The sequence below is a fragment of the Panthera pardus genome, unplaced genomic scaffold (assembly GCF_024362965.1).
Source record: "Panthera pardus isolate Hobbes unplaced genomic scaffold, ASM2436296v1 HiC_scaffold_12, whole genome shotgun sequence".
Lineage (NCBI taxonomy): Eukaryota > Metazoa > Chordata > Mammalia > Carnivora > Felidae > Panthera > Panthera pardus.
In genome coordinates, this window is record NW_026526677.1 from 11,551,354 (window position 1) to 11,693,468 (window position 142,115).

The window sequence follows — 142,115 nt, forward strand, 5'->3', positions numbered from 1 at the left end:
ACCTCCATTCTTTCCTCCTCTAACTCCTCCTCAGCCCCCAGATCTCTTTAGAATTCATCCGTGTTTGAAATGGGTTACACCTGCTACTCTCTTTCATAGCACCTGGGTTGTCTTCCACATTACTGTATGTATGTACATAATTACATATTTTCTCTATGCGAATACGATATATATTCATTTATGTGTTTCTTGTTTAATACTCATCCCAAGATCCTCTGTGTTCCATGAGGAACTAGAACCTATCTGTACAGTCACTGCTCTGTCCCCAGCACTTGGCTCAAGCCTGGAGATGCTGCTCCCGTAAATGCTCTATAAATATTTGTTACATGGGTGAATAGGCTAGGCTGTGTGAGGGAACCGAAGCTGAACCAGATACAGAGCTACAGATCACACGTTGGGGGAACGCACCCCTTGGTAGCTGTGATATGTCAGGAACATAAATGACTTAAGGAGAGACAACTAATGTCACAGGAAATTCTACGTCCTGAGGAAGGAGCATTCCGTCTAGACAGGGAAATCAGGAGACCCTGTAGGGGGAGAATATTGTGCTGGGCAATGAAAGAAGGAAAAGCATATACGAAGCCACTAGTGTGGGAAAGTGCAGGGCAAATGTGGACGAAGACGTGTGGGCCAATTTAATTGGAGCATGGACTACATCAAGACAAAAGAGTAAGAGACTGGCTGGAAAAGAAAAGTGACACCAGATTGTCAAGGACCTGATTTGTGAGGCTAAGAAATCTGGGCTGTAGGGGCGCGTGGCTGGCTCAGTCGATAGAGCATCTGACTCTTTTTTTTTTAATTTTTTTTATGTTTATTTCTGAGAGAGAGAGAGAGAGACAGAGACAGAGTGTGAGCCAGGGAGGGGCGAGAGAGACAGACACACAGAATCCAAAGCAGGCTCCAGGCTCCGAGCTGTCAGCACAGAGCCCGACGCAGAGCTCAAGCCCACGAACCGTGAGATCATAACCTGAGCTGAAGTTGGACACTTAACCGACTCAGCCACCCAGGCACCCCAGAGCATCTGACTTTTAATCTGAGGTTCTTGAGTTCAAGCCCCACGTTGGGCGTGGAGCCTAGTTAAAAAAAGACAAAAAAATCTGGGCTGTATTCTGGAAGCAGTGGTGGGAAACAACAATGACTCCTTTGAAAACGTTAAAAAAAAAATTTCTTGGGGCGCCTGGGTGGCTCAGTCGGTTGAGCCTCCGACTTCGACTCAGGTCATGATCTCACAGTTTGTGAGTTTGAGCTCGGCATCAGGTTCTGTGCTGACAGCTCAGAACCTGGAGCCTGTTTTGAATTTTTTTTTTTTTTTAACGTTTGCTTATTTTTGAGACAGAGAGAGACAGAGCATGAACGGGGGAGGGTCAGAGAGAGAGGGAGACACAGAATCTGAAACAGGCTCCAGGCTCTGAGCTGTCAGCACAGAGCCCGACGTGGGGCTCGAACTCACGGAGTGCAAGATCATGACCTGAGCAGAAGTCGGCTGCTCAACCAACTGAGCCACCCAGGCGCCCCCTGAAGCCTGCTTTGAATTCTGTCTTCCTCTCTCTCTGCCTCTTCCCCACTCACACTCTGTCTCTCTCTGTCTGAAAAATAAACGTTAAAAAAAATTTCTTGGGGTGCCCAGGGTGGCTCAGTCAGTTCAGTGTCCAACTTCAGCTCATGTCATGATCTCTGGGTTTGTGAGTTCGAGCCCTGCATCTGAGCTGTGCTAACAGCTCAGAGCCTGGAGCCTGCTTCGGATTCTGTGTCTCCCTCTCTCTCTGCCCCTCTCCTGCTCATGCTCTGTCTCTCTCTCTCAAAAATAAACATTAAAAAAATTTTTTTTAAACTAAAAAAATTCTTTTCAGATATACAATAAAAGTAGAAGTAATAGTATAAAAAGCACCCATATACTTCTCACCAACATTCAACAATTAACATTTTGCCATATTGCTTTTATATATATACAGACACATAAATATATTTCAAAGTATGTATTACTTTTTCTTGGCTTGCTTACTTTCTTTCCTTTTCTGGATCATTTCAAAGGAAATTATAGACATTAGAACTCTTCCTCCTAATCATTTCTCCAAATATTAAGTGTTTTCCTTCATAGCCATCATACCAGCATCACATTGAATAAATATAACTGCCTGACATCATCTAATACCAGCCATTTTCTAATTTCCCCAGTTACCCCAAAATGTCTAAAAAGCTGGGGTATTTTTTTTTTCAGAACCAGAATCTGATCAAGCATGTGGTTGTGTCTTCTAAGTTTTTAAAAATTTAAAACAATTACCCTGGACCCTTTTTATTGACATCCATTTCCTTAATCTTTATGTCTTCTATAAAACCTGTTGTGTTGCAGAATGCCTCACATTCCTGATTGATCTGATGGTCTCCTTGGGGGTGTTGTTGAACTTGCTCCCTCAGCCTCTATAAATTGAAGGTTAGACATAAGGGCTCGATTGCATTCAGGAGTTTTCAACATGTATGGCAAGAAAACTTCATTAAGGGATGCTGGTCTGCTTCATGCCTCAGCACACCAGGAACCTCATAAAAACACATTTTGTCCCAGGATGAATGATGCTAAGTCAGAGAACTGGGTGAAGGTGGGAACAGCCAGATTTACAGAATGTAATTCTCCTTTGTGATTGGCAAGTAATTTGAGGGCCGTGCCTGGCCACCCAGCTCACATTTTCGTAGCTGTTTAATTTAGCAAACATGTTCAAGTGCATTTCATCACCACAGCATCCCGGTAAGGTTTTATCCCTGTTTAACAGAGGTAAAAACGGAGGCTGGGAGTGCTTACCGGACTTTTCCAAAGTCACAGAGCCAATAAGTAGCAGAGGCAGGACTCAGCATAAAGGAGTTCACTTTAATTCAGTTTTTAAAAAACCACAGCCTACATCTAATTGCAGATTGTTTCAAAGTGTATCCTTTCTCCAGAATTCAATAAATATTTCTCTCCTTTATGTATCACATTTTCTTCTTATTTTTTAATATTTAGTCTTGGGGAGAGCACAAGTGGGAGAGGGGCAAGAGAGGGAGACACAGAGGGTTTGAAGTGGGCTGTGTGCTGACAGGCTGACAGCAGTGAGCCCGATGTGGGTCTCGAAGTCACAAACCACGAGATCAAGACCTGAGCCAAAGCACGCTCAGTCAACCGATTGAGCTACCCAGGTGCCCCTATATCAACATTTTCTTTAAAAAAAAAAAAAAGAAAAAGTGTTTCTCTTTACTTACTTGATACCAGAGAGGCTGTGCCAAGCAAAAGCAATTTGTTTTACACTGTCCTAACAGCTGTTTCTATTGTGGGTTTAAAATTAGCAAAATGCGGGGTGCCTGGGTGGCTCAGTCGGTTGAGTGGCCTACTTCAGCTGGGGTCACGATCTCACAGTCCGTGAGTTCGAGCCCCACATCGGGCTCTGTGCTGACCGCTCAGAGCCTGGAGCCTGTTTCAGATTCTGTGTCTCCCTCTCTCTCTGACCCTCCCCTGTTCATGCTCTCTCTCTGTCTCAAAAATAAATAAACGTTAAAAAAAAAATTAGCAAAATGTGGGGCACCTGGGTGGCTCAGTCCGTTGAGCGGCCAACATTGGCTCAGGTCATGATCTCGCGATCCCTGAGTTCGAGCCCCACGTAGGGCTCTATGCTGACAGCTCAGAGCCTGGAGCCTGTTTCGGATTCTGTGTCTCCCTCTCTCTGCCCCTCCCCTGTTCATGCTCTGTCTCTCTCTGTCTCAAAAATAAATAAACGTTAAAAAAAATTTTTTAAATAAAAATAAAATTAGCAAAATGTAACAGGTGCGGGATTCCCCAAAGCTCCCTTTGTAACAACAGTTCACAACATCCAATTTTTACATTTTTAAAAAATGTTTGTTATTTACTTTTGAGAGAGAGAGTGTGTGGGAGGTGCAGGGAAAGAGGGAGACACAGAATCCGAAGCAGGCTCCAGGCTGAGCTGTCAATACAGACCCCCAACCCGGGGCTCAAACTTGTGAACTGTGAGATCATGACTTGAGCTGAAGTCAGATGCTTCACTGACTGAGCCACGCAGGCGCCCCTAATTTTTTTTTTTAAGTAGGCTCCACCTCCAACATGGGGCTTGAACGCATGACCCTGAGATCAAGTAAATCTGAGCTGAGATCAAGAGTCGGACGCTCAATTGACTGAGCCATCCAGGCAACCCCGAGACATCTAAATGTTACATGAGTTACTCAATCTGTGACTTTCAGAAATAGGGACACCCACCGGTAGGAGGAACACACACAGTCAGGTCCTCTCAAGTCTATTTGTCTCCCCACAACGTCAGCAACTCGTGGGATGGAAGTAGGAGTGTTGCCGGGTGAACTAGGGAGACCCTGGGCCCTGAGGCCTCTGCCCAGCCCATCCCAAGGATGTTCCTGGAGGCTCTTGGTCCCGTTATAAGAAAGAATACAAGGACGGACCAGACACAGTGGATAAGAGCACAAGCAGGAAAGTGTATCACAATGACACTGTGCTCTGGGCTCCAGGGAGAGCTGCACACTGTGGGGTTTGGGTGTCTACCTTTTATTGACAGCTGTTAACTTAGGGGTGGAATATTACTTGAGGTGGGGATTTCTTGGAAGCAGGATTTCGTACCTTTTCTTCCTTATTTGGTGAGGGCTTTCCAGCCTTCTTTGTCAGCCGGCTTGGTTTGATCTGGTTTCTTGTGGCTTTGTTTTGGGCCAGGACCCACCTCTGACCTTCTTATAACGGCGCTGGCCACAACTTCCCCTTTTTTGGTCTCCAGGTATCCTGTTAGAAACTAACTAGCTGCCTACTCTAACATTCCCCTCCCCCACCATGGACTCTGGGCCCTTAAAATCTTTTCAGGGAAAATGGGCGATGGTACATCTTCTGTAAATACTTTATTTTGGTGTGGGATGTTGACTCTGCCTGAGGGCTCCAGAAGTCCTTGCTATCTGAATTTTAGGAAACCTGATGGGCAGTGGGGAGTAAAAGGAAGTCGCAGGCTTGGTCCAGAGGGTGTTGGTAGGTTTCATCTTCAAGGCAGATAGATTGGAATCCCTGGTGCAACCATCACTTATAAATGAAGCTGTTGGGAGTCTGGAAAAGACAAATTAAAAAAAAATTTTTTTTAAGTTTATTTCTTTTGAGAGAGAGAGAGAGAGCAAGCAGGTGAAGGGCGGAGGGAGAGTGAGAGAGAATCCCAAGCAGGCTCCTCAGTGTTCAGCGCAGGGCCTGACATGGGGCTCAGACTCACGATGTGAGATCATGACCTGAGCCGAAATCAAGAGTCAGACGCTCAACAACTGAGCCATCCAGGCACCCCTGGGAGATAAATATTTGACAAGAAAATTAAACAAACAAGGTCCAAAAAAGCAAAAGTAACAATATAGCCACTAGTGACCCTAACAAGGGCAAGAACCAGGTTACGGATGGAAGGGTCTCGTGTACAGCATCCCAAATATTATTAGCTATCAGCCCTTTTGCCCATTTGGCGTAGCCGTGTGGCTGGATCATAGAATTTTGGGATGTTTTCCTCCACCGGTCCAGTGGTGTTGATGTAGGTACAACATGCTCTGTTAATGACAGCACACACCCCACCTTAAAGCCAGCCATAACCACATTGGCCAAAGATGGAAAGGACTTTGGAGAGATTGGAGAAATACAATGAGGTGGGAAAGCTAGTTTATCCGATGCTCCCATCAGATTTCTCCAACATGCAAATTTGATATGCAAATCCCCCCCACCCCCACCCTTACCCCCACCCCCCCAAAGAGCTAATGCACCAATGGTATCTACTCTTCCAGCCAGTATAAAGCCTATTGTCCTTCCAGTTCTGGTTGTGGGAGTGGGCAGAATTATATACATGGACTCCTGGGGGAGCCACATATCCTGGGGTACAACTGCCTGATGTTTGAGGTTATCAATGCATTGAAATCCTTGGGCCAATACAAGCTGGGTAAAGACTGGTCCCTGTAGGTTGGGAGAAGGACATACACAGATAAGGAGACAGTTGGGAGGAGCACAAAATTTTGTGGGGTAATTTACTATTCCTATCTCCTGGAGCTGTTGGGCCCACCTGCAAGAGTTACTGTGTGTGCAGCTGGGGAATAGAGATTTCCCCATGGCTCCGTATCCTAGGTAACTGGAAAGTAATGGCTGTGAAGGGAAAAATTAAACAGTAATGCTGAGTGGTGTCCAGCTAGGCCATGATCCAAAACATGGGTTTATTGGGTTTTTACTTGAAAGGGTGAGATTAGCACACCAACCCAGTGGGTGGCATTATAATCTGTGTCATTTAGATTTCCTAAGCAGGCATGCCTCATTCCATGCTTGGAGCCTTGAACTGAGACACTGGAAAACTGTCTGCTGGTCCAAGGGTCGTTGGCAAAGTTGTACAGACTGCCCCCAGAGGTGATGCTATTTGGCAGCTGACCCATCTTCTGGATCTGTTTTTATGGGTTGAATTATTGGGAGTTATCTGGAAGCATGGACTTGGAGCTTAGGAATAATTGGGGTCCAAATCCCTGAGATGGGTGGTGGGAGTGGATAGGTCAACACAGGTCCCATTAGGGCAGATGAAAATCCCTTCTTGGGAAGGGGAACGTGGTCCAGTGTAGTTTTTCTGATGGAGAATTGTATTAGGAGAATGAGTGGGATAAAATAGGGAGTAAGAAAGGTCCTTCTGAGAACATAAATGACAAATCTAGCAATTGGAAAAGTTATTTCCCTGGGAGGTTATGTTGGAACCATTCTGTGGACCTGAGTGGGTTAGAACAGTAATGAGAATGAGGAAAAAAAAAAAAACAAAACCAAAAACAAGACTTTTGGGGCCATATCGGAGGGTCAGACCCAACAGAAAGATGTCATTGTTTTGTTTACTTTTGCTTTGTTTGAAGGGAGGTGGTTTAAAGGTAGCAAGAAAAGCAACTCAGAGGTCCAAGTAGACAAAGGTTTGCAAAGAGGAGAAGCAGTATAAGGAAAATCCAGTCAATAGCTAACATTATAAAGCAGATATTCATAGTAAGATGTCAATCACTTATCTTCTTGGAGATGTAGCGTAGATCTTCCACTGGCTCACAGGAATAGGATGGAATGTCTTCAGTCTTTGTGGGTAGTCTAGAGCCACTAATTTTATTCTCGACGAATGAATCCACCTAGCTATACCTTAGAGCTTAGCTGCTGTTGGGGTGCTGAGAAGAACCTGGAAGGGTCACTACCATTCAGGGTCTAATTGAGCTGAACGTAAATCCTCCTTCCAGGTCTTTAATAAAACCATGTCCCCTGGCTTGATCTGGGTAGGGACAGGTTCTTTCTTGGGTTGGGCACAGGTAAAGATGATCTACTGGACCGGTCCTAACTGATTAAATGTCTTATAAATTCGCGGGTTTCTGAATCAAGTAGCAGATCTGCTGTTAAGAAAGGAATTTCAAAGGGGCTGAGTTGGAGGTTCCTTTTTGGGGCCATTCTCAATCTCAAGAGGGCTACGGGCAGGAGTTTTGTCCAGGATTCTAAGGTTTCCTGGAAAGATTTTTGGCCAAGATTTTTTAAAGGGTTTGATTAGCCAAGGATTGGGGTCTCCAGGCAGCATGGAGGTGGTCATGAACTCCCAAGGCAGAAGATACTTGTTGAGTCACTCTTGCAGTAAAGAATGGGCTGTTATCACTCCACAGAGACTTTGGGAGCCCAAAGTGTGGGATGATTTCCTTTGGTAGAGCTTTCATTACCTCTTGAGCTTTTTCTGTTCTACCAGGATGAACGTCTACCCAACCGGTGAAGGTGTTCACAAAGACCAAGAGGTATTTATATCCCTGATGGGGGCATCTGAGTGTGGTCTATCTGCTAATCTTCTCCAGGGTATGTGCCTTGTCTTTGGATGGTCTGGAGGAGTGGAGGTGGTCTAAGCCCTCCCCCAGAGGTGTTCTTGTGACCTAGGTTACAGGTCCTGGTAACTTCCTTGATCACCCATGACAGGCTAATTCCTGAAAAGACTCGATTAACTAAGGAGGTTAATGTGTCTCTTCCCACATGAGAGGAGTCACGTAGTCCCTTGATGATTTTCCATTGGAATGCCTGGGGAAGCATCACCTTTTTGTCTTGTGTCCGCCATCCCTCCAGATGTAGTTGGTGGTCTTTCTGCTGAGCCCAGTTTATTTCCCTCTTTGTATATTGGGGCCTTTGTGGGAGGATTGGCCCATGAAGGAGTAAAGCTACCTCTACTGGGAGTTTGGGGCCCTAAAACCATCTTTTGGAGCTTGTTACACGTATTTGGGGCTGCCTGGCTTATAAAATGAATTCCCAGCACCAACTGTCCCTCTAGGGTATCCAGATCTACATGGGTGCTTCTGTGGCCCTTCTACCAGATGGGACTGAAAAAGAGCAGGATTTTCATCTGGTCCTTGGGTGGTCTCCCTCACCTTATCATGGTTTACTAGCTTGATGATACATCTCTTCATGCCTTCCAGGAGGCACAGTACCATGTGGTCTCTGAAGGCTAGTCCCTGCTACCTGGGCTGATAATTCTGATAAGGGTCTATCTGAGGGACAGCTGTCATTCTAATGGGACATCTGTTAGGCTAGGTAGCATGAAGGACATCTGCCCAGATGTAGAATCGCTCCTCTGTACTGCAGCAATGAGAGAGAATGACCAGAAGGTCCTTCCAGGTTAGATCAAAAGACTAGAGTCAGGCTCCAGAATTCCTCAGTAAATTTGCTAGGAACCTCAGAAAACTGGCCTAAGCACTCATGGCACTGCCTGAGATCGGACATCAAAAAGGGAACATAGAAGGGCACCAGGGTGGCTCGGTCGGTTAAGCATCTGACTCTTGATACTGGCTCAGGTTGTGATCTCCTGGTCATGAGATCAAGCCCACATCAGGCTTCATGCTCAGTGGAGCCTGCTTGGGATTCTCTGTCTGCCCCTTCCTGGCTTGCTCGCATGCATGCACCCTCTCTCTCTCTCTCTCTCTCTCTGTCTCAAAATAAATAAACTTTAACAAAATAAAGGGGGTGGGGAGCACCTGGTGGCTCAGTTGGTTAAGCGTCGGACTTCTGCTCAGGCCATGATCTCAGGGTTTGTGAGTTCTAGCCCCACATTGGGCTCTCTGCTGTCAACACAGAGCCTGCCTTGGATCCTGTCTCCCTCTCTCTCTGCCCCTCTCCCACTCAAGCATGCACTCTCCCTCTCAAAAATAAACATTAAAACCAAACAAAAAGAGGAACATACACTCTTGTGGTCCCCTAAGGTCCACCTGCCATCTCCTGGAGCGGGCAAAGAAGCTCTTTCTTTTGGCCTGAGTCTGGTAATGGAGGGTAGATGGATTGATAGGGTGGGAGATTAGTTGCTTAGGCTGAGGAGCCAATGGCTGTTGGGGTGTTAATCTGGTCTTGGGTTGTTTTGAGGGGGAGTTACTGAGGGGAGCTACTGCAGGGAGAATTTCTTTCTTGGGGCCAAACATGTAAATGACCCCTTCCCACTGTGCATGTTTTACATTTCTCAGGGTCATCCCTGAGGGCCGTAAAGGCCTGGATGTAAGGGATCCCTACCCACTTTTCTTGTCTCTTACTGGAGAGATCAAGTTGCAATATAGTTTTATAGTTAGGACTATCGTTTTCTGACTAGATCTCTAGCTTATATGGAGGCCAAGGAATGTTACAAAAGAAAACGAGCATTTTCCTACTTAGGCTGGCTTTCTTTCTTTCTTTCTTTCTTTCTTTCTTTCTTTCTAATGTTTATTTTTGAGAAAGAAGAGAGACAAGAGTATGAGTTGGGGAGGGGCAGAGAGAGAGGAAGACACAGAATCCCAAGCAGGCTCCACACTGTGGCACAGAGCCCCATGCAGGGCTCAATCCAAGAATCTCAGCTGAAATTCAGAGCAGGATGCTGGACACTTAACTGCTGAGCCACCCAGGTGCCCCTATTTAGGCTTTCTAATGGGAACTGATCCCAGTGTCTCAAAATATGTCCCAGAAGAAAGTCTTTGGGTATGGAAGTGGAATCTCCCATTGTCTTCAGGGAGAGAATTGACTTCTGTTAACTAGAAAAGGAACAACTAAACCAGGCCTCCCACTACTAGAAGCCTGGAGTACTATTTCCCTGAGGAAAGTTAGCTCTCTCTCTCTGGAACCTAATAGGATCTCAATTGGGAACTCTTCTGGAGAGTTCCAAAGGCGAGTGGACTGTGGGCATCCCCAGCCTGCTGTCCATTCACCCGGTCATCATGGCTGTGGCCAGCATGCCATGTGATGACCCAACAACAGCCCTGGTGTCCCAGGGCGCACGTCTCTTCCTGGCATCTGCCATCCGGAGAGTGACAGCCTTCCGGACGACCCTAAATGAAATGATGCCTGATAATTAACCCTGATGTCCCAGGATGGATCCCTTGGAGCCGAGATCATCATGATTTCAAGATCACTGAATATCCCACTCTCCTTCTGTTGATAGGCCTCTTAACAGTTGGTGGCAAACAACAGCCACCAGAGACAGGGGTCCCTTTGAGTGTCTAAATATTTCTTGCCTGACCTGTTGAAGTCTCCTACTTGGTGGTTAGCTCTGGGGAAACTAACCTCTATTTTCCAGTTCTCTTTGCATCCCTGAATTATTTGGGTGGAGCCACATTTAATTAAGTGGTGGATAAGGCCTACCCACAGATCCACAGGGAGAGCTCTCTATAAGTGGGGTCCCTTGCCAGGGAGCAAAAGGGTTTATAGCTTATTTTACAGTGATCTTTGCAGTCGGAGTTGGCAATCACGCAGCACCTGTGCAACGGGTGACAGAATATCTCCCAGGTCCCTGTGCCCCGCCACCAAAAGAGAGTGCCTATGTAGGTATAAGAGGAAGCGGCTGAAGCCACACAAGGAGGGGTCAGAGTGTCCCTGACCAAGAAGCAGATTCCCGCAGAGACAGCCTGGGAATATCAGTCACCTAGGGACCAGTGCAGAGCATCACTGGTGTCGCTTCCACGAGGGGCCATGAAGCACTCTCTTACATGTCTGGGAGCACTAAGGAACAGTCCTATGTGTGCATACCCAGAGGAGCCAAAGTTTTAATTACCAGTGAGATGGAAAGCCCTATGGGATTGCTGCGCGTCCTGAGAAATAATCTCGGACACTTCCATACAACTTTTAGTCACTCAAGAGTGCCTTTCGGCTGGAAGGAGCAAGTGTCCCTTTATTCTTCGGAGCTGAACATTAGTTTCTCATAAATGCTACCAGACCATCCGGTTCCCAGGTAGATCAGAAAGAGAGAGAGAGAACAAAGGAATGGTGACTTGACTAAGCAACACTCCAGCCCAAGTGGCGAAAGTTGAGACTCACTGATGAAGAGGGTCCCTCAACACGCAGGTTACCTCCTTCTGACTGGTTCCCCAAAAAGATGTTGCCAGGTGGACTGGCGAGACCCGTTCGTCCCCTGAGGCCTCCACCCAGTGCATTCCAAGGATGTCCCTGGAGGCTCTGGGTCTCATCGCAAGAAAGAATTCAAGGACAGACCAGACATAGTGGAGGAGCAGTTGCAAGCAGGAAAGTTTATTAAAGTGAAAGTATGCTCTGGAGAGGTGAGAGCGGGCCGGCTCCAGGGAGAACTGCACACTGGGGGTTTGGATGTCTACTTTCTATCGACAGCTGTTAACTAGGGGGTGGGATATTTATTACCCGAGGCGGGGATGTGTTGAAAGCAGCGTTTCGCGCCTTTCCTTCCTTATTTGGTCAGGGGTTTCCAGCCTTCTTTGTCAGACACTTTGGGCCAGTCCAGTTTGATCCGGCTTCCTGTGGCTTTGCTGCCAGGACGGGCCTCTGACTTTCTTGTAGCTGCGCTGTCCACGACTTCCCCTTTCCTGGCCTCCAGGTATCCTGTTAAAAGCTAACTAGCTTCCTACTCTAACCAGAGCACAGGACAATCTAGAATCACGAGATAAGGGGTGTGGTGCGATGATGAACAAACCAGGGAAGGGACTTAGGAGGATCTTGGATCCAGGAAGGAACTGGGGAAGCTATTACTGGACTCCCCAGGAATCCCGGTCTCCAGCTCAGATCCAGCTGCTAGCAGGAGGCCCTCCAAGGTAGCTTCTCGGGCAGTGGCTAACTGCTGAGAGTCACTCTTCCCAGCGGGAAACTACGATGGTCTTAACTCTGGAAGAGGGAATGCAACACTGCACCTAAGTGGAAAAAAAACAACAACAACAACAAAAAAACGCGTTTGGGGAACAGAACTCGCTCTTCGCCCACTCCGAAAAGCTAGAAGCAGACGAACACGCCTCCAAGCTCTTTCCCGGATTTTAGTGGTTGCCTCCAGCCAGCCCCTCTCTCAGAACGTCTCTGTTATTGGTCAGCATTGCCAAGCATCAGCAGTCACAGACAATATCCGGAACCAATCGTCTCCAATCCCCACCCCGTCTCTCCGCCAACCTGTGAGTGACATACATGCGAACCAATGAGAAATGAAAGTGGGGATGAGAAACCGAGACTCCTTCCCCTTTTCCTCAGCTTGTTCAGCAAATGGTAGAAAAGGCTGAGCAGCTGATACCAACCACCAATCCGTAAGGATGGAACGGGGACGAAGAGAAGAGTGATGGGAGGGGGTGACGTGGCAGTGACGGGGACATATACTGAAATGAGTGGCGGAAACCCCGGCCAATCGGTGGTCGAATTGGCCGGGCACTCTGCATTCTCGGGTCCTCCCCGAGCGCCGGAGACTTCGGGAAAGCACCAATGAGCTTGAACATGAGTCTGATTGGCCTTCATTCGAGCCAATCATCGGCGTGCCTGGAGGACGCGTCCCACCCCGGGCTCTCACTGGGCGGTGTGGGATGACAGGCCCGAGAGAAATGCCAATGTCCTAGGGGTCCTCCGCAAGTGACGCTCGGCGGCACCAATCGACTGCCTCCTTCCCGGCGGCCGAGCCCTCCTCCCGCGGCGGGCCTGGCGGGGCGGGGACGCTGCGCGGCCGCGGCTGATGCGCTAGCCGTGTGGGGCGCTCCGGGCGGCGACGGCGGCTCTCGTAGGCGGTTCCGGTCCTGTATCTCGGGGCGGCGGCGGCTCATGGCGGCGACGGAGCTGAGAGGGGTGGTGGGGCCGGGCCCGGCGGCCATTGCAGCTCCGGGCGGCGGCGGCACCGGTCCCCCCGTGGTGGGAGGCGGCGGCGGCGGCCGCGGAGACTCGGGGCCGGGCTCCGGGGCCGCGCTGGGCACGGTGGCCGCGGCGGCGGCGGGCGGCCCGGGCTCCGGCGCCGGGGGAGTGGCGGCTGCGGGCCCGGCCCCTGCGCCGCCGGCGGGGGGCTCCGGCGGCTCGGGCGCCGGGGGTTCGGGCTCGGCTCGAGAGGGCTGGCTCTTCAAATGGACCAATTATATCAAAGGCTACCAGCGGCGGTGGTTCGTGCTGAGCAACGGGCTCCTGAGCTACTACAGGTAACTGCTTCCGGGGCGCCGTCCCCCACCGCAGCCCACAGTCCCCGCGCCGTCACCCTCTGGAGCCGGCCCCGCAGCCAAGGTCGCCCCAGGCCCCTTTTCGTCACCTGCGCGCACTGACAGCCCGCGACGCGAGCCCACCTGCACGAAAGTGAACGCCCCGGGGCTTCCCTCTCCACCTGGGTTACCCGCTCTTGGTGCACTACCTTCCCCTCCGTCCCTGGCCTTTCCAGTTGTTCGGAGAGCATCTACTCTTCCATTGTGTTTGCACCAGCACGGCGGTGCAATGATGAATTCTGCGAGGAAGGCGCTGTCGTAGGTGCTAAGGGGCACATGTAGGAGAGCAAAGCCCCGGCATGGTTCGCAAGGAACTTGCTGTGAAAGTCCCAAATCTTAGCTGTCTGTGCTGTCTTAGCTGTCTCCAGAATTCAAGGTTATTAGCAGCCTTTGATGTATCTGCCGTTGCTCTCTCCACGTTCAGGCACAAGGACACCAGGCACAGGGTGGCCTCCGTATCTCTCCCCTGTCTTTATGTCTCCCAGACTTGGCATATGCTTTCGCCTTCTGAACAGCCCATAACGGAGATGTGCATGCACTCCAGTGCTGCTTTTATTTACGCTGACCCCACCTCCCACCATGGGAATGATTTCAGTGGTCTCTCCCGTATTTCCGGGGTCTCTTTGGTTGGTTCGCTTTAAGTTTTATTAAAAGAAGAATCCATGTCTTTGGTGCGATTACTTCTGTTCAACAGTGTTTGTTTTGGAATGTTTAATATATATTCGTGGCAGCTCACAAGCTTGCCATAACTGTAGCATGCTTTTGGCTCCTCCGGTTACGCCAGATACAGGGGTTAAGATGCTGGATGTGGAGACAGGACATAAACATTTCCTGAGTACTGGACAGTTTGGATAGTTTCACTGACTCCCAACAATAACCCTGGGGATCAGGAGATATTCCCATCTTACTGATGAGGAAACTGAGACTTAGTCTGGGCAACTATTCCAAAGTCTTGAGGAGTCAGGATTTGAAACCGGTTGTCTTCACACCATCATAACCTAAAACCCAAGTTAGTGTTACTTGAATCAATCAAATAACAGATAATTGCTTGCCTATAGCAAGTAAGTTTCTAGATTTCTGTTGTTATATACAAAATGTGTATAGTTTCTAGATCACAGTACTTTATACAAAATGTACAAAAGTTTCCACTGTTACTATATACGAAATGTATATAGTTTCTAGATCACAGTACTTTATACAAAATGTATAAAAGTTTCCTTTAAGGGAGGGGCGCCTGGGTGGTTCAGTTGGTTGGGCGTCTGACCTGACTTTGGCTCATGATCAGGTCATGATCTCGCAGTTTGTGAGTTCGAGCCCCGCGTCGGGCTCCGTGCTGACAGCTCGGGGTCTGGAGCCAGCTTCGGATTCTGTGTCTCCTTCTCTCTCTGCCCCTCCCCTGTTCATGCTCTGTCTCTTTCTCTCAAAAATAAACATTAAAAAAAAAATTTTTTTTTTTAAAGTTTCCTTTAAGAGAGACTTTGCTTAATATAATGGCACTTCTAGTTGAAATCTTTTTTGTAAAAAAGTCCTATTTGAGACCCAAAATGCTGTTAAGAGCAGCTCACTGTATTTCTTTTCCTCTGCACGTAGTCACTCTGCTACCAGGAGAGGTAGGGTGAATGAATCTCTTCCTCAACCCCACCGTATCAGCACTTAGAGGATTTTGAGGGGAAATTGAAGGTGGGAGTTGGAGGTTGTTGAGGGTGAAAAATGCCTTAGCACATCCTCACTGTTCCTGCCACATTGTGAACAGTTGTGTGGGTCATTTGCATTATTATATTCAGAATTGATTTTAATTTTAACCCTCTCTCAGTTCTCATCCAGGATGATCAGTTTAAGGTTTGATCACACATCTAAAGTTTTAATGTGTGTTCCAAAGTTTTTCTCCTATTCAAGTTCCTGTTTTCCTGTTATACTGACCATCATCTTAAAGTTCGGTTGATTTGTATCCTAACTTGGCTTGTAAGTCACTATTAACACTGCTCATTTTCGTAAGTTGTGTATCAGCTGAGGACTTTACTGTGTGGTCTTTTTTTCTCCAAATTCTTATCAGATCATCTTTCCAGGCCATTTGAATCTTTGATCAGTACCAGTCTTAATACTGATCTTGGCTGGACATTAATAACTTCTCTGTTGCTGTCTCTTCAAGTACTTGTAACCACCTTTAATTTCTGTCTTACAAGAGTTAGGGGCACCTGTCTGACTACAGATCAAACTGCTTCCAAAGCATACTGAACCACATATTGGGAAATATGCCATAGGCCTGTCTTTGCCAACTAAGATGGTTCCACCCACAAACCAACCAAGCAACAGGAACCAGGGTTATCAAATCTATGCACTACCTTCAAAATCACAGTGAAGTTCTTCCTCCCAACTATACTGGTAGTTTATTCTTCTTGACAGGGTTCTCTGTGTCCCCGTCTCCCTACAGTTATTTCACTAAATTGTCATTTCTCCTGCTTTTCATGCCTCCAAAACCAGTCGTCTCCTCTATATGCCTTTTTCAAAATACTGCTTTCTTTTTAACTGAGACCATATACTTCCTAGACCCATCCTGTGATGAACTGTCCTCATAGGCTTTGACGGGCCACTTCCCTCTTTTTACCCATCCTTACATACACAGATACATGGATGTCCCATTACTTAAAGCCGTATGTAGAATCCCGGCTTTCCCAGACACATGGTGACAGGGCCATAGCATTAGTCTTCCTGACTAGCTTCCAGAGATTGAGTTACTATTTCTGCTGGCCTTAAAGGGAACTTTCTGGTCAGAAGGCACCACCTAATTAATACTGTGGCGCCTGAAGAACTTATCTTGCACTCTCAAAACTATGTCTTTCCAGCCTCTGCACTAATCATTTATAAACAGAGGTGTATCGGCCTGAACCCAAAAGCTCCTGAGTCAAGCCTGCCTTACTCCTAGGGTTCCTTGGTATTTCTGCAACTGCTACAGACTTTAGGTGATTTGAGAAACTTCTTTAGTTTATGAAGATGACCCAGGCAGAAGAGATTCCTAGGAAGTGGCTTGTGAAAAGTACCAGCACGTTGTGAGGAACGCAGTACAGGGTCCGAGCAGCACCTTTGGAGTAGAAAGCCAGGGTGAGCTGGCCTGTCAGCTGCGGGTCTGAAATTCAGCCTGCATTATTCATAATGTAACTGAAGCCTGGGGGCGGGGGAGGGGAGGGGAGGTAAGGATAGAAAAAACAGGGATTCACATTACATTGTGGCAGGTGCAGGGGGTGAAAAATGGCCCAGTCCAGTGAGACCCCCCTGGCCATCCCCTACTGCTCATTTGTGCCTTTGAGGAAGAAAAACCAGTTTCATGTGACACACTGAACAATAGCAAATCTGTCTTCCTAAGCACAGTAAGCAGACTTTCTCAAACATACCAAGTCTTCGTTTCTGGAGATGGGGTGTGTGTCATTTCTGGCACGCAGGAGCTCTGGACGTGCCAGGTGTGTTGGGCCGCTTGGCTCCAGTGCAAAGGAAATGGCTCCGCTCTGCCCTGTGGCAGTTGGCCAAGGACTTTGACCTCTTTATGTTCCAAGTTGGTCAGGGAAAACTGTGGTCTCACCATGCAGGTCTCTGGGCAGAAGCAGCCGGGTGGGTGGAGGGGAAATTCACTCAGTTTGCAAGGTATACTGAGTCGTGCTAGTAGCTTGGTATTTTACATGAAGTAGCTCGTAGCCTGTTGTCACCAAGCAGTGATGTAAAGTTCAAAAGTTAGTCTATTAATAGAGCCGTCAGTCAGAGATGGGGAAAATTTTTACACCCAGTCCTCCGAGAACAGATTTGCTGAATCTTTCTTAGCTATTAATAGGATGGCTTAGGAGTTCCCGCCAAGCGAGGCCAGCGGACCTTTGGCGAGAATATATTCCGGAGAGAGTATACTACCTGGTGATTCTTTTAGGATTATTCTTTACCCCCACAGAAAGCTAGTCATTTCTCTTTCCTGTCATTTGAGCTGTGGTCAATATTTAATACCCTAAGCATCTCAGCATTCCTTACACTTACGCAATATAATTCTAAGCGTAGTGTGACAGTTCTCATTAGGGCTGAGTTACAGTTGGGGGGGGGGGTGCAGTATATGTAAAATGGAGCTATTCTTTAAGGCGATGAGATTGTTACAAGAAATTTTGTTGCATGAGTTTATAAACCACTATTTTATAACTATACCCCGCTAAATAAAAAGGAATTCCTGCCTACAGAAGGGCACAAGGGAACTTGTCGGGGTGATGGACATGTTCTACAGTTTGTGGAGGCGGCTACACAATTGTATACATTTGTCAAAACTCACTGCCTTACACACTTAGCATTGCCGGATTACCGTTGTATGTCGTGAATGCTCCCGCGAAGGCTATTTCCAAAAGGCTAAGGGAGAGAGCTCAGAACTCCGAAACAACACTTACTGGCCGTGAAAGGAGAGCCCTACTGACGGTTTCTGGAATTTGAGGGAGCCATCTGAGGGAAAGAGTAGAACTTGCTGTTGCCTAGGACTACCGTATTTTTGAAAAGGGTTATGAGAAGACAAGGAACGTGGTGAAGGATACTCCATCCGTCAGCTTTCTCCTTAGCTTGTCTTCATCTCATTATTGTAGGTCAAAGGCCGAAATGAGACACACCTGCCGTGGTACCATCAACCTCGCCACGGCCAACATCACCGTGGAGGACTCCTGTAACTTCATCATTTCCAACGGGGGTGCTCAGACCTACCACCTGAAGGCGAGCTCAGAAGTGGAGCGACAGCGCTGGGTGACAGCCCTGGAGCTGGCCAAGGCGAAGGCCGTGAAGATGCTGGCGGAATCGGGTAGGGAGCGAGGCACGCCGCGTCGGGGACGCGTCCTGTTTGCCCCTGCTAGGCACGAATCTTACCTTCTCCCTCGCTGTCGTTCAGTTATCAACCGTCCCCTAGTGTGTCCGGCTTCTCCTCGTCACGCGGTGTCTCTCCCTGCAGCGGTGGCTTGCAACGGGGGGGCAGTGCTGCCCTGCAGGGGACACTAGGCAGTGTCTGGAGACATTTTTGTTGTCACAGCTGAGGCCTGGTGGTACTGCAGGCATCCAGTGAGTAGAGGCCAGGGATGCCGCTAAGCCTCCTGCAGTGCACAGGACAGCGCTCACAACAGAGATGGATCGGGGCCCGGATGCCAGTAGTGCCGAGGTTGAGAAACTAGCCTGGAGGCGTGACAGGTGTCTTTTGGCTTTTAATGCCATTTGACCACCTTAACATTTTGAGAAATAATTATTTTATGGCTAGGGCAGTGTGAAGATGATTACAACTCACAATTTGGTTCTATCATTACTTTTTTCTTTCTCCCCTGACAGTTTCTTACTTATTTTTTACAATTTTTTTTTTTTTTTTTTTTTTTTTTTTTTTTTTAAGTAGGCTCCATGCCCAGTGTGGGGCTTGAACTCACAACCCTGAGATCAAGAGTCACATGCTCTACCGACTAAGCCAGCCAGGGGCCCCTTTCTTATTTTTTGTTTAAAAAAAATTTTTTTTAATGTTTCTTCCTTTTTTGAGAGAGAGACACACACATAGATCATGAGTGAGGAAGGGGCAGAGAGAGAGGGAGACACAAAATCTGAAGCAGGCTCCAAGCTCTGAGCTGTCAGCACACAGCCTGATGTGGGTTTGAAACTTACAAACTGTGAGATCATGACCCGAGCCAAAGTTGGATGCCCAACCGACTGAGCCACCCAGGCACCTCTCTCATTTATTTCTTAATTGAGTTGAAACAAACCATCTTTATAGATTACCAAAATCATTACATGTGATACTTTTTTTTTTTAATGTTTATTTACTTTGAGAGAGGGAGAGATCTCTGTGCAAATGGCAGAGAGAGAAAGGGATTGAGAGAAAGAATCCCCAGCAGGCTCTGCACTGCCAGGACGTGGGGCTCGATCTCACGAACTGTGAGATCATGACCTGAGCCGAAATCAAGAGTTGGACGCTCCACCGACTGAGCCAGCCAGGTGCCCCTACATGGGATACTTTCTGTGAAAAATCTTCATTTTGCTACCTTAGTTTCACTAAAAAGAGCAGTCTCGACATGTTTTTTCTTCAAGGAAAATGCTAGGATTTCCCCTGTCCCAGCTGTTGATAGTTTAATCACACTGAGCTTCTTCACTCAGACCTTGACCAAGATGGTCACCTGCTGGCTGTTGTTCATCTCCTGTTTTTCTTATCCCCTGTCACCTCCCACACTGGATTTTATATCTGTTGGCCAGTGAAAGGAAAATTCTCTGCTTGTGAGTTTTCTTGTAACGGGTTATGTTTTGACTTTGGTCCTGCCTCTCGGTCTAGCAGACAGGGCAGGCTTTCCTTATTTCTTTTGTTTTGATGTTAGTGCTGATGTTAGCTCCCCCAAAGAAAGTGACACTGCTGGAAAAGCATTTTGCTGTTGCAGAGTGTTAGCTATAAAACTGCCAGCGAAGGGTACGACATAGCTCTCTGTTTGATGTTTTGTTGGAGGGTCATTTAACACAAGACCTTGCGTCGCTTTCAGTGCTATGATGGCTTTCGTGTCACATGAGTTCATCACAAAGTTCCCGAGCTCTCCTTTGGAGAAGATAAATCAATGGGTCTTTTGGTGATGTGGACATTGTTTACCAAGAGCCAGACTGCAACTCTCAACCCATTTCATACAGGGTTCTCCCATCACCCAACAGATGGTCGCTTAGACTGGGTTGGAACCCTCAAGCTTGAGTTCAAAGCTCAACAATTCATTCCCAAGGCCAGGGGCCATTTAATTTCTCCCTCCTGTCCTCCGGGTCATTGGTTCTCAAAGTTCGGCGTGCATTGGAATGGCCTGGGCAACTTACTCAAAATGCAGGTCCTGGGCCTTGCCTCAGACCAGTCTAATCAATTTCTGGGGGTGAGGCCAGAGCTTCCTTGGCACCTTTTAGAAGAATCCCAGGGGTGGAGGGATTGAATGTAGGGGTCAGAAGGTATAGACTTTAAGTTATAAAATAATTAAATACTGAGGAAGTAACATACTGCATGATGACTATAATTAACACTGTATAGTATATTTGATAATTGCTAAGAGAGTAGATCCTAAAAGTTCTCATCACAAGGCAAATAAACATTTTTTCCTTTTTTTTTTTTTTTTTTTGTGTCTATATGAGATGATGGATACTAACTAAATTTATTGTGGTAATCATTTGGAAATATATGTAAGTTGCATCAGTATGCCTACATAGTGCCATGTCAATTATAACTCAATAAAACTGGAAGAAAAAAGAAAAGCAAAATAAATGCTTGTTGTGTGGCCCAGGGCAGGGGGGTGAAAGGAAGAACCACCCCAGGTGTCCGTGGCACCACACCGCAGTCAGATCGGTGGGGGGCTGTGAACCGCACTATAGTCGAATCATCTGGTAAGGGCGAACACCTGGTGGGTCAGATCGCCCGGCGTGAGAGCCGGTTTAGCTGTAGACAGTTGGTAGGGTTCCGACCCTCAGCCCTAGCGTCCTGTAACTGGAGTCCTCTAACTTGCCCTCGGGCCCCCCTGCAGATGAGTCGGGAGATGAAGAGTCTGTGTCACAAACCGACAAGACCGAGCTGCAGAACACCCTCCGGACGCTGTCCAGCAAGGTGGAGGACCTGAGCACGTGCAACGACCTGATCGCCAAGCACGGCACTGCGCTGCAGCGCTCCCTCAGCGAGCTGGAGTCCCTGCGGCTCCCCGCCGAGAGCAACGAGAAGATCAAGCAGGTCAATGAACGGGCCACACTCTTCAGGATAACGTCCAACGCCATGATCAACGTAAGTGCAGCTGGCACCTGTGTAGCTTTTTTTTTTTTAATGTTTTTAAATCATTTTTTTAAGGTTATTTATTTATTTTGAGAAGGAGAGAGAGAGAGCGAGTGAGTGCGCGTTAGCGGGGGTGGGGAAAGGAGAAGTGGGGAGAGGGAGAGAGAATTTCTGTCTCAAGCAGGCTCCGCACTGCCAGCGTCGAGCCGGGTGTGGGGCTCGAACTCCTGAACCGTGAGATCATGACCTGACCCGAGAGACCAAGAGTGGGGCACACAACTAACCAAGCCACCCAGGCGCCCCCTGTGTTGCTTTTTGATTCTTCCGCTCTGGAAAAGTCATTCTCTCCAAGTGCCGGAAAATTGTAATTGATAAAGCACAGAACATTAGGTCCTGCTTCACTGCTCAGGGGACTTAAGTTACATTGTTTGTTGCATGAAATAGAACAGGCCGCACAGATGGAATGACTTTCATGCTCTGCTCCAGCCATGGGTCAGCCCACCGTCCCAGCGTGGGAATTAACTAGGAGTCCAGAGGTCCAGCCTTGCTTCTGCAGCTGGCAGGATATCTGCCGGTGATGTTAGTTGAGTCCCTTAACCTCTCCGGTTGTGGTTTTGTCTATTTTTTTTTAATCTAGCTTTATCTGTTGGATCTGAGAGGTCTCCGTGGGTCCTTTTTACAGTTGTGTTTGAGTTTCAGGTCTTACCGTACTTTGCTAGTGCATTCTGGCCTACAGTGTGGTAAGTGGGGGCTGGCTATGTGCTAGGGAGAGAGAGCTTTATAATACGAGTTAGTCCCATCTTTAGTCCTTGATTTCAGGGGTAACTCCAGGTGATAGAACAAAATACTCCAGTTTGGGTACTTTGCTTTCAAAAAGAAGGGACCAATCCTTCTGCCTCCTTACGACTCCAGCCTCGGGTGGCTGTTGGTTTGTGGGCATTAGTGATGTATTTCAGATAGGAGGTGATAGTTCTGAAGTGAATACACGGTTTGAACAGTGCTGTTTCTCTGCTGGTGACCGATTCTCACCTGGCTGGTTGTTTCAGTTAGCTTGCACATGAGAACACCAGAGTATGTGTCCTAAGGCAAGTGAAAAGAGTATTCTGAGAAAGGGCTTATGCTGGCTTTTCCTCTAATTAAATGGGATGAAATTACTTCACTAGGGCCAGGTTTTCGCTTGTTCAGAGAGTGATACTAAGACGTCTGCTTAGAACTAGTTTAGTTCACATGGCTTCTAGAGATCAAAGGTCTTCTCCTGTGACCAAGGGAAAATTTAGTTTTTCTCACTTAAAACCCCTTTGTTACTTAATAGAAAGTTGTTCTAATCTATCATTTTCTGAAGTGTTGAGCATTTTCTTCAGTGCTCTGATTCACACCGGGTAGAAGAGACTAATTATTTTTGTCCACTTAAGGACTTCAGGAAGATCACCTGTCTCCCAGGACCATTCTACCAATCAGCATGGATGCTTGTGTTTCTAATGTCTAGTCGTGTGCTCTTTTCCAAACTGTCCCACTTCTTAGTGACTGTATGCCTGTTTTTCAGGTCCTTTTATGATCAGGAAAATCTCAAATCATTCAGGTCAATTAACTTTTGTTTGTTTATTTATTTGTTTATTTTGAGAGAGAGAGCAAAGAGAGAATCCCAAGCAGGCTCTGAGCTGACAGTCTGGGGCTTGAACTCATGAACTGTGAAATCATGACCTGAAGCTATAGTCAAGAGTCGGACATTCAACTGACTGAGCTCCCCAATAAATACACTTTTAATTAATTTATTTAAGTGTTTATTTTTGAGAGAAAGAGAGTACAAGCGGGGGAGGGGAAGGGAGAGAGAGAGGGAGACGCAGAATCTGAAGCAGGCTGCAGGCTCCAAGCTATCATCGCAAAGCCCCATTCAGGGCTCTGTCCCACGAATCGTGAGATCATGACCTGAGCCCAAGTCGGACACTTAACTGACTGAGCCACCCAGATGCCCCTAGATATATTTTTTAAATAGAATAGCTCAGGACACAACAGTCTCCTGACAGTGAGTGTTGCCTTTTATGCATGTCATGTGAACACCCTGCTCCAAGTTTTCTTCTTCTCTGATGTGAAAATTTTGCTAAATCAAACACCTCTTGATTAAAAGATTTCCCATAAAACTGAAACTTAGTTTGGATTTTTTTTTTTTTTTTTTTTTTTTTTTTTTTTCAGAAATGCTTATCTTTGTTCCTTGGGGCAATTCTTCTTCCCAGGTTGTAAATGTTCAGAGTTTGTGTTGAAGGGAATGATCCCTTGAAAGCGAGAGGGAGGTTTTGTTTTGTCATTCTGTTCTCCCCAGTACCTCCTGTGCCCCCTTCACAGCTGGTTGTTGCTTGCAGTGCATTTTTTTTTTTTTTTATCATTGTGTTGCTTCCTTTGTATTTTTTAGGTGATGATGGCAAGGCCTTAAAATTAACATGCTAACTTCACATCTGAAAATAGGCCAAGTTTTATCAAAGGAAAAGTACATTGCACTCAATTTCTTGTTTGCTTAGGACATAGCTTTTCTTATTACCAAAGTGAATCTGACCAAGGAAGTAAGTTTGACACTGTTAGCGTATCCATTTGTTTATTCGGCAAGCATCTACTGAGCACCCTCTGTGCTCTAGGCCCTGTGCTAGGGAATATAAAACAGTTGTGGATGTGGTGCCCGCTCTCCGGGAGATTATTCTCTAGTGAGGGGACAGAGAAGTAACCAGATCTTCATAGAGTGGTGCTAAGTGCCGTGATGGAAAGGAACACAGGCTGCTATGGTGTAGTACATTCAAGGTGTTTAGCTTAGAGTGGGAAGATTAGAGAAGGTAACTCAACTAAATTCTCAAAGACCACAGAGAATCTTCCTGTGAAAAAAGACAATTAAGAGCTTGGGGCCCTGAAGTCCCAACTGCCATGGTTAACCACCTCCATAACCTGCTTCCTCTGTGAACTCCTGTCCTGTTCTATAAAACGGTGACGATGCGAGTAGCCACTCAGAGGGTTGTTGAAAGGCGTTTAGTAGCTAATTGACAGAAAACGTTCAGCAAAGTGCCTGATGTATAATTGTCTCACTAAATTTTAGTTATGATCAGTATGAAGGGAAGTGAGGAAGAAGAATAGATCTAGGCACAGCTCTGGCTGTGTGGATCCCTCCCTCTCTCCCAAAGTCTGGGAACTACTAATTGACTATTAGAACAAGGAAGTAGCTAGAGATAAGGCTGGCCAGGGATTAAGTGTGGGGGAGGGGAGGGGTGCAGATCCTACTCAATGGGCTTGGTAGAGTGGATTAGAAGCGGATAAGACCGATTTTGATGGAGGCTTAACTATGATAGCTAACACCTTATTGAATGCTTACTGTGATCCCAAGATTTCTGAGTGCTTTACACGTCAGACAACCACTCTTTGAGACAGTTGCTGTGGTTATCCTCTGTTTACAGATGAGGCACAAAAAGGTTAAATAACTTGCCCCAAATTCCATAGCTAGTTAGTAGGATGGAGCTGTGATTTGAACCCCGACGGTGGACCTCTACAGTAGGTACTCTGTCCTGCCTCTGAGGGTGGAGGATGGAAAGAAATGTCCACAGCTCCCAGAAATAGTAAAGAAGAATCAATAGCACTTGATAATTGGAAATGGGAAGGGAAGAAAAATTAAGGATCAAGGATGCCTCCTGGTTTCCTGGTTTGGGCAGGGAGTACTGTTCTTGGCACGGAGAACAAACACCAACGGGAGAGGCAAAGTCAGAGAGGGAATGTGGTGAGTTCACGCTGGGCCCCAGTGATTTTGAGATTACTTTGAGCCGTTGGATGGGCAATTGGATATTCTGTCTCCATGAACACAGAGCTGGAATAGTCATTAGCCTATAAGCAGAGGTTGAAACCATGAAAGTAGATATTCTGTTTACCTTTTAGTTTCTCCATAACAGGGCATAGACTTTTAAGCTTACGTTGCTTCCTTCCTTCATTATTCATGAAGCAAACTTTATCAGGCTCCTACTGTATGCAAAGCCAACTAAGTTAGGAGCTGGAGATCTATATATAATTAAGGTATAAACGGTGTCTTCAAGTTGCTCATAATCCATCTGGAGGACAGAACATCAGTCACGATACCGCTGTGGATGGCATAAAACAGATGTGCAAAGTGCTATGAAACGCAGAGGAGAGATTGGCCGCTTAGGAGATCGTCCCAGAAGAAGTAACATTTGCCATAGACCTCAGAGAATGAACAAACCTTGGCCAAACAGAGGGAGCGGGCAGGAAAGGGCATTCCTGGCAAAGCAAACAGCATGTGCGTGTGGTGGGCAGGCCTGAAAGAAACAAGTGTCCAAGAAATGGTGAGCAGTTCAGTGTGGCTCCACCCTTGGGAGCTGCCTGGGGAAGAGGATACAGGGCAGGTGGTGGCCACACCTGAAGGGTCATTTGCTTTCAAGCCAATAGTTAGGTTCCCAGTGGGGAGCCCATGAAGGGCCTAATATGATCAGATCTGTGTTTTGTCTCTAGATCCCTTCTTGGATGCCTCAGGTAGCTTCTAGTTGTTAAGGTTAGTTGTTTCTCTTAGCGACCAAAATAAAAATCAGTCACATTGCCCCATATTTGATCTAATTCAGGGCAGATTCCCTATTCTCAGCATCCGAATTCCTCAGCTTGAGGTGACCTGAGCTTGGTCCCGAATGTATTGAAAGCAGTTTTCCTCTGCTTGTCCTCATTTTTCTTTTAGTCAATAGATTTCTTCTTTTGGTTCAGTTCACGTAGCTGCCCTTTGTGATGTTGCCACAAATACTTCGTCTAGGTTTACTGCTCACTTGGCATTTGTGTAGGCCTCATGACCAGGAATATATAAAAGAACCGTGACGACCATGTTGAGATTTTCTCCTGGGGCTGACCTTGTTTGCTTCACGGCCCTGGCCGTGGAATAACAGGGATTCTTTGCCCGTAATATGGTAAAGTTCCTAGGATAAAGTGACTTAATGGGCTTGCAGAGGCCTGCGGGGGGAATCTCTGACTGGCTGAGTTGAGCTGACCCCTCTCCACTCTTTCCCCATACAGGCCTGCAGAGACTTCCTCATGTTAGCCCAGACCCACAGTAAAAAATGGCAGAAGTCCCTCCAGTATGAAAGAGACCAGCGTATCCGCCTGGAAGAGACCCTGGAGCAGCTGGCGAAGCAACATAATCACCTGGAGAGGGCCTTCCGGGGCGCCACTGTGCTGCCTGCCAACACTCCCGGCAGCACTGGTTCCGGAAAAGGTAAGACGCTTGGTCCTCGGGGTTGCCTGTTCACACGTGAGCCACGGCCGTCTTCTGCCCTTGATAGAACAGCTGCAGACTCTCCAGAACCAGTGACTCCTGTGACAGGGAACTGGAGCCGTTTACTTCTCCTGGCTTTTCCACTGCTTTCTATCATGCGTGGCCATGTTTGTGGTTCGCGCAGTAAAGATCCTGCCATGCCTGGTTTGGGTAAAGCCGAGCCACGGTGAGCGACAGGGCTGCTTCTCCCTGCAGATCAGTGCTGCTCTGGCAAAGGAGACATGAGCGATGAGGATGATGAGAATGAGTTTTTTGATGCTCCTGAGATCATCACCATGCCTGAAAATTTGGGCCACAAGTAAGTTGTCCTTGCCTCCCCCGAAAAATGAGCACATCTGACCTTCGATGTTGAGAGATATTTAGGTGGGAGTATCGTAGTTGTCAGGGTTAACTAAGATCCGGACTCTTTTCCTTAAGCGAGTGGAACACCGTCAACTTTTTTACATGAGCAAGTTCTCCAGAGATGTTTAAATTCACGCACTTTGAATGTGAGTGCTGTCGCTCGGTCACCCGTTACGTTACCGAGTTGGCGCAGTGTGCTTAACATTCCGCTCTGTAAAGACGTGGCGAGGAGCAGAGTCTAGTTGTGATCTGTGTTCTGACTCTCATGTGTCTCCCGCCTGTGTAGACGTACTGGCAGCAACATCAGTGGAGCCAGCAGTGACATCAGCCTGGATGAGCAGGTAACTCTCACCTGGGAGCCATCGGGTGAGGGACTTGGGTGTGATTCCCAAGGATTGGCGTGTAAAGGGCTAAGAAAAACAGAAAATGCTGATTCTTTAGTATGGGGGAAGGGGAGCTTATAAATATCGGGTTTTCTGTTCTTTGCGGGTAATTGAATGGCTTTGTTTTTGCCCTCAGTACAAGCATCAGCTGGAAGAGACCAAGAAGGAAAAGAGAACTAGGATACCATACAAGCCAAACTATAGCCTCAATTTATGGAGCATCATGAAGAACTGCATTGGGAAAGAACTCTCAAAGATCCCCATGCCGGTGAGGTTCTTACACACCCGGGCTCTGCCCCGTGACTGCCCCACCCACTTGAGAGGCAGCTTGTGACATGGTCTTTGTTACCCTTATAGTCATAAACTGCCCCTTCAAATTAGCTGCCTTAGTGTAGTCTATGGATCTGGTGTGTTTCCAGAGCATTTAGAATCAGATGCATTGGTTTATAACGTTTACGAGCAGATTCCTAAGCTAGATGTGCCTGGGGGCATGCACAGATAAATACGGCATAGTTTCTGTTTTTCAAAAAGCACATAGTTTAAAAGAGATGGACGTGAAAACAGGTAGACAGTTTTACTCTCCGTGGTAGTGTTACGGGAAGCACTGTCCATACATAGGCTTGGGGAGCACAGAAGCATCGTTCCATCTGGGAAGATGAGGACCATCTCCGTGGTGAAGTCAGTGTTTGGGCTAACCTCCCTGCCTCCTGTCCTGCCCTCCCCCAGTCTGTCCATACCGTTATGAAAATGGCTTTTCTTTAAAAAAATTTTTGTTTAATGTTTATTTAGTTTTGAGAGACAGAGCATGAGTAAGGAAGGGGCGGAGAGAGAGGGAGACACAGAATCCAAAGCCGACTCCAGGCTCCAAGCTGTCAGCACAGAGCCCGACACGGGGCTCAAACCCACAAACCGTGAGATCATGATCTGGGCCCAAGTCGGACGCCCAACCAACTAAGCCACCCAGGCACCCCTGAAAATGGCTTTTCTAAAATTACAAAAGTAGTCATGTCACTCCTTAGCCTAAAATCCTTAGCTGGATCCTTTTTGCTTTGAGCATAGTCCAGATTCCTCAGTGGGCTTGATACTTCCTCTCTTGGACCAGTTTCCACCCACACTGGCCGTCTAGTCACTCAGTTACCTTCAGACATGCAGAGGCATCTTGGTTTTTTCCCCCGCAGGGCATTTGCACAGACTGCTCTTTCTGCCGGGACTTACATCTGCTCTCCACCCACCCGTGCCGCTTTTCTTTTCCCAGGGCTAATACTCTTTTCTTCAGGATTCAGCTATGGCATCATCTTTTTTAGCAAGCTTTCACCGTGTGTCCGGTCAGGGTGGGAGGGCTGTCCCTTGTGTTCCAACAGGTTCCGTTGCTTGTAGATTACATAAGCATTTACTGAGTGCCTACGATCTGCCTGGTGTTGGGCCGGTGTGTCAGTTAGGTATAGGGTCAGTGTAAAGAAACATCTCAAATCTGTTTGCGTAAACCCCGGGGTCAGCCAGCGGTGGGCCTCAAGGGCGAATCTGTCTGCCACCTGTGCAGCCTGCAAGCTAAGAGTAGTTTTTATATTTTTAAATATTTCCAAAGAATCAAAGGGAGGATAATATTTCATGATGTGAAAATTGTGTAAAATTTTGATGTTCATGACCCTCCAGCTTTATTGGAGCACGGTGATGCTCATTCATGCATCATGTGTTGTCTGTGTCTGCTTCCATCCTGCACCAGCCGTGTTGGGTCAGTGTAACAGGCCACATGGCAGTGTCATATGGGATAGTAAATATTTAGGCTTTGAGGGCCATGTAAATATTTACTATCCAGCCTTTAACAGAAAAAGCTGGCCAACCCCTGCCTTAAACAAATATTAGCTTAACTCATTCTCATGTTAAAGTCCAGAAGTAGGTGATCCAGGGCCCGTGCCATACTCCACACTCTCAGGACCAGGCTTCTTTCTGTCCTGTTGCCCTGCTAGGACCTCAGTTCCTAGGTCTGAAGTGGCCGCTCCTCCTGGGACCCTCAGTGTCTCTCATTCCAGCCAGAAGGAAGAAGGAAAGAGAAGAGCATGTCCTACCTTTTCAGGGTGCTTCCTGGAAATTACATAAACTATCTTCACTTTAGTTTCTTTGGCCAGAATTTAGTTCTATGGCCACAGCTAGCTGGAAAAGAGGCCGAAAGTGAAAACTCCTACCTTCAGTGGCAGGACCTCGTTAACAATTGGGGGGTTCTATTTCTTGCAGAAGAAGGGCAGAATGGAGAGCGGGGAAAATGCAGAAAGTATTCCCTCCCCTCTTGGGTCTTATGGACCAGAGCGTGGTTTCTGCCTCTCCACAGACAGTGTTCCTCATGGTCTATAGAGACTGTGTCTTGTTGGTTTTCGTATCTTTGATGCTTAGCCGGTGCCTGGCACATACATACATACCATTCAGTAGATGTTGAAGTGATTCATTAACTGGTCTTAGAAGACAGAGATTTAGGGGCACCTCGGTGGCTCTGTCAGTTGAGTGTCCGACTCTTGATTTCAGCTGAGGTCATGATCCCAGGGTCGTGGGATCGAGCCCCACATCAGGCTCAGCACAGAGCATGGAGCCTGCTTGGGATTCTCTCTCTCTCTGCCCCTCTGCCCAGCTCATGCACTTTCTCTCTCTCTCTCTCTCTCTCTCTCTCAAAAGAAAAAGAAAACAAATAGATTTATAGGTAGGTGTGTAAGAAAATGTCAATCTCCAGACAAGAAAAGGCCATGAGTTAGCATGTTAGAGACACATAAAACAATTGGTTCACTAGGGGCCTAAAAAGAACCCCACCTGCCCTGGAGCCTTGCAGAAAGTAGTGGGAAGGTGGGCTGGAAAGGCAGGCCATTGCAGCCTTAGAAATAAGGTTCCTGGGGTGCCTGGGTGGCTCAGTCAGTTGAGTGTCTGACTTCGACCCAAGTCGTGATCTCACGGCTCATGAGTTCGAGCCTTCGGATTCTGTGTCTCCCTCTCTCTCTCTGCCCCTCCCCTCTCGCTCTCTCTTTCTTTCTCTCAAAATAAATAAACATTGGAAAAAAAACCTTTTTTTAAAAGAAAGAAAAGTGCAGTTTCTGCTTAGAAATAACTTCTGAGTCTCGGTGACCTCTCTCTCCTTTACCAGTAGTTCCTTGTTGACTTTGCCACTAGGGCTGTGCAGTCCTGGACCTGTTTGCCTGAAACTCTAGTCCTCACCCTTCCCTGCTTTATGCTGTGTCACAGGAGAGTCGATTCCTCCAGGCGGTTTCTCAGGCTTCTGTGCCTTGGCGTCCAGTTGGGCTCCACCAGTGCAAGGCACGAGCGCGAGTTTGGAGCGAGAGAGGCGGAGGGACCCCAGGGTACTGCCCCATCCCCCCCACCCAGGTTCAGCTTCTGCGGGTACCCCTGGCCTCTGAGCCCTGGTCCTCCCACCGCTTCCCTTTGTTCCTCCAGCCCAGAGCCCGTGGCTTCCTGCTGTTGGAATCTCTAGGGTTGTCTTTGTTGGCTGCCTGAGCCTCCATCAGCCTAGTACCAAATTCCCTCCTTCCTTCTGCTTTAAATCCGCAGGTTCGTTTGTTTCCCTGTTGGGCTTCTGGGTGATAAAGTGACCAATATGGAAAGTTTGGCGCTTTTAGAGAAACTCTGGTTCCTGGAACAGTTGCTGGGGGCCAGGGCTGTGCGAGTGAGAACGGCGAGGGCTTAAGGCTGCACCGATTCCAGCCCCAGGCTGTGTGCCATGTGTCTCGTAGCCATCGGTGGAACACATTGCCCGTCTCGTTTTCCTCAACACGCACGGAAGTGTTACTTCGTGTGGCCTGTAATTCTGCTGATGAGAGATTTTGTTGGCCTAGTTTCTAAGGACCTTCTGTAAAAAAGGCTCTTGAGGATTTGAGCTGTGTTAGTCCATTACCCCCTCAGTGTCCGTTTTTCTTCCACTGGTTTTCTCTAAGTGTCTCTCAGTGTTGAGAAGATGGTTTTGGAGTGTGGCGCCCTTTTTAGTTGAGGCAGGGGTAGATCCTACTTCCCAAAAGAGGAGCGTTGTTTTTTTTAACTTTTTTTTTTTTTTTTTTGAGAGAGAGAGAGAGAGAGGCAACATGAGTGGGGGCGTGGGGGAGGGGCAGAGAGAGAAGGAGACAGAATCTGAAGCAGGTTACAGGCTCTGAGCTGTCAGCACAGAGCCCAATGCGGGGCTGAACCCATGAACGATGAGATCGTGACCTGAGCCGAAGTTGGACGCTTAACTGACTGAGCCACCCAAGTGCCCCAAGAGGAGTGTTCTAATGTTAGATGGCTCTGCATTCGCTGAGGAATTTTCCCAGATAAATGCTGGGTATATTTCTCAGAGAAAAAGTAAGCTCGAGCTTATTTATTTATTTATTTATTTATTTTTAAATGTATAGATGCATAGAAACAAACAATATTAATACTGGTTCTCTTTGAGTGACGATATCTCAGGTAGATGTTTTCCTTTATACTTTGTTTTTAAAGTTGGTTATAGTAAAAATTATAAGACCCTTCACAATTGAGAGGACAGTCAAATATTATAGTAGTATGTGGCTCAGGGGTTGGTGGGTAGAAGGTTGTCCAAAAATACAGAATACAAAAATAGAGAAAAAGAGCATAGGAAAGAGAAGTGTTTTTGTCTTAACTGAAATATTTCTCTAGGCCGGCTCCCAGTGAAAAGGGAGTTGCTTTCTTCCTTCCTGTCTTCTCTGGATTCAGAACTCAGGCTAATGTCACTTGTTCAGTGATATTGCTGTATTGTAAAGCTAAATAAATTGTAAAGCTTTATGGGGTAGCCTGGGAACCTAACCTGTTTTTACAGTAATTTTTTAAGTAGTAAAGTCATCTTAAACTCCAAACGGTTAGTTTAGAAGTTAACTCCTGCGGGGATGGAGAGACAGTGTCTCTTTTGTTCACTTCTCTCCGTACCTAGTGGGTAGTACAGGGTCTGGAACACATGAGGGCTCAGTAAATATTTGTGGAATGCATAAGTGAATGAATGAATATCTTCCTCCTGACAGAAACGCGCGCGCGCGCACACACACACACACACACACACACACACACACAGACACTTGATCCTGTGGTTGAAAGCCCTAAGTTGGCTCTAAAACTTGAAAGGCAGAAACACTCAGTCCCCTGTCAGCCTCCATCATGAGCACTCCGGTCCACAACACGACTGTCCAGCCTCAGGGAAGAAATCAGAATCCTGGCCTGATGTAGAACTCAATCAATAATTCACAATCATCTCCTCTGGGGTGTAGAAGCTAACTTTTGTAATGTTTTCTTTTCACCAGTCAGGACGTGCCTGTACTTATAATTTATCAGCCTCTCTTTTCACCCTCAAGAATTTTATTTTTTTTTTAAATTTTTTTTTAACATTTATTTTTGAGACAGAGAGAGAGAGAGCATGAACAGGGGAGGGTCAGAGAAAGAGGGAGACACAGAATCTGAAACAGGCTCCAGGCTCTGAGCTGTCAGCACAGAGCCCGACGTGGGGCTTGAACCCACGGACCGTGAGATCATGACCTGAGCTGAAGTCGGCCGCTTAACCAACTGAGCCACCCAGGCGCCCCAACCCTCAAGAATTTTAAATACCTCACTTCCTCTCTGGGTATACTTGTGCTAAAATACATTTCCTCTTTGGTTCATTCCTTCTGTACCTATTTGATGACCGTTTCCCGTGGGTGAGGCATCGATAGCTCATGGCTATGCAGTGATGAACAGAGAGGCACGGTTCCCATCTCAAAGAGCATACAGTTAGTGAAATAAATGAAAACAGTAATGTATCTTGCTCAATGACAGGGTCAGTTGACCAGGGAGAGAGGGTTGTTTGTAGGTTAGATCTCAGAGCTGGTCTCCTGAGCAAAGGCCTCTTCTCTTCCCAGTGATTTGCTTTATCATCTTGACATCTTGATATGTCTCTCCACCTGCAAAACAATTAAACGGTCTCTTATGGATGTGTGGGCAAAGTTTTTATATCTGTTCTTTTCCTGACAGGTGAACTTTAACGAGCCCTTATCCATGCTTCAGCGCCTTACTGAAGATCTGGAATACCACGAGCTGTTAGACCGAGCTGCAAAATGTGAGAACTCTCTAGAACAGCTCTGTTATGTTGCAGCTTTCACCGTGTCCTCCTACTCCACTACTGTCTTCCGTACCAGCAAGCCATTCAACCCACTCCTTGGGGAAACCTTCGAGCTGGACAGATTAGAGGAGAACGGGTACCGATCCCTCTGTGAGCAGGTAAAGGAGCCTCAGGACTGTGATGCGTTTACTTTTTGAAGAAAGGGGTGACTTTTCAGTTGATCCCCCTGGGTGTCCTCTTTGCAGAAATAGGTCCCTGTCATCCCAGACTGCCGTCTCTTTTCCTTCAGGGCTTCAACACTGGAGGCCCTGGTATTCACCTACTGTTGTGGGGATAAAAGTGTCAAGTGTGAATTCGGGGTGTTTATCACCAGTTCGTAGGCAGCATCTTTTCCTTCTCCTTTCTTCTTTAATTTGAACCACTGATTTCTTCAAGGTGAGTCATCATCCCCCTGCTGCTGCACACCATGCCGAGTCCAAAAATGGCTGGACATTGCGTCAGGAAATCAAAATCACCAGCAAGTTCCGAGGCAAATACCTCTCCATTATGCCCCTCGGTAAGGCCGCCATCCTTGTAAGAATTAGTCCTCCAGGAGTGAAAGATTTTCTGGCATGATGGAAGTGGTCCCTGGCTTAGGAGTCAGGAGACTGAAAGTCTGATTTGGGCACTGAACCATCCTCTCTAGCTCTGGACAGCTCGTTTGACTTCTCAGCTATCAAATGAGTGAGGAGCCAGGAGGCTCTTTAAGGATCCATCCAGGCATGAATTCTTTATCTTCTTAGCTATATTTAGTAAATCTTTAAGCACTGTTTTAGAATACATATTCTAGCATGCTTAACGCCTTTTCTATCAGCCAGTGTTGTTTCCTGTGTTACACTGGCAATGTACTTCATACCAGTCCATTTACTCAGTAAATCAGAAGTCTTGTGACTGCAAGGTTAGGTCTCTCAGACGGTCCCTCCCCTTTTCCTCTCCTTTCTCCCCTCTCTCTTCACCACCGGAAGGGTTAGGTATCATTGATGTATTGGCCGAACTCCAGGTAGGATGAAACTTTGTTTTAAAAGATCTTACTGGATTATAAGTTAATTTTGCACCGAGATCAGAAAGATCAGGCCTGGGAATAGGCATCCTGATTTGCAGTGTTGGAGAGTCTCTACACTTTAGGGGAAATGAGATTGTTCACAAAGCGTTCTAGAGATTCTCCGACGCTCACTTGAACCAGAGTAGTCACATTTGGCCGTGTGTGTCCAGAAGAGTGAGTGCCGAAAAAGAAACACGAGCGGAAAGAGAGAAACCAAGTAGAACCTCCCTAGAAACAGAGCTGCCAGGAACTGCCTGAGCTCCTGGTGGCCTTCCATTTCCTGGTTCTAGTCTTCCATGAGGCCTAGCCGTAGCACGTGGCTAGAGTTGTCTTCTTTAGTAAATTCCCCTTTCTCTCAGAAATACAAAATATAGCAGGTATAGAAATTTCCTAGAAACTAGAAAGTAGCCAGAGACCAGACCCAGAAACGTTGGGAATATATTAAAAGGAGAAAAGAAAATGGAATGTTAGCTTTACCGCTTCATGGTTAATATGCAAAAAGATCTCAGATGAAAAGGTGACGATGATTTTGTTCTTAATGTTTATTTACCAAGGCCCTGAAAACGGTTCCAATTGCTTAATTGTCTTTGATGCTAATAATTTCACAAGTATTAGGTTGAGGGTAGTAAATGCTTGGGATGTTCTTACCTAATTTGCACAACTAGGATATTAGTGGTCCTGTTGCAATATGACTTTTCCCCCATGGAGAAGAGTTTCAGAGGCCTGGTGAGGATCTCCAAAGGGACAGGTTATATTTAATTCTAAGGAGGGTTGTATTCATTTTTTAAAGTAGCAATAAATCTAATAAATAGCAGTAAAATAGCAGTAAATCTACCAGTGATCTGCTATACATTTGTCTATGAGTGGTCTAATCTGGAGTCCTTTGAGGGGTAAATATTTGAATATGATATATGTGGTGGATCTAATTTTTTAGAGTTAAAAATTACCTTTGAAAGGATTCCATTCCTATGGCTATTTAAGGATTCAGGTCACCAGGATGTGCTGTTGCCTTAAGTTCCTTCATCCATTAGATACTGAGTACCCACCGTGGACCAGGCGGGAAGTATAAGTGAGCAAAACAAAGATCCCAGCCTTCATGGGGAGACTGAACAAAGAATTGACATAGTGACCAGAAACTGAAGTACAGAGAGTGGGATTTCCAGACATTGGCCTTGGGGATGGCTGTATTTAACATTTTTGGATCGGTGAATTGGAAGGAGAATCCTGCAGTGAAATTTTCGCATTTGCAGTGGCACTCGACTCCCCTAGGGTAAATTTTTAAGCCAGTAGCTGTCACTGAAGAACGATTTATGGACAGAGTTGTGAGAGAGTAAGCAGACAGATGGTTTTTGAGGTGGTGGCAGAAAGTCTGAGTCTCCTTGTAAAGTAGGGTGGAAAAGTTAGAACTCCTGCAGTCTGGAAAGAAGAACGCTTCTGGAAAACATATCGGAAGTGTACAAAATGATGAAGATAGTGGCAGAGGATACATGTGAATCTGCTCATCAAGTGCCAGGGCACTGGAACCAGGTGGTAGCATTAATGTTGAGACACATTTATTTTAAGATTTTTATTTTTAAGTAATCTCTATACCCATCGTGAGGCTCGAACTCATGACCCCGAGATCATGACCACCGACTGAGCCAGGCAGGTGCCCCTAAAGAGAGACATTTAAGTGGGTTTTATTTTGTAGTTTTGGAGCTCTCTAACCCAAGAAGAACCACAATTTGGGAATATGAATGAAACAACTCAACTCAGTCTGTTGATCTCTGCATCAGTGACACACTACTGGGCTCCATGGACCCTGAATTTGCTCCTGAATGACACATTAGTAAAAAAAAAAAATTCCCCTGATATATTTTATCCATTCTTCCAATTTCTACTCTTTGATTAGAGTGATTACTTATAATTAATATAATTATTGATTAGGTAGGATTTACATCTGCTATTTTGGCTTTTTTTTTTTTTTTTCTATATATCCTCTGTCTTTTTTGTTCCTCTCTTCCTTTTTAATTCCTTATTTTGTGTTAAATAGATATTTTTCAATTTACCATGTTAATTCTCGTGTTGTTTCTTTTACTATATTTTTAAAGGTATTTTTCTAGTGGTTATCCTGGGTAGTACAGTTAACATCTAAGCATCTCGTTGAGATTGATACCAATTTAATTTCAATAGTGTACAAAAACTTTGCAGCTATATGGATCCATTATGTCTTTCCTCCTTTGTGCTTTTATTTTCATGTAAATTATGACTTTTATACATTATAATCCCATCATTATAGGTTTTTTGGTTTGTTTTTAGCAGCAGGCAAAAGTTTATTAGAGTATAAGATTAGAAAAGAAGAACAGTAGGAAAGCTCTCTTTACAGAGAAGGGACACTCGAAAGTGAATGCCCCCAGTGTAGTTTTATAACTGTTGCTTTATGCAGGTGTCTTTTAAATCATGCATTGGAAAAAAGAGTTGCCAGCAAAAAATACAGTCATACTCTTTTTTTCGTTAATAGTTTAATTATAGTTAACCTTTACCAGTCTCTTCATAAAGTAGATTTAAGTTGCTGTCCAGTGCCCTTTCATCTCAGCCCGGAGGACTTCCTTTGGTGTATTTCTTTCATTCTTCTTCCTCTTTTTTTAAATGTTTATTTATTTTTATTATTATTGTTTTAATTTTTCAATGTTTATTTTTGAGAGAGAGACAGAGAGAGAGAGATGGGAAAGGGGCAGAGAGAGAGAGGGAGACACAGAATCACAGAATCTGAAACAGGCTCCAGGCTCTTAGCCATCAGCACAGAGCCCAATGTGGGGCTTGAACCCACGATCCACGGATCATGACCCGAGCTGATGTTGGACGCCCAACTGACTGAGCCACCCAGGTGCCCGATGTTTATTTATTTTTGAGAAAGAAAGCGGGGGAGGGGCAGAGAGATTGGGAGACAGAGGATCCAAAGTGGGCTCTGTTCTGACAGCAGACAGGCTGACACAGGGCCCAAACTCAAGAACCGTGAGATCATCACCTGAGCCGAAGTTGGATGCCCAACCAACTGAACCATCTGGGGGGGGGGGGCCCTCCTTTGGTATATTTCTTGAAGGGAAGGTATGCCAGCTATGAATTTTTTCAGTTTTTGTTTGTCTGGAAATGTCTGAAGTTTTTCTTTGTTTATGAAGGATAGTTTTGCTGGATACAGAATTCTTGGTTTGATAATTTTTTCTCCTTCAGCATTATTGGATATGTCATCCCACTGCCTTTGGCCTTTGAGGTTTCTGATAATCTTATTGAGGGTCATTTATATGTGATGTGTCACTTCTCTCTTACCACTTTGAAGATTTTCTCTTTGTCTTTCAGTAGTTTGATTGTGATGGGTTTCGGTGTGGTGCTCTTCGAGTTTATCCTGTTGGAGTTTGTTGTACCTCTTGGATATGTAGATTAATGTTTTTCATCAGATTTGGGATTTGGGTCCACTATTTATTAACTGCCCCAATTGTGAACACTGCCTCAGGCAGCCACTGTGTTAAACAATTGCCATTCGTTATTTTGATCATCGCCCCTAGGAAAAGGCTGTTTGAGGGGAGCAGGGGCTGAGTCAGGTCAGAGTCCTAGGAGTGGGAACTTAAGAGGAACCACCAGACAGATCAGATAGTGACAGTTTCTTGGAGATCAGGCTTTTGGGGAGCTTCATACCATCTGCTCCCTCCAGTGTTTGCTAGGCTGCTTCCTGGTTTTCACTTCTGCCGTGATTGTAAGGCTACTGGTTTTTAAGGCTACTGCCGAGCTGGGGAGAGGAGGATGGGAGTAGGGCAAGTTAAAATGCCACAAAGCTCATTTTTTTTTTCACCAGAGTTCTGAAGAAGTTGATTCTGATAATTTTTTGCTAGTGTTCTTAAATCGATCTTACTGGAAAAAAATTGATTTTCCTGAGGCACAGGAAATATGGAAGTCCTTTACTTGACCATTCTGAAGTGGCGATATCTTCCTTTCCAAATATTTTAAGAACCTCCACTTTTAGATCTTTAATTTATTGCCAAGTCTCCAAGACACAAATATTATATAAAGGAAGGCACCCGTGGGGCTTTCTTTGTTTTCCCACTATCCCTGGGAGCTGAAAGGGACACTGCAGAACAACAGGGTGGGGCACAAGGATATGGTACTAGGCAGTACAGATACTCTGATCTTATTTTGATCCACAGCTCTGGCGTTCACTAGCTGTGTGACCTTGGAAAAACTACTTTCTCTCTGGGCTCAGAGTCTTCATTGGTAAAATGGGGGTATGATAGGCTGAATAAGGCTCCCTCCTCCCAGAATAATGTCCACATCCTAATCCCTGGAACCTGACTATACGACTGCTCATAGTGAAAGGAACGCTGCAGTGTGGTTAAATTAAAGATTTTGAGATGGGTAGATAATTCTGGAGTATTCCTATAGGCCCAGTACAATCCCAAAGGTTTCTATGAGAGGGGGGCTAGAGAATCAGAGGCGGTGGCAACAGGTGTGAGTGGTACTAGAGAGATGCCACAGCCTGGAGGATGCGGGTGGCCTCAGGTAGCTGGAAAAGGCAAGAAAACGGATCTCTAATAGAGTCTTCAGAGGGAACACAGCCCTTCCGACACCTTGATTTTAGACTTCTGACTTTCAGAACTGTAACAGTTTAACAACCGCGTGGTCTTAAGCCATAAAGTTTGTGGCATCCATTCCAGCAGCAGTAGAAACAAAGGCAGGGGAGAACAGTGCCTGCAGCCGAAGCGTCCACAGGTATCTGAATGCCCACGGTATGCCGGAAACGGTTCTAGGTGCTGTGGGCGTGTTGTGGTGAGCAGAGCCACTCTGCCCTCGCTTAGCTGGCATCCATTTCTTGAGCAGACAAAAAAAGTAACCAAAAACACCTCCGTAATAATTATTGTCCGTGAATATTTAATTTTTATCTAGTGGTAATTCCATGAAGGAATAGAGCAAGTGGAGACAGGGGTTAACGGTGGAGAAACAAGTGTGTTTGTGCTTTCTTGGACAAGGTCGTCAAGGAAATGGTCTCTGAAGAGACAACTGGAGCAGAGACCTAACTAATAAAAAGAAAGCAACCAGAAGAAGATCTGCAGACAAGTGTCCCAGCAAGGGAACCCCTTAAAAAGAAAGGCCCTGAGAGGGGAGCAGACACAGCATGCTCGAGAAGCACCAAGGCCGCCAGCAGCTTCAGAGTGCGATCTGAGGGACCGGCAGGGGCCGGCTCTTGTAGGGTTTTGTACACCAGGGGAAGGGGGTGAGTCCTGTTTTAATTGCAGAGGGCAGAAATGGAGAGATTTGACACAGTGTTGATGGGACATGTTTGACACGGATCATTTTGACCAGAGACTCTCAGGTGACCGACGAAGCTGGGACCAAAACAAAGTTGTTGGCTTCAGGCAAGAGATGACAGTGGCTTTAGACGGCAGGGGTGGCGGAAGAGGTATTGAGTGAGGGATTGAGGAGATGTGTGGGCAGCACAGGTACTTGAAAGGTGGCTGTTGAGATCAAATGAGATCATGTGTGAAGAGACCGGTAGCTCAGCCTACTGCCTGGGACACAGCAGGTGCTCTCAGCAGGGCTGCTACTGTTCTCGTTAGCGTCATTGTCATCATGGCTGCTGCAGCCAGCAGGGCTATTTTAGTCTCTTGTACGAGAAAGACACATAATTAGTCTTCTGTTCGTTAGTGGCTGCAGAGGGAGCTTAGAGTTCTCCGCTCCCATAAGTGACCGTATTCGCAGCACATATGTGAAGATCTACGTATCTGTTGCGTATCTTTCCATTTTTTTTTTTTTTTTTTTATTGTTTTGAATCTGTAGTCACCTCTGTTCACCTCACTTTTGGGTTTGGTGTCTGAGATGAACTCATAAGAACAGGAGAAGACTGTATCTGCTGAGTGCCCATGATGTTTCAGGCATTTTACTGGACAAATAAACAGACATTTGCTGCACAACAAGGTCTGTTTATCCCGTCTACAGATTATAAAGCAGAGGCCTGGGGAAATTACACAACCTATCCAGGATACAATACTCTCATGCAGTTCTGTTGCTAACCACCCAGATTCATGCAGACCCCATAAGTTAAGGGCACAGTCTCCACCAAGACTGCCCTCACATCAGATGCCAGCCACGAAATTGGGGGTCCCCAGGCCATCTGTACTTCTGACCAACTGGCTTCAGTTTCGATAATTTGCCAAGATGACTCAGAACCCAGGGGAATGCTGTTCTTACCATTACAGTTTTATTATAAAGGGTACAAATCAGGACCAGCCAAATGAAGAGACATATAAGGCAAGGTCTGCAAGGGTCGTGAACATAAACTTCCATGCCTTCTCCTGTGGAATCAGGGCACGTAGCCCTCCTGGCACATTGATATGTTCACCAACGAGGAAGCTGCACCAAGCTTCGTTGTCCAGAGATTTTATTAGGGTTTCATTAGGTAGGCATGACTGAATCATCAGCCACATGACTGAACTCAATATCTAGGCCTCCTTCCCTCCCTACAGAGAAGGGAATACCATTCCCAGGAGGTTGGGGGGGTCTGGCTGATTTCAAGTGATTCAAAGCCCCAAGTCTCTTAATTACACGGTTGGCCTTTCTGGCCTGGCCTCATCTTGAGCATAAGCTATCTAGGGGTCCACCACGTCGGCTCTTTGGCATAAACTATCAGGGCCCCCATGAATAACACAGACGTTACTATTACTGAGGAAATTCCAAAGGTTTAGAGGTTCCCTCCCAGGAACCATGGATGAAGACCAGACCAATTCTTTGTTACACAAGCCAGGATCACACATCCAATGAGTGGTGGAGCCAGGATTGAATCCAGTTCTTCCTGGCTCCAGAGCCCTTCTCTATCCACTACACCTTCTTTACTGCTAAGGCCTTTAGAAGAGTGGTTTGCTTATGGTCACACAGCTGGTGACTAGCAAGAGGGCCTGGCCCCCAGTCCTGACGACCAGTGTGTGCTCCTTTCCACAATTCTATTTCATTTTTCATATTGGGGCAGATTGGACCTGTTCCTGTCAATTTTGCAGATGGTCTGGGCAGGCAGAGTTGGTGAAAAGAATTGGAGCTTTTGCTTTCATTTTTATTTCTACAATTGCAGAATGTTGCTTCCTAGCTAAGCCCTATCAGTTATCAGCGTTTGTCATCATTTAGGTGTATTTTATTCATACATTTAAAAATCAGGTGAAAAAAATCAATCAGTGCTTACAATATTTAAGACAATTATAAATCCTAGGGCTCCCGGGTGGCTCAGTCAGTTAAGCATCCAACTCTTGATTTTGGCTCAGATCATGATCTCAGGGTCGTGAGATTGACCCCTGTGTCGGGCTTTGCACCGAGTGTGGAGCCTGCTTGGGATTCTCTCTCTCCCTCTCTCTCTCTGCCCCTCCCCTGCTTGTGCTCTCTCTTTCTCAAAATAAATAAATAAACTTAAAAAAAAGATTATAGCGGCACCTGGGTGGCTCAGTCAGTTAAGCATCTGACTTCAGCTCTGGTCATGATCTTGCGGTTTGTGAGTTCGAGCCCCACTTTGGGCTGACAGCTTAGAGCCTGGAGCCTGCTTCAGATTCTGTGTCTCCCTCTCTCTCTGCCCCCCCCCCCCCACCTCCACTCACGCTCTGTCTCTCAATAATAAATAAACATTAAAAAAAATTATAAATCCTTTTTGGTTTATTGTTTTCAAAGTGAGAAATATTAATAGAAGAAAGTTAATCCATTATTATTTGTACCTAAAGTGATGCTATTATCCTAACATTTGGCTTAATTTGTGTACCTCTTTCTGTTTCCAGGTAGCATCCACTGTATTTTCCATGCAACTGGGCACCACTACACTTGGAAAAAAGTTACCACAACGGTGCACAACATTATCGTGGGCAAGTTGTGGATAGATCAGGTAAGCAGAGGTGCCCAAAGTGTACTGAAGTTCAGAAGAATACCTTCTTAGGTACGTCTTTGCAGTGTCCAGGGCATGTGAACTTGCCCCAGATTGAACTTGCCCCTGATTTACCCACCTCTCCCAACGAATTGCTCTCAGCCAGTAGCCCTACCCCAACCTTCCCGAGTTTCTATACCACAAATTCTTACTTGTAAATGACCAATTTATAATATTCATTCAATGACCGCTCTATCAGGACTGTGTCGGCTACTATGAAAGTACAGGAAAATAATAAACACTGCTCCTACTCTTCATCCTTTCGTTATTCATCAGACATTTACTGCCAGGCAGAGTCTAGTCTTGGGGATACAAAATCAGATAAGACATTGTCCTCAAAGAGTTACTGTATCACTGGAGACCCATGACAAATATGTAGAGATTGAAAAGTAACAAAATACACAAGTGTAAGAACTGTACTAAAATAACATCTAATTACTTGTCAGTTTGTTGACAAGGGCCTGGTTTGGAAAAGGCAAACCGTTATGTGAATATCAGCATATGTGCTGAGGGGCATATCATAGGCCACCTAACGTGACACACAATTGAAAGAAAACCAGAAGGCATTTGGTCCTGATCCCAACCTGGAATACCAAGGTTCTGAATACCAAGGTTCCATGGCTTCTCGGGTCAGCTGAGACCGGAAGCCGTAAGCAAGGGAGTCCGAGAGTGTAAGATGGAAAAGTGAGGAATTATGAGGCATGGGGTCTAGCAGACATTCAGATCCCCTGGGACTGATAAAATCAAGCCATGGGCACCTGGGTAGCTCAGTCGGTTAAGTGCCTGACTCTTGATTTCGGCTCAGGTCATGATCTTACGGCTTGTGAGATCAAGTCCTGTGTCAGGCTCTGTGCTGACTGCACGGAGCATGCTTGGGATCCCCTCTCGCTGCCCTTCCCCCTGCTTGCACACTCTCTTTCCCTCAAAATAAATAAATAAACATTAAAAATAAATAAGGGGCATCTGGGTGGCTCAGTCAGTTAAGTGACCTACTTTGGCTCAGGTCATGATCTCACGGTTCATGAGTTCAAGCCCTGCATCGGGCTGTCTGCTATCAGCACGCACAGAGCCCGCTTTGGATCATGTCTGCCTCTCACTCTGCCTCTCCTCCGCTCACCCCCTCTCTCTGTCTCTCAAAAATAAATAAACATTAAATAAACAAATAAATAAATGAAATCAATCCATGATGCCTTTTGTTTTCTAGTCGGGTGAAATTGATATTGTGAATCACAAGACGGGCGACAAGTGCAATCTTAAATTTGTTCCTTATAGCTACTTCTCTCGTGATGTAGCAAGAAAGGTAAGAAAAGTTGAGTTTAAGTGTTTTTCCTTAGCGTGTATCTCTTAGAAAGCCTGCTCCTTTGGGGTTGGTGTAGATAATGGATGGATAGACAGTCTAACATACATATATCTACATCTCCTAAATATGTATGTGGTGATTTGGCAGGGGTGGGGGGAGGGGGAGGGCGGCAGGGAAGGAGAGGTAAAGGAGAAAGTCAGCAAGAAGGGAGACTAGATTGCATTACCAAACCAAATCCTTTCTTTTCTGGGAAAGACATTGAGTAAGAAAGGAAAAGTCAAGAGCAATGAGAGATTGGAAATGGGAAGCACAGAGGAAGGGCCAGTAAAAGGATTTCAGGAAGAAGGATGGGCAGTTTGACCTCTGTGAGGTCTGAGTGCGAGTCTTCCGTCACCACCACAGTGGAATTGTGCCATGAGTTTTGATGGACAGTGAAGAAGAGTCGGGGATTAAATCTGCTTGTGGCTGTCTGACTTCCAGGGAGGAGAAAATACCATAATTCCAAGTACCAGTCAGATCCTTTCCCTGCATATATCATTGCAACAAAAATCCCTGTACCACAAAATGATGAAACCCGGCTCATGGCCATTTATTTTACACAGCTCAAAAAAGTATACCAAAATAATCTGGGTGGCTCCACGGTGTTTGCCATAGCAGGATTTAACCAATATTTACCCTAGGACTTTGGTTGCCAGAATAGTCAGGGAGGCTACATCACGCCGACTGCCGTACTCCAAAGCCCTGCTCCCCACCCTTGCAGGTGACCGGGGAAGTGACCGATCCATCAGGAAAAGTTCACTTTGCCCTTCTGGGGACATGGGATGAAAAAATGGATTGTTTCAAAGTACAACCAGTCATTGGGGAAAATGGGGGTGATGCTCGACAGAGAGGCCATGAGGCAGAGGAAAGCAGGGTCATGCTATGGAAAAGGAACCCTTTACCGTGAGTATCCATATCCCGGCTCTCCAGGTAACACTTTGACCTCAACCTTGGAGCAGTGTTGATGGCATTTCTGCCTTCCTTCCCACTGAATTATGTGAGGGATCAGCCAGGGAAATCAGAACTTTTGGAGAGATAACCAGAAGGTGGTCATTGTATGATTTGAGTTGTAGTGTGCCTTGTCAGGAAAGCTGAAACAAAGCAAGTCACATCTGCCAAGAAATATTTATAATTTAGAGCAAAACTATTCAAAAGCAGGTGGCTCGGTCGGTTGAATGTCTGACTTGAGCTCGGATCATGATCTCACCATTCATGAGTTTGAGCCTCACGTCAGGCTCTGTGCTGACAGTGCAGAGCCTGCTTGGGATTCTCTGTCCCCTTCTCTCTCTGCCCCTCCCACACTCACACTCTCTCTCTCAAAAATAGAACAAACAAACAAACCTCTTCAGAAGTGGCTGGAGGAGAAAGATGCCTACCACCTGTTAACAGTTTAGCCTGAGGGGCGCTTGGGTGGCTCATTCCGTTGAGTGTCCAGCTTCCTCTTGGGTCATGATCTCACAGTTCGTGAGTTTAAGCCCCGCATCCGGCTCTGTGCTGATGTCTTGGAGCCTGGAGCCTGCTTCAGATTCTGTGTCTCCCTCTCTCTCTGCCCCTCCCCCGCTTGTGCTCTGACTCTCTCAAAAATAAAATGTTAAAAAAAAACATTAAAAGAAAAAACAATTTAGCCTGAAACCCAGTGGCCATCTAAAGGTCTCTGAGATGATATATGGGAATTAGGAATGAAGACGGAGGCCATTTGTCTCCTGTCATGCTCCTGTCAGTGTATAATAACAGCAAGATTATCCCAGAACAGGTTAAAAAGAAAGCAAAGTAAATAGGAATAAGAAAGTTCATTTAGCAGAATGTTCCCTTCCATTCTTCTTAATCTCCGCTGAGCACAGCACAAGCCCAGCAGACTGCTAGCACAAGTGATGCTAGGGGAGGGGATGGGGGATGGTCCAGTCTGGGTCTCTTAACTAGGGGAGCCTGACCTGGTCCTAGAGTCTGTCCATCTGTAGAACAGCTTCGGGGAGGTCGTCTTTGGGTTGTTGCTCCTTAACGAGGCCCTGGGCTCTGGCATCACCGTTTCTCTTCCCCATCCTTTACTTGCAGGAAGAACGCAGAAAACATGTACTACTTCTCAGAGCTCGCTCTCACGCTCAATGCCTGGGAAAGTGGCACTGCCCCCACAGACAGCCGATTGCGGCCCGACCAGAGACTGATGGAAAACGGGCGCTGGGATGAAGCCAATGCTGAGAAGCAGCGCCTGGAGGAAAAACAAAGACTTTCCAGGAAGAAGAGAGAAGCAGAAGCTATGAAAGCCACAGAGGATGGTAACGAACCTGCCTTCTACTCTCTTTCTTGATGCGAGGAGAATCACTTCGTGTGTTTCTGGCTCTCATTCCGCTTTCTCCCCCCGCTTTCCCTTTAGGCACACCGTACGATCCCTATAAAGCACTGTGGTTTGAGCGGAAGAAGGACCCTGTTACCAAGGAGTTAACCCATATTTATAGGGGAGGATACTGGGAATGTAAAGAAAAACAGGACTGGACCTCATGCCCGGACATTTTCTGAAATGGCAGCAACAAAAAGGAGGAGGATCCAAAGGAGAAAATGACAGAGGATGTGCGGGAAAGCTGGCATTTGTGACTCTTACCAAGCGCTTTCCTCCAGTTTGTCTGTCTTAACCAATCATTTTTTCCAAATCAATCACCAGAAGCAGACACCAGTGGTGGTGATTGGCTGGTTGCCTTAGCTGATTGAAACTGAAATCGACATACTAGATACCTATGTTTGTAAGGGGGAGGGTGAGTGGCTGAAAGTTAGCGTTACAGCCCTTCTGCAAAGTCAAGTACTCTCGACTCTTCCTTCTCCCTCTGCCCCCATTTTAAGATGACGTCATTCACCCTCCCCTGTAGTATTCTGCTCAGCCAAGGTCCGCATGAGATTATGATTCAGGGGCATTTTTGGTGCTGTTCAGAGCAAGAGCTGAATTTAGAAGTTCCTTCAGAGAGGAAGCACATAAGACTTACCAACGGAGGCATCGTGAATGACTGCAGTGGAGCTTAGGCGTGGCGTTACGAGGCGGGGTCACAGACGGGGTCAGTTTAATGGCGTGTCCACCCAGAGGTAACTGCGGTATCGGAACGCTGGCGAGGGGGCTTGTTCTGTAAGGTTGGAATATTCAGAGTGACATTCTTAGAAGTTTCTATCTTACGTAAAATACCCTTCTGCGGTCCTCCCTCTTTGACAGCGACCGGAGGCCGCTTTGGTGGCTGGTAGGAGGGTCACGTTATCCTCACAAGGGAGTTTTCTGGACTTCATCAGGCCGAGAACTTCTGAGAACACAAAGCAGGATGGAAGAGACCGCTAGTCACTTTGCCGTCCCCGTTCCTCCTCACCCCCATCCTTCATCGCCTTTCTTGCCCCCACCCCCATCTCCCTCTCTCTCAGCACGATACCAGTTTGGGTCTGGGCCCCCGTGCAGAGCAAAGCACTACCTGCCCTATTCTGACATCCTTCAGAATTTGAGAGAAGGACTTAATTTGGAACAAAAGTTTTCACCATCTCTCAAGCCCTACGGACTGGAGCCACCTCTCGAATAATGTGTTAAATACCTGTATATTATATATATGTAGAGAAAAATCTAATTTTTTTGTTTGATCTTCCTCCTTCCCATTAAGAATCTTGTTTTTTGGTATCATTTGTCTCCCTGGGACTCTCTCTTGGACACACTGATGTGGGCTGGGGCCTCCCCTGTCTTCCGTCTTTTAGGGGCAGGCAGATCCAGAACGTGCGTAGGGTCACATCTGGCAGTTACTGAGCAGGGACTCGATCCCTGGTCTGTGTCATGGAGTGCCTGCCCACTGCTGTCTAGATTCTGCTCTCCTGATTGCCTGACTCGAAAATGAAATCCTAACTCTTCCCGCCTTTTTTCCTTCTTCTGTTAGGAAGAGCGTGGGTAGAGAGGACGGTGATTTCCAGTTTAATTCTGCCTCTGTCCAAATCGCAGCACACACAGCTGATTCCCAAAAGAAACTTCTTCCCAGGACGTGGGGCCGAAAGTGCCGTCATGTTGGGGTGGGTGAGAGAACCACGCCTGTCGGGCCTTGGCTTCCTTCATTTTGTATTCTGTATTTGTTTTAGCTGTCCTGTTCAGAGATCTACCCCTGTGCAGCCCACCCTTGGTTGAGGATCACAAATTGAGGTGCCTTCCTTGTATGCTTTTTGTTAGTGTTTTTTGTTTCTGTTCCTTAACTGCTGAGCCTCAGCCAGTGTGGGTCCTGGGGGAAATATCATTCCAGAGGAAGCCATCCCTGCACGGAAATGGGATTTACACTAGACAAATTAGTACTCCCGTTCCTTCCTCGCCATCCCTCCCTTCCTATCTGTGATGCACTTGAGAAAGGGGCAGCCGCCGGGGAGTTTCCTCTAAGACCCCAATTCCCACTGTAAGCGCGGGGTTGCGCTGGGCCTTCTTGCAAGGAGGCCTGTAAAGGCTGTGACCTAATCAGGGGACTTCAGCCAGAGCGGGGATTCCTCAACCAAACTGAACAGCTCTGCTTTATCCCCCCCGCCCCTCCCCTTCTTCCTTCACCATCTGCACTACATTTCCAGCCTGATCCCCAGTCAGATTCCTGCTAATGGAGAAGCTTTGAGTCCTTCAGGTGAAATGAAGTCGCATTGAAACAAAACTATATATATTTTCGTTTTTTTTTTTTTTGCCTTATTTTTTTTTTTCCAAGAAAACTACTAAATTAAATAATTTTTAAAAAGTCATATCGTTTGTCTGATTCACTTGTACTCCCACCAGGGAAGCAGTGGTGGAGGAGGGCCTGGAGGACTGGCCCAGTGCTGGTTCATTCTTGGGAAGCGGGCAGCTGATCTTTGCGAGAAATTGAAAGAAGAATGGGGCACGGGTTTCTAGGCGTTCCAACCATTTGGCAACATTCTCAAGGGCCCGTGGACAGCAGAGTAGTTTCAACAGGCCCTTCTGCTTCGATGGCATGTAACCGTCAGTGTCCCACCTTGGTTATAGGGGAATCGTGTCTAGTGCTTTTGATGTTGAGCCTGTTTCACCTCCGAAAAATAAAAGTTTTCTTGAATGTAATTTCTCTTGCCCATTTAGATTCTCAGATTCTTAGCTGTTTCATGTAGGGATTCAATTCTGTACTTTGAAACGTAAGCAATGGAGGATTGATTTAAAGGCCTTGGAGAGCATTAGGACTGTGAAAAGGCTTGGTTAGGTTTTCACTGTAAAGTTCAGGGCAGGGAGGAGGTGGGCAAAGGAATCAAAGGACCCAGATAGGCTGCACATCAGGGCAGGCTTGGGCCCTGTCCTGTGACTGGGCATCTGCTCCTGGGCCCAGCAGGCTAACTTAGAGATTCTGAACATTGTCTGGCTCACACACAATTTTAAGAGGTAAATGTTAGAATCGTCGTGTTGAATATGAAGAAAGGCACTAGGGGAAAAAAAAAAAAAAAAAAAAAAAAAAAACCTAAATTCACCCAAGGTCACACAGTGCATGGTTGGTCACAGTCATTCGAATCCAAAGCTGGGTTGTCTGACCACCGAGTCTGTGACCCCCTACAACCTTGTGTCCTAAGAGAAAGTGGGTTGGAAGGCAGCTGGCAGTTAAGTCATTTCCTCCTGGATTAGGTCATATTATGCAGAGGCTTAGTGATGTGGAGAGTGCCACCTTGGAGGTCCATCTGCAGGAAAGAGCAACCTTGAAGTTCAGCCTCCAGGCTCCTTGATTTCCCAAGGCTCTCAAGTCCACAAAAATGAGCTGTGTCTCCAGGGATTGTTCTAGCCTGGTTCTTGGGAAGGCCACTCATCTGTTCAAGTCATTTGCCTGATTCACACTTCCGGGCTTGACGGTAATTCAGCAACTTACCAGGTTTTTTTCTGGCAAGCTAAAAACATTGCAGTAGACCCTTGCACTTGTGAGACCTACATCCGGCAATCTTGAATAGCACTGTGCTCCACAATTTCATCCAAAAGGGGCAGATGTAGCTGGAACATAGTAACGATCCTTTCTTTAGTCTTTTCATGGGCTACTGTGACCTGATTGGCTGGGATGTGGATCCCGAAGGGTCTACCATACTCACTCATGCTTCAAAATGATGACCCAGCAAAAGTACAAATGAGTACACTTGTCAGGGACCTCTGAGGTCCCACACATTGCAAGGGCCTACTCTACTTTCAGCAAGATAAATGAAAACCAACCCTAAAAAGAGGTGTAGAAAAATCTTCTTTGGAATTTTTTCACTGTAAGGTGTATACCCTGTGAAACTCTAAGATTGCTGTCAAAATTTAGAGCTTGCTTCTAAAAGTTGATAAAGCTTTTGCCCGGTGATCTGCCCTGCCCTGTGGGAAGCATTCCAAGCCGCTCATGGTTTTCCCTTCCAAGCTCATAAAGTAATGGGTAGTTCTATTCTCCTCAGGCCTTCCTCCCTACTACCTTTTCAGTTCACACTGATCCCTCAGGGGAAGGAGGCAGGGTGGCCAGATGAGGTCTCTTTCAAGGCAAGAACTAAAGAGCTCAGAATCTCCTATAAACAACCTTGCAGAGATCACATCTGAGTTTAACCAGGTGATTTTAAAAGTTAATGAAGAACCTGGGGGGGGGGGGGGGGAGGCGGGGGGGGACCTGGGTGGCTCAGCCGGTTGAGCATCTGACTTCAGCTCAGGTCATGATCTAGTGGCTCAGGGTTCATGAACTCAAGCCCTGCCTTGGGCTCTCTGATGTCAGCACAGAGCCTGCTTTGGAAGCTTTGTTCCCATCTCTCTGCCCCTCCCCGTCATGCGCGCGCGCTCTCTCTCTCTCTCTCTCTCTCAAAAATAATAAATAAAAACATTAAAAAAAAAAAAAAAAAACAACGGGGCGCCTGGGTGGCGCAGTCGGTTAAGCGTCCGACTTCAGCCAGGTCACGATCTCGCGGTCCGTGAGTTCGAGCCCCGCGTCAGGCTCTGGGCTGATGGCTCGGAGCCTGGAGCCTGTTTCCGATTCTGTGTCTCCCTCTCTCTCTGCCCCTCCCCCGTTCATGCTCTGTCTCTCTCTGTCCCAAAAATAAATAAAAAACGTTGAAAAAAAAAATGTAAAAAAAAAATAAAAATAAAAAATAAAAAATAAAAAAACAATTGGCCCTGAGATATGGCTTGCTTTCTCTCTCTCTTTCTTCTCTTCCCTATCTCTCTCTCCTCTCTCTCTTCCTTCTCTTTCAGCATCGACTCCAGTCTGCTATGTAACATACATTAAGGATACACGTGGAGAGAAAGAGCTCTGACAAACAGGCAATAAGAGCTGGTGAAAGCACTGGAGAAGGGCCACCAGCCTGCAGGGGCGGGGGGACGACAGAGACATGTCGGAGAGAAATTCTAGAAGGAGGAGAATGTATCTGAGATGAGAGGTTTAATAGGGAAGGGCAATGTATAGAACACTGCGTGGACAAAGATGAAGAGCGGTGTAGGAAAGCATCCTGAGCTTGGGTGGCTGCGTGAGTCGCTGGATTTCAGAGTCAAGGAGAAAGCACTGATCTGGCACTGGAGAGAGCAAGGGGCTTCTGGAAGGCTATATCCTATCTGAAGAAAGAAGTCTTCATTTTTGCTCTCAAGTAGGGAGCCTGTGCAGGATTTTTAAGCAGGGTGATGGGTTCCAGTGTGGAAAGTGAATTACAGGTGGGAAGATCAATGAAGAGGTTGGGGAAGGTGTGAGGATGAAGAGAAGTGGAGGGAGCCCAGAAATACTGAACTTGAATGAACAGCACCTGGGTCTGATTATGGGTGGCGAGCAGAGAGGGAGGAAATTGTGTTTTTCTGCCTCGGGAAATGCAGACAGAAGGTGATAGGTAAGTTTAGAGGGAAAGACGGTTCATTTTTGGACATTCTGAGCTGGATGTCCCCATGAAGAGGTTGGGTAAGCGTTTGAAAGTGTAGATCTCTTGGTAATAGTTTTTGTGAGACTGAGGGAGGCTGCACATTAAATTTCACCTGGTCAATTTACAAAGTACACAGTCCTGAGCCCCCTCTGCAGAGAGCCTGATTCAGTTAGCGTTAGGGCTACCTCAATTTTATATATGTGAATGTTAGGGATGCAAAGTTATGAAATAGGTGGAATAAAATTAACCTATTAGGAGATATTATTAAACCACAGCTTGCTTCTTAGAGTTTGAGAGAGTCTCAGCCAATCCCATGTTTTGACAGTGTCTGTATATTTGAGAGTTTAAAGATGTCCAGGTGGGGTTACAAAAACGGAGGCATATTTTCACGACTTAGGTTTGGCAAATCAATGCTTTTAACATACAGATGCCGCGACTCTACGCATACCTCCTCTGGAGGTGACACTGAAGAGTCACATTTTACACATGGCCGTCCTGTTCAGTTCCATAACGTTTCTTGAGTCCAAACAACTGAGAAATGTAAAATTATTTGTCATTTCTAGCTCATACACGGGGAGGCTTTGCTTTATCACCTCTATAATATTTGCTAGATGCTTACCTCCCGCTGAATCTATTCTGACCTCTTCTGTGACAACAGAACAAATACTATTTTATTATGGAAATACGGAAAGCAGCTTTTATAAGCTGCCGAAATAGCTCAGCTGGGAGAGCGTTAGACTGAAGATCTAAAGGTCCCTGGTTCAATCCCGGGTTTCGGCAGTGGTTTTAGAGGTCACTGCCAGTGGCAGCTCCTTTCCAGGGAGCAGAACACGTCTTCTAATGAAGGAATCCCAGGCTGCCACCCTGGGGGGCATCTTCCACGCACACGAGCTTGGGGTGTAGGCACGGAGGGACTGGCTTTTTTTTCCCCTCTGGGAGGGAGGGGAGGAAAGGAGGGAGGGGAGGAAATGGGAAACCGAAAAGGAGTATATGTCGTTGCTTTTAAACTGCTCAGTTTAAAGTCAGGGTCCCTTCCCTAACCTTGGATCTGGCTGAGACCACGCTCTCCGCACGTACTACACAACTCTCGCTTGCTTGATCAGTCTAGCCCTCTCTCTTCTTTCCTGTTTCCAGCGACGTTCCGGGAGCTGCTGGAGGTAGAACCTTTCCCCGCGGGTCGGAGCCCCTGGCGCGCCCGGGCTCCGCAGGGGGCTTGACGGCCACGCAGCTGCCACGCGCGGGGGCGCAGAGCGCGGGGCGCGCGGGGCTCGATGGGGATGCCGACATCCCGGGCTCTCTCTCCGCCAAGGAAACCTTCGATTTCGGTTTGGCCCACCTGGTTTAACAAAAACAAGCACCTAGGTCAGCTTTGGGTGCTGGTGGTGGTGGTGGTGATGGTGCGGTGGTATGGGCAGCCCTCTCTGGTTCACGTCTACAGCAGGGTTACCAAATCAAATTCCAGGACACGCAATTGAATTTGAAATTCAAAGAAAGGACAGATGTTTTTTTAGTATAAGCATGTTCCAAATACTGCGTGGATCATACGAAGTACACACTCGTTTCCCAGAAGCTTAAATGTAACTAAATTTTTATTTGGTAAATCACAAACTGCTTTTGGACATCACATGCACATACATACGCTCTGAACTCGATGCGCCCCCTGCCCCCCCCCCCCCCCCCCCGCGCCCCCGCAATTATACTGAGAAACTACTCAGGATGATCCGGATTTGCACAACAGACTGGCACAAAATGGGTTTGCGACCATCACCATCAGAGGAGGCCATAGCAGGGATTCCCAGGAAACACAGGGAATCAAACCGTCCAACCTGACCCAGGCTTCCAGAGTTGTTTACACTAGCCTGGGATGGGGGTGGAGGAGAGGGGGAATTTGGAGGCTCTGGGCTGGATGATGATGATGACGATGATGATAGTCATTATTATTATTACTATAACTTGTTAAGATGATGAGTCACTCAACTCAAGGTAGTGCAATGGAACAAAATACACTTAGGCATGCCTTCTTTTGGGCTGGGTGCCAGGCTGGGACATGGGGAGAGAGAATGGTGATTCAGTTCTCATATTCTAAAAACCCTAGATGTGATGAAAGGCAACATGGAGAAATACTGCTTTGGAACCTATTTATATGCCCTCCCCTTTCTGTTCATCTGTGTCAATATGCTAGCTGATGAGGGGCTTTGTCCCCCACATCTTTGGGTTCTTGGGTGGAAGGATGCATTTTGATGAGGGACTCTTGAAATCTAATGATGGTCAAAAAGAAGGAAAAGAAAATGATGTATTAATAAACTGGGTAGTTCCGAGTTTGCATGATGTACGTTGGCATGTGTGACAGGGAATTTTATAGGTCACCTTGGCTAGGCTGCGGTTGTTTAGCCAAACACCAGTCCTGATGTTGCTTGCTGTGAAGGTGTTTAGGTGTGATTAACATGTAAATCAGTAGACTTTGAGTAAAGCAGATGATGCTCTGGAATGTGGCTGGGCCTCGGTTCGGTCATCTGAAGGTTTTAAGAACCAAGACTGGGGTCGTCTGATGAAGAAGGCACTGTCTGCAAGCTGGTAAATAGAAAACCTGCGTGGGCTTCCAGCTTGCTGCCTTCCTGAAGTTAAACTCAAGACTACAACATCAACTCTTACTTGAATTTCCAGTCTGTCGGCCTACCCACCTTGCACTTGCCAGCCCCCACAATTGTGGGCCAATTTCTTAAAATCTCTCTCTTTCACCGCGGACCTCCCCAGTTTCCAGCCTGAGGAGAGAAGGAGGATCTCTGCGGGAAGTACTTGGGATCCAAGCAAGACGCTCAGAGAATACAGGGTGTCTGCCTGAATCACCATTCTTGCCCTGGTGGCATCCACCTACCCAGTTAATGTCTTTTTTTCCCTACCACGTTCTACTCTGCCCGCGTTCTAATTGTCCATGTGTGTTGACAAAGCACTTGAATATTCCTCTATTAAAGCACTGGTTATGAGGCTCCCAAAGGTTTGGGGTGTAGTAGATTTGTTACGGAACCAGGCTGGATCGCTGACGGAAGAACCAAGCGGCACTCGGAGAGCTTGGAGGATCGGAGGTTGATTTACATCGATGGGCTCAGGGGAGACGGTCTCTCCAAAGATCCGAGCCACCAGCATAAGCATATGGGGGGACAATGTATAGTCTGCTACTTCCGCATTAGTGGCAATATGGTGCGAGACAAGCGGGGCAGGAAGAAGACCCCAGAAGGAGAGTCTTCAGGCGGGGCCTGGAGTTCCCTATCAGTCCTGTGGGCCATCTTATGATTTTTCCCTCTCAAGGTCAGGGTTTGGTTTTTTTCCCCATCAGATCCACAAGGGCAGGGAAGGAGAAGCTAGGGATGGTGCTGGTCACCAGAAGGTGCTACCCAGGGAGGACGGCAGTTAAAGTGACGGGCGAGGGGGAAGGAGTGAAAGGAAGGTAGCATGCCAGTTGGAGGGAACGTGTGTAAAGACCCAGAGGACCGAAAGGCAGCAGGGCATCTGTAATGTGCAAATAGTAGCGTGTCCTGGTGAAGAGACGGGTTTGCCCCCGCAGGGCGGAGCGCGCGTGCGCAGAGGCCGAGCCTGAGGGGGCGGGGCGGGGCAGGGGGCGGGGGCGCGCTCTCTGCGCCCAGGCCCAGGGTGGCTGCTAGCGCTTCTCCCCCGAGCCCTGGTCGCCTCTTTAAGCTCCTCCGCTTTGTGCTTCTTTTGAGGTGGGCACCTGAGGACAAGGGACTGCGAAGTGGTGCTTCTCGGAAGAAGGGACACCTGCCACCTTTAACACGGAATTGTGGTCTCCGAGCCTGTGCTCTTTGCTTTTAGGGCAAAGACATGCGTGGGCCGGGGGGGAGGGGGGGGGGGAGGGTGTGTGTGTGTGTGTGTGTGTGTGTGTGTGCAGTGAAGCAATGGCTTCCTCCCTCTTCAGGTTTTTGCAGAACTGAAGATTCATGTTTGCCAAGGAGTCTCTAAATAAAAGGGGGCGCGTTTTATTTTGTTATATTTAAGAAACCTGCATTCAGCTGCCAAAGAACGACCTGACACCGTCCCCGCACGCTCTCCTTTTTACCTCCCGTCCCCGCGGGGTCCGTGGGCCGGAATTGGATTAGTCACACACAAAGGACGAATCCGGGAGCTCGTTCTGGGCGGTGCTGTTAGCTCGCAGCGCAAACGACAACAGAGTCTTCATGCACCGAAGGGAGGCACTTCCCGTGAGCCCGGATAGCTCAGTCGGTAGAGCATCAGACTTTTAATCTGAGGGTCCAGGGTTCAAGTCCCTGTTCGGGCGCGACGCAAAACTTTTTCCTAATAATTTAAAAACAAGAACAAGCGTTCAGGATCAGCTTTCGTTATCCGGGTGCTTTCCGAGAAGGGAGTAAAATCCTGGAGCTTGTAGGCTGCGAGGAAAAGCCGCGTCCCAGCGAGGACACACATTGCAAACCCTTGTGCAAAGGCCCCTGGGAGGCTTGCAGTGCATTGTTCGAGGGAATTAAATACACCGCTTTATTCTGCAACCACCGGCGGGGCCGCAGAGGTCCCAATTACCGCGGTATTCACAGGAAGGGGGAACGAATGCTTCAGGACGTCCGTTGGACTCCCCCGGTCACCGTCCTGCTTCGCTGTCCTGCGGGCGGTCCCCGCTGACCCTCTCTCTGGGGTTCCCTCCCGCTAGGTGTCCGGGATTACTGCACGGTTCCTGCACCTACACGCCACTTTACTACTCTTCTAGAGAATATTTCTGCACGCTGAAAAGGAAGAGAAGGCCATTTAGAAACCGAAACACCAAATAGAGCAGTCTTCTCTCTAAATGAAGTCTTCTCTCTCCTCCCCAACCCCAAGTGTGACCCTGAACACAGGGGAGAAAGTGAGGCGGAGATGGCAGCATTGCCGTGGGAGGAAGAACGTGCGTGTTGGAAAGAGTGCCTTCAAGGGGCTGGGGTGGGACAAGTCCTGGTGTCACAAAGACAAAAAGAGTCAGCTCGCACTGACTACAGTCTAACAAGGGAAGCCTTCGGCTCCTGAGAAGTATTGAGGAAGTTGGGTTGTGGACAAAAGAGAAAGACTAAAACTAATTTCCCTGGTAGGTGGAGGGGAAGGTACGTCCTTGCTTCACTAGAGATTGAGCCTTTCTTGTCTCTGCCAGGCAACGGAAGAAAGTCCATCTTGATCTCCTTAGCAGGATGGGAGTGTAGGTTGATTGAGTCAGCTGCCCCCCCCCCTCCCCAGCTGATGGACTGTGCTCCCCAGGGAGTCCTGATTAGTGGAGCAGGACCCGGATGGAGGTAGCACTCAAGAGGGAGGGAGGGCCTTCACCCTTCACGCTGGAGCGCCTTATGCTGTGCCTACACACACCCACAATTAGCTCCGTCTCCAAAGCGCAGCTTCATCAGAAGAAAGGGAATCAGAGCAATAGCATCTAACTTATGAACGTGTGGTTAAATGAGTAACAAGGCATGCACAGTGCTTGGTAGAGTTTTGCCCCAAGGTAAGCATTCAATATTGTAGCTGTTACCATCATTATTTTTCTTTCCAAGAGTTTCCAATCTAGGGAGGAAAAACGGATACATATGGAAACACGTTAAGGAACCATTTCAAGGAAACATACTCCCGATATGCCCAAGATCAAAGCACATGTTCATGTGATTTGTGTTGGTTGATAGGTGCTGAAGGGACAGCAAGACCGGAGTGGTTTGGTTGGGCCAGTCAGGCTATTTTCTTGAAGAAATTGAATCATGGGGCCAACCTGGCATCCCAGGGAGAGAAAGAAGGCGAGGAGCTGTGGCAGACACTCGAATTTATCCTCTTCTCTCTGAGGGAGTCCCTTGGAAAGTGATCAAGTGCACTTTTGGCAACCTTGAAAAGTGAAGTGTCTTTGCTCCAATTATTTCCTGACTGAACAAGAATAGAGCAGGCTGAGGCAAGGAGAGGACAGGGGTGGAGAGCATTGAGGACTCCTAGTTCTTACCTCCCTCCTCAATTCAAGTTCACTCCCTCTGCCTTTCCCCATAGGGGGGGAAAGTGAGAAAAAAGAAAAACAAAAAACAAAAAACACCAAAACCAACCAAACAAAAAAACCCCCAAACCCTAACATCTGTTTTGACCAAGACCTCTTGGGCTTTGGAGCTGGACAGCTCTGGTTCAATTCTGGATGATTTGAGGCGAATCAGTTATTTCATTTAGAAATCAACCTTACGGCAGGGTGAGGCGGGTGGGGATCGAATAAGACCACGTAAGTCATGGGCTGGGAACACAGTAGGCACTTGTTAGTAAGTGGCCGTTTACTCTTTTTAGGGCTCTGGGGAGAGGTAGAGAAAGCATTAGGAAGAACGCGAAATCCTATGACAGGGATGAATTTTCACTGTTCTCCAAACCTCAGAACGTAATTAGGAACTGGAAAGGCGGAGGAAATAAGAGAAAGTTCTTTTTTCTTTCTTTCTGTTAAATTTCCTTAACAGGGTAGTAAGGGCTCCTGCCTCCGCCGAAATAGCTCAGTTGGGAGAGCGTTAGACTGAAGATCTAAAGGTCCCTGGTTCGATCCCGGGTTTCGGCAGGGTTTTTGCCGACTCCCAACCGGACTCGGGTGCTTTCATTTCCGTAGAGCCCCGCCCAGGGCCCCCGCGCGCGCCTGCGCAGCACCGGTGCTGGTCTCAGAGCTCGGGCCAACCCTTGCGCGTGCGCAGCGGTTGTGTGTCTGTTGCGGGGAAGCGGGTCTCTTGCGCGCGTGCTCACCCTCGCGCTTGCGCAGCGGCCGTGCGGGTCTCAGCGCGCGCGCTTGGCGGAGGCTACGGTGGTACAGGGAAGGTTCGGAGGCTTAGTCCTCGTAGGGAAGCTCGGAGCCGTGGAATGCCCCGCACTACCGCACACTAGGCTCCGTAGTGTTTGTTCGCAGTTCCCAGTGTGGTCAGCGCGCCACGCTCGCAAGTTTTTCTCCTGGGCGACAGACGTGCCTTCAAAAACCTTTTCAAAGCCAGACCCAAAAGCCAGGGACCCTCGTGGGCGCGTCAGAAATCTGGTAAAGGATGGTTCCCAGCCGGAAATGTGACTCAGAAGCACGTGTCTCTATCTGAAAGAATCTTTGGAACCTCAGCTTTCTCACCGCGCCTTTAAGAAACGGGGCGCCAACAAGTGCTCCCGGCCAAACGCTGCGCAATTACTGTCAGGAGCATTGCTGTCGGGAATGACGGGGGTGCAGTTTATTGGTTGTGGGTCTATAGATTTTTGTATATAAAAGTAATACACATAAGTTTCAAGGAAAAAAGCAGCCGAAGGCACCAAAACACTCCAAAGTTGGAAGAGACAAGCCTGAGCGTGGAAGGCTCGTAGTCAGGCACTGTGCACATGCGCGAAGTCCGCGGCCAGTCTGGCCCGCGGGGTGGTGCCCCTCCCGCCCAGCACGGAAGGGAGCCCAGTGGGCTTTGCATGATCCCTCACCTGTTCTCTAAGTGTGTTAACAATCTCAAATTTGTTTCTGGAATTTAAAATAACCTTCGCCCGAACAGGGACTTGAACCCTGGACCCTCAGATTAAAAGTCTGATGCTCTACCGACTGAGCTATCCGGGCTCGTAAAGGAGGCCTTCTCCTAACCCTATCCGCAGTGAAATAGGCCATGTGGCTGCACTCTTTTCTCACTGAATTAATATCCTGAGTCCTTTTACTGATTTCCTGAAGGTGAAACTACAAAATCAAGATCCAGTGGGTGTTGGGCTGAATGGAATCGTTTTCTCTCCCATCAGAGATAGACTATAAAGAAAAAATCTGCCTGCCTCACCTGCCCCGCCCCCGAGCAGCTCCCCCCCCCCCCCCCCCCACCGCCAACTAAGTACTAGCATCCTAAAGGGAACATCCCCTAAAGAAGTCTCCAGATTTAGGAACTCTGGGCGTTCTTCTGGTTGAGCAGCGGGATTTTAATTCCAGTGTTGGTCTTTGAAGAGCCCCAGAGCGTCATGTGGGTGGCGCATTATGAATAATTGATTAGGTGTCTGATAATCTACTCCACAGACGTTCATCGAGTGCATGCTGCTCTCCAGCGCTAAGCAAATTTAGGCTGCCAAGACCCAGTCCTAGTCCTCAGTGCAGCAGAAAGATACACTAACAGACGCAGTCAAGCGCTTTGATGGTGGGAAACTGGCTTTCTTAGGCGCCCGGCCGACACCAGAAGTAAGGGGCAGCCAAGTCTTCCAGGGGGATAGAGAAGCCTGAACTGAGGTGTGAATGGTAACTGGGCCCCTGTAGTCTTGGAAAGAGAATTCTGAGCAGAGGGAACAGCGAACAGGAAGTCGCCCAGGGAATCTGAACATTTTCCCAGAGCTTTCGCTCAAAGGTTTTGGCCAGGTGGGATTTTATATGTCGAGGAAGTCCTATGATCCTGGCAGCTGTGTCTCGCACTCAACTAATTTTTTCATTCATCCTCCTCCCTTGTTGCCATATGATTTCTTGAGGTATTGGACAAGATCCCTTGAAAGGAAGGGAATCCTATGATGGAGAACCTCACAACCATTTTAGCCCTGCTTGGGCTTCAGAGACACTCCCTTACGTTGGGGAACGTTGAGGCTTGCATTCTTTTAGGAAATGTGTATGATCCGGAACGTATCAGGAATGAAATGTATCAGGAAGTAGGAGCAATGTTTAAGGTAACCTGTTATGGAAAGATATCCATGTTATGTTAAACAAAAACACAAGGTGCTATACAATATGTATGGGATAATATTTGTGGGAAAAAAAATAAAGGATCTGTACATGAATATACATTCTTTAATCACACATTTTGTATATTTGGGGTTTACCTATACATGAGATGTTTAAGGATAGAAAGTTCAATAAAAATGGCTACATTTTGTAAGAGGAGGCTCTCACCATTTCCTTTGGGTACATCTGTGTTACTGGAGTAAAAAAATGCATTCTTTTCATAATAAAATAAATGAAAAAAATGTAATCTGCTAAATTATTCCATCCTTCTGGGATCACACAGGGAGCCTTTCAAATCCAGGCATCCCTGATCCTGTGTTTTCTACAGATCCCAGCAGAGAAAGGGTAAAAGCACAAATTTTCTTCCCAGCATGGGCGGGGGTGGGGGGGGGGGTGGGGGGAAGAGAGGATGAGGGGGAGTCCCTCCACGTCTCATGGTTTGGGAGGGGAATCGCTCTATTGAAAAACCACAAATGGATAAGGTAGTGTTCACAAATGAGGATGTGGATCCCTAAGAATCAGATGACAAGTCTAGATTCTACCAAGAAAACCAAAACCAGCTTCCGCCCCCCCCCCCCCTTACCCCCTGGAGAGGAGCTGCCTGTGCTAGGAAGTCAGTCTTGGGGGGCTTAGTGAGCCTTTGGCCTAACCTCAGCTTCTTACAACAGGGCTCTGTTCACAGGGCCTGCTCAGTACAGTGCTGAGTGCGACAGAGCGGGAAGATCTGCTTCCTGCTCTCCTGAGACAAGACTAGATCGACAGGTACCAAATACTGAGAACCAAAGTCTCAAACTGTATGTCCTCAAGCGTTAACAGTGTGAAACCAGACTACTCAGCATAGAGAGGGTTCACTGATGCCGGAGCTGTTTCCATGTCATTTAACAGCTGCAATGCTTTTTTCCACTCCCTTCCGTCCTCCCCAACCCCCTAGTCTTGAAATGCCATCCTCTCCCCACTTTCCAAGTTCCGTTGGTTTGGGAAGTTCCCTCTGAACTTTAAAGACAGGGATGAGGACTTGTCCAGAGATCCCTGCTTGATCCTCTCCAGATTGGGTTACTCGTGCTGGGGGCCTCTGAGGCTGTCACTCCTGCTGCACTCACCACAACCTACCTTCAACACCTGTCTAATTGGGTCAGTCTTCCCTCCTCCAATGTTTCTGCTGGGAGGCAGACAGTCCCTGTGTGTCCCCGGTGCCTGGTCAGTGGCTGGCACAGATCAAGCTCTCAAAACCTGTTGTGGAATGAATGAGGGTCATGGGTCACGGGAAGGTTTTAGTGAAGATTTGGAGAGCAGATTTTGGGAGTTCTTGGGAGTTTTTGATTGGTAGAGAGAGGGGGAGAACCTTCCTGTCAAGGTGAATGATTTCCACAAATGGAGTAACTCTGCCCCGAGAAAGTTCTATGCCACTCTATTGGGCCTCCCTGTTTTATTTACTTGACAGCGCTTATTTCCATCTGAAATTCTGTTTATTTGTTTATAAACCATCTCTTCCCTCTGTCACTCTGTGATGCAAGTGCCGCTGGACAGGGATCTTGTTGGTGAGGACCTTGTCTTTTTTGTTACCTTTCTTTTTTACTTTTCCTTTTCCAAAATTTTTTGCATTCCCATAACCCCGGCGTTTAGAACAGCACTTGGCATACAGAAGGATCTTAAGAAATAACTGTCGACTAATTTCAAAGGGTGAACGTTTTTACTCCCCCCATCCCAACGTAGTACAGTTTTACACAGACCCTTTCTTTCAGTTTTCCAAACCATCAATTCTGAATTTGCTGCTACACTTTCCGTGTCTGGCAAAAATACTAACCCTCAGAATAAGAGGTCATTGCCATGTAACCATTCCGGCCGTCTTGGTTACTCTGGTTCCATCATAGTCTCTCAGCCTAGTAAGATTGAAAACACACAGACGGTCCTTACTGTTTACCATCTTGAAAGCCCTGGGGAAACTCGAAGAATGAATTCGTGTTTGGAAAAGCAGAAGAGCTGTTACCAGAAGTGGGGTTCGAACCCACGAGGATATAAATCCATTGGATCTTAAGTCCAACGCCTTAACCACTCGGCCATTCTGGTACGCTACAAACTTGTGGTTACTTCTAGTGAACTTGAACAATATGGAGTTATGGAGGTATCCAAACAATTAAAAATTTGGATTGAGATGTAAAAGGACAATATGGGGGCGAAAAAAAATCTCCGAAACTTACCAGGTCGTGCCAATTTCTCCGCCTCCAGTCACCGGAAACCCTGGGGCCCCCTGAAGGCGACTGGGAAGACTCGGGTGACAGGTCTCCCCAACAACTTCACACGAGAAGACACCACAGGGAGTTGGAATGAGTTTCCTTCCTTTTCATAGTACGCGAGTGAGATGGGGAATTTTAAAGGTGTTAAGGTGGGTTTTTTTCTTCACTTCCCTTACCAAAACAAAAGCGACTCTGGTGGGACTCGAACCCACAACCTTTGAATGCCTCCATCTGTCTAGAAGTCCAATGCGCTATCCATTGCGCCACAGAGCCAGGCAGCTGGACCCTTCCGCGCTGCTTACATCAAGGCAGGAGCAACGTCTGCCCCGGGACACCCGCCGTGGGTCCGGCCGCGCCTTCCTTCTCGGAGAAGTGGCGGAGCCCCTGCAGCCGAGGAGAAGCGTGGGTGGGAGCTGCGCTTGGCGGCCCGAGATCCTTCTGATAGTTCCTCTCCGTAAGCGATCGCTGGGCATCAACTCTCAGTCTCCTCCCACACTGGAAAGAGAAAGGTCTTTATGTGCACTTATTTCACCCTGGAGAGCTTCTGCAGCGCGCGGTTCCATAGTGTAGCGGTTAGCACATCTGCTTTACGCGCAGAAGGTCCTGGGTTCGAGCCCCAGTGGAACCATGAGGCTGTAATCATCCCTTTTAGCGATGTTTTCAGGTTTTGTTTTGTCAGCCAGATCTTGAGCTTTACTCCGGGAAGCGAGAGACGCCGCGGTTCCGCCGGGACTTGGCGTTGCGCCAGGCCGCGCGGGCTCCGGTCCGGTGGGCGCCTGCGCAGATCGGCCGCGGCGGCTGCCCCCGGGTGGCGCCTCTGGGGAGGTGCAGGCCGCCGGGCCGGGCTCCGGGCGCTGCCCTCCTCGGCGCCTGCGCCTTCCCGACCGCAGTCCTGCCTCCCGGTGGCTGGGCAGGAGTCCTGGGCCCACCTGCTCCTCCGCCATCTTTAAAGGTGGCGGCCACCGCTCCGTGGGGGGATACCCGGACGGCCACCTCCTTCTTTTGTTGATCAACACCAACTCCACTGACCTCATTGTTTATTGAAATTAAAAATCTTTTTGAAAAATTACATGCACATGTTAAAGATTTCAAAGAGCTCCACGTGTCTTACAGTGATGTGCCCCTCTCACAAAGCTTGTCTCCTTGACCAAACTCTAGCCCAGCTCCTCTGAGCCCTCCTGTCAGCGAGGCCTGTCAACCCCGGCCTAGGAGGACTTGAACAAACAACAACGCTGAGTTTCTAGCAGCATCTCTAAGGTGACCCTAGGTCCACTTACAGTGCTGAGAAGACTGGCCAAACAATTTACTGTTGGTTCCAGCCAATGCCTGACACAGGGCCCCTGTGTTTCAGCCTCTGTGGGAAGGTAGGAGCCTAACTTCCTTAGAGTTAAGAACCAGTTAGCAAACCCACATGAGGTTTTCAGGGACCAACTCCACCTGCTTCCAGATTTTTGTAATTTTCGCTCCCCTGGGTCTACTGAGCTGCCATCACTCGCCTCCCTGTCCCCTCATGTACAAATCGAAGGTGAGTGCAGTTGACGCTGGACACTTTTCCCTCTTGCCATAGTATATTACTGATTAGAATCTGTGCTGTTCCCTTTAACTCGTGTCCAGCTTTCTCTTGGATACCTCCTGCCTTTCAACTGCTGGGAGTTTCTTTTGTGACCCTTCCGAGCTATTCTTTGCTCTCTCCAGTGTAGACGTGCATTTCCTTTATTAGCCACTTTGGATTTTTGTCCAAAAGATAGCATACGATTGGTACTGCTCCCCTCAATCCAACACTATTCTGGAAATCTTACTATGTCGTTCTTAAGTCTGCTCGATCTTTGACTTCCAGCGTTTGGATGTACCATAATTGTTTAGTCTGTGGTATTTGATGAACAATTAACCTGTGGTCCATCTTACCATGCTGTGGTGGATTTCCTTGTTGATTGGTTTTGGGGTAGATCAACATAAAGAGTAATAATAGCAAAATCTTGACTAGGCGTTTCCTACGTGGTTAGGCGGGAGACTCATTTGACTCAGGGGATACTCAGGATGATTGTGTTATGATCTAACCCATTTGGGAGACGAAGAAGAAGCATAGAGAGGGTGATTGCCCAGGGTCACACTGGCCAGGGACAGAACAGTGTACCAACCGAGGCAGGCAGAGTAGTGCCTTTTTGTTTTAGAAAAGGAATTGCCAGGCATATGTATGTTATATTTCTATGAATGCTTTCACCTCCAAAGAGCTTGGACAATATTATATTCCCACCAACGTGAGCGTGCTTTGCTTCATCTCAGTCTCTCTTAAATAAAAAGTATTAACGGGCTTTTGGGTCTCTCTGCCTTTTGAAAGGGGAAAATGTCTCAATTTACATGTCTTTTATCAGAGTAAGGTTGAATATTTTTTCATATGCTTAAAAACCCATTCTCTTTCCTCCCTATCTTCCTTTTTCCCTTCCTCCCTTCCTTCCATCCTGCACTCTGTTCAATCCTTTTGTACAGTTTTTTATTGTATTGTTAACGTTTTCCTATTGATCTTTTGGTGCTTTTCATAACTATAGATTTAGATATGTTTTGCAAATGTATTTCCCAGACTTGCTGTTTGCCTCTTAATTTTATTTTTGCTATTTTGTGCTATGTAGCCATTTAAAACGGCTAATGTAGTCAAATTCATTATCCTCTTTTTTATTTATTTTGGGGGGGGGGCTTTAAAATTTCTAGCCTGGAAAGTGCTTCCCCATTCTGAGAGTATATTCCAAAAGTGATGCTATATTTTCTCCAGATTATTATTTCCTTAATATTTATCTGTTATATCGTTGGTCCTTTTGAAATCTCTATAACTAGTGCTGTGGTTTGAATGTTTGTGATGCCCCAAAGCTCATATGTTGAAAGCTAATCCTCAGGGTGAAGGCTTGGGGGGGGGGGCTGGGGGGCTTTGGAAGGTCCTGAGTATAAAACCTTATGTGGGATTAGTGCCCTTTTAAGAGAGATGCCAGAAAGTTCCCTCACCCCCTCTGCCATGTAGGATGGCAAGAAGGCAGTGATCTATGAACGAGGGTGTGGCATTCTCACCAGACACCAAATCTGCTAGTTCTTTGACCTTGGTCTTCCCAGCCTCCAGAACTGTGAGATGGGTTTCTGCTGCTTCTAAGCCACCCAGTCTGTGATATATTTGTTACAGTAGCCTGAACAGACTAAGACACTGGATAAACCATGAGACAGGGACATTAGACCCCTATAGAGGGATTTTATAAATCACTCTGGAGGATTGGGGTGTGTAAATCAGTCAACTTGGTCAAAATCACATAGTTTTCAAAAATCAGACTAGTTCTGCCTGTCTCTAGCTTCAAGTTCCTTAACATCCTGTCCTTAGAACTTTCCAGGAGTTCTGCTGATGTCGGCTTCCCTTCTGGTACTCATTGGGCTCATCAAGCCACCTTCCTTCCTCTTTTCTGTGTTGCATCGGCTGGGCTCCTTCCCTTCTCACAAAGGGCATAGCTTTGGGTGGCGTAGCGCAGACTGTAGAAGCTCAACCTGTAGACTCCAGAGCCAAACTGTGGCTTCAGTTCCTGGTTCTGTCGCTCCTGGTTGTGTGACCGTGGCACAGTACATAACCTGTCTGTGCTGTGTGACACTGGCTTAGTTGCTTAACTGCTCTGTCATAGTTTCCTCCTCTGTAAAATGCAGATAAAGCTCAGGTGAGATTCTCAAGAAGATTGAGTAAATTACTGTATGTGAAACATTTTATTTATTTATTATTTTTAGAGACAGAGAGAGAGGCAAAGGGAGACAGAGAGAGAGAGAGAGAGAAAAAATCCCAAGCAGGCTCCACACTCAGTGCAGAGCCCAGCTCAGGGTTAGTGGGATCATGACCTGAGCTGAAATCAAGAGTCAGTGGCTCAACCGACTGAGCCCCCCAGATGCCCCTGTACATAAGTATTTCAAATGAAATGCATGGGGTAAACACTTAGCAAATGTCATCTACCATCATCATCATCATCATCATCATCATCATTATGATTTGGCAGATAAGTCTGGTAAGTTTAGGTAGAACAGTATGGTTTTCCCATAGGGACATTTTAATTTTTTAATTTTTTTTAAATGTTTATTTATTTTTGAGAGAGACAGAGAGCAAGCAGGGAAGGGGCAGAGAGAGGGGGAGACAGAATCCGAAGCAGGCTCCAGGCTCTGAGCTGACAGTAGAGAGCCCGATGTGGGGCTCAAACTCATGAACTGAGAGATCCTGTCCTGAGCTGAAGTCCCATGCTGAAGTCCCCAGCTGGGCCACCCAGGTGCCCCCCCCACCCCCCCACCAGGGTATTTTCAGAAAATGCTAAGTGCTCAGAGCGTGAGCTCTGCATTTACTGACCTCTCTTCTTGCCTTGTAGGGGCTCAGTCTTCTTCCTTTGTTTTTTCATATGGTCTGTCCTCTGTCTGCTTCCCCTTTTCATAAGAGCATCAGTAATACGGGACTAGGGCCCATCCTAATGGCCTCGCTGTAGTGCAATTACCTCTATAAAACTCCTGTCTCCAAATAAGGTCACGTTCTAACTTTCAGTGCCATGAGATTGTTCAGCAGGTGGTGCTGAAGACGAGAAGGCCCTCTCCTACCGAGCCCCCCAGCGTCCCCACACTTACCATTTTACCAGCAATCTTACTCGTAGGTATTTACCCAAGGGCCATGAAAGCACCCATTTATACAAAGTTGGATGTGTAAATGTTCATAGCAGCTTTAGTCATAATCCCCACACTGGAACCAAACCGAATAGACTTGACCGGCAAATAGGTAAGCAAGTGGTGGCACAGCCATGCCCCTGAAAAGCCCTTAGGGAGAAAATGGAATGAACTTCCGATGTACGCAACAACGTGGATACATTTCAAAAGCGTTTTGCTAAGTGAAAGAAGCCACATGGGAGGGGCGCCTGTGGGGGGTTCAGTCCTTTAAGCGTCCGACTCTCGATTTCGGCTCAGGTCATGGTCTCATGGTTCGTGAGACGGAGCCCCGAGGTGGGTTCTGTGCTGATAGCGTGGAACCTGCTCGAGATTCTCTGTCTCCTTCTCTCTCTGCCCCTCTCTTTCTTAAAATAAATAAATAAATAAATAAATAAATAAATAAAATGGTTTGGTGCAAATGTTCATGTCTTTAGCAAAGGTGCACGTTGCCTTTGGCCTCAGCTCTTTCTCAAAGGCACGTGGTTTTATGATGTGATTTTTCAGTGCCATGACGTTGTGCAAGACGTAAATGCTAGATGAAAACTTGAAGGCCCTCAGTCCTTTGGGAGCCCCACTGTCCCCTATTTTCTTGGACTTTCAGCCTGCTGGCATCTCCCGGGTTATTCAGACAGCCCCACTGACCTTCAGGATTTAGAACGTGGCTCCTTTTAAGTGGCTGTCACCTGTCCCCTGAGTGCTGACACTGGACAGGGGTAGTGAAGGGAGCAGAGCGGAGCACAGGCACGCTGTTCCATATTAATGGGTCTGAGGGTTTGGTAACTGGACCTGATGGTCTGGGGGGCTTCATATGTGCCCAGTGGTTTTCAAGCTCTTTTCACTGGAACACGTGCTAAGAAATACGTTTTATTTACATCAAGACCACTATACTCAAGTAGAGTGAAATAAAGATTTCAGGAATGAAATAGCCTGAAAGAAAGGTTTCAGGAAATGATGCTTTATTATTATTATTTGAAGAATTCTGTGCCTTTTATTCTACCCTAAACTATTCAATTTAATTTTAAAAAAGTGCACGCGCAGACCTATTAACGACTCACACCCCTTAGAGTTTCTGCAGTTTGAAAAACACTGACCTGGGGGGACACCTGGGGGGCTCAGTCGGTTAAGCATTTGCCTCTTGGTTTTGGCTCAGGTCATGATCTCACAGTTCCTGGGATCAAGCCCCGCATCGGGTGCCGCACTGACAGTAGGGACCCTGCTTGGAATTCTCTCTCTCCAGAAGGGTCCTCCAAGGTTGGCAATGGAAGATGATTTCCACAAAGGGAGGGATGGCTGGGCTTTCTGGCCTTGACTCCTGGTCCCTGGAGATCATTTTGCTAATTACTGGTTGGGCAACAACAGCCAGAGCTCCACAACTGAGAAGTCACTCTCTCTCAGACCTCATTTCCTCACCTGTAAAATGAGGTGTTTGGGTGATGCAAGCTTTGGAGTTTCTTGAAGAGAGGCCAATTTGTGGATTGAAGACTCTAAGTCGTTGACAATTTCACCAAGAAAAAATGTTTCAGAGAAGGCCATTTCAGGACACCCTTATTAGAGGATGCTGTTATAAGACACAGGGGAAACTTTGGCCTCAAGATGGTCTTATTGATTGGGGTCTGCTACTGTGTTGTGAGAGAATACTTTTCAGTTCTGACTTTCAATCTGGACTTCGTAGCCATCTATTCTTTTTCTGAAGGTCCAAGTCTTTTCCTCAGTCTCTTCATGGCTGACTTCATCTCCTGGTTCCTGAGGGTGTAGATCATGGGGTTCAGGACCGGGATGATGACCGTGAAGGTGATGGAGACAGCTCTGTCCATGGGAAGGGCAGTGAAGGGCCGGGCGTAGACGTAGATGCAGGGCACAAAGTGCAGGGTCACCACAGTGATGTGGGCAGTGCAGGTGGAGATGGCTTTCTTTCTTCCCTCCCCGGCGTGAGACCTCAGCATTGTCAAGATGACTGTGTAGGACACAAGGAGGAAGACAAACCATAGTGTAGAGATTAAGCCATTGTTGGAAATCATTAAGACCTCAAGAGCAAAGGTGCTGGTGCAGGCGAGTTTGAGGACCTGGGGGACGTCACAGTAGAAGCCATCAACAACACTGGGTCCACAGAAGGGGAGGGGCAGCAACAGGGAAATCTGCACGATGGAGTGGACAAAGCCCCCCACCCAGGAGGCCACGATGAGGGCAGTGCATCGCCCCCTGCTCATGATGGTCACGTAGTGCAGGGGCTTGGAGATGGCCATGTAGCGATCGAAGGCCATGACAGAGAGAGAAAAAATGTCTGCCCCCCCGAGGAGGTGGAAGAAGAAGATCTGAGTGATGCAACCATTGAAGGAGATGGTCTTCGTCCTTGACAGGAGGTCTACGAGGACCTTGGGAGCGGTGATGGAGGAGAAGCAGATGTCCAAGACGGAGAGATTGCGGAGCAGGAAGTACATGGGCGTGTGAAGGCGGGACTCGCAGGTCACAGTGACCATGATGAGGAGGTTTCCCAGAAGAGTTGATGTGTACACCAGAAATAACATAAGAAACAAGGCCAAGCTTAACTCTCGGGACTGGGTCAGTCCTTGAAAAATAAATTCTTTCACCCTGGTGTAATTTCCCTGCTCCATTGTGTTATGTTTCTTCGTCTTCAACTACCTAGGGAGAAAATGGAAAATACGAGGTGTATCGTTAAAAACAAAAGGAATGTGAGTTGTAGGACTGGAGTGTCTCAAGGGTTATTTTTGCAGTTATTTTCCTTGTGGGCAGGGATGCCTACAATTCAGGAAGATATCCCCAGTAGATGGTGTGTTTAGAGTTCCTTCAGAGTAAATGAAAAAGTGAGTTTCCAATGGATGTGATTAATCAAAATACCAAAATCAGCATGCTATTAAATTCTTTTGACCTTTTTTTATGGTTGCATAATTTTACATATCCTGTACCCCTCTTGAAAAGTCCCTAGATGGCCTGAGAAGCAAAGAGGACTCATTTTGTTTTTCAGTGAGAACTCATGTATCTCATTGTTAGGACGTGGGAAACATGCCGGGGAAAAGTATAAAACAGGGCCTGAGACGGTACTGGAAGCTTAGAGCGTCTTGTCTCACCATCTTCCACAGTAGATGATCTGCTTGGCATAGTCTGTGCAAATTGTCACAATGCTTGATGATCAGCACTAAGGCAAGAAAAACCATTTCCAGTTTGCCTTCTCCCCTGAGGATAAAGAGGTTTGCAGCAGCTCATGCAATCTGAGCACAAGCTGCTTTTGTTTTCAGTTTTTCTTCCTTTTGGTGGCTTGTTCTCTTTGGTCCACATGGGACTTGGCAAGTGCTAGCCACAGTCCCTGCTCCTCATAACGCTCTTGGCAAAGGCTTTCTCACTGAGGCCACTGCACAAATGGCTGTCTTTTCTCGGGCTCCCTCCCTTCTTAACACCTACATTTGGATGGCACTTCGTCTCACCTCACTATTTGTAGAGGCTTCGGTTTTGTGCAAAAAAGCACGGATTTTAGAACCAGTAGACCTGGATTTGAATACAGACTCTGTCTTAACTGGGTAGGTGGCTCAATTAGTAGGTGACTCTGAGCTTCTGTGTATCATCAGTACAAGTGGGCAGAATCACGCTTGTGTCATAGGGTCGTGAAGTTCGAGTGGACTTGTTTAATTCTTTAACCTGAGTTCCCACAGACCACATGTCCCCTCATGCTGCACCAGTTAACATTTTATTGGGCCAGTCTTCTCGCAACATTATTTGGGAGATGCTGGTACACTTCTCCTATAAAAGATGGTGTTTTGAAATAATTGCAATGAAGATCAACTATAGTATTTTTATTAAATGTTACTTATTTATTTATTTATTTATTTTTTAATTTTTTTTTTTTTTTGAGAGAAAGAGAGAGAGTGAGCAGGAGAGGGGCAGAGAATGGGGGGACAGAGGATCCAAAGTGGGCTCTGTGCTGACAGCAGCAAGCCTGATGCAGGGTTCGAACTCATGAATCAGGAGATCATGACCTGAGCTGAAGTCAGATATTCAACCAACGGAGCCACCTGGGTGCCCCTCAAATATAGCATTTAAAAAGCAGATACATTCCACACAATGGAATATTATTTAGTTATAAAAAGAAATGAGCTACTGAGGCACGAGAAAACAAGGAGGAAGCTTAAATGCACAATTCCTAAGCAAAGGAAGATAATCTGAAAATATATATACTGTATGATTCCAACTATATGACATTCTGGAAAAGGCAAAACTGTAGTAGAAAAGTTAACGGTTGCCAAGGGCTGGGGTGTGCAGGTGGGGAGGGATGAATAGGTGAGGCACAGGGGACTTTTAGGGATTTTTATTTTTAATCATGGATACATTGTTTTGCCCAGAATTTGTGATCCCCAAAGACCACCAGGGAGCCGAGTCCGATGCAAAAGCAAAGAGCCTTTATTCGAGCTAGCTCGAGCTCAATCCCCTACCTGCACCGACAAGGCGGTGAGATACCGGAGAGAGAGGGAGTTTCAAAAGCACAAAGGTTTTATAGGGATCGCGGCCTTAGCTGATTGGCTGGGGAAGGGTCGTGGCCTCAGCCGATTGGCTGCCAAAGTGTGGTCCCAGATCAGCAATTATCAGCGTGACCTGGAACTTGTTAAAAATGCAAATGTTGGGCCTGGTGGTCACAGACCCACTGAATCAGAAACTCTGGGGGTGGGGCTCAGCAATCTGTGTTTGAACAAGTCTTCCAGGAGATTCTGATGCACCTGAAGTTTAAGAACCACTGTGTCTGAGGTTGTTTAACATGTTTGGCCTCAGTGTATACAGAACGTTTCTCACTGGTCACCTATTAACCATTGGCTGTCAGCCTTGCTGTGCTAGATAAATACCTACCACCAAACACCATCCCCAGAGACTGATTAATTGGTTTGGGGAGGGATCAGTTATTAAAATGCTCCCAGGTCATTCTAAGCCTGGACAGGGTTGAGGGCTCCTGCCTCTGGCCCCTACTTGAGAGAAGCCCTCCTTCTTCTACTCACACTTTCCACGCCTCTCACACTCCCCTTCCTCCCACCTCAGACTTCGGAAGAATGCATCAATCAGTAGTAGCCTGCTTTCTTAGAAAACATAAGTTACTCAAGGAGGGGGGGATGCGTGCGTGGTCTGAGGTTTGAGCGGGAACTTCTTTCTGCGGCCATGTCGGGGACATAGTCACTAGTCGGCCAGCCTAGGTCTGCTCTTTCAACATGGCATCACACATTTGTCAGATCCAGAGAATGTACAACACTAAGAATGAGCCCTAACGCAAACTAAGGACTTTAGTTAATAAATGTATCAATCCTGGTTCCTCCCTTGTTAACGAACACAGCGCACACCCATGCAAGATATTGATAGTGGGGAAGCTGGGGCAGGGCAGGGGAGGAGAAGGAGTGTGGGGCTCTCTGTACCTTCTGTTTAATTTTCCTGTAAACCTAAGCTACTCTAAGAACTAAAATCCATTAATTTTTTTTTAAAAGCAGATATACCAAAGGATAAAACGATTTAGAACATTTACATTTGGTAAAGAAACACATTAAAAAAAAACCTTTTAAGGGTGCCTGGGTTGCTCAGTCGGTTAAGCGTCTGACTTCGGCTCAGGTCGTGATCTCATGGGTCATGAGTTCAAGCCCCGCGTGGGGTGCTGTGCTGACGGCACGGAACCTTCTTGGGATTCTCTTCCTCTGCCCTTCCCCTGCTCTCACACACTCTTGCTCTCTCTTTCAAAATAAGTGAATAAACTTTAGTAAATAAATAAATAAAAACTTTTATTACCAAGCATCACTTTTTTTTTAACGTTTATTTCTTCTTGAGGGAGAGACAGAGTATGAGTGGGAGAGAGGCAGAGAGAGAGAGAGAGAGAGAGAGAGAGAGAGAGGGGAGACACAGAATCAGAAGCAGGCTCCAGGCTCTGAGCTGTGAGCATAGAGTCCGATGCGGGGCTCAAACCCACGAGCTGTGAGATCATGACCTGAGCTGAAGTCTGATGCTTAACCGAAGCCTGACGCTTAACTGACTGAGCCACCCAGGCACCCCACCAAGTGTCACTTTCTATAAATCCTAATTCAGTGCTTTCCCCCTGCTCCCCATCCTGTTACAAAGAGAAGAATATTTGCAATAAGTCCTGCTTTGGGTGTCGACAGGCATCCGGCTTTGTGGTTTTGTCACCTGCTTACAATAAAATCTCCCTTTTCAGATCTCTCTTAAAAAAGCTCCATCCACCCCCAAAAGTTTCCCTGTGCTCCAGAGAACTGCTGAGTTCTTGACCCAAATGATTCTGTCCAAACCTCTGCACCCAGACAAGCCCCAAGTTTATCAGTGCCTCGGGCAGCAGAAGTCTGTGTCCTTAGGATGCCACCAGCACCCCCCCCCCCACCGCCCCCCATTCCCCCATTCAAACGCCTCCCCGAAAAAGCTCATCAGTGCCAGGAAAATTTTCTGTGTGAGAGAGACCCCTGACCTCCCTTTCTCAGAGCATTTAGTAAAAAGGGCTTGCAATGGTGAACATGTATTTCTTGCAACGTAGTTTTTCTACAAGGACCAGAGAGCTGTTCCTTTGGTTGTAATCATCAGGATGGATGGGCCTCTGTCTCCCTGTCTCTGTGCGAGGTCAGAATGCTGACTTCCGTAACTGCCCGCCGGCAGACAGAGCAGAGGCCTAGTCTCAGGGACATGGACCCGCTTCTTGCCATCTGTCCCTTCTCTGACGCTTGCTTCTCCCTCATTCACCGTCCAGAATGCCCGCCCAGTCACCTCTGTGCAGATCAGGATGGAACTCACTTCCCCCACGGCCAATACTTAATATGGTCCTTACCACTACTCTAATGTCTGGCAGGGCTCGGCTCTGATGCTGCTTTGTATTCCTTCCTTCCATATTCTGTCCACACCGAAGCCAGCAGGGGCCTGTCGTGAACTACAGGGTCCTCTGATCTCACCGAACTGTCTCTTGCAATTTCTCATCAGAACAGAACTTCTCCTTCGCTCACTTTCCTCCCGTTCTCTTTCCCTTGGAGCCCAAGCCACACACAGCTAACTTTCTAGGCTTTCTGCCAATGATCTACTGACCCATCAATAATTCTCAGGGAACGTCACTGTCTTCAAACATTTTTAGTTTTTAAAAGGGCCAGACATTTTCTCATTAAAAAAATTTTTTTTTAATGTTTATTTATTTTTGAGAGAGAGAGACAGAGCACGAGCAGAGGAGGGGCAGAGAAAGGAAGACACAGATTCTGAAACAGGCTCCAGGCTCCAGGCTCCCAGCTGTCAGCACAGAGCCTGACGTGGGGCTCCTACCGAGGAACTGTGAGATCATGACCTGAGCCGAAGTCTGGCATTTAACAGACCGAGCCACCCAGGCGCCCCCAGAGTAATATTTAAAAAAAAAAATTTTGGAGGCGCCTGGGTGGCACCAAAATCACCAAGAAATGCCAAAAATGGTGCTCTGCTGTGCACAAAATGTATGTGCAACTAGGAAATGAAAAGGTGGAGAATGTATGGGTCTGTTTGGAACAAAAAAGAGGAAAGAAAACAGACAAGCATCGTTTATAAATTTGCTTTTGTTTTTGTTTTTGGCAAGAACAAACTCAAGATCCCAAGTGCTTCTTCAGAAGCATGCCCAGGTCAACCCGTCTTCTAAAACAGGTGTATTGGGGTACCTGGGTGACTCATTGAGTTGAGTGTCTGACTTCGGCTCAGGCCATGGTCTCACAGTTCGTGAGTTCGAGCCCCACATCCGGTTCACTGTTGTCAGAGCAGAGACTGCTTGAGATCCTCTGTCCCCCACCCCCCTGCCCCTTCTCTGCTCATGCTTTCTCTCAAAAATAAATAAACATAAAAAGAAATAAACTGGGCTTATCGATTTTCAGAATCTCCCGCCTGAGAGAGGCCACTCATCCCTTTACCAGCTGATATCCTTGTAGGCTATTCAAGCCACCTTCCTCATCTTGAAGGACGAATTCCTCTTCTTGGCTTCACTACAGTTTCTAGCTTTAATCTACATAATATAACGTACAGGAGCATTGTTAATGTTCAAACCCCTTTTGTGATTCACCGTAACATTTCAAAATTGGCTGTGGGCACACACACACAGACACACAGTCGGACGTGTGAGCACCCACTAAAGTGCCCTCATAACAAAGTGACCTCATTAAAGGTCCCAAACTTGAATCCCTTACCTGAGAAGCAGAGCCTGCCATTTGGTTGCACATACTGACCTTAGGAGACGCTAACCATCAAAGAATATTCTCCCGTAGGGCAGACGTGAATCTGAGTGTTGGTTGGGTCAATGTCTTCTTTCCTACTGTCAGAGGCAGACGGCAGCTCCAAGAATCACCTCTGCACGGTCCTCCCACAGTCCCACCACACTGCTCTGTGGTGCCTCTGACATGAGCACCAGTCTCCCAGGCCCGGGCCCGATATTTCACCGCAGGGAATAGTTTTGGATGTGACTGCTAACTCGAACAGCTAGACTTTCCTTTTGGGATGAAGCTCCCTTGAGCGTTATTAAGAAGTCATGTACTGGAAGATGTGTGTAGATGCCTTGCTTTCAACCCAGTGAGACCTTTGTCAAACTTCTAACCTACAGAACTGTGAGATAATTAATGTATGTGGTTCGAAGCCACTTAGTTTGTGGCAATTAGTTTACAGTAGTGATAGTAAACTAATACACTCAGATTCCTCAGATCAAACTATGTAGAGGCCACATTTTACATGTACTTACGTGTAAAGCTTACATGTAAAGCTCCTTCATGAGGTCACGTGGAGGTCTATGGTATATGAACTAAGATCAGTTGGCAAATAAGACATAAGGAAAAACAAAGGGGATGTGTGTATGTTTGAACTTAAAGAAGAAGGTAAGATGATCTGATATTGAATAAAGATCTTCTTTAAGTAAACCTTTTCCCATAATTTTCATAAATTGAATCACTTCTTTTAGGAAGAAAGAATAATTATCCTTAATCAAATGTATTCATTTGGATTAAAAATAACCTTGGGCTTAGAGCCCACATACCTTTGCCTGAAGGGGGGCTCATAGAGGGGAGCCTGCCTCCTTAAGAGGCAGGAGTCTGCTTCCGTAAGTGGTAGAACCTCAGGGAAAATGAACAGAACGCCCAGTAGGCTGTATTTCAGCCCATTCCAAGCTTTTTTCTTCCTAGGCAGATGCTTTGCTTGATGTCCTATTGATATGCATAATCAGAAGCATCATAAAGATTGGGCAATGCATCTTCTCCCTGGAGAAGTGGGGGTAGGAGCAGATAAAAGACGTGTTCGTACTGTTCATCCGTCGAATATCTAATGGCAAAATATTTACTGAGCATCCACCATGTTCCAGGCCCTATGATTCCGGAAGTCCTAAAAGCAGACAGTTGCATGTTGCTTCCCGTCTCATTCCTTAATATCATTTTTGAAACCTCATCTCTCACCATAGACCTATGGATGGTCTCGCTTGGATATCGCATATCATAGATATTGCATATGTATAGACATTTAAAATGTCTATAGCAGGGGTGTCTGACTGGTTCAGTCAGTGGAGCATGTGACTCTTGATCTTGGGGTTGTGCGTTCAAGCCCCATGTTGGGTGCAGAGATTACTTAAAAATGAAATCTTTTTAAAAAGTTGATCTGGTCTAATCATTTGATCTGATCATTGTTATTTTTTTTTATTAAATTTTTAAAAATATTTATTTTTGAGAGAGAGAGAGACAGAGCGTGAGTAGAAGAAACACAGAGAGAGAGAGGGAGACACAGAAGCTAAAGCAGGCTCCAGGCTCTGAGCTGTCAGCACAGAGCCTGACACAGGGCTCAAACTCATGAACTGTGAGATCATGACTTGAGCCGAAGTCAGACGCTTAACCGACTGAGCCACCCAGGCGCTTCTGATCAATGTTATTAATACAATTGATCTGATCATTGTTATTAATAACTAAATACTTCTCTAGCTGTGACTGATACTATCATTCTATCATTCTGCTTGTCAATAAGGGCTCAGTACCTCTGAATCATCTCTGACATTCCCCATGACCCTTTTTTTTTTTTGTCTTTTGTAACCTTTTCTGAATAAATTAATTTCAGGTTTCTTTCATAATTTGCAATAATTTTTCATAATTTTTTTCTAGAACTTTGTTGGTCCTGGACCTGATGTTCGTGCTCTTGTGCAATCCCCTCCTCTTATGTGTGGAGTGAATTTAGTGATTTGCTTCTGGTGAACAGAGGTACAGCCAAAGTGATAGGATGTCACTTGTAAGATTAAGCTATAAAAGGCCAACTTCTATCTTGCTGCACACTCTTTTGCCTTGATTGTTCAGTCTGATGAAGTAAGCTGCCATGTTGGAGAGAGGCTGGAAGATCGTCTCCAGCCAACATTCAATGAAGAACTGAAGCCCTTAGTCCTGTAGCTCACTGTTCGGGCCAACAATCATGTCAGTGAGCTTGGAAGCAGATTTTTCCCCGGTCGAACCTTGAGATGAGACAACTCCCAGCTGACATTTGACTGTTGCTTTGTGAGAGATCCGGAAGCAGAAGATTTAGCTAAACCATGCCTGGTTCCCAACACACATAAACTGTGCTTTTTGAGTTTTTAAAAATCTGCTTCCTTTAAAAAAAATGTTTTTATTTATTTATTTTAAGAAAGAGAGAGAGAGAGAGAAAGAAAGAGAGAATCCCAAGCAGACTCCATGCTGCCAGTGCAGAACCCAACACAGGACTCAAACCCACAAATTGCAAGATCATGACCTGAGCCGAAACCAAGAGGCAGACACTTAACTGACTGAGCCACACAGGCACCCCAAAAACTGTGTTGTTTTAAGCCACTAAGTTTTGGGGTAATACAATGTAATAGTAATAGATTACTAACACAGCACTGAACTAACAGTCTTCTTTATTGAGTAAGAGCTATATTGACAACATTCTCTTTCAGACTTGAAAGAGTTTGAATTTCTCAAAGAAGTCCAGAATGGCAGGATCACTCTTAAACCAGCCAATTTGTGCATATAGATATGTTGATTTGTTTATGAAAAATACAGTGTAAATGTAAAATCAAGCTTCTTTATATAGAAAAAAAATCATAGGTGATAGGACCAAGCATATGTAACCTGTGTAAGATAAGCTAGAGTCAGTTTATATGTAATAGTTAACTAAGGAAATGTCTCTACCTGGAGAAAAATATAAATACAAATAATTATTTGGTGTCATGTTGAAAGAGAAGTAAATTTATAAATTTTTAATGTTTATTTTTTGAGACGGAGAGAGAGAGAGAGAGAGACAGAGCTTGAACAGGGAAGTGGCAGAGAGAGAGGGAGACACAGAATCTGAAGCAGGTTCCAGGCTCCAAGCCATCAGCACAGAGCCCAATGTGGGGATCGAACCCACAAACCACGAGATCATGACCCAAGATGAAGTTGGACATTCAACTGACTGAGCCAGCCAGGGACTCCAAAAGAGAAGTAAATTTAATGTTTTCATGAATTCAATTGCTATCCCTCACTGCGTTTGATCAGGTTATTTTGCATGTGTAAACAATCTAAGACAGCTTCCTGGGTGACTTTTGCTGGATTCCTGTCATTTGGAGGGTCCTACACTTGGGAACACAAACTCTGATTGTTCACATCTTTGGTTAGTTAAAATTCCACCCAGTCACAAAGGTTTTGTTCAAGGTAAAGTCAGCAGAGGGACAGAAAAGAAAAAGGCATCGTTGTGAAAAGTACATAGGATCTGGAGAACAATGATACCAGAGCAAAGATGGAGCCAGGTGGTAAATGATCATTTGTTCGGCAGATAAATCTAACTGAAGACAAAACTTTGTCTTTATTGGAATGTTAATGCTTGGGGAAGTACGTCTGATATTGGAAAATAATTCAGAACATTTTTGAGTGTTGGGAGTGGAATAGAACACAGGAAAGGACAATCAACAAACAGAAAGACACTCATCTCTGTAGAAGCTTCTGCATTAATAAATGTTTGTTTACAATTAGCCTATGGCAACTATGGGGAGAAATGAGGGTTGTCTTCTATAAGGGTGTCTTCCAGACCTATCTTCTTTGGGCACTTTACTCCAGTGTTTTTTCTTTGCGGACCTGGTCTTCCAGTTTGTTGTCATTCTAATTCCCAGGATTACCTTGATCCCCCTCCCCTTCTTTTAAATTAAATTTTCTTTCCCCCAATTTCCTTCATCTCAGTTTAGTTCTTTGTGCATTCCAAGGGTCTAGCAGTATTTCCAGCACATCTATATATTAAGAGAATCCTTTTAGAGACAAAGTCTTAGTCTCTGTAATCTTATCCAATTGTGATTTCTTAGCAATGAATCATAAATGTGGAAGAGATCATTAGAGTTCACCATTTTTCACGTTCTCCTTTTCTTTCTGGGAATAGGGCTAGATTACATTCTCCAGATTCCTTTGCAGGGACCTGGGACCATATGATCAAGGGCTGGCTGATGGAATGTGATCAGAAGTGGTACATACCACTCTCAGGACTGGCCAATAATGATCCCTCCTCTCTCCCCATAATTCTTAATCCTCTCTCCCTTTCTCCATTTGTTAGATGAATGGAGAGATTCTAAGGACGTAGAGAGAGGTAGAGCCCAAAGTGGAAGAAGCCTATCTTTGTAAATGACTGCATGGAACAGCTCTTTCTAAAGACCAACATTGGTTTGTGCCATGAGCAGGAAATAAATATCTACTCACTGCAAAACATCTTTTGAAGCTCTCAGGTAAAGTGCCCACAACATTTCTTTTAAGCTCTCTGGTTATTAAGTACTTTGATTTTGTCATAGCATTTGATCTACTCTGATTGACACATGAATGCCAGCTTCTGTGGCTTGAGCATAATCATGAAGAGAGACATTGTCTAGCAAAGTCAATAGGTCCCAGCAAAATATCAGCTGGACTGTTAGGTAAAACTTTTGCTAGTACTATCCTCATTCCTCTCATTACAGACACTAGAAAATTCCCAGATTCAACAATTAAACATTCATGCTTTTCATGACCCTTTCTTTACCTTCTAATGGATTGAGTGGAAAATGTTAAGGAGTTTTGGGGTCCCTATGTGCAGAAACAGTGAGGAATTTGGGCCTGGCTCACCTGTGATTGGGATAATCTTGCTATACAGTGAGGAGACAGTTTTTCTCCAGGGGGAGTGCTTAGCATCTCTATTTGCTTAAGCCTTGCACAAATCCAGGTGAGTTGTCCATAGCCTTTACCCATCATTGTTATTTCTTGATGAATACTCCCGCTCACAGTATTATCTTTTGTCTAGGAGGAAACCATAGCTTTGGAGTGATTTGAGGATCCTCTCTCCCAATAGAAATCACAGATTTACATTGCTTAAGGGACAAAAAATGGAGTTCTCTCCTAACTTTCCTTGTAAATGTCAACTAGTGGTACTCACTCCATGAGTGTACTACTTCATGGCTACGTTGAGCTCACTGTTGCACAAATGTGGCATACTCTTACACCGTTCTTTCCATCTGTAATACTGATTTCTTTTCTTGTTGTTTTTCTCTGTCTGTTCCCCTTGACAAGGTCTACTCACTGTAAAACATCTTTTGAAGCTCTCAGGTAAAGTGACTACAACATTTCTTCATTAGAGCATCTTGGGGTATGGCTCTCGGAAAGTGACTATATTTAATCTTTCTGCAGCAATCTGAATCCTAGTACTGTCAGGCACACGGTGCATGTTCTGTGAGATATTTGCAGAATGAATAATTGAAAGTGAGCAATGGAAGTCATGAGTGAGCCTCAGCTTAAAGCAGTGTCACCTATAAGTCCTCAGCACACACTATACTATAGGACCAACCTCTTTGAGGACTCCATGATATCCATAGATGCCCTTTTGTTTTTGGCATTAAAGTGATCTCTTCCCATTTTGAGAAGGTGAAATTTAATGTCTACCTTTACATTTCGGTGCTATCTCATTCTCATAGAATTTAAATCCTTTCTGAATGCGCTAGTCGTTTTTTTAGTCTCCCCATGGCTGACTTCATTTCCTGATTCCTCAGTGTGTAGATCATAGGATTGAGCAAAGGGGAGATGACGGTGAAGGTGACAGAAATGGCAGTATCTGTGGGGAGGGCAGTGAAGGGCCGGGCGTAGACATAGATGCAGGGCACAAAGTGCAGGGTTACCACGGTGATGTGGGAGGTGCAGGTGGAGATGGCTTTCCTCCTTCCCTCCCCTGCGTGAGACCTCAGCATCATCAGGATGACTGTGTAAGATATGAGGAGAAAGAAGAAAATCAACCAACTGACCAGTCCGTTATTGGAAATCATCAGGAGCTCCAGAGTGAAGGTGTTGGTGCAGGCGAGTTTGAGGACCTGGGGAACATCGCAGTAGAACGTGTCAAGAACATTGGGTCCACAGAAGGGGAGGGGCAGCAACAGAGAAATCTGCACGATGGAGTGGACAAAGCCCCCCACCCAGGAGGCCAGCACCAGGCTAGTACATCGTCCCTTACTCATGATAGTCATATAGTGTAGGGGTCTTGAGATGGCTACATAGCGATCAAAGGCCATCACAGAGAGAGAAAAAACATCTGCTCCTCCAAGAAGATGGAAGAAGAACATTTGGGTGACACAGCCACTGAAGGAAATGGTTTTTCTCTCTGACAGAAGATCAACTAGGACCTTGGGAGCAGTGATGGAGGAGAAGCAGATGTCAAGCACAGAGAGGTTGCGGAGCAGGAAGTACATGGGGGTGTGAAGGTGAGACTCACAGGTCACAGTGACCATGATGAGGAGGTTTCCCAGCAGAGTTGTCATGTACACCAAAAACAAGAAGCCAAACAAGACCCAGCTCAGCTCTTGAGACTGAGTAATTCCCAGGAAAATAAATTCTTTCACTCTGGTGTAGTTTCCCTGATCCATTGGGTCACAGATCCTTTTTTCAAGTATATCTTTGGAAGAAATAACAGAGCAGTTAAAGAGTGTGTTATATAATCTCCTGTTTTCTTTTCTGGCACTTGAGTTTTGGTGTTTGCCTTAGGAGGAAGCTCTTGCAATGCATGAGCTGTGCCTGCAATTCAGCATGCCACCAGTAGGTGGAGGATTACCTGTGTTTTTGACTCCATCATCCAAGCAGATAGGTTTTATCACTGTGGTCACTGAAATACAGGTGACAGGTCTGTGAACTTATTCAATTGTACTTTTACCATATAATCTGAAACTGAAAATAATAATAAGCGTAAATTCGACTGTGAAGAATTTTGCTCACAAAAGATATTACAAGAATTAAAAGATAACCCACAAATGGGACCAGATGTTTACAATATATATATCTGAAAAAATATTCATGTGCAGAATATATTAAAAAACTTCTACAAATCAGTCAAAGAAAAAGATGATGACTGAATCAGAAAATGGCAAAAGACACCAACCAAAACTGTACAAAATAGAACATCCAAATGCCAGTTCAATGTCATTAGTTATCAGGGAAATGTAAATTAAAATTACAGGAAGAAACTACTGCATACACACAAACGTGGCTAAATTGAAGACGATGAGAAATACCACATGATGGTGAAGATGTATATCAACTGGAATGTACATACATACACTGCTGGAGGGCGTATGAAACTTGTGCAGTCAAATTGCTGTTGGGCTATAGTGGCTAATGCTGTGCATGTATCAGTTAGGATGGAAATATATACATAAGAACATCTATTCCACTCCTAGGAAATAGAACATATGTTCATAGCGCTGTGTGTAATTGCTTCAAACTGGAGAATGACAAAAAATACCCATCGCCAGTAGAAAAGATACACTGGGTCAAATCCACACAGTATTGTTCATCAGTGGGGATGAGCTACACTATGTGTAATGGTATAAATGAACCTCATTATGTTTATAACGTTGAGCCAAATAACCCAGGCACAAAGGAACGTACACTCTCTTAGTTCGTCCATATAAAGGACAAAAATATACAAAGTTAAAGGAAACATGAAGGAGATTTCCGAGGTGCTGAAGATGTTCTGTTTCTCGATCAGGGTGTTATAAAGGCGTTTTCAGCACGTGTGAAAATTCATTGAGCTGTGCATTCACGGACATTTTTCTGTATGTACGTACGTTATACTTCCGTAAAATGTAAAAAAATAATAAGCATATAGCGATTGTAACATTTTAATCTCATGTCTAAAGAATGAATTTCATTTCAAGTGAGAGTTGATGGATTACTCACTTTCATAATGTCTACTTTTATAGTTAAAAGGCAACCTGAGAGTTGCCTTCTTATTTTCCTCTCACTTAGGGACTTATTTTATTTTTGGTAGAGAGAGCACATGAGCATGGGAGGGGGCAGAGAAAGAAGGAGACAGGAGCTGTCAGCACAGAGCCTGATGCGGGGCTTGAACTCACAAACCATGAGATCATGACTTGGGTTGAAGTTGGATGCTTAACTGACTGAACCACCCAGGTACCCATCACTCAGGGATTTCAGATCATCCCAAATCCTTGTGTTATGCAGGATACCCTCTTGTTCTTTCTCTGACTCTGGTTTTTAATTTGTGGATTTCTTTTTTTGTTTTGCTCTTCTAATCGTAGGAAAAAAAAATCCTTAAGTGACCACTGCTCCTCATGGTAATATACATTTTGCTCACACACAAAAAATAAGATAAAGAGCTCCCTCCTCATTCCAATATCATTTGTTCAGATTCATCTCAGTCTCCCTGTGTTGGAGGTTTATGTAACGACATGGAGTGACAAGAATAGATGTTTAGAATAATGATTGTGGTAGATTTCAGGACTCCAGGATCCCAGAATTAAGAATCCCCTGCACTATTACGTACCATGGCTAGAAGGTGGAGAAATCATTCCAAAAGGAGTCTGATCAACCTGGAATGTAGAAAGGATGACAGCCACCCACTCCAGAATCTTGCTTTTGAATCCTCGAATAGGTTAACAGGTTGCAGATCTTCTGCTCAGGAAACCACTATGACAACGTATGTATGATGCACATGTATGTGCTTACATATATTTACGTAAAAGGGGAATTATTATGAAAGATTGGCTTGCACTATTATGGAGGCTGAGAAGTCCCACAATCTGCTGTCTGTAAGCTATACATGCAGGAAAGCTGTGTAATTCAGTCCTAGTCTGATGGCCTGAGAACCAGGGAACCAGTGGTATAAACGATGAGATGAAATGACATGTTCCAACTCAAGCGGTGAGACAGGAGAGAGGGGGCAAGTTTCTCCTTTCTCTAACTTTTGTTAAACCGTTCAGGCCACCAAAGGATTGAATGACATCTGCCTTAGTTGGGAAGGGCAATTCATCTGCTCTACTGAGTCCATCAATTCAAAACTTAACCTCATCAGGGGCACCTGAGTGGCTCAGTTGGTTAAGCATCCGACGTTGGCTCAGGTCATGATCTCATGGTTCAATGGTTCAAGTCCCACATTGGGCTCTGTGCTGACAGCTCGGAGCCTGGAGCCTGCTTCGGATTCTGTGTCTCCCTCTCCCTCTCTGTCCCTACCCCGTTCATGCTCTGTGTGTCTCTCAAAAATAAATAAAACGTTAAAAAAATTAAAAAAAATTAACCTCATCTGGAAACACTCTCACAGACACACCCAGAAATAATGTTTAATCTGGGCACCCTGCGGCCCGTCAAGTTGATACATAAAATTAACCATTATGATGATGTTGAGATGATCTTTTAGAGGGAAAGGTGACTCAAAAATCTGTCCTTCCTTCCTTCCTTCCTTCCTTTTTTTTCTTTTAATGCTTATTTACTTATTTTGAGAGAGAGAGAGAGAGAGAGAAAGAGAGAGAGTGCAAGTGGGAGAGGGGCAGAGAGAGGGAGAGAGAGAATCCCAAGCAGGTTCTGTGCTGTCAGCACACAGCCCGACGCAGGGCTCCATCCCATGAGCCGAACTGTGAGATCATGACCTGAGCTGAAATCAAGAGTCGAAAGCTTATCCATGGAGCCACCCAGGTGCCCCATTGGTCCTTTCTTTAAGAAGTTTATGGGGCACCTGGGTGTCTCATTTGGTTAAGTGTCCGACTCTTGATTTTGGCTCAGGTCACGATCTCACGGTTTATGAGATCGAGCCCCAAGTTGGGCTCTGTGCTGACAGCACGGAGCCTGCTTGGGATTCTCTCTCTCCCTCTCTTTTGTCCCCACCCCCCCCCCCCACCCCATGCCCTCGCTCTCAAAATAAATAAATAAACATTACAAAAATAAGTTTACAGTTAGAACAGTAAGAGTGTTGTAGCTTGTGGAATCAGTGGAAAGAAAAGTCGGGGGGGGTGTACAAAATCGTGGGGGACATACACAAAAACCATTTCTATTTAGGTACGTAATGTTTGTAAACCCTGTCTGGGACTTCTGCTGGACAGTATCATCCCACACTCGCATTTGGGATACACGTGCGAGGATCATCTGGAACACTTACGCAATTTGGGTTTTATCACTTCCTAGCTGGTGTGACCTTTGGCAAGTTACTAATAGTACCAAACTCATGAGATTCACAGGGCATGGCTTAGACGTAGTTTTTGGCCTACACCATTATAATTCATCTGTACCATGATGATAAACGAGACCTACCTCATACACAGGATCCTTCTAAGGAGGAGGTGAGGTTGTATGTCTGTCTTGGAAACTGAAAGGTACTGAGGAGGCTGATTCTGCCAGTGATGACTCAGTGTCACCAGCCTCAGGTGAGTGCTTCTGCCTTATACCTGCCGGGTCCATCTGTGGGGGCTTGTCTGAGAGTGGCTCATCTTGCTATTTTTTTTAAGTTTATTTATTTTTGACACAGAGAGAGAGCGAGTGTGAGCTAGGGAGGGGCAGAGAGAGAGGGAGACACAGAATCTGAAGCAGGCTCCAGGCTGTCAGCACAGAGCTTGACGTGGGGCTTGAACTCACGAACCATGAGATCATTACCTGGGCCGAAGTTGGATGCTTAACCCACTGAGCCACCCAGGGGCGCGGCTCATCTTGCTATTGACCCCTATGGTTCAAAGCTCTCTTCCCAACACTTTGGGGTAAATGAAAAATGCAATCTCTCCTTTAGCAATAGTTTTCTTTTCTGCTTAGGGATTTGAGCGAAGCATATGTCCAAAAAAAAAAAAAAAAATTCAGAGTATTGTATCACATATCTGCTTATAAACACCAATAAATTTGTTTTTGTATGCAGTCATAAATATAGGTATGGTCATAAAAGGTCTTTAGATAGAAAATGAACTATAGGGGCGCCTGGGTGGCTTAGTCGGTTGAGCATCCGACTCTTGATTTTGGCTCAGGTCATGATCCCAGGGTCTTGAGATCCAGGTCTGTGTTGGGCTCTGTGCTGAGCATGGAGCCTTTTTGGGATTCTCTCTCTCCCTCTGCCCCTCTCCCCCACTTGCGTGCTCTCTCTCTCAAATTAAAAAAGAAAGAAAGAAAGAAAATGGACTATAATCCTCAATTCGAAAGGCAGTCATCAGGCTATCAGGCCCGGCAGGCAGGGGAGGGTGGTAGTGGTGGTGGAGAGGATCCATGCAACTTTCAAAGTCTCAGCCTTATGCAAATATGGGCAGGATAATGGAGCTCTGCTCTGCTTATTTTTTTCCTGCTTTTAGTGAACATTTATGGAGTGTTTCTTATGTGCTATACCAACTGTTTCACTTTATCTCTTCCAAAACCTGTAATATCCAGATGAAATAGTTATTATTTTTACTTTGTTGATGAGGACACTGAGGCACAGAAAGATTAAGTAACTTGCTCAAGGTCTCACTGCTGGCAGAGCCTTGTCTCAAACTAAGATTTGTCTTATTGCAAAGACAGATGCTCTTAACTACTGCACCTGTACTTCTTCCCAGTGTTGATCAGCCCGTCCCAGAAAACGATGCAGAGAAAAAAATAATCTTTTCCTATCAAGGGAAAGTAGTATGCGAGTGTTAGGAGATTGCACATCCTCTCCTGTGAGAGGATGTCAGAGTGACTGAACAAAAAAAGAAAAGCAGAGTTCGAAAGAGCAGGCTTTGCAGTCTTCAGAGGTACCTTCATCAAGGTACCACATGCAGTGCTCCAGGGCAGGGCGCAGAAATGAGATCTGAGTAGCATTACTTTAAATATAAACTCCTCTTGGATATAATGGATCTGCTGGGTTCCTATGGATGCTGTCTTTTTACAAAGAGTGGGAAAGCTACTTTGAAAGTATATTGTACATATTGCATCAAAACACATGCATAATAGTGAGTGTGAGGGGGAAATGGACAAAGAAATACAATCTTATGTGTCTTTGCAAGGTCAAAATACAGATCATAAGAATTTCTTAAAAATCACTCCCAAGGTGGGGCACCTGGGTGGCTCTGCTGGTGAAGCATCTGACTTCGGCTCAGGTCATGATCTCATAGTTCGTGAGTTCGAGCCCTGCATTGGGCTCTGTGCTGACAGCTTGGATCCTGCAGCCTGCTTCAGATTCTGTGTCTCCATCTCTCTCTCTGCCCCTCTCTCACTCATGCTCTTCCTCTCTCTCAAAAATAAATAAACATTAAAAAGAAATCACCCCCAAGGAGACCTCTTCCTTTGGAAACAAGCTTGTCAAGCTTGGACAGAGCCTACAGCCTGAGGGCTACCCTCACATCCCAGCTTCCCACTGAGCAAATGCTGTGCATTCTCTACGTGGAATGGAATTTCTCATGTCACAGTTTTCTCTTTCCCAATATTGAAAGGCCTCTATCCTTAACTGAATCCCTAAAAATTTTAGGAGCATGATTCATGCTCATCAGCACATAAGGGCACAGATAAACAAGCTAACCATTAAAACATCTTACTCAAAGCCCCCATACTTCCATTCCCAGCCAAGAAACATATACTAAATTCAGGAATTGTTGTCTTGGTGTATTTTTCCAAGGCAGTCACCCTCCTGAGAGCTGGGATATTAGCACCATCTCACTTTCAAAACACTTTGAATCTCGACATCTCACCAAGTAGAATACATCACATCCCTGAAGCCAACTGACCTTCTTGTATTCTGTAATCCTTACTTCCTCTTTTGTGAAAAACCACCACTTTCATTTGCTTGATTAGAGTTATGGTTTCAATAGGAACATTCTAGACACTTGTGGCATTTCTGAAAAATCAACACTAACAGCTTTCCAGTTTCAGAAGATTCACACATACCAACACTATCCGACTTCAGTCTCCAAATGGGAAATTGATCTTCTTATGAAGCTCCGGCTACATCTGACAGGAAGTACGTTCTGGGGAAATACTGTGTTTAGTGGAAAGCCAACCTCAAGGTTAGTGATTTTGTTACTTTCTTTCTGCAGGTGGGAGAAGGAAGCTTCAGGGAATCACATCCAACTGACTCCTCCACTTTGCCCTATAGTGCCTCGGCCATCTCAATTAGTCCCTCAGCCACAAGCCAAATATAGGAATGAGCAAAGGGAATACTGTTGGGTATGTGCAGGGAAGCTGAGTGGCCAATTCAGCGGAGTTCCTATGAGACTCCCTCATCTCCTCTCTGCCCCATCTCACACATAATGCAGAGGTCCCAATGCACATTCAGGACACAAGCTTTTCTCTGGAGGAAGTATATGAGACAGTGCATTATCTCCCTTGGCTCAAGAAGAAAGAGTTGTGTTCAACGACACCAAGAACTATGCAGTCTTCCTCGTGACCAAAGTCAATTTGCTTGCAATCAGCTGGGAAATGAAACTTAAGTAAAAGAGTACCAATGGAAAAAATCAAAGCTCTGTGGCTACTGATAGGGCAGCTCTCAGAGACTGGACAGTGTAGATTTATCTGTGCAATTTCTGTTTAATGCAATAGGTACATTGTCCCTCTGCAATTACTTTAATCTACTACATCTCTGAGATCCACAGTTCACTTAGGACCTAGGAGCATAGCACAGTGACAGTTCTTGATATTCATCAATTTAATTATTTTGGAGTTATTTTATGTTATTAGGTTCACAGGTACCCAGAGATGTTTATCATTAAAACGTTTGATTCAGGGAGTGGTGCAGGAAAGGGTAATTTGAAAGCTCTATGTATGCCCAGAGTCTGTTAAATTTCCTATGGCTGTTAACAGCAGAACTGCAAAAATAATAAAAGCTTATTTAAATGGAAAAAATGCAGCCCACCCACATTGTGATTTTATGTCATCCATATAAATGATGTATGTTTGTGTAATCAGATGTATTGCTTTTCCCTTCCCCTGAATTATTGATCAGGTTATGTTGTATGTTTATTTAGAGATGGTTGAGGAAGTGTCAGGAGCCATGTTGCGGAAGAGGTTTCTGGGTTCTCGACCTTTGGGATTATGCTCCAGTGATACAATGATTCACACCCCATATATCTTCGGTGCCATCCAGTTCTGACATAGTAGTAAAAATATGAGATACGAAGGAAAGGATAGAACACATTTGCATGAAATGGACCATAAAGTGGCTTGTGGTGTGCATTTTTTATAGGCAATTTCATAAAGAAAGGCCTAAGGACTCAAGACCAAAACTATACAAGTAATGTAGCGGGACTCTATGAATGGTGACTTAAGTGTGAATTATTCTTATAATTTTCATGCTAGAGGAAGTAGGTTAATACTGTAAAAAGTTAGAATTGATTGATCAAGTGACAGGAAATCAAGTGACAGGAAATTGATCAAGTGATCAAATGATTGAGCCAGTCAGTTGATGAGTGATTATGAGGCCAGCCCAGATCCAATGACAGATATAACTGAAGTTCATCCTCAATACTCACTACCCTTTGGCTAACTTTACTTGGGCTCTCTTCTAGCCTACTGAGTCTGTCTGACTTTTTTGTCTGACCCCTTATATCACCTTCACAGCTAGGGTTTATCTTTGACTCATTACCTTCTTTTGGTATGAAACTCTCCTGTGCTGTATCTCATCAGCTATAGGATGTCTCTTTGACCTGAATGAATGGCAAGCAAATCCATTGTCATGTTTTAATGACAGAACACTAGAAATTTTAAGATGATAGATGCTTTGAATTCAGTGTACATTACTTTGCTTTTTATCCCATCAGGTTTTTTTCCTTGATAATTAGGAATATGGGCCATATTGGAGAAGAGTGCAATAGGCTCATGGGGGACCGAATGTGTGTTAGGCAGAGCAGTAAGGGTGATATTGAAAATGACATTTGTCTTGCACTGAACATTTACTATCTGCTGGGGATTGTGTGTTTCACATATACCATTTCCCTTTAACTATATCAATGACTCCATGAAATGGACATTATAAATATCTTTGCATGAATGAACTATATGTAACCTGAAGAGAAATAAAATAACTTGCTCAAGGTCACACAGCTGGTAGATGGCAGAGGTCACAAGGCTTTACTTTTTTACTTTATTTCTTTCCCATGCTCTCCCAGATAAAACACTAGCCTATACCACATCTTCCCAAACATCAACAGATTGAAAAACAGACTGATTAGAATTTTACTTTCTTGAACACCTCCTCTCTTCCTCTTTGGTGGGAAGAATGTAAATCCTTAATGGTGAAGCCAATGAGACTGGAATCGGTTCTTAAATAATGAGAATGGGTTGCTCTTCGTATAGGATTAATGAGGTTCTGCTTTTGTCTAAACTTATCATGAGAATGTGCATCTGGCTTGTCTGGCTCTGCATGTGATAAATCCTTTTAGGCCCAAGTTTCTTCATTCCTGATAGGAATCCAGTAGGACAACCATTACGTACTACTATTGAGGTTCTCAGTGGTCACATCCCCATATGGAGTTTAAGGTGAGAAAATTCCCTAATCTGTGTAGGACATATGCACCCATATGTGTGTACTACAGGGGCACGGATCATAAGATCTTTCTTAGAACAGGATTGCAGTTTGGTGTAGACAGTTCTGGTAATGTAACACATTGCCTTCTTATGGCAGAAGGACAATAGATTAGGTATCTGAAGACTTTTCTCTGCAATTCACTTGATATAAGATTTTGAGCAAATCAGTCATATCTAGACTTCTATTAACTTGCCTGTTGAAAAAGGTGTTAGATTCAATCTATGTCTTTACCTGCCATATAGTTGTCCTTGAATTTCTATTCAAGGACATCAATCAGCTCAGTCCTATAATACTAGTTATCTGCATGCTCACCAGAAACTTAAGTTATCAGTAACCTATTAAATAGGAAAATAAATTGCTATCTAGTAAGTATAGTTGGTTTATTGACAATGTATTTGGGTATATAAATATGACTTTATGGAAAAAATAAAGGAGTCCTTGGTGATGAAGAGGTTGGAGATACTTACACTATTCCATTACAAAAGGCATGAGTCTTCTCCTCAGTCTCCTCATGGTTGACTTCATCTCCTGGTTCCTCAGGGTGTAGATCAATGGATTCAGCAGTGGGGAGATGACAGTGAAGGTGACAGAGATGGCTTTATCAGTGGGGAGGGCAGTGAAGGGCCGGGCGTAGACGTAGATGCAGGGCACAAAATGCAGGGTCACCACAGTGATGTGGGAGGTGCAGGTGGAGATGGCTTTCCTCCTTCCCTCCCCTCCCTGAGACCTTAGCATTGTCAAGATGACTGTGTAAGATGCAAGCAGGAAAATAAACCACAGGGTAGTGACTAAACCATTGTTGGAAATCATCAGGAGTTCAAGTACAAAGGTGTCTGTACAGGCGAGTTTGAGGACCTGGGGGACGTCGCAGTAGAAGCCATCAACAACATTGGGTCCACAGAAGGGGAGGGGCAGCAACAGGGAAATCTGCACGATGGAGTGGACAAAGCCCCCCACCCAGGAGGCCACGATGAGGGCAGTGCATCGCCCCCTGCTCATGATGGTCACGTAGTGCAGGGGCTTGGAGATGGCTATGTAGCGGTCAAAGGCCATGACAGAGAGAGAAAAAATATCTGCCCCCCCGAGGAGGTGGAAGAAGAAGATCTGAGTGATGCAACCATTGAAGGAGATGGTCTTCGTCCTTGACAGGAGGTCTACGAGGACCTTGGGAGCGGTGATGGAGGAGAAGCAGATGTCCAAGACGGAGAGATTGCGGAGCAGGAAGTACATGGGCGTGTGAAGGGGGGACTCGCAGGTCACAGTGACCATGATGAGGAGGTTTCCCAGAAGAGTTGTCACGTATACCAAGCACAAAGAAAGAAATAGGACCAAACTCAGGTTTTGGGACTGAGTAAGTCCCATAAATATAAATTCTTTTACCCTTGTGTTATTTCCCAACTCCATTGAATCATGTTTCCTCTTCTTTGTGCAGCTTGGGAAAAATGAAAAGTATTATCACAGAAAGTGTTCACTCTCCCTTAACATATCAGGTTTAAAGAGTTAGGTATTAGGACTGAAAACTAGGGAGCTGCTGTTAACACATGAAGGGCTGTTCTGAAATTATTGCTAGTGTGTGGGAAATGACATCTGATTAATACAAACATGCATATAATTATTCTTCTGTAAATTATAAATATTTTAGATGTGACATAAAAATAAGTATAGAAGTTCTGCATGTTCAAGATAAACAGGTAGATGTGAAATGTTCAGGAAGGGACTCTTGGAGCATGAGGGATAAAAAAATGGAGTCAATTTGGTGTGTGGGAAAGGCAATGTGTTTAGTTTCTTTTCCAGATTGCATGCTCCACGTAAATGTTTAAAAAAAAATTTTTTTTTTTAATTTTAGAGAGAGAGAGAGAGCACATGAGCAGGGGAGAGGGGCAGAGGGAGAGAGAGAGAGGGAGAGAATTCCCAAGCAGGCTCCATGCTCAGCACAGAACCCAACATGGGGCTCCATCCCATGACTCTGGGATCATGACCTGAGCCAAAATCAAGAGTTGGAGGCTCAACCGACTGAAACACCCAGGTGCCCCTGCATGTTCCATTTAAATGATTTAAGAACCACTATCTGCAAAATGGTTCTCTTTGGACTGAACTCCACAGAAACACTCCTCCCTTTTTTATTTATTTTTTTATCTTATTTTTTATTTTTTTTTAATGCTTTTATTTATTTTTGAGACAGAGAGAGACAGAGCATGAGCAGGGAAGGGGCAGAGAGAGAGGGAGACACAGAATCTGAAGGAGGCTCCAGGCTCTGAGCTGTCAGCACAGAGCCTGATGCAGGGCTTGAACTCACAGACTTGCTCGAACTCACAGACTGTGAGATCATGACCTGAGCTGAAGTCAGAGGCTTAACCAACTGAGCCACCCAGGCGCCACTCTCCCTTTTTTAAATCAAATTTAGGTGCGCCTGGGTGGCTCAGTCGGTTGATCACTGACTCTTGATTTTGGCTCAGTCATGATCTCACGGTTCATGGGTTCAAGCTCCAAGTTGGGCTCTGCACTGACAGCATGGAGCCTGATTGGGATTCTCTCTCTCCCTATCTCTTTGCCCCTCCCATGCTCTCTTTCTCTCTCTCACCCTCTGTCTCAAAATAAATAAACAAATAAATTGCAAATTTAATTATATGAAAAATAAAAAAAATGAAGGTCATGAAGTTCTTCTCAGTGGTCTATTCTCACTTAACAAGACTTCTTTACTTCTACCTTTATTTTACACTACTTTAGGTACCAAAATCCGTGTGTGATGAATAGCTCCTCAGCTATGGAAATGAAGGTGTAACTCAGAGTTTCTCTTCTGACCATTGTTCTACTTTGTTTCTTAAAAATTATTATTATTTTTTTATAGAGCTATCATTGATATACAATAGGCTCATGTATTTGAAGTGTATACTTTGATGTTTGGACATAACCATATACCCAAGGAAATCACTATATTTAAGATAGTTACCATATCTGTCACTCCAAAAGTGTTCTTGTTACATGACCCTTTGTTGTATGTCCTCTTTGCCCCTCTTTCTTCAGGCAGCCACTGATCTGCTCTCTGTCAGTATATATTAGTTTGTATTTTCTAGAATTTTCTATACATTGAATCCTATAACATAGACTGGTTTTTTTTTTCCACTCATAAAATTTATCCATAAGTTTGTGTGTGCCAATATTTTTTTTCCATTTAGTTGTATGGATATACCACAGTGTGTTTATCCATTCACTTGATGAACAATTTGGGTTGTTTCTGGTTTTTTGGCTATTACATATTAAAGCTGCTATAAATAATCATGTACACGTCTTTGTGTGGACATATGTTTTCACTTCTCTTGGGTAAGTACCTAGGAGTATAATGTTTGTAACTTTTAAAATTCAATAATAAGAAAACCAATATCCTAAATAAAACACAAAGGGACAAACGGTTTGAAAAGACACTTCAACAGGAGGACATAGGAATAACAAATAAACACATGAAAAGATGCTAGCATCATTTACCACTGGGGAAATGTCAATTAAAATCAGAGTACACACCTATTAGAATGACCAATATAAAAAAGACAAATATATCAAGAATAGGCAGGGGCACCTGGATGGCTCAGTAGATTAAGCATCCAGGTCTTGATTTTGGCTCAAATCATGATCTCACGGTTCATGGGATCGAGCCCTGCATCAGGGTTCTATGCTAACAGCGTGGAGCCTGTTTGGGATTCTCTCTCTCCCTCCCTCTCTCTGCCGCAACCCCCACTCATGCTCTCTTTCTGTCTCTTAAAATAAAATAAATAAACATAGAAAAAAGAATAGACAAAAAATGGAGAGGTATTGGAACTCTGGTGGGAACGTAAAATGGTGTGACCCTTTGTGAAAACAGCTTGGCAGTTTCTTATAATGTGAAATGTATACTTACCATATAATCTTACTGCTTTTGAATTCCTTTCGTTTTCTTTCACGAATCCTTGAAACGAGGCTTAATTTCTTTCTTTGAAGTTTATCTCCTGTTTCTGACCATAATCAGAAACAAAAGAAAGGTGAACATCACTTCCCTCTCAATTTTGTGTGTGTGTGCTTTTCAGGTCGAACGAAGATATTTCTTTTCACTTAGCTCACATTCCCACCAAGTTTTATGGCATCTGTGTGAAATTTTGTCCAAAGTCTATTTAATATGGAAAGCTGAAAAGAACTACTAAGAGGTATCACAGCATACAGCGGGTACCTGGGGGGCTTGGGCACCACCCTGCCTGCTCACATCCCAGCTGGGCACTCACTGCTTATGCAAACATGGGCAAGTTGATTCACCCCTTTGGCCTCAATCTCTGCATCAGTATTTGGAAACAATAGCATCTCTCTCATATGATTCGTGTGAGGATTAAGTGAATTAATCTTGGAAAAGCATCAATACTTAGAGCATTGCCCAATCCATAATCCATAATAAGTGTGATTCTATGTGTGTTATCGCAAAGAAAACCGCTAAGTCAGTTACTCTCACAGACACACAGCGTCTTTAAATAGACTGCCAATCTTTTAGAGGGACTGTATATTTCCCAGGACATGTATTCCAAAACAGATTCATCAGAACATACTGTTCTGATGTTGTTTTGTTTTGTTTTTAGAGAGAAAGCGAGGAGGGGCAAAGAGGGAGAGAAAGAATTGTAAGCAGGCTCCTTGCTCAGCATGGAACCCAACATGGGGCTCGATCTCACGACCCTGAGATCATGACCTGAGCTGAAATCAAGAGTCAGATGCTCAACCGACTGAGCCACCCAGGGGCCCCAGAACACACTGTTTTCATGAAACTAGGAGATGTTTTTCTTTAATGGCAGTAAGAATGGCCCAGCGGGTGGTGACAGTGTATGATAGTAAGAAGAGTGCTTGCTTGATCTGGCTTCTTGTCTGATATCATCTTAACAAACCAGAGAAGTCCAGTACATGGTCTCTGCAGTGAGAACCTCCTGGGATCAAGTCCTGGCTTGGTGATTTGGGCAAGTGAGAGACTTGACTTCTGCATCCATAGAATGGGGCTTATAATACCCATCTTACAGGGTGGCTATGACAATTAGATGAACTAACACATGTGAAGGTGTCAGCATACAGGCTGGTTATCTGTTATGATTAGTACTATGTTCATACTGGAGGATCATTAGTAAATGGAGTGTGTTGAACTGAATGATGGCTCAACTATCAATCCTGACTAGTTAAAGAGAGAGAGAAAATGCTCATCAGAAAATATCAACTCAATAGTTATTGAGGAAATCCAACCTAGCTATGAAAGTCTTCCACAGGGCCCCCCATGTAAATAATTATCTATATAAATTATCTATATAAATATCTATATATCTATATAAATATATAGATTATCTATATAAAAGGGTAGAAAGTACCTCAAACCCTGAGTTTGAGAAAGTTTGTCAGAAAGGAATACATCCCATGTTCACAAACTACCTTCAGTAATTCAGACAACATCCTCCAGATTCTCCATCTTTTCATATCTATCTATATCTATATCTATATCTATATCTATATCTATCTATCTATATCATCTATATCTATTGATATAGATATAGATATAGATAAGGATGTAGATGTAGATATAGTGTATATATAGTGTATATCTATATATGGTGTATATCTATATATAATATATATTTATATCTATCTATCTATTATCTATCTATCTATCTACACTTTTTGTTTGAGAGAGAGACAGAGAGACAGAGAGAGAGAAAGAGAGAGAGAATCCCAAGCAGGCTCCATGCTTAGCACAGAGTCTAACACGAGACTTGATCTCATGACCGTGAGATTGTGACCTGAACTGAAATCAAGAGTCAGACACTTAACTGACTGAGCCACCCAGGAGCCCCTTATTTTTCACTCTTATACATAGACATTCAGACACTACAGACACACACACTCATGTAGAGTTATACTTCTTACCTAAAATCTCCAACCTTCTCTCAAGGGTTCCATCTTAAATTATGTTCACATGAACCTCAGGAAGCATTCAGCTTCAGAAAATTGTGCTAATAGCCCTCTGAAGGCCAGTGATTTCAGTGGCTACTTTTCTATCTTTATGTGCAAAGGACAGACTCAGGAAATAGTATTTTCTTGTCTTTCCCATGTTAATTCATAGTGCCCCATTATATTTACCAATTCCTTAATCCCAAAACTGGTGTAAGAATTATCAGAGGGAATATAGTTGGATGTGGCTGTGGAAAAATTCTGCTGATCGTGAGATTGTTTCTGTGGGAGTAATTAAGACATAATTAGGTACATACACTTAGGAACACACATTTTTGTTAGGGCCTAAAATTCTGTAACAGTGAGAAAGATTCTATCCTTGGCCAAACTCTACTCAGGCTCCCCTGAACTTTTTTTTTTTTTTAAGTTTATTTGTTTATTTGAGAAAGAGAGAGTGAGCAGAGAAGGGGCACAGAGACAGGGAGAGAGAATCCCAAGCATCCCCTGTGCTGTGTGACCCCACAAACCATGAGGCACAGGGCTCGCACCCATAATCCATGAGATCATGACCTGAGCCGAAATCAAAAGTCGGATGCTTAACTGCGTGAGCCACCCAGGCACTGCTTCCCTGAACTTTTTAACCAGGGCTCAACTTTTGGATCTCTGTCTCTGTCTCTGCATTGTCCAAGTTTAGCTATAATCCTGCTGATCCAGGTTAGCCAGAATCCCGCACCCTCCATAGCTGATCACCCTCATTATTTGACCAGGCTCCTCATCCTCCACCACCCCCAGCTGATATCTGATCAACTTGGTTTTCACTGAATTATCATTGGGCTGTTGCTGGGCAAGGAGAAATTCTTCCCTTCTCTTGTTGGGATACATAAAGCATTCTTTGTGGAAATATTAGCAAGGTGGGTTCCTTTAGTCTCCAGGGAATCAAATTTGGACACCCAGGGATCTTGATAATGGCCAAAGTGGCTGATAAGAGTATGGCATCTAATAAATCTTGGACATGAAGGCCATTTAAAATTTTGTCCCTGTTGGAAGTGAGGAGGCCTCACTGTTTCCATAGCATTCCAAAGTCATGAGGTACTCCAAAGGCATACCTACCATCAGTTTAGATATTTGCAGTTTTGTCCTTGGCTAAAAATGCAATCCTGAGCAAGAGTGTACTATTCAGCCCATTGGGCCAAGGTAGCCAAGAGCAAAGGTACCCTCTCAGTGACTTCAAAAGGAGTTGACAGAGCATTCCCAGTATGGCATTTATCATGTTCATCTTTCATTTTTTATCTTTTTTAAGTTTATTTCCTTATTTTGAGAGGGACAGAATGAGAGAGAGTGTGCACACACACAAGTGCAGGTGAGTTGCAGAGAGAGAGGGAGAGAGAGAATCCCAAGCAGCCTCTATGAAGTCAGTGCAGAGCCCAACCTGGGTCTCGATCCCATGAATTATGAGATAACGACGACATGGGCGGAAATCAAGAGTGGGATGCTCAACTGACTGAGCCACCTTCAGTAACTGTGGGACAATCTTTAACTATGGCTCATGGTTCAGCCTTAGTTCAGAAGACACAGGAAATTATGGGCTTAGCATTAGGATCCTCAGAGGGTCGAATTTTAAAGGAACAGGTTCTAATGGGTTTGGAGGAGGAGAGAGTGGGGAGGGGTTTGCAGAACATGGGAAGTTCAGTGAGAGAAGTGGAGGGTATAAAAATGGGGATGGAGATAATGAAGATGGTGGAGGGGAGAACGAAGCCTCAAAAGCATTTTTTGTCTTTTTTTCCATTACCTGTTTGCCTCAGTTAATTTAGAAATGGTATTTTACAAAGAGGTGATTTTGGACTCCGGAATACACTTGGAAGCCTCAATACCAGCTGAAACAGGCATCCCATCTGTTTGTGTTATTTTATTTTACTATTTTATTATTTATTTATTTATTTGTTTTTTAAAAGTTTATTTATTTATTTTGAGACACAGAGAGAGAGAGAGAACCAGTGGGGAAGGGGGGATAGAGAGAGGGGAATAGAGGATCTGAAGTGGGCTCTGTGGTGACAGCAGAGAGCCTGATGACTGGCTTGAACTCAACGAACCACAAGACCATGACCCAAGACAAAGTTGGAAGATCAATCAACTGAGCCACCCAGGTGCCCCTGTTTGTGTTATTTTAGAGCTGTGGTATTCTAATCTAAGAAAAGCAAATTTGAGGAGATCAAAAGTGCCCCCTTAATGGCCATAGGAATTCCAAATTAATTTTGATTAAGTTGGTCCAATTAGTTTAAAGTGCTCCTTAGGACAGACCATAGTGGTTTTTTTTAATAGTTTAAAATTCTTTTTTAAATGTTTATCCACTTTTTTTGAGAGAGAGAGCATGAGTGAGGGAAGGGTAGAGAAAGGGAGACACAGAATGGGAAGCAGGCTCCAGGCTCCGAGCTGTCAGCAGAGAGCTTGATGCGGGGCTCAAACCCATGAACCATGAAATCATTACCTGAGCCGAAGTCAGACTCTTAACCCACTGAGACACTCAGGCGCCTGAGACCACAGTTTTTAAACATAAAACCAGACTGGGGCCCAGAAGGAGGACCTTCCTGAGAGAATTTGGCAGATTCAAATGCCATTAGTCAAAACCAGAGACTCGGTTAATAGAAGAGTAGTCACAAGGGGCAGTGCCTTCCTAAAAACAAACAAACAAATGAACAAACAGATCCCAGATACAGTTGTGGAGGTCAACCAGAAGGAGGGAACCTGGATCTGGTGGAACTGAAATAGAAACGATGACCCAGGGGAGCAGAGAGTGCAAGGGGCTCCAGTGTGTACCTCACATGCTTCCGGGGGCCATTATTTCCTTACCAGTTCATCCCCTTCAGGTTCCTTTGTGGTCACCAAGTAATGTTGACCTTAAAAAACAAAAAAGCCAGTTATTTTACCAGAAAAATGAGTTTCTTTGGGAATGGTCCAGGAACTGCTATTCAGAACAAGCAAACTACAGCAGACCATAGGCAAATGGCAAGCACAGGGGAGAGAAGCTTGCTTTTATAGGTGAAAAGAGGAAGCTGAGAGGGGCTGTTTTTGCTGAGTTCTCACTGGCTGGGCTGTTGCCGGGCAAGGAGAAATTCTTCCCTCCTCCTGCTGGGGAAGGCCAGCATGCCTCCTACAGCCAGTGATAGTGTGAGAACTCCCCCTTCAGAACTCCCCAGCTCCATTTTCAATGAGGTTTATTTACTTTATTTATTTTCACATAATTGTATCTCAATAGAATAGAAAATTCCAAATTGATAAAACTGAGTATATTTTGATTCTGTTTTTCTTATTTCTTCCAAGGTTGTATTGCAAAAACAACATGTACCTCTCTGGCTAACAATTTGATTTCTTTTGTAACATGAAACCCAGATTTTGTCATTATTATTGCATGCTGAGCAGACTCTTTGAAAGTCCTCTGGGTCTTAGAAGAAATCTAAAAGTTAATCAGAAATCCTTGAATAAATAGCAGTTTATTTCATGGACAAATGTTTTCAAGGGTGCTGAGAAGGAGTGAGCTACCTGTCTATTCCCTGTCAGAAGGCATGAGTCTTCTCTTCAGTCTCCTCATGGCTGACTTCATCTCCTGGTTCCTCAGGGTGTAGATCAAGGGGTTCAGCAGCGGGGAGATGACAGTGAAGGTGACAGAGATGGCTTTATCTGTGGGGAGGGCAGTGAAGGGCCGGGCATAGACGTAGATGCAGGGCACAAAGTGCAGGGTCACCACAGTGATGTGGGAGGTGCAGGTGGAGATGGCTTTCCTCCTCCCCTCCCCTGCCTGAGACCTTACTACTAATAATATGACCATATATGACACCAAGAGGAAGAAGAACCACAGTGTGGTGAGCAGTCCATTATTGGAAATCATCAGCAACTCAAGCATAAAAATGTCTGTACAGGAGAGCTTGAGAACCTGGGGGACATCACAGTAGAAAGTGTCAAGAACATTGGGTCCACAGAACGGGAGTGGAACCAACAGGGAAATCTGCACAATGGAGTGGACAAAGCCCCCCACCCAGGAGGCCACTATGAATCCAATGCAACGACTTCTACTCATGATGGTCACGTAGTGCAGAGGCTTGGAGATGGCCACATATCGATCCAATGCCATCACTGATAATGAAAATACATCCACCCCTCCGACAAGGTGGAAGAAAAACATCTGGGTGAAGCAGCCATTGAAGGAGATGGTCTTTCTCTGTGACAGCAGGTCCACCAGAACCTTGGGAGCAGTGATGGAGGAAAAGCAGATGTCGGCAATAGATAAATTACGGAGCAGGAAGTACATGGGGGTGTGAAGGCGAGATTCGCAGGACACAGTGACCATGATGAGGAGGTTTCCCAGCAGAGTTGTCACGTACACGAGAAGCAGGAAAAGAAATAAGACCAAGCTCAGTTCTTGATTCTGGGTTAGACCAAGGAAAGTAAATTCTTTCACCCTGGTGCAGTTTCTCAGCTCCATGAAGTCATTTTCTTTTTCCCTTTTGTTCCAAGCTACTTCCTATGAAAGTACTTGGCTGTTTATTTTATTTTCTTCTTAAGCACTAAGACCGCAATTCAGAATCTTGCCCATGTGGATGTAGTGCTTGTGATTTGTTGAGCCGTCCAAATTTTTAAGATTGCAATCACTTTGGTGATCAAATCAAATGATCACATGCAAAGTCATTCAATAATTCTTTTCCTATAAAACTAATTTTGGAAAGAATAAGCATTTATGTTAGTAGGGACATTTACATAGCATATTTTATTTATTGTGGTTTTTTAAATTTTATTTTTTTATTCCACGCAAATTGATAGCATGTCAGGAACTGTCTGAAGCATATGAGGTCAGACATATTTCCAGCCATTGCAGGCTTACAGTCTACAAGTTTAATGTTCATATTGGCAAACATTCTGTTGACTTCAAAAGGGTCTTGTCTTTCTAGACAGGGATCTGTTTCTGTTCCTTATTTCAATGTTGCTGAGTCACTTTCCTTGCTCTTGGCTGCTTTATGTTGAATTTCTTAAATCTGCAACCTATTATTCCATGTAGATAACTTGCTATTGTAATTATTACTTTATACTAATCAGATTATTTGCTTAATAATTATTTAAAAATATTAAAAAATTGTTACTGGAAAACAGATTAAGACAAGGTATAAATCCAAATCTCAAAGAATAACATTTTTTTATTGTGATAAAAACACTGAAACATAAATCTACCCTCTTAACAAATTCTTAGGTGCACAGTATTATACAGCAATTTTCTAGAACTTTTTCATGTTCTATAACTTAACTGGTCCTTGCCAGAGTTTGAGGGAGAGAATAAGGATAATAACCTGATTTTGAAGGGCGCCTGGGTGGCTCAGTCGGTTGAGCGGCCGACTTCAGCTCAGGTCATGATCTTGCGGTCCGTGAGTTCGAGCCCCACGTCGGGCTCTGTGCTGACAGCCCAGACCCTGGAGCCTGTTTCAGATTCTGTGTCTCCCTCTCTCTGACCCTCCCCTGTTCATGCTCTGTCTCTCCCTGTCTCAAAAATAAATAAAAACGTTAAAAAAAAATTAAAAAAAAAAACCTGATTTTGAGGAGTGGTCTATTCTGTATCCATCACACTTTTTTCTGCCTCTTTTTTTTTGAATCACAGCTAAAAGAGGGAGAGGTCACACAGCGAGAAGAGACATTAGTATTATTAGAATTATGCCTGTTTTTTAATACACTGTTATTGATAATTCTTAGGAGTTTTTGTAATTATTATTTGTTCTACCTTATACTTAGTAAGGGAATATTTATTGCAATCTTCGTATAAGATTAAGTTGGACCACTTTGTCCAAGTGTTGACAGCCTAACAAAAGTGGGTGATTAGCATACACTGATGAACATGATGCATGATAAAATGTGAAATGGGTCGTGAGAAAAGTGAAAGTAGATTTGGTGGGAGAGGAGGGATGGTAGAGATATCCTGATTTCCAGGAGCATCAACAGCTCCTACTTCATGAATGCTTACTATGTGTAAAGAGTTATAAAAAGTTAATCCATTCAGTGTTTCCCACCATCCTTTAGTAAGTATTAATGTGCTATTCTTGTTTTTCATATGGAATGTATTATGAATCTACATTTGGCTGGAAGGAAGGAAGAGATGGAAATAGGAAGGAAGAGATGGAAATAGGATGGAAGAAATAGTATTTTTCCCCCTTCAATCTTTTTTTTTTTAAAGTTTGTTTTGGGAGAGAGAGAGAGAGAGAGAGAGAGAGAGAATGAGCAAGGGAGAGGCAGAGAGAAGGAAAAAGAATCCCAAGCAGGCTCCACAATATCAGCGTGGAGTCCAACTCAGGGCTTGAACTCACGAGCTGTGAGATCATGACCTGAGCTGAAATCAATAATGTTTAACCGACTGAGCCACCCAGGTGCCCCTCCCCCCTTCAACCTTATTGAGAGGGTCTAATTTTAGATAATAAAAGTGTCTGTCCAAAGATAGGAATTTGGCAAAACGGGGCTCTGGAAACTCTATTTACATCAATCTTAATCTGAGGTGGCTTTACTGATAAGCAACTCAAAGGGTAGCAACAAATGCATGATGTCTTCCCTTACACTGAATAGGCCATGGTTCTGGAATCCCTTTTAACACAGCATCCCTCTTCCCCATAGTGAATACCTACCTTTATTGTTTCTATCTTGTGAAGATCATCTCGGCTCTGAAGTGTTTAATATACCTGGAAAAATATCAAAGTCAGACTATTTATACATAATCAGAACAACAACATGTCAATTTCACTATGCATAATCTTAACCTTAGCTGAAAGTTTAACATCTTTCCTGGATTCCGTTGATCCTGAAATTCCAACTAAAAATTGTATGCTTTGGGGAACAATGCAGACTAGTACACTTGGAGACAATAATTCTTAAAAATTTTGTTTCTGAAGGTAAAGCCTTTTGGAAAACTAAATTGTAGTATCTTTGCTTTCCTTTCAAGAGAAAACGGGCAGATTCAAAGCATCACAGATTCAAGAACTTCTACTGTATCTCTATCTTATGTACAAATCCCTCAGCCTCAGGCCTAATATAAGAATTGCAAAAGGAATATTATTGGGCAGGGAAGAAGTCAAGTGCCTGATTGTGCTGGTGGAGATGAAGTTTCAATGGGATTTATTAAAAAGTCACCATGATAGGCACATGCGTAGACACACGCAGATGGACACATTTTGATTAGTGTCCAAATTATTTAGAGGCAGTAGTGGAAATCTATTCTCTTATCCACAGCTCAATCAGAACATTGTTAAAACATGCCAAATATGGTGTCCAAGAGACCACAAGGGTCCAATTTTCATGGCTTGCAAGACTCAAAGGACACTATATACAACTGAGTTTCATTTAGGTTGCCAGAAAACGACAAGAGAACTGGACTTAAACTCCTTTGCTGCTAGTTCAATTTCTAATTATACACAGGATGATTATAGTCTCATGATGTTGTTGTAAGTCTCCACATGTAGAGAAACATGATTTAGGTGGTGTTTGGGGAATGCACATTTCCCCTGTTTTCCTATATTCTGCACATCTCTCAATTTGGATATAGCTAGATAAGTATGTTAGTAAAGCTCTCTAAACAATAGCTATTTAAGATTAACTCAATTTATTGAATGGCTTGACTTTATATAGAATGCACTTCCACTGTTTCTAGAATGGTAATGGGTTTGGATTTACCTGCTTTTCCATTTTGTTTGTGTTTAAGTATATTAAACTAATCTACAAAGATAAAAACTGCATGAGACAGGTTGTATATTTGAGATAGGTAATCCCTCCACTGGCTTTATTGAGATACAATGACATATATCAGTGCCTGTTTAAGGTATATGATGTGTTGACTTGATACATTTATGTATTGCAAAGTGATTATTACTGTGGGGTTAGCTAACACCTCCATCACCTTACATAATTACTAATTCCTTTTAGTGGTGAGCTCACTTAAAATCTACTCTCTTAGCAACTTTCAAGTATATAATGCAGTATTGTTAACCATAATCACCATGCTTTACATTAGGTTCCCCTCAAATTTTTCATCTTATAAATGAAAGTTTGTACCCTTTAACTAACATCTCCCCAGTTCTCCCACCCCTCAGTACCCGGAGAGCACCATTTTATGTTCTGTTTCTGTGAGTTCAGATTCCACATATAAATGAGATCATACGGTGTTTCTTTCTCTGGCTTATTTCACTTAGCATAATGACCTCAAGATCCATCCATATTGTTACAAATGACAAGATTTCCTTCTTTTCTATGACTGAAAATATTCCACTGTGTGTGTGTGTACATATATACATATGTATATACATATGTATAATATACATACATAAATATACATATATTTATCCATTTATGGACACTTAAGAGTGTTTCCCTGTATTGGATATTGTAAATAATGCTGCAATAAACATGGATGTGCTCGTACGTATTTGAGATTTTAATTTTATTTCCTTTGGATATGTGCCCAGAGATGTGATTGCTGGATCATATGGTAGTTCTATTTTTAATTTTTTGAGGAATGTCTATACTGTTTTCCACAGAGGCTGATCCAATTTATATTTCTGCTAACAGTGGAAACAAAGGTTTCATTTTCTCCACGTCCTTGCCAACACTTACCTCTTGTCTTTTTGATGATAGCGATCCAAACAGGTGTTAATTGATATCTCATTGTGGTTTTGATTTGCACTTTTCTGGTGCTTAGTAATGTTGAACATGTTTCATGGACTTGTTGGCCATCTGTGTGTCCTGTTTGAAGAAATATCTTCCATTCCTTTGCCATCTTTTTTTTTTTCTTGAGACAGAGAGAGGGCTCGAGTGAGCAAGGGGCAGAGAGAGAGAGAGAGGGAGGAGAGAGAGAGAGAGAGAGAGAGGAGAGAGAGAAAGAGAGAGAGAGAGAGAAGTGGGGCTCACCCAATGTAGGGCTCAAACTCATACACCATGAGATCACGACCTGAGCAGAAGTCAGATGCTTAACTGACTGAGCCACCTAGGCACCCTGCCATTTTTAAAAAAAGTTTATTTATTTATTTTGAGAGAGAGAGAGAGAGCAAGAGAGCAAGCAGGGGAGGGGCAGAAAGAGAGGGAGAGAGAATCCCAAGCAGACTCCATGCCTCCATGCTGTCAGCATGGAGATGATATGGAGCTCAAATTCATGGACTGTGAGATCATGACCTGAGAAGATCCAAGAGCCCGGCGCTTAGCTGACTGAGCCACTCTGGTGCCCCTCCTCTGCCACTTTTAAATCAGATTGTGTGTGTGGGGGGGGGGGGGTTAGCTTTTGAGTTGTATGAATTATTTATATATTGTAGATATTAACCCTATATGATTTGCAAATACTTTTTTTTTTGACTGATATTCTTTATTGAATTAAGGAAATTTTCTTGCCTTTTTAGCGCCAAATTTTATTTTATTTTATTTTATTTTATTTTATTTTATTTTATTTTATTTTATTTTATGTTATTTTATTTTATTTTATTTTTGATTATGAATGTCTTTTTTAAGAGTTATTTTATTTTTAAATTATGTTTAAACATTTTTACATTTATTTATTTATTTATTTATGTTTTCACTCTCATGTGGATTCAGAGAAACTTAACAGAAGACCATGGCGGAGGGGAAGGAAAAAAAAAAGTTAGGGAGAGAGCCAAACCATAAGAGACTCTTAAAAACTGAGGATAAACTGAGGGTTGATGGGGGGTGGGAGGGAATGAAGGGTAGGTGATGGATATTGAGGAGGGCACCTGTTGGGAAGAGCACTGAGTGTTGTATGGAAACCAATTTGACAACAATTTAATATTAAAAATTTTTTTATTTTTATTTATTTTTAAATTATTATTATTTTTTAAAATTTTTAGTTTATTTTTTAATTTACATACAAGTTTCTGCTGCTTCATTATTGGTATACAGAAATGCAACTAATTTCTGTACATTGATTTTTATATCCTGCAACTTAGCTGAATTCCCATATCAGTTCTAGCAGTTTTCTGGTGGAGTCTTTCGGGTTGTCCATGTAGAGTATCATCACATCTGTGACGGGTGAAAGTTTGATTTCTTTGCCAATTTGTATGCCTTTTATTTCTTTTTGTTGTCTGATTGCTGAAGCTAAGACTTTCAATACTACGTCGAATAACGGTGGCAAAAGTGGACATCCCAGTCTTGTTCCTGACCTTAGGGGGAAAGCTCTCAGTTTTTCCCCATTGAGGATGATATTAGCATTGGGTCATTCATATATGGCTTTTATGATCTTGAGGTATCCTCCTTCTATCCCTACTTTCTTGAGGGTTTTTATCAAGAAAGGATGCTGTATTTTGTCAAATGCTTTCTCTGCATCTATTGAGAGGATCATGTGGTTCTTGTCCTTCCTTTTATTGATGTAATGAATCACATTGATTGCTTTGTGGATATTGAACCAGTCCTGCATCCCAGGTACATATCCCACTTGGTTGTGGTGAGTAATTTTTTTTAAATGTATTGTTGGATCCGATTGCTAATATCTTGTTGAGGATTTTTGCATCTATGTTCATCAGGGAAATTGGTCTATAGTTCTCCTTTTTAGTGGGGTCTCTGGTTTTGCAATCAAGGTAATGCTGGCTTAATAGAAAGAGTGTGGAAATTTTCCTTCCATTTCTATTTTTTGGAATAGCTTCAAGAGAATAGGTGTTAACTCTTCCTTAAATGTTTGGTAGAAGTCCCCCTGGAAAGCCATCTGGCCCTGGTCTCTTGTTTTTTGGCAGATTTTTGATTACCAATTTGATTTCCTTACTGGTCATGGGTCTGTTCAAATTTTCTATTTCTTCCTGTTTCAGTTTTGGTAGTGTATATGTTTCTAGGAATTTGTCCATTTCTTCCAGATTGCCCATTTTATTGGCATATAATTGCTCATAATATTCTCTTATTATTGTTTTCTTATTTCTGTTGTGTTGGTTGTGATCTCTCCTCTTTCATTCTTGATTTTACTTATTTGGGTCTTTTCCTTTCTATTCTTGATCAAACTGGCTAGTGGTTTATCAATTTTGTTAATTATTTCAAAGAACCAGCTCTGGTTTCATTGATCTGTTCTACTGTTTTTTGTTTTCTATAGCATTGATTTCTGCTCTAATCTTTATTATTTCCTGTGTTCTGCTGGTTTTGGGTTTTATTTGCTGTTCTTTTTCCAGCTCCTTAAGGGGTAAGGTTAGGTTGTGTATCTGAGATCTTTCTTCCTTCTTTAGGAAGGCCTGGATTGCTATATCTTTCCTCTTATGACTGCCTTTGCTGCATCTCAGAGGTTTGGGGCTGTGATGTTATCATTTGCATTCGCTTCCGTGTACTTTTTAATTACCTTTCTAATTTCTTCGTTACCCATTCATTTTTTAGTAGGATATTCTTTAGTTTCCAAGTATTTGTTATGTTTCTAAATTTTTTCTTGTGGTTGATTTTGAGTTTCATAGCATTGTGGTCTGAAAATATGCACGGTATGATCTCAATTTTTTTGTACCTGTTGAGGGCTGATTTGTGTCCCAGAACGTGGTCTATTCTGGAGAATGTTCCATGTGCACTGGAAAAGAATGTATATTCCACTGCTTTAGGATAAAATGTTCTGAATATATCTGTTAAGTCCATCTGGTCCAGTGGACCAGTCCATTCAAAGCCATTGTTTCCTTGTTGATTTTCTGTTTAGATGATCTGTCCATTGTTGTAAGTTGGGTGTTGAAGTCCCTACTGTTATGGTATTGTTGTCAATGAGTTTCTTTATGTTTGTGATTAATTGATTTATGTATTTGGATGCTCTCACTTTTGAAACGTAAATGTTTACAATTGTTAAGTCTTCTTGGTGGATAGACCCCTTAATTATGATATAATGCCCTTCTTCATCTCTTGTTACAGTCTTTATTTTAAAGTCTAGATTGTCTGATATAAGTATGGCTACTCTGGCTTTCTTTTGTTGACCATTAGCATGATAGATTGTTCTCCCTCCCCCTACTTTCAGTCTGAAGGTGTCTTTAGGTCGAAAGTGGGTCTCTTGTAAACAGCATATAGATGGATCTTGTTTTCTTATCCATTCTGTTACCCTATGTGTTTTTATTAGAGTGTTTAGTCCATTGACGTTTAGAGTGAATACTGAAAGATATGAATTTATTGCCATTATGTTTCTTGTAGAGTTGGAGTTTCTGGTGGTGTTCTCTTGTCCTTTCTAATATTTGTTGCTTTTGGTCTTTTTTTTTCCTTCATCTTTTCTCCCCTCAGAGAGTCCCCCTTAAAATTTCTTGCAGGGCTGGTTTAGTGGTCATGAACTCCTTTAATTTTTGTTTGTATGGGAAACTTTAAATCTCTCCTTCCATTTTGAATAATAGCCTTGCTGGATAAAGAATTCTTGGCTTCATATTTTTCCAATTCAGCACATTGAATATATCCTGCCACTCCTTTCTGGCCTGTCAAGTTTCTGTGGATAGGTCTGCTGCAAACCTGATCTGTGTTCCCTTGTAGGTTAAGGACTTTTTTTCCCTTGGTGCTCTCATGATTGTTTCCTTGCCTGAGTATTTTGTGAATTTGACTATGATATGCCTTGTTGATGGTTGGTTTTTGTTGCATATTATGGGAGTCCTCTGTGCTTCCAGGATTTTGATTTATGTGTCTTTCCCCAGGTTAGGAAAGTTATCCACTATGGTTTTCTCACATAACCCTTCTACCCCCTTTTCTCTCTCTTCATCTGTGACCCCTATGATTCTGATATTGTTCCTTTTTAATGAGTCACTGATTTCTCTAATTCTTAAATCATGCTCTTTTGCCTTAGTCTCTCCCTCTTTTTTTCTGCTTCATTATTCTCCATAAGTTTGTCCTCTATGTCATTGACTTACTGCTCTGCCTCATCGTCCTTGTTGCCGAGGCATCCATTCGAGATTGCAGTTCAGTTATAACATTTTTTATTTCATCCTGACTATCTTTTACTTCTTTTATCTCTGCAGAGAGGGATTCTAATTTATTTTTGACTCCAGCTAGTATTCTTATTATCGTGATTCTAAATTCTGGTTCAGACATCTTGCTTGTATCTGTGTTGATTAAGTCCCTGGCTGTCATTTCTTCCAGCTCTTTCTTTTGGGGTGAATTCCTTTGTTTTTTTCATTTTGAAGGAAGAAAAGGAATTGATAATGTAAAAAAAATTAAAATTAAAAAATTAAAAACAACACACACACAAATCAAATAACTGATTTTAGATTCTAGGTGTGTTTTGGTCTGGTTATTGAAAGGAGCTTGATAGATTAGAGAAAAAAGGGAAAAAGAAAAAGAAAAAAAGGAAAACATTTGAAATTTTGAGAAAATGAATATAATGAAATAGGATAAAATGAAATGATGAAAGTAAAATAGAATTTGAAAAATTTACAGAAGTAAAAAAATAGTAGAAAAAATATTTTTAACAAAAATTGAAAATAAAAATAAATTTTTTCTCTTTCTGTATTTAAGAAAAAGAAAAGAAACTAAAAAGAAAAAAAAGAAAATTGAATAGATGGGCCAGTGAACAGACTGAAATATGATTGAGATTACTTCGTTTTCCCCTAGAAGGCAAACTTTATAGTCCGTAAAGCACTTTATAGTCCGTAAACTAAACAGACAGAGAGATTTGTGGTGTTCCTGAAGAGCGAGGCTGTTCCAGTTGGGCGGGGCTTAGTGTAACGGCTCTGTTATTCACAGGTGGTGCTGCTTAACTTACTGGGGTGGATTGTTGTGGCACTTGTAGGTGTGTATGCTCATGCGTGGGAGGGGTGCAAATGGTGTCACCCAGCTACCCAGTCTCTAGTATTGGAACTCTGTTCTTCCCAATCAGCAATCGTGCACCTGTCCTTTGTCTTCCATCCACTTCCCCATCCACTCCCCACTTTTACACTGTTTGTGACCAAGCTGTCAGGTTGCCAGGTGGCACCTCTCTCCTGAGTTTTATCTCAGATGTAGCTGTGTTTCCCTACCCCTTACTTCAGAGGGACTGTGGCTTTGACCCGTTCAGATCCTCTGCAGGAGAGTCTCACTGAGCAATGGCCAGATGCCGGCCATGCTCAGGAATATTCGCAGGACTGTGCTGCTGCCGATGCCCAGAGACTGTGGCTGGGTGCCAGCCCCCCCAGAAAAAGTTCACACGATTGTGTAGCAGCAGCATTTCAGGGATTATGGAAAATCACAACACATATTTGGTGCCAGGCTTCACCCTCAACAACCCTGCTCCAACACCAGAGAATGTGGTTGTTCTTCAGGGTCTGCTGGGACCGGGTGGCCTTACAGCCTCTACTGAATGTCCTTCCAGCAGGGGAACTACCTCTGGCATGTGGCCTGAAGATACCCGGACCCAACTCTGCTCCTGGGGATTCGCCCTTCTCACCAGAGCACCGCCAGGTATTGAGCTGTGACATTTCAGACTCTGTGCTCCCCCTGTTTATTGAGTCCTAATGGAATTTAAACCATCTTCTTTCTCCTTTCTCCCTTTTTAGTTCAGTGCCTGCAGGTGTTTCCACTTTTCCACTTTCTTTCCAGCTGTCTTTGGGAGGGTGCTTTTCCTGAACTCCCCCACCCCCCGGCCCTGGTCTCTGTCCTCTCTTTGCAAGGAAAAACAGCTTCCTGCCCTCTGCAGCTTCTCTCTCCCCCAGTTCATCTCTCCACAACAGCTTCCTGCCCTCTGCAGCTTCTCTCTCCCCCAGTTCATCTCTCCACACCACGTACCTGCTGAGTTCTGTGTTCAGGTTGTGCAGATTGTTGTATTAATCCTCAAATCAGTTTTCTAGGTGTGCAGGATGGTTTAGTGTTGATCTGGCTGTATTTCATGGATGTGAGACAAAAAAAACTTCCATGTTGGTCTGCCATCTTGGCTCCTCCTCCTGATTTGCAAATACTTCTTCCCCCATTCTATATGTGCTTTTTTTTCATTTGTTAATTGTTTCTTTTGCTAAACAGAAGTGTTTTAGTTTGATGTAGTTCCATTTATTAATATTTGCTTTTGTTGCTTGTGCTTATGGTGTCCTATCCAAAAAACCATTGCTAAGCCCCATGTCAGCGAAATTTACTACCATATTTCTTCTAGGAGTTTTATGGTTTCAGGTCTTAAATCTTAAACCTTTCATTGATTTCGAGTTAATTTTTGTAAATGATATAAGATATGGATCTAATTTTATTGTTATGCATGTATTTATCCAGTTTCCCTAATACCGTGTATTAAAGAGACTATATTTTCCTCATTGTACATTCTTGGCCTCTTTGTTGTAAATTAATTGATTGTATATCTATGGGTTTATTTCTGAGCTCTCTACTCTGTTCTATTGGTCTATATGTTTGTGTTTATTCCAGCACTGTACTGTTTTGATTACTACAGCTTTGTAGTATAGTTTGAAATCATAAGTGTGATGCTTGCAGCTTTGTTCTACTTTCTCTTGATTGCCTTGGCTCTTAGGGGTGTTTTGTGGTACTGCATAAATTTTAGAATTGTTTTTCTTATTTTAGTTAAAAAATGTCATTGGAAGTGGATAGGGATTACACTGAATCTGTAGATCTCCTTGGGTAGTGTGGGCATTTTACAATATTATTCTAATCCATGAGCATGGAATATCTTTCCATTTATTTATATCTTCTTCAATTTCTTTCATTAATGTCTCATGGTTTTTAGTGAATGGATCTTTTCTTTCCTGGTTAAATTTATTCATAGGTCTTTTATTCTTTTGATGCAGTTGTAAAGGGGATTGTTTCTTAATTTCTCTTTCTGATACTTATCTTCTTTGCTGGTAGGTGGATTTTTTTTTTCCCGGTTTACTCTTCCGCTGATGGAGGAATGGTCAAATCTTTGGTTTCCTGCTTTGTATCTATTTTTGGCCCTGAGACTTTCCCTTCCTTTTCTGTGATTTCTGTTTGTATTTAAGCAAGTAAACTTAAGCAAACATTTGCAAGAAGCATTTCTAATGTGTGTATGCATGTTTAAATTAGGACTTTATTTCAGGATATATGGTCTTTCATGTTGCACAAAATAGCTCTATTACATTTTTTCCATGGATATAGTGTACATAGGAAACCAATGATGTATGTAATTTGATCTTAAATATAGGAACCTAGTTTAGATCTTTTGTTATTTTCAATGATCTTTCAGTGACTTTCTATGTATTATTTAGTGTATAGCATCTCAATATCTGAGAATAATGATTTTTTTCCTCTCTGGCTTTCCAAAATTTATATACTTTCTAATTTTTCTTGTTTTTATTTATTTATTTTTAATTTTTTTTATTAATTTTTTTAATGTTTATTTTTGAGACAGAGAGAGACAGAGCATGAATGGGGGAGGGGCAGATAGAGAGGGGGACACAGAATCGGAAGCAGGCTCCAGGCTTTGAGCCATCAGCCCAGAGCCTGACGTGGGGCTTGAACTCACGAACCGTGAGATAGTGACCTGAGCCGAAGTCAGACGCTCAACCGACTGAGCCACCCAGGAGCCCCTCTTGTTTTTAAATAGTAAGTGAATTCAAGTTTAATATCTAATATTTGTGGTGAGAGTGGGTATAATTGTCTAGTTATGTATGGTAATGGAAATTATTTTAATGTTTAATCATTAGGTGTAATGTTTGCTCTATGGTTCTAATAGATATTTTTTATCAAGATAATTCACTTTTTTTCATTTTTTAGAGAAAAAGAGAGTGCGTGAATGAGGGGAGGAGGCAGAGAGAGAGAGAGAGAGAGAGAGAGAGAGAGAATTTACAGCAGACTCCATGCTCAGAGCAGAGCCTGTCATGGGGTACCATCCCATGATCCTGGGATCATGATCTGAGCCGAAATCAAGAGTCAGATGCTCAACCAGCTGAGCAATACAGGCGCCCCAAGATCATACATTTTTGGTTCAGTTCCTGACTTAATAGGTGTTTTGTTCTCCAAGGATGTGGGTTGAATCATATGGAATATTTTCTGCATCACTGAGGTAATCACATTGTTTCTTTTTTATTCTGTTATTACTGTGAATTGCATTAATAGTTGCCTTTGGATTTTTGGAATAAACCTTACCTGATGATAATCTGTCATTGTTTTAATTCATTGGTATGTAATTTGCTAATGTGTTATAAGAACTTAAAATTTTTGTTCCAAGATGTGATTGGTGTGTACACATAGATACATGATAATATTAGATTTATCAGGTGCTATTATCTAGTTTATAGATAGGGTTGTGCTGTCCTTACGGAGTGAGTTAAGATTATTACTGTAATTATTATTTTTATAATATATTATTACATTTATATAATTATTTCTATAATTCATTAAGAAATTGGAATTACTAGCTTTTTGAATACTTATTGAAAATCACTCACAGGGTTCCTGGGCGGCTCAGTCGGTAAAGTGTCTGACTCTTGGTTTCCACTCAGGTCATGATCTCATGGTTTGTGGGGATCTCATGGTTGTGGAGCCCTACACCGGGCTCCATACTGATAGCTTGGAACCTGCTTGGGATTCTCTCTCTCTTCCTGTCTCTCTGCCCTTCTCCTGCTTGTGCTCTCTCAAAATAAATAAACTTTTTAAAAATTTTTAAAAAATCACTCTCGAAACAATTTGGGCATGGAGCCTTTTCAAAAGGTCTATCTTTAACAACATTTAATTTTTTTAATGTTTATTTTTGAGAGAGAGAGAGAGAGAGCATAAGTGAGGGAGGGACAGAGAGAGAGAGAGAATCCAAAGCAGGCTCTGTGCTGACAGCAGTGAACCTGATGTGGGGCTCGAACTCACGAACCACATGATCATGACCTGAGCCAAAGTCGGATGCTCATCTGACTGAGCCACCCAGGTGCCCTGACAACCTTTTCAATTCATCTATAATTATTGATCTATTAAGATTTTTTCCCCCCATTCAGTCAATTTTGGCAACCTATATTTCCCATGGAAATTATATTCTGTCTTTCATCTTATAAAATTTTAAAACTACATTTCAGTGTACTAAGTCTTTACTTCTTTCCCTTAATAGGACGCAAGTTCATAGATAGCATTTGTTTATATACTCAACCAGAGAATTGTAACTCTCAGATGTGTCTGGGTATTTGGGGAGAAAAAGGGGGGTTCCTATAAGATAAATATCTTTATGGTTTCCAAAATGAGGAATTGTAACAGTAGTATCTTTGGTCCCCTAAAATAAGGAAAATAGCAGTTTCAAATTTTCTTTTTATACCAGAAAATTGATGAACTGTATATAAATAATGTAATGTGTGTTATAACTGATCAGAATTTAGTCGTTAAAAAATCTATTTTGGGGGTGCCTGGGTGGCTCAGTTGGTTGAGCGTATGACTTTGGCTCAGATCATGATCTCACAGTTTGTGGGTTCAAGCCCCATGTCGGGCTCTGTGCTGACAGCTCAGAGCCTGCAGCCTGCTTCCCATTCTGTGTCTCCCTCTCTCTCTGCCCTTCTCCCGCTCGTGCTCTGTCTCTCTCTGTCTCTTGAAAATAAATACATGTTAAAAAAATTAAAAAGAAATCTATTTTGTACTAGTGAGTTGATGGCAGTGTTGTGTATTCCTAAAACACAGGATTGACCAAATAAAGTATGTTTGCTTTTTATCTGTCTCTCTTTGGAAAAGTGTGTGTGTGTGTGGGTGTGTGTGTGTGTGCCCACGCATGGGCACACACATCAGGAACTGATTACTTACATCTTTAAATATTGAATTTCTTAAGTTCTAAGGTGAACCTTTCTTTTTAATATTTCTTTATTGCACATTTTAAAAATCAATAATAGAATTCTATTGCATCTAGGTACGATTTCAATGAAAGAATGTGTTCAAGATATTGTGCTACACTTCATACACTCCGTAAAGGAACATATATAATAGATATTTCTCTAAGTGCCAGAACTACTGTGTTATTTCATTTAAAGAATGTACTATACACACCATAGTGAAAGGGACACACTATGTAACGTCACAGGTATAAAAGATGCTTTGAAGAATGACAGAATTACATTGTGGATAGTGTTTTTTCAAGGAACAAATGTTCTCAACTCATGGACAGAATTTAAAATACTCTGTAGTGGCATTAGTGAAAAAAAGATGTTTCTAAGACCACCACTTGTATATATAAATAAAATCATGTTACTTCATTCAAAGATTGTGCTCATCACACTATATGGCACTTAAAACAGTCTGTACTCATTTGTTTTGTTTCTTAAATACCATATATGAGTGAAATCACTTGGTATTTGTCTTTCTCTGACTGACTTATTTCACTTTGCATAATACTCTGTAGCTCCACCCATGTTAATGCAAATGGTCTTTCATGGTTTAATGTCCCTGAAATTAAGATGTGTCTTACCATCGATGAGTACATGTAATATGGTAGTGCTTCATTTTTACCACATAGTTGTTGTTAAAGTGGCATTTTTATGGTGGATGACCTTTTCAATTCAAATACAAAATACTTGGAACTTCATCTCTGTGTCTCTTTTCATAAAGTGTAGAAGCAGTTTGCTGGGTGTCAAATGGTCTCACTGTTAATCAATTACATGGGGAAATTCAGAGGGTGTCAAGTGAGGTCTTGACTTCAGATTCAAATGTTTTATTCCATCTTATACAGAGTCCATAAAGTAGTGACAGCTTGGGATTGGCTCCTCTAGCCCAGTGCACTTTTTGCGTGTGTGTGTGTGTGTGTGTGTGTGTGTGTGTGTTTTAGTGTATTTATTTATTTTTGAGAGAGAGAGAGAGGAAGGAAGGGGCGGAGAGAGAGGGAGACAGAATGAGAAGCAGGCTCCAGGCTTTGAGCTGTCAGCACAGAGCCTGACACAGGGCTCGAACCCATGAACCATGAAATCATGACCTGAGCCGAAGTTGGACGGTTAACCAACTGAGCCACCCAGGAGCCCCAAGCCCAGTGCACTTGTCCTTGAGATTTGTGCATGGGTGTGGTGCTCATTCCTGGACTCCTTGGAGAAGCACATGACCAGCCTCCCTTGGTTGGTCCCCCTCCCACCCCTGACCCCTTTCCCTTGCATTCATCTTTCTTTAGCTCCTACAGCCTCTTCATCTCCAACAGAAGTATTATCCTTGTATTGGTTTCCTTTTGCTGCTGTAACAAAATCACCACACATTTTGTGGCTTAAAACAACATGCATTTATTGTCTTACAATTCTGTAGGTCAGAAATCTGACATGAGTATCAACTGGTCTAAAATCAAGGTGTTGGCAGACTGCATTCCTTTCTGGAGGTTCTAAGGCAGAATCCATTCTCTTGCTTTTTCCAGCCTCTAGAGCCTAGCTACGTTCCTTGGCTTGCGCATCATTCTACCATTAAAGCTAGCCATGTTAAGTCAAATACTCCTCACATTACATTACTCTGACCTCTTCTTCTGTCTACGTCTTCCACCGTTAAGGACCCTTGTGATTACATTGGGCCCTCCCAGATAATCAGGATAATCTTGATTTAGTATATGTGCTGCGGAAGCGAGCACAGGATAATCTTGATTTAAAGGTCAGCTCAGTAGCAACCTTATTGCCATCTGCATTCTTAGTCTGCTTTGCCATAGAAGTAGCACACTCACAGATCCTGGGGTTTCGGACTTGCACACCTTGAGTGGGGGGATTATTCTGCTTATTACGATCCCCTCTTGTTCAGTTTCTGTATTTCATTCTGAAATCTCTGAACTCTGAATGCTGGAAGGTTTTTAGAAAATCATTTGGTAGTAAAATCTCATCTGACCTGAACTAATTTTGTGGCAAAACTTGATCTGAATTAGTGTGAGGCCATGCATAGTTTTTTATTGATTACACTCAGTGAAACTATTTATATATCTTATCACAGAAATATTAAAGTGTTTGGGTATCAGGTGCTCCCCAAGGAGGAAATGATGTAACATACAATACATGCACTGTATTATCTTTCTAAAATCTAAGAAATGCTAAAGTCTAAAACCCATTTCATCCTAATAAATTAAAATAAGGGAATGTGGTCCTATATTATTACTATTACTATTCTTCTTCTTCTTATTATTATTAACCTGTAGTTACATTTCAATGAAACTTCTTAGGCAGTTTTACTAGGTCCCATGCTACAGAGGAGAGAGGAGAGAAGGGGAAATACATCCTGTCCTTCTGTATACAGTTACCAGGCATCCCGAGGGGTTGTCTGGATATCCTCAGAGCACAGGCTTATTGGAACTCTAAATCAATGAATTTGTACTTTCATTTGCCTTGAGTGTTGCAAAACATTCATTTGCCCTGAGGTGTTTCTTTGTTGTTTGTTTAAATTTTATTTATTTATTTTGAGAGAGAGAAAGAGGCAGAGAGAGAGAGGGAGAGAAAATCCCAAGCAAACTCTGCAGCATCAGCACAGAGCTTGATGTGGGGCTTGAACCCACAAACTTTGACATCATGACCTGAGCCTAAGTCGGTCACTTAACTGACTGAGCCACCCAGGCACCCCTGCCCTGAGGTGTTTCTATTCAATTGTGTACACAGTTTTCAATAGACATTTTGGGATCTAACACTTGATTTGGTGATTTTATTATTTTTTTTAAATTTTTTTAATGTTTTATTTATTTTTGAGACAGGGAGAGACAGAGCATGAACAGGGGAGGGTCAGAGAGAGGGAGACACAGAATCTGAAACAGGCTCCAGGCTCCAAGCTGTCAGCACAGAGCCTGATGCGGGGCTCGAACTCACGGACCGCGAGATCATGACCTGAGCCGAAGTCAGCCGCTTAACCGACTGAGCCACCCAGGCGCCCCTGATTTGGTGATTTTATGAAGACATACCTAGATGCTAAGACCTTGAGTATTAGATCACCGTACACTCTGATTTAGCCATTTCAATTTCCTTTGGCTTCCATGAAGAAGTATATATTCAGAAAATAAAGTCAGTTTTCAATGTTAAAAACCAAGATTAAGTAGAAATTGGCATCTTACATTCATTCCATTCCATTCCACAGATTCAACCAACACTTACAGCTTTTTACAGGTCAGGCACTATTCCTGACACTGGGAATATAAAGGAGAACCAGCTCTACTAATGTGAAGTTTTGTGGGGTATTTTAACACACTATGGTAAGGGAAATGATAAATGAGGGCACATAGGAAAAATAAAAGTATTTATTGGGTTGGATATAGCTTTTTCTTTTTTCAACCATCAAATTGACTTATGCCTGAGGCTGTGGTATAAACGTTACTGACAAAGCAGAGGTAGAGAAAAATGTTTACAAGTAGTGCTTGGTACACAGTATATGCTTATGAAATAGTTTTAAGGTAACCATGGCTGCACTGGGACCTAGTTACTAGAGCTTGGCTATGTTGAGGTAGGTGTCTCTTGCCTACTGCATGTCTGGACATCACAGTGCTATCCTTCATCCTGTTGCCGGGACACCCAAGACCTTCTATTATATTTCACATTTGTACCTTCCTTGCTGTCAGTTGCTCTTCAAGGACTATGTTCTTCCTGTTTAACTTGGTGTTCCTTCTCAACACCAGTGTTTCAAGTCGCTGATCCTTTGTGTCTGTGCCATCCTGTTATAGTTAATTGTCTACGCATTGCTGAGCCCCAATATGTAACATCTAATATTTTAAGAATATATTTCAATTATATGCTTGTATCTTGATCAACAATCTATAATGAGGTTATCCCCTTTCAGAAAACATAAGTCTTCCCTTCAATCTCTTCATGGCTGACTTCATCTCCTGGTTCCTGAGGGTGTAGATCATGGGGTTCAGGACCGGGATGATGACCGTGAAGGTGATGGAGACAGCTCTGTCCATGGGAAGGGCGGTGAAGGGCCGGGCGTAGACGTAGATGCAGGGCACAAAGTGCAGGGTCACCACAGTGATGTGGGCGGTGCAGGTGGAGATGGCTTTCTTTCTTCCCTCCCCGGCGTGAGACCTCAGCATCATCAAGATGACTGTGTAGGACACAAGGAGAAGAGCAAACCACAAAGTAGTGACTAGACCATTGTTGGAAATCATTAAGACCTCAAGAGCAAAGGTGTTGGTGCAGGCGAGTTTGAGGACCTGGGGGACGTCGCAGTAGAAGCCATCAACAACATTAGGTCCACAGAAGGGGAGGGGCAGCAACAGGGAAATCTGCACGATGGAGTGGACAAAGCCCCCCACCCAGGAGGCCACGATGAGGGCAGTGCATCGCCCCCTGCTCATGATGGTCACGTAGTGCAGGGGCTTGGAGATGGCCATGTAGCGATCGAAGGCCATGACAGAGAGAGAAAAAATGTCTGCCCCCCCGAGGAGGTGGAAGAAGAAGATCTGAGTGATGCAACCATTGAAGGAGATGGTCTTCGTCCTTGACAGGAGGTCTACGAGGACCTTGGGAGCGGTGATGGAGGAGAAGCAGATGTCCAAGACGGAGAGATTGCGGAGCAGGAAGTACATGGGCGTGTGAAGGCGGGACTCGCAGGTCACAGTGACCATGATGGCAACATTTGCTAACACAGTTGTTACATAAACTACAGATAAAAAGAAAAATAAGAGCAAGCTCAGCTCTTGAGACTGGGTAAGTCCACAAAAAATAAATTCAGACACCTTGGTATAATTTCTCAGGCCCATTGGATATTTCTTCCTCCCTGTACAGCTTTGAAAGAGAGAATAATATTACTGAGGCATTGAAATCAAGCAAAGTTTGGGGCGCCTGGGTGGCTTAGTTGGTTAAGCATAGGTTTCTGTGTCTCCCTCTCTCTCTGCCCCTCCCCCTCTTGTTCTCTTTCTCTCTGTCTCTCTGTCTCTCTGTCTCTCAAAAATAAATTGAAAAAAAAAAAGAAAAAAGGGGCATCTGGATGTTTCAGTTGGTTAAGCATAGGATTCTGTCTCCCTTTCTCTCTGCCCCTCCCCCTCTTGTGCTCTCTCTCTCTCTCTCTCTCTCTCTCTCTCAAAAGTAAATAAACATTAAAAAAAAAAAAAAGGAAAGAGGGCGCCTGGATGGCTCAGTCAGTTAAGCATGCGACATCGGCTCAGGTCAGGATCTCACAGTTCCTGAGTTCCAGCACCGCCTTGGGCTCTGTGCTGACAGCTCAGAGCCTGGATCCGGTTTCAGATTCTAGGTCTCCCTCCCTCTCTGCCCCACCCCCCTCATGCTCTGTCTCTGTCTCTTAAAAATAAATCAACATAAGAAAAAAAATCAAGCAAAGGTTTATCTCATCTGTGGAAACTTTGTAATACAGCTTGAAGTCTGGGATTGTGAGGCCTCCTGCTTTGGTTTTCTTTTTCAAGATTGCTCATGCTCTTATTTTTAATCATATTATCTTATTCTTCATGAACTTGTTGTGTCACCTGGGGAAGTCACTCACTTCTCCTTGCTTCAGCTCCCTCATTAGTCTAAAATGTGGTGTGGGCTGGATCATTCGTTTCCCTACTGTACTCGTTGGGGCCTTTGACATCTGTTAAAATCCACCCCTAGAGGTTGCTGAGGAAGAGAACTGAGGAAGGCTTCGTGGAAGGTGTTCCATGAACCGGAGCATCTCTGATTTTATTCTCATTGCACTTTGTTTCCTTAAGAGCCATTGGAATAAACCAACACTCATAGGCCTTTCAGTGACAACATAATAGGGATCGATTTGAACAGCATGTTATAATTTTATAAGCTACTGCACACCTAATAACAATCAATTTTTTTCAAAGTTTATTTTTTACTTATTTTTTAAAAAATTTTAAATGTTTTATTTATTTTTGAGATAGAAAGACACAGAGAATGAGCAGGGGAGGCAGAGAGAGAGCGAGACATGGAATCTGAAGCAGGCTCCAGGCTCTGAGCTGTCAGCACAGAGCCCGACGCGGGGCTTGAATTCATAAACCTCGAGATCATGATCTGAGCTGAAGTTGGACGCTTAACCGACTGAGCTGCCCAGGCGCCCCTCAAAGTTTATTTTTGAGAGAGAGAGAGAGAGAGAGAGAGAGACAGAGTGCGAGAGGGGGAGGGGCAGAGAGAGAGGGAGATGCAGAATCTGAAGCAGGCTCCAGGCTCTGTGCTATCAGCACAGAGGCCGACAGGGCCTTGAACTCATGAACTGCAAGATCATGACCTGAGCCAAAGTAGGACGCTTAACCGACTCAGCCACCCAGGCACCCCTACAATCAATATTTCTAATATCGCTCTGAAGTTAGGGGGAAAAGTGTTAGCATTCCCATGTCAATTAATACTGAAACTGAACTCAATAAACATTAAGCCAATTTTTCACGGTCATATAGAAAATCAGTGGCACAGGAAAAGTAGTAACACAAGTCTCTTCTGTCTCTTGGTTCTAGGATCTTTCTACTCTTCCGTGCTGCCTGCCAGCTTCAGGCTATATAAATCCAAGAATAATTTGCATAAGGGACTCTTTACACAATTTTCTGGTCCTTTCAATGGTGGGTCTCATCAGCCCCTCCATTTCCTCTTTCCGTGTCCAAAGAATTGTAGACCATTGCCCTTCTATTATATTTCAGAAGTGACAAGTCTTCTTTTCATTTATTTATTTTTTAAAAAATTTCATTTCATAGATATGCAGACATTAGGGTTTAACACGAAGAAGAGGACCAGGATAATACTCTAGATGGTTCTGCTCACAAAGACGACAGCACGGTCCAGGCATGCATACATAGAGGGCATGAAGCGCAAGGTTACCACGGGGTTGTAGGAACTACAGGTGAGCCCTTCCTGTACAACCCAGAGCAGTTTCTGATAAGCTTAGGCTTTCCACTGCTGGATGGAGTACGGATTGACAGCCAAGGGGACAATGGTAGTGCCCCCTCTGGGGAGGCCATATGTTCTCTTACTAAAGCATCCTGTTTGGGAAGGGAGTGGCAAATCCAATTTAGAGGATTTTCAATTCATTCTATTTTGCCCTTGGGATTCAGGAGCAAGCAACCTTTTATTGCTTGAGTGTCAATTCTGAAAAAAAAAAAAAAAGTTCCAGGGAGGCTTAAGAGACACACAGAAGGATGTAGAGAAAGCTAGCAGTGAAGCCAGACTTTGGCTCTCAGCAAAATACATATTCCACCCATGCCATTTTGATAATTTCTGAGAAGTTTCATGATGGTGGCAGTGGTGACAAAATTAACTCAGAGTTAGAGGAAAAAAGCCCTCCTCAGCCTACACATCTGTCTGAGCCATCTGGCACGAACATCTAGGTGGTCCCCAGATCATGCCCACCTGGGAAGCATTGCTCTTAGTCTGCGTAGAAACAAGTTCTGAGAGCCTTAAGAAATCATGTGGCTGAATAAACCCCAAACACACATCGCATCTTATTTGCTCTGGAGAATATCACTACTTGCCTTGTTTCCTGTTTATTCTGTCTCTGTGGGCACAGTCATCTCTGCAGCAGGTACTGGTGGGTAGCACGTTTTATCCAGAAGGCTTATACTGAGCCACTCACATTGCAAGGAACCTGGGCACTGTGTAAAAGTTCTGAGGATTTTACTTTCCTCACTTGTCTCAATTTGCCCCCTTTTCTTGGTCTTCAGTTAACCCCTTGTCATTTCTCCTTAGATGGTTGCAAGTTTCCTAACTGGTGTCCTTTCCTTCAGTGTAGTTTTGTCTAATTCATCCTGTCTTTTCCAGAAATGTAATTATAAGTCACAAATGGCACCATACAGTCCTTTGAAAATCTTCAATGGTTCCCTATTGCCTACACAATAAAGACTAAACTCCTCTTGATATCTGGTGTCCTGTTTCCTTTGATTCTCTGTTTCGGGTGTTTAAATTGTTTAAAATTTATTCTGTTTATTTTGAGAGAGGTGAAGGGAGAGAGAGAGAATCCCAGGCAGGCTCCACAGTCAGTGTGGAGCCCACCATGGGGCTCGAAATCATGAACCGGGAGGCCTGAGCCAAAATCAACAGTCAAACACTTAACTGGGACTGAGCCACCGAGGTGCCCCTCAGGGTGTTTAAATGTTATGCAAATTATTGCTGGCTAACGCCTTTGGATCTGTGTTGGATCTGTGCTCCCATTGTTCCCTCTATCCATCATGCCCTCCCCAACCGCCACTTCCAGAATCTCCTATTTTTCCACCTTCACAAACACTGATCTTTCAATACTCAGGTTCAGAGTCTCGTTTTCTGTGAAAACTTTCCTGACACCCCTTTGTGACTCATCATTCCCTGCATTGACTTCTCTTCTGGCGCTTGTAACAGATTTTTCCATCTAATTTCTTACAAATCTGTCTCTCCTTTGTTCACTATAATTTCCCCATTACCCCTCAAGTTCATCCTGCCTGCTCAGGGTTCCATTCATCCTGAGATCATCAAAGCTTTACCTAGTCTGGAGCATATATTAGGTGCCACTAAATGCTTTTTAGATTAATGAACAAATGTAGTTGATAAGTGCACATCATGCCTTATAAGCATTGGCACTGGAGTGTTGGGTGAGTGAGAAAGATCTTGACAAACACAGGCTAAGAAATTCTTTTGTTAATGTCCTTGACTTGACCTCAGGGATGCCAGAGAGAGATGCATTTTCCAGGCTATAAAATAGCTTTGTGACCTTGAAAAAGTCACTCCTCTCTGTGCCTCATATCCTCAGTTGTAAAACAGTCTTATTGGTGTGGAACAATATTAAGGGTTTTGGAGTAGGGCATACCTGGGCTGGAATTCTGCCTCTTGTTTCTTTGTTACTTGGAGCAAGTCCTCTACTTTCCTCCTCTGTAAACTTGGAAGCATAATACTTACTTTATTGGGTAGCATAAGGAGCAACTACGTTCATGTCTGTAAAGTACCCGGCACATAGTAGGCACTCAATTAACTTGATTCCTTTCCTTTCCCCCTGAAAACAGGATCATCCCTGTTTTCCCTGAAGAGTTATTTAAGAAGACTTTTGCAGAATATAAAATGTTATTCAACAGAACAACAGTTTCTCTTTGAAATCACTTGCTTGTTTGTGTTTCGGTGAACTTGTGTGGGTTACCCAAGTGGACTGGAGCGTTCATGTGCTAGGTCATCAGGTTTGGGAATAAAGCTGCCTCTGGATCAAAGGCCAAAGAGACCCAGTGAGTCATGGGCCATGTGTGGATATGGAACTGCCTTTGAAACCTCTACAGCTTTTAAGGGAATTTGAGGCATTTTAAAGTCTTTTTTTGTTTGTTTGTTTTTTGTTTGTTTGTTTTTTTAAGGAAGTACCCATCTTGTGTAAAAACACTCTGCGATCCCCATGGACAGACCCTAAGCTGCAACAAAATCTCTCCAAATGCATCTCAGTTGTTTCACCAAATACAAGCTGCTGACCCCGTGTCGGGGGCCCTTTCTCCCTAGAAAGATATCCCTCCTTTCCCAGCATTTAACATCCACTTCCATTTTCTCTCACTAAACTTTTGATCCTTTTTTACAGTGTCTGGTACACCGGGCACATTTTTCATGCTCATCTTGTTCATGCATAACCCACAGTGTCTCACACTGACTGTTCCATGTCCTTACCTAAACCTTTGGTATCCAACCAGGAATTCACGCCACCTGAGACCCAGTGGGGTGCCAGTGTGTATGATGCCAGGGAACCTTCGTGTTAGAACGTCAAGTCCTTCTCACGATTGGTTACATTAGACTTCAAGGTCTTGTCTTCCACCTTCACATTGGAAAGGGCAGACTCAGGGATCATGTCATCTTGGCTCTTCTGCCTGTCCCAAAGTGTCCCTACTGTGTATACTGGTCCCTCAGGCCCAAGCCTAACATGAGAATTAGCGAAGGGAATTTATTGGATGTGAGTGTGGAAAGAGAACGGACCCTCTTCGATCATTTTGGAGTTCCAGCGGGAATTATTAAAGTTTCCAAGTCATTATTGCATACAAGTCCACACACACACACACACACACACACACACGCACGCACATATACAGATGCCCATGTTTCTTTGCTTTCTACATTCTTGTAAAACCCCAGAAGACATAAATCTATCTGTTCTGATTCTCTGGGTTTTAGGGAAACATATTAATAGAAACATCTAATCCCATATGATCATTCATTCTCAATGTGAGCAGCATGCTGAAGGGGACAAAAACTGGTTTTTAAGGACGACAAAAATGTTAGATATTACAATGATGTGTGGCCTTCAAAGAGCCTCAGTACATTAAAGGATACACAGTCTATCTTTGGTATTAAATTTTCTTGTGGGAGAACAATTAGGAAAAATATCTGGGACACCTGTGTGGCTTAGGTGGTTAATTGTCTGACTCGACTCTTGATTTCTGTTCAGGTCATGATTTCACGGTCATGAGATTGAGTCCTGCACTGGGCTCTGCGCTGACAGCATGCAGCCTGCTTGGGTTTCTCTCTCTCCCTCTCTCCCTGCCCCTCCCCTGCTTTTACTCTCTCTCTCAAAATAAATAAATAAACTTAAAAAAAGGAAAATATCTAATAAACTTCCTTGGGACACAATGATTTGGAAAAATTTGAGAAGTGCTGCCATATGATTAAAAGTCTTGGCCTACTATCTCTGTTTTGTAGGACTCAGAGAAGATCACAGGTATATACCACCTACCAGGACCTTTTTAGCCAAATAGTAATGCATTATAACAATTTGCAAAAAATTGTCCTGGAGGTTGTAATTTCCTGAGTTTCTTTACTAATTGTCCAATTTTTGAATGACTCCTGTAGGCTGAAGGGTGGCACTTGAGATGAGCATAGGGGATGAAGGGACATTTATTGTCTTTCTACATATTTATTTCCTGGGAATCCTTTTCTTAGGAGAGAGGTGGAGCACAACACAGACCCAATGGCTGTTCCTAAGTGACCCTGCATGCGATATATTTCTTTCCTCTCCTGGAACACAAAACGGGTCCTGAATGTGTGAAAAGGTATTTCTTAGGTATTTTTGTTGTTGCTGTTCTAAGCGACTTGTCTTGCTTGCCGTGCATACGTAGACAAAACCCGTAGTGTTGCTCCAGCTATAAAATCTCTGAAGGTGAGATGGGGAGAGGAGAGGGAAAAAGAAAGTTTAGGTTAACATAAATTAAATTACCGGGACACCTGGGCGGCTCAATAGGTTGAGTGTCCGACTTTGGTTCAGGTCATGATCTTGCCGTTCATGAGTTTAAACCTCACCTCAGGCTCTCTGCTCATCGCACAGAGTCTGCTTTGGATCCTCTGTCCCTTCTCTCTGCCCCAGCCCTGCCTGTGCATTCTCTCTCTCTCTTTCTCTCAAAAACAAACATTATAAATAAATAAATAAATAACCATTGTGGCTTTTGTGCAGATATATTCCCAAACCATACAAGCACTTTTAAGGTTAGTTTCAGTGGGCAAATTAGTAGAATGGACCTGAGAACAGGAGATTCTTGGTCCAAGCGTAGATTTGTCCATGTATATATCTGACTAAACATGACTTAAAATATTTCTTCTCTTTTCACTAGTAGGTAAAATATATTGAAGATTCTGTACTCAAAATATTAAATCAAGGAATGATTTTAGTAATTAACTGGAAATACAGAGCCACCAGAGAGAGCATGCATGAAATAAACACATCCATAATTTCCATATATGCATATTTAAGATTAGAGGGCTAGACAATAGGGAACCTGGATTCTGTGCCTGATTAACGCCATGAGCAGTGCTAATGACCACCCTCTTAGCATTTATTATTCTTCATTCTCATGGCAACCCTGTGAACAGACAGTGTCATTTCCATATTTTAGGTGGTAAAAGTAAGGAAAATATGTTAGCATCGAGAATCACAGGTTATACCAAAATAGCATCAGGTTATTGATTTTCACCTTATATCCCCTAGTTCTCCCAAGGTCACAAGCCCAATAGCTCATGTTCAGCCTCATCTCATCCTTCCTGGAAGAGAGTTGAATGGCTATGAGGATATTCAGAAATGACTGGCAAACGAGCTAGCAGTCTGTTGCCCCAGGACAGCAGTTTGAGGAAAGCAGAGCATAGATTTCCGGTCTCAGTGTGAGTGCTCACCCCAGCTTACTGCTCTCAGAAGGTCCAAGCCTTCTGTGTAGTCTTTTCATGGCAGACTTCATCTCCTGGTTCCTCAGGGTATAAATCATGGGGTTCAGCATGGGCGTAATGACCGTGTTATTGATGGACACAGCTGTGTCCATGGGCAGTGTAGTGAAGGGCCGGCAGTAGATGTAGACACAAGGCACAAAGTGCAGAGTCACCACGAGGATATGGGAGGTGCAGGTGGACAGGGCCTTGTTCCGTCCTGCCCCAGAGTGAGATCTCAGCATCACCAGAATAACAGTGTAGGATCCCAGGAGCAAGAGGAACCATAGCAGGGTCACCAACCCATTGTTAGAGATCATGAGAAGTTCCAGAGCAAAGGTATCGGTGCAAGCCAGCTTAACTACTTGGGGCACATCACAGTAGAAGGCATCCAGGATGTTGGGGCCACAGAAAGAGAGTGGAAGCATCAGAATTATCTGGACAATTGAGTGCAAACCACCGCCCACCCAGGAAGCCACCACCAAGCCCACCCACACCTCTCTCTTCATAATGGTCACATAATGCAGGGGTTTGGCGATTGCAAGGTATCTGTCATAGGCCATCACGGAGAGGAAGAAAATATCTGCCCCACCAGCAAAATGGAAGAAGAAGATCTGTGCCATGCAGCCATTGTAGGAGATGGTTTTCCTCTCTGATAACAGATCCACCAGGAACTTGGGAACAGTGACAGATGAAAAAACAATGTCCAGGACCGATTTGTTCCGCAGCAGAAAGTACATGGGAGTGTGAAGGTGGGACTCACAGGTGATGGTCAGCACAATGAGGGCATTGCCCAGCATGGTGGTTACATATACAGCAAGGAAGGCCACAAACAAGAAACATTCCAGCTCCTGGAAGTGAGTGAGTTCTAGGAAGACAAATTCCTTCACATTGGTGTGGTTGCTCTGGCCCATGGTTGGGACCACCCTCCTCCATGTCTATCTTGGGAGAAGGTACATTAGGGTTAGGTGTATGGTGTCATGAAGGGACAGCATCATTTATCCTATATTGTCTTAAGGCTATCTTGAGCATCCAGATCATGACTACTCAGAAAAACTGGGCTAGGGTCTCCCCTCTTGTGGCCTGGAAATTCTTTATCCTGATGATTCTTCTTTCCTATTGGAAATACCCTGAGCAGACAGCAAGAGCCATCACACTCTGATGCCTTCCCTCTGAAAGAGGGAGATGGCAGGACTATGGTCATTTGACTATGTCTTGCCTTCTGTCCTGCAAGAGTATGTATGCAGAACTTTACTCTTTACCAAAGTCTTTCACCTGAAATATCTTGATTTTTATTCTTATGATGTTTGTGTGGGGTCTAGAGAGTGGTGATGATCATCTCCGTGTTATATAAGGGAAGCTGAAGTTTAGAGCAGTTAATGACTTGCCCACATTTGCACAATTGTAAAGTTAGTGAGTGGCAAGTCAAGGATTCAGATGCAAGTAGTTTTTCTGACTTGACAAAGACCAATGTTAATTGAGCACCTTGACCTTGGCCTTCTCTTCTTTCCTTGCTGAGAATCCTGCTAAATCAGTTTAGCAAGAAGACCCTACCTTTGGTATCTGATCAAATGTTTCATCCCTGATCTTTGATATATAACTCCTTGTAACTAAGTCTTTGGCTTGTCTTTGCAAGAGTCCTGTTAAGCCAGTTTAGTAAGGATCCCTTTGTCTTTGATGTGTCCTTTTAGTAATTTTCCACCTACTGAACCACTTACTCTGCTCCTGGGCTATAAATCCCCACTGTCCTTGTATTTGGAATTGAACTTAATTTCTCTCCTTTATTGTAATAGTTTTGACCCCTGTTGCAATAGTTTTGAATAAAATCTGTCTTGCCATTTTAAATAGTGTCCAGTGAATAATTTTTGTTTAATAGACTGCAGAGTTTCCCCCTGAAACATTTCTGCCAGATCAGAGATTCTGGAACTTACTTTGGCTTATCAGAATTATAGTGGGGAGATAAGGCTTAAGCAGTTAATTAAATAGCCTGACTACTTAATCCTCACCTCCTCCTTAATTTTTTTTAATTAAATTTTTTTAGCGTTTATTTATTTTTGAGACAGAGACAGAGCATGAACGGGGGAGGGTCAGAGAGAGAGGGAGACACAGAATCCGAAACAGACTCCAGGCTCTGAGTTGTCAGCACAGAGCACGACACGGAGCTTGAACTCGCGGACAGCGAGATCATGACCTGAGCCAAAGTCAGACACTTACCCGACTGAGTCACCCAGGCGCCCCCCTCACCTCCTCCTTTAAAGGAAAAGAAGAATCAGGCCCTCTTAAGTACTATCCCCCTGCACTCGGAGACACTTGGACCTCACCAGGTCCAGGGGCTCTTGATAGCGTGAAGAACTGCAATCATTGTTCAGAGCACATGCAGGTATCACCAACAAACTGATCATTAAAGCTGCAGAGGTGACTTAACCCAAAACTCCTCACTTCAGGGGTGAGCAGAGAAGATTGTTTATTTTTTGAGAATCAATCTGACTTGGTAAAAGATGGAGAATTTTTTTTTAAATATTCTTTTTTCTTGTTTTTTTGTTGTCATGAAAACACATAAGATCTACCCCTGTTAACACATTTCAAGTATACAATAAAGTATTTTTAAGTCCCATCTTCCCTACCTCCTCCTCCCCCTCCCCCATTACCATCTTTCTATTCTGTTTCTGTGAGTAGAGCATGTTATGCTAAGTGAAATAAGCCAGACACAAAAAGACAAATACTGCATGATCTCACTTACATGTGGATTCTAAAATAGTCAAACTCATAGAAAGATAGAGACTTTTAACCAGGGTTGATGACTCCAATTTCAGGGATTTTCTACTATTTCTGTATGACAGCAAAATAGGTTTATTTGATTTTTTTGTCAAATCAGATATTTGGCCATCTGAGGACAAAATTCTTTTCAATAAGAATATCTGTATGTCCAAGGACTTTCATATCCCACATAAAATTTAAAAATTCAAGTAGTTGGGATGACTGAAATATGGTTCAACAATAGAAAATAGTCTAGGTATTTGCTGCAATGAAATTATATCTGAAGGAAATAGGCTAAGAAAGAAGAGAATACACTAGATGAAAAAAGAACCAAGCACTTTCCTTGAAATAAAAGTATAATAAACATCAAACAACATATTTCTGCAAACAACATATTTCTTGATGTTTCTTTTTCCAATTCTGTTATACTTGGGTGATTTTTATGTTTTAACCTGAATGTTTGGGGCCTATAGAAATCCTCTTAAATAAACTTCTCTGTTGATTTTCCTAGATTCCTTGTATTCCTACTATTAGAACCATTTAATTCCTGTTGAAAAGTGAATTTTTTCTTTAAAGTTTCTTTTAGTATGATCCAATAGGAATACTAAGTATGACAGCATCCAGGAACAACACATTGCCTAGAACTGGCACTCTGTGTTTTTTACTGCCACCTAACAAACAGCAGAATGCTTTTTGAACGGTATTCTGCGTTTGGGATTATGTTATCGCCTGTAACAAGAAATACAAAGTGGGCTACAAAGAAGAGCCCACTTTAGGATTATATTAAGGCCAGGATCTACTCAGTGTCCCAGATTTGAGACCGCAGGGGAAACCAGGGAAACATTTGTCCTTGATCCAAGGGTAAGGGAGAGCTCCCTGGGAAACCAGTGAGATTCTTCCTCTTAGATGATGAAGACTAAGTATCGGGCCATTTCCCCCTCCTTTGACTCTCATATACTCAAAAACACATATGTGGTTTGGGGCACCTGGGTGGCTCAGTCGGTTGGGTGTCTGGCTTTGGCTCAGGTCATGAGCTCACAGTTCACAAGTTCAAGCCCCGCATTGGGCTCTGTGCTGTCAGCTCAGAGACTGGAGCCTGCTTTGGATTCTGTGTCTGTCTCTCCCCTACTTGTTCTCTCTCTCTCTCTCTTTTTCTCTCTCTCTTTAAGAAATAAGTAAACATTATTTAAAAAAAACATATGTGGCTTAATTTCCTACTCCATCCTTCTTTCTTTCTTTCTTTCTTTCTTTCTTTCTTTCTTTCTTTCTTTCTCTCGAGAGCATGAGCAGGGGAGGGGCAGACAGAGAGGGAGAGAGAATCCCAAGCAAGGTCTGCACTGTCAGTGCGAGACTCGAACTCACCCATTGCAAGATTATGACCCCTGTCAAAACCAAGATTTTGACACTTAACCAAGATTGAGACACCCGGTCACCCCTACTCCATACTTTTTCAAGTGTAGTCTCTTAACAGTTACTTACATTTTATTTTATTATGTGTGTTTTGTTGTTGTGTCTGTAAGATCTCCTTAATCCTTTGTAGAATGCAATGGGAAAATACATTGGCTACTAAGGTAGAGAATGGTTTTCATAGGAATATGACAATTGGACAGATCAAGAATAAGCATTGGTCATGTGGGCTAGACTGGAATGGGGGTATGCTAGCCAGGTGAGCATAGCAGTCTGACGAGGCAGGGGTCAGAGAAGGAATATGGAAATTAGGGGTGGGTAGGTAGCACTGGGAGTCAGGCTTGTAGAATATACAGGAGGTGCAGGGTCACAGAAGTCATAAATTAACCTCTTCAGTTTGCCTAGTTGGGCCTAATTACTATTTTCAAATAATGCTGCTCTCAACATTTTTTAATTACATTTTCGTGTGTATCTGTAAGTCCAGAAGCAAGCTCACTAGATCAAGTGATATGTTAGTTTTCTAGTTTTAACTGATGATTAAGGTTTTGTAAAGAAGCAGCTTAATATTGTGTTCGAATGTTTGATTTGTTTTTAGAAGTAGATGCTATGAACTGAAATAAATGATAATACTTTATGACTTCTCATGGGAAAAGAAGACTGAAGACTTTGTCCTCTTAGTAATATAAATGTCAAAAAATAATTAAAATATTAGAATGAAATTTAACTAAATATTTTTATAATTTTGGGGATAGAGAACTTTGTAAGCATTTTGCCAAGTATGATTAGATTTGATGAAAAATACGAAACTTTTATGTTTTAAAAGCATGAAAAAGAAGTTAACTAAAAATAAATTAAAAACCTGGGGAAATATACATAAAAACATGATATAAAATCAGCTTAATATCTTTGATGTATAAAGAGCGTTTGTCAATCAATAAGAAACATACTTTAAAACAAAAATGGGTCAAATTCACAGAGAAATATAATTGATCAGTCCACATTTTAAAAGATGGTCAACTCCACGTATGGTTGGTAGGAGTGTATATAAGGACAAACTTTCTGGGGTCATTCTGGAAATATGTGTCAAAACCTAAAATATGCAAATCCTTCCATGCAGAAATCCTACTTTAGGAATTTGTGCTAAAGAGTTAATAAACCAAGTGCTTAATATCGTAAGTACAAAAAAAGTTGCTAGCAAAAGAAATTAGAAGAAATTAGAATTTAAGTTAGTATCTGATAAATAAAATTCTTTTCTTCTTTTTCTTTTTTTAAATATTTATTTATTTTTGAGAGAGAGAGACACACAGCGTGAGTGGAGGAGGCCAGAAAGAGAGGGAGACACAGAATCCAAAGTAGGCTCCAGGCTCTGAGCCATCCGCATAGAGCCTGATGTGGGGCTCAAACTCACGAACCATGAGATCATGACCTGAGCCAAAGTCGAATGTTCAACCAACTGAGCCACCCAGGTGCCCCATATAAAATTGTTTCAATAAGTTATGATACAATAGGATAATCTAGTATTACAGTCATTCAAATTGATAATGTAGAATTTAATTTATGGACAAGGTAATATTTCTTTTTAGTGACAGATCAAAACAATGAATGTATCATATAATGTTATTTTGGGGGAAAAATCTACATATCTAGAAGAAATCTGGAAAGATATAATAGTAGCAACCATTACCTGAGAGTAATTGGATTTTGGTAATTTTACTTTAAAAATATATTCTATTGTATCCAATTTAAAAAATGACTTTAAATGGCTTCTGATATTAAAAAAAAAACTCACATATTTACAACTTGAAGTGGAAGGTTTTCCTCATTGATTTGAGCTCTGATATTATGTTTCTTGTATTTTCCTTTTCCTTTTCTGTAAAATTGTCTTAAGAAAGGTGAGTTCTTAAGAAAAGAGAAGTGTAGGGAAGACAGTTTTAATTAGTCTTGGTATTTAATGGTTCCATGAAGCATTGGCTGAAAATGTCTAGCAGAGAGCCTGGGACCAGCCAAGTCAAGTCTCTGGACACTGATGTTGAAGCTACTTACTATTGGCTTTTCTGTTGAATTAATAAAATTCCACTGTTGGGGCGCCTGGGTGGCGCAGTCGGTTAAGCGTCCGACTTCAGCCAGGTCACGATCTCGCGGTCCGTGAGTTCGAGCCCCGCGTCAGGCTCTGGGCTGATGGCTAGGAGCCTGGAGCCTGTTTCCGATTCTGTGTCTCCCTCTCTCTCTGCCCCTCTCCCGTTCATGCTCTGTCTCTCTCTGTCCCCAAAAAAAAAAAAAAAAAAAAAAAAAAAACGTTGAAAAAAAAAAAAAAAATTCCACTGGTTCTTCTGGCTAATCATCTTAGAAGATTCCAAACTATACTTGCAATGTCAGGACAGGATAGAATGGTGACCTTTTTTTTTTTTTTTTTTAAATATATGAAATTTATTGTCAAATTGGTTTCCATTCAACACCCAGTGCTCATCCCAAAAGGTGCCCTCTTCAATACCCATCACCCACCCCCCCCTCCCTCCCACCCCCCATCAGCCCTCAGTTTGTTCTCAGTTTTTAAGAGTCTCTTATGCTTTGGCTCTCTGCCACTCTAACTTTTTTCTTTTTTTTTTTTTCCTTCCCCTCCCCCATGGTCTTATGTTAAGTTTCTCAGGATCCACATAAGAGTGAAAACATATGGTATCTGTGTTTCTCTGTATGGCTTATTTCACTTAGCATCACACTCTCCAGTTCTATCCACGTTGCTACAAAGGGCCATATTTCATTCTTTCTCATTGCCACGTAGTACTCCATTGTGTATATAAACCACAATTTCTTTATCCATTCATCAGTTGATGGACATTTAGCGTCTTTCCACAATTTGGCTATTGTTGAGAGTGCTGCTATAAACATTGGGGTACAAGTGCCCCTACGTGTCAGTACTCCTGTATTCCTTGGGTAAATTCCTAGCAGTGCTACTGCTGGGTCATGGGGTAGGTCTATTTTTAATTTTTTGAGGAACCTCCACACTGTTTTCCAGAGTGGCTGCATCAGTTTGCATTCCCACCACCAGTGCAAGAGGGTTCCTGTCTCTCCACATCCTCTCCAGCATCTATAGTCTCCTGATTTGGGAAGAGATATTTGCAAATGACATATCGGACAAAGGGCTAGTATCCAAAATCTATAAAGAGCTCACCAAACTTCACACCTGAAAAACAAATAATCTAGTGAAGAAATGGGCAGAAAACATGAATAGACACTTCTCTAAAGAATGGTGACCTTTCTATCTTGTAACCTCAGGGCTGCATTATGGAACCCAGAGGCAGTTTGTTCAAAAAAGCACAGCCTTTGAATTCAGGTTCGAGCATTTTAAATGTTGACCGTGTGACTCTGAGAAACTTAACCTTTGTGCACGTCCAAATCCTCAGCTATGGAAGGGGAAGGAAGCATAAGGCTTACTCTGCAGTGGAGTTTACTTGTGAGAACCTAGCACTTTTTATGACCTATCATTATGCATCTATTTGCTTCTGCCTCTTCCTCCAAATATAAATTCCTTGAGGGCAGAGAATTTGTTTCCTTACCTCCTTTGTATCCCTGCTCCTACCTGGCATATATCACTTATTCAGTGATTCTTTTTGAATAGATGAATGGACAGATAGATGGCCAGTGCCGATAAATAGTAGTTACTCAACAAGTACTTGTTCTTTTTCACTTCATCTCCAGACTCATCCTAAAGGAATGCCCTCCCCATTCACTTTTCTTTCTGCATAAATCCATTAAATGACAATTCATATGAGAGCACATTGTAAACTTCAAAACATTATACAAGCATAAGGTATTAATACCACCATAATGTTAATGGCACTATACAATTGCGTTTCTCTCCCTGTGTCCAGCTAGCTTTTAATCTCTCTTTTTTTTTTTTTTTTTAACGTTTATTTATTTTTGAGACACAGAGAGACAGAGCATGAACGGGGGAGGGTCAGAGAGAAGGAGACACAGAATCGGAAGCAGGCTCCAGGCTCCGAGCTGTCAGCACAGAGCCCGAGGCGGGGCTCGAACTCACGGACCGTGAGATCGTGACCTGAGCCGAAGTCGGCCGCCCAACCGACTGAGCCACCCAGGCGCCCCTTAATCTCTTTTTTAGAGAAAGTCTGTGCCAGTTATTTTTCTACATGTTGTAGGTGCTCGCTCGGTGAATATTCAGGAAAGGAGTTTTAGTAAAAAAAAAAAAAAAATCACTTCTAATTTGAATGTGTCTTGAGAAGTCTAGTATTTTACATAAGAGACCGGAGATCTTAATCAGCCTAAGGCTTTTAGCTGAAATGGACAAATACTACAAGAATCGCACGTGGATATTGGTACCTTTCAGGAATCGGAGGCTGAATGGTACTGAAATCCTAAAATCGCCTGTGGGCTATGCTAAGTTGCCTGAAATTGTGTCTTCAGGCAGCCTCACCTACCTTTGCATTAGAAAGGGGAGTCTGCCAGTTCCCCATCTTCACTGCTCTCCTCCTCTTTTCCCAGACACATGCACAGTCCACACTGCTCCCTTAGACACTGTATTGGAAGTCTCATATAATAATCAGCAAAGGGAATAGTGTCAGATATTTGCAGGAAATATAATTTTCAATGGGGAAGCTGGCAGTTGCAGATGCATTGGGAGTTATTAAATTAAAAGTTACCAAGCAACATGTGGATATATTGGAATTCTTCCATCTATCTTTTTGTTCTTGCTTTCCAGTTTAATACCACTGTGGTCTGAGAGTGTACCTTGTATGATCTTTGCAGGTGTGTTTTACAGCCCAGAATGTGGTCTGAGTGAATGTTCCATGTGAGCTGGGAAAATATGTGTATTCTGCTGTTGTTGGATGAAGTATTTTATAAATACCAATTAGATCCAATTGATTAATGGTGCTACTTAAATCAACTGTATCCTGACTGATTTTCTGCCTATTGGACCATAAATTGCTGATAGAGGGGTATTAAAGTTGCAACTATAATGTTGGATTTGTCTATTTCTCCTTGTATTTCTATCAGCTTTTGCCTCATCTATTTTGACACTCTGCTGTTAAGGGCATACACATTAATGATCGTTACATACTGGGAGAATTGACCCCTTTATCGTCATCATTATAAAGATCCTCTTTTAATCTCTGATAATTTCCTTTGTTCTGAAGTCTACTTTATCTCAAATTATGTATCTACCCCAGTTTTCTTTTGGTATATTTTTCTCCATTGTATACTACTTTTAATCTGTGTCTTTATATTTAAAGTAGGTTTCTTGTATAAAACATATAGTTGGGTCTTTAAAAAAAATCCACTCTGCAGTCTCTTTTAACTGTGTATTTAGACTGTCTGCATGATCAAGTGGTTTAAAAAAACCTTTTATTGTAAACTATAGCATACTTTCTATAAGGCATAATTATAGAACCAACTCTTTGTAACCATCATCCAGATCAAGAAATGGAACATTGCTAAGCACTTCAGAAGCCCTAGTGTGTTACACCCTGACCACTGCCCCCATCTAACACTGATCACAATCCTGACTTTTATGGTAATCACTTGCATGTGTTTTTTTAAAACTACTTATGCATCCACTAAAAATACAGTTAATTTGGGGGCACCTGGGTGGCTCAGTAGGTTAAGTGTCCAACTTGGGCTCGGGTCATGATTTTGCACTCCGTGAGTTCAAGCCCCACGTTGGGCTCTGTGCTGACAGCTCAGAGCCTGGAGCCTGCTTCAGATTCTGTCTCTCTTTCTCTCTCTGCCCTTCCCCACTCGTGCTCTCTCTCTCTCTCTCTCCCAAAGATAAATAGACATTAAAAAATATACAGTTAATTTTGTCTGTTTTCGAACTTTATGTGCATTAGATCATATTGTAGGTCTTATTTTGTATTTGGCATTTTTGCTTAACAGTATGCCTGTGAGATCAATCCATGTTGTTGCATGTAGCTATAATTTGTTTACACTTATCACGATATGATATTCCAGCGCATTACGTATCCCCTTATTTGTCCACATCTTTATGGATGCTTAGACGGTTTACTATTTGGAGCTTTTATGAACAATGAAGTTCTGTTAATCCAGGTCTTCCAAGAAGCAGACTCCAAGCCAGGACTGAACATGCAAGGGCTTTAGTAAAGGACACTCCTTTACTACAGGAAATGTGAGAGGAAATATAGAGGGAGCCAGGGAAGATTGGGATTGATGTCAGGCCATGATGCAAACCTGACCTTAAGGGACACAGAAAGGGAAGGAAGGCTTGGGTGGAAGCTGAGTGTTGTTTCAGCCCTCTGGGTTGGCAGAAAAGAAGAGTAAGAGAGTAGGGGTTTCCTGTTGGGTGGGTTTTGGAGACTACTATGCTCCCTGTTTCTACTTCTAACTGCCCTTTACCAGTTGTGTAACTTTGGGCTACAAATATGGCAACAGATGTTTTTCCAGTTTTTATTCTTTATTGGAAGTATAGTTGACACACAATGTTACATTAGTTTCAGGTGTACAACATAGTGATTGGACAAGTCTATGCGATATGCTATGCTCACAAGTGTAGCTACCATCCGATACTACACAACGCCATTACAACACCATTGACTATATTCCCTATGCTGTACCTTTTATGCCCGTGACCTACTCATGCCATAACCGGAAGCCTATACCTCCACTCCCCTTAACCCATTTTGCCCATCCCCCATCTCCCCTCTTCTCTGGCAACTATCAGACTTTTCCCCGATTTGAGTCTGGTTTCGCTTTTTGTTTGTTCATTTGTTTTTGTTTGTTTGTTTTTATTTTTTTTAATGTTTATTTATTTTTGAGAAAGAGAGACAGAACATGAGTTGGGGAGGAGCAGAGAGAGGGGGAGACACAGAATCCGAAGCAGGCTCTGGGCTCTGAGCTGTCAGCACAGAGCTCGACGCTGGGCTTGAATTCACGAACTGTGAGATTGTGACCCAAGCTGAAGTCGGATGCTTAACCAACTGAGCCACCCAGGCGACCCCATTTGTTTTGTTTTTTACACTCCCCATATAAGTGAAATCATATGGTATTTGTCTTAGTCTGACTTATTTCATTTAGCATAATAAGTCTACCCATGTTGTTGCAAATGCCAAGATCTCATCCTTTTTATGGCTGTGTAGTATTCCTGTGTGTGTGTGTGTGTGTGTGTGTGTGTGTGTATCATATCCTCCTTATCCATTCATCTGTTGATGGGCCCTTGGGATGCACCCGTATCTTGGCTATTGTAAATAGTGCTGTGATAAACATAGGATACATATTTTTGAGCTAGTGTTTTCATTTTCTTTGGGTAAATATCCAGTAGTGAAATTATTGGATCATATGGTATTTCTATTTTTAATTTTTTGAGGAACCTCCATACTGCTTTCCACAGTGATCGCACCAATTTACATTTCTACCAACAGTGCACAAGGCTTCCTTTTCTCCACATCCTTGTCAGCACTTGTTGTTTCTTGTGTTTTTTATTCTAGCCATTCTAACATGTATGAAGTGATATCTCATTGTGGCTGTCATTTGCATTTCCTACAACAGGTTCTTTTTTGAGACTCAGTTTCTGTTGTCCAGTGGGAATGATATTGCTTGTCTCATGGGGCTATTGAGACTCCTGTTTCAGAGGATGTATGTAAAGCTTATAATAAAGTTACAGTCAATGAGCAAGTGCTTCTTTAAAGGTGCATATTCCCAATGGTGGCTCTTGGACATGGAGATGGAGTATGTCATGTGACTCCATGTTGACAAGTGCTAAACACTTGAGCTAAACACTTTCAAATGCTAAACACTTGAAAAAATGAGTCCCTTATGGGAGATATGCAAGTTCAGAGGAAGGTGTTTTAGAGGTGATGTTGGGGATTTAGTCTTCTTGAGACTGAAGCATCAAGCAAGGGGCTCTTTTTGATCATTCTTTTATCTTAAAAATTCAGTCTAGAGAGGGGCCCCTGGGTGGCTCAGTCGGTTGAGCGTCCGACTTTGGCTCAGGTCATGATCTCACAGCTCGTGAGTTGGAGCCCTGCATCAGGCTCTGTGCTGACAGCTTGGAGCCTGGAGCCTGCTTCCGATTCTGTGTCTCCCTCTATCTCTGCCCCTAACCCACTCGCATTCTGTCTCTGTCTCTCTTAAAAATAAATAAAAATTTTTAAAAATTTGAAAAAAAATTCGGTCTAGTGAGTACCCTTGAGAAAGAACACTCACAATTTAAGGGTAAGATTTTTGCCACCATAAATTCTATTTTCTATTCAATAAATTGACACCAGAAGGAGAGGAATAGGGATATACTACCCTGAGTATTACTTTACAAACAAATTAGAATGATTTATCATCAGGGATTTTTGATATAATAGGAATTCCTGAACTTTTATTGTAAAGGTATAGAGACTCTCCGAACTTAGAAGAGGACTCTTTTTTCCTTGAGTCAGGAGAGGAGGTCCTTGCCCTCACGATAAAACAGAGAATTCAGTCTGCACTCAGAACCACAGAGAGATGGGGACCAAACACAAATTACACAAATTATGTATAGATATATAATGAATTCCCACACCTATTGTGCCAAGTGGATGTGAAATTAAATATTCGTGAATTTAAAATTAATAGCATTCCCTCGGTAGATTTAGAGAAAGGGGATGTGACAGCACAATGACATCCATAAATTGTCAGTTGGCAACTCGAGGCTCTGGGACTGGAACCTTGATCATCTGAGAAATACCCACCTGACAGGTTATGGCGCTAATTACATAAAACAGTGAGTGTTGTGTCTAACACAATGCTCCCTGAGTCATAGGGAAACACTGATTCCTTTATGTATACTGTGGGGTAATGGTGAGAGGCATCTGGGGAATGATTCTTTTCCAATTAGACAACACCAGAACTAATAAAACAGATACAATTTTATTGGTGTGCAAGACCCAGAATGTTTTACACATCTTACCTCGCTGAATTAGCTCTGGCCAGTTTCAAATGTCTTAAAACTTGGCGGCTCGACCATTTGCATTTGGGTCGACAGTTTTGGTCTGACAGGTGTCTTGACCCTGAAAGTGAAATGGCAAAAGTTGTTATCAATGTAAGTAACCAGACCTGCGTCAGGCTGGGGATCATGCTTTCTGTCTGCGAGTGCGCCCTCTTCTGGTCCGGAATTTGTCCTCTTCCTAACTTCCCAGGTGCTTAGAGGCTTCCCCTTTCTCTCTCAGAGCCTTACTGTACACATGTCTATGAAACTCACAGAGTAAAGTAACCTCTGTTAAAAGGGGAAAGTTTAAAGAGGGGGCGTTGTAAGAGGGGTCAAGCCTTCAACTAACAGATGAGTTTCAGATGGTAGAATACCAGGCATCAACATTGCAAATAAGGGGGGAGTTTGGAGTTTGGGGACTTCCCTTGTGCATAGGATATATGTCACTCCTAATTGTTTTTAGGTAGGGATTGAAAGCAAACAACCTCTTTGGGAATTTTTTTTTTTTAATTTCTTTTCCTTGGAGCAAAGATTCAAACATGGCTCAGGATGCCCATCAGAGGATGTCATCAGAGGAGCAGAAGAGGAAAAGGAAAGATCTGGGTTGAGTTTATAGAAAGGCATAAAGTCTAGAGTAATGCATGGAGAAGAGATGCTAAAGAAGTTTCTGTTCTCTGGCTGAATCCTATGGTTCGCAGGAGGCTCATAAATAAGACTGCCTGGTACATGCACACACAGCAAATGCCAACTGGCTGTGGGTACCCACTCTCCTTCACCCTCCCACCAATCTGTTCCCTAAGTATTTTATGCTTGGATTGACTCTGCTTTGCATACAGTCTAATCAGGCACATGTAACTCCTTCCAGTCCTCAGTTCGTCTCTAATGAGACTACTAGAACTTGAAGCTGCCTTATTCATCCATCCTCCTGGACCCAGTAAGGTGTGTTTGTGGGCAGACACTAGAAGTGATAAGACAGAAGGAGATTGGGGAGAAATTGTAAACTTCTGAAGAAACTCTTTTCTAGTGCCTGTTAACACCTGCAACTTTGGACAGTAGAGAAGGGGTTTTCAAAGTCCAAGGTTAGGGGAGATGGATCTCTACATTCTTGTAGGTGAATCACTGCATTTACCACTTGGGTGTCTCTGTGAAGGAGGGCTTTGCAGAATTCAAAATCCATGGCTTCATGAATTCATCACTCCCTGAAGTATAGAGGACACATTTCACTTACATTTTCTAAAAGCAGAGTAAATTAATCTCCATCCCATTGGTCAGACTCTCAGATTCCCCAGAGATTATCAATCGTGGGATTCTCCTTTGTGGTCCATGAGGAAAATACACAGGAGGATCTGAAAGATCCAGCACAGGATAAACACCTGATCATAGAAAACCCTGCCCTCTTCACCTCCAAATAACCTGTCAGCACAGAGATTCTCATAAGCA

The 142,115-nt window shown here is 43.9% G+C and overlaps 7 protein-coding genes, 1 long non-coding RNA gene and 7 other non-coding genes across 15 annotated transcripts; 5 read left to right on the forward strand and 10 right to left on the reverse strand.

Annotated features, from left to right (window-relative positions):
- The first annotated feature begins 12,866 nt into the window (after positions 1 to 12,866).
- On the forward strand, positions 12,867 to 48,669 carry OSBP (oxysterol binding protein). Its single transcript, XM_053899670.1, has 14 exons — positions 12,867 to 13,377; positions 18,033 to 18,241; positions 20,949 to 21,199; positions 26,225 to 26,423; positions 26,679 to 26,781; positions 27,112 to 27,166; positions 27,345 to 27,476; positions 33,191 to 33,436; positions 33,714 to 33,834; positions 42,138 to 42,241; positions 43,485 to 43,580; positions 44,341 to 44,522; positions 45,672 to 45,892; positions 45,991 to 48,669. Exons 1-14 carry the CDS (start codon positions 13,013 to 13,015, stop codon positions 46,131 to 46,133), a joined length of 2,427 nt encoding a protein of 808 aa, XP_053755645.1. The 5' UTR covers positions 12,867 to 13,012; the 3' UTR covers positions 46,134 to 48,669.
- Positions 48,670 to 52,147: 3,478 nt separating this feature from the next.
- Positions 52,148 to 52,220, forward strand: TRNAF-GAA (transfer RNA phenylalanine (anticodon GAA)). The gene has a single exon. It is a non-coding gene; the product is annotated as a tRNA-Phe (tRNA).
- A 3,438-nt stretch (positions 52,221 to 55,658) lies between these two features.
- Positions 55,659 to 55,731, forward strand: TRNAK-UUU (transfer RNA lysine (anticodon UUU)). Its single transcript has one exon. It is a non-coding gene; the product is annotated as a tRNA-Lys (tRNA).
- Positions 55,732 to 57,920: 2,189 nt separating this feature from the next.
- TRNAF-GAA (transfer RNA phenylalanine (anticodon GAA)) lies at positions 57,921 to 57,993 on the forward strand. Its single transcript has one exon. It is a non-coding gene; the product is annotated as a tRNA-Phe (tRNA).
- Positions 57,994 to 58,931: 938 nt separating this feature from the next.
- TRNAK-UUU (transfer RNA lysine (anticodon UUU)) lies at positions 58,932 to 59,004 on the reverse strand. The gene has a single exon. It is a non-coding gene; the product is annotated as a tRNA-Lys (tRNA).
- A 2,234-nt stretch (positions 59,005 to 61,238) lies between these two features.
- LOC109246487 (uncharacterized) lies at positions 61,239 to 63,162 on the reverse strand. The gene is made up of 2 exons (XR_002071366.2): positions 62,328 to 63,162; positions 61,239 to 61,359 (listed from the first exon to the last, which is right to left on the reverse strand). It is a non-coding gene; the product is annotated as an uncharacterized LOC109246487 (long non-coding RNA).
- On the reverse strand, positions 62,114 to 62,196 carry TRNAL-UAA (transfer RNA leucine (anticodon UAA)). Its single transcript has one exon. It is a non-coding gene; the product is annotated as a tRNA-Leu (tRNA).
- Positions 62,551 to 62,636, reverse strand: TRNAR-UCU (transfer RNA arginine (anticodon UCU)). Its single transcript is given in 2 exon segments — positions 62,551 to 62,586; positions 62,600 to 62,636. It is a non-coding gene; the product is annotated as a tRNA-Arg (tRNA).
- Positions 62,919 to 62,991, forward strand: TRNAV-UAC (transfer RNA valine (anticodon UAC)). Its single transcript has one exon. It is a non-coding gene; the product is annotated as a tRNA-Val (tRNA).
- A 5,575-nt stretch (positions 63,163 to 68,737) lies between the features above and the next one.
- Positions 68,738 to 69,673, reverse strand: LOC109246973 (olfactory receptor 4D9-like). The gene has a single exon (XM_019415329.2). It carries the CDS (start codon positions 69,671 to 69,673, stop codon positions 68,738 to 68,740), a length of 936 nt encoding a protein of 311 aa, XP_019270874.2.
- Positions 69,674 to 80,976: 11,303 nt separating this feature from the next.
- Positions 80,977 to 81,912, reverse strand: LOC109247020 (olfactory receptor 4D9). Its single transcript, XM_019415364.2, has one exon. It carries the CDS (start codon positions 81,910 to 81,912, stop codon positions 80,977 to 80,979), a length of 936 nt encoding a protein of 311 aa, XP_019270909.2.
- A 6,460-nt stretch (positions 81,913 to 88,372) lies between these two features.
- On the reverse strand, positions 88,373 to 92,186 carry LOC109246971 (olfactory receptor 4D11). The gene is made up of 2 exons (XM_019415327.2): positions 91,287 to 92,186; positions 88,373 to 88,390 (listed from the first exon to the last, which is right to left on the reverse strand). Exons 1-2 carry the CDS (start codon positions 92,184 to 92,186, stop codon positions 88,373 to 88,375), a joined length of 918 nt encoding a protein of 305 aa, XP_019270872.2.
- Positions 92,187 to 100,263: 8,077 nt separating this feature from the next.
- Positions 100,264 to 101,199, reverse strand: LOC109247019 (olfactory receptor 4D10). Its single transcript, XM_019415363.1, has one exon. It carries the CDS (start codon positions 101,197 to 101,199, stop codon positions 100,264 to 100,266), a length of 936 nt encoding a protein of 311 aa, XP_019270908.1.
- An 18,105-nt stretch (positions 101,200 to 119,304) lies between these two features.
- On the reverse strand, positions 119,305 to 120,240 carry LOC109246970 (olfactory receptor 4D11-like). Its single transcript, XM_019415326.2, has one exon. It carries the CDS (start codon positions 120,238 to 120,240, stop codon positions 119,305 to 119,307), a length of 936 nt encoding a protein of 311 aa, XP_019270871.2.
- A 7,314-nt stretch (positions 120,241 to 127,554) lies between these two features.
- LOC109247018 (olfactory receptor 4D6) lies at positions 127,555 to 128,499 on the reverse strand. The gene has a single exon (XM_019415362.1). It carries the CDS (start codon positions 128,497 to 128,499, stop codon positions 127,555 to 127,557), a length of 945 nt encoding a protein of 314 aa, XP_019270907.1.
- Positions 128,500 to 142,115: the final 13,616 nt, after the last annotated feature.

What these genes read in the sequence shown, in the direction of transcription:
- OSBP (XM_053899670.1), top strand. Translation starts at nt 13,013, where the DNA reads ATGGCGGCGACGGAGCTGAGAGGGGTGGTGGGGCCGGGCCCGGCGGCC. An exon ending in CCTGAAAATTTGGGCCACAA is followed by an intron (nt 26,782 to 27,111) that starts GTAAGTTGTCCT and finishes CCGCCTGTGTAG; the next exon opens with ACGTACTGGCAGCAACATCA. An exon ending in GCAAGTTGTGGATAGATCAG is followed by an intron (nt 42,242 to 43,484) that starts GTAAGCAGAGGT and finishes TTTGTTTTCTAG; the next exon opens with TCGGGTGAAATTGATATTGT.
- LOC109246973 (XM_019415329.2), bottom strand. Translation starts at nt 69,673, where the DNA reads ATGGAGCAGGGAAATTACACCAGGGTGAAAGAATTTATTTTTCAAGGA.
- LOC109247020 (XM_019415364.2), bottom strand. Translation starts at nt 81,912, where the DNA reads ATGGATCAGGGAAACTACACCAGAGTGAAAGAATTTATTTTCCTGGGA.
- LOC109246971 (XM_019415327.2), bottom strand. Translation starts at nt 92,186, where the DNA reads ATGGAGTTGGGAAATAACACAAGGGTAAAAGAATTTATATTTATGGGA.
- LOC109247019 (XM_019415363.1), bottom strand. Translation starts at nt 101,199, where the DNA reads ATGGAGCTGAGAAACTGCACCAGGGTGAAAGAATTTACTTTCCTTGGT.
- LOC109246970 (XM_019415326.2), bottom strand. Translation starts at nt 120,240, where the DNA reads ATGGGCCTGAGAAATTATACCAAGGTGTCTGAATTTATTTTTTGTGGA.
- LOC109247018 (XM_019415362.1), bottom strand. Translation starts at nt 128,499, where the DNA reads ATGGGCCAGAGCAACCACACCAATGTGAAGGAATTTGTCTTCCTAGAA.